Source organism: Cottoperca gobio, chromosome 17, assembly GCF_900634415.1.
Source record: "Cottoperca gobio chromosome 17, fCotGob3.1, whole genome shotgun sequence".
In the NCBI taxonomy this organism is placed as follows: domain Eukaryota; kingdom Metazoa; phylum Chordata; class Actinopteri; order Perciformes; family Bovichtidae; genus Cottoperca; species Cottoperca gobio.
In genome coordinates, this window is record NC_041371.1 from 17,297,424 (window position 1) to 17,411,185 (window position 113,762).

A 113,762-nucleotide genomic window follows, 5' to 3' on the forward strand; every position below is an offset into this window, starting at 1 on the left:
GTCATCCTACCCCATGTTTGGTATCAGTTGTTGATTTTGAGAGAAATAGATGAATGTTTTATTCATACAATTGAACACTAAAGCAAGGATGCCTTAGTTCTTAGTGGCTGTGTGTGTTTGTACCTTCCAGACAAAGCGGATGGCCTGTGTCGTAAACTTGACCGTGCGTGTGTGAAACCCAAAGCTCAGAAGCCGTGGGATAAAGATGCCTGGGAGATTTCCAAAGATTCTATTAAGATGGTGAAGAAACTCGGAGCGGGTCAGTTTGGAGAAGTCTGGATGGGTGAGAAAAAACTTGTTTTATTTCCCCTTTGTTCTCAAAGAATAATCTATCTATCTATGTTTTTTTAAATCTCTGTCCAAATAAAAATGGAAAAACACAATTGAAGGGCTGTAAAGGCAAAATATAAATAATAATACTACTACTACTACTACTACTACTACTACTACTACTACTACTACTACTACTACTACTACTACTACTACTACTACTACTAATAATAATAATAATAATAATAATAATAATAATAATAATAATAATAATACAAGGCCTATATGGGAAACTATGGGGTTTGATTTTAGGAAACACAAACATGAAGAAAGAGAGGCTTTCACACAATTACACCAATACCACCCCAGTCCATTAACTGTATAATATCACTTTTAAATATCCTGCCAATGGCACCTTGACTTTGGATGTTGAGTAAACGGACGGGGGGTGGCTTGTTTAGTTTTGAGCGTCGGATGATTTTGAATTCCTTTGTTTCATTTCTGTAAATTCAGTGCTGCAGAAGTGAACAGTAGCCTACAGGGAAGTTCCATTTCCCCGTAATTAAAACAAAAATGACTTCCTTCTTTTGTTAACCATTAGGTGCATTACATAGTTTTGGTTCGAACTACAGACTGTAAATATAGATAGACGATGCGTCTCCACTTCCTCCCACTGTCCAAAAATGAAGCCAAAATATCCTAGACACAGGCGCTGCCATCTTGCACTGGTGACGTCTTTTGGAGCCAGAGTCTGCGCAGTAGTAATAGCCAGCCGAGCACAGCCACAGTTTGTTAGCATGAAAGCCACCTAGCTGCTAGCTGTTCTGCTATAAGGACACAACAACTAACATAATATCTCTATATTATTATGGTTAGTCTATGTTTTATTACACAGACTTGTGATTCATGTTTCATAAATGTCATCTGTGTGTGGATATAACACAAAAGACGGTCCGACAAAGCTGGCTAACCGTTAGTAGAAATGGTGCTAGGCTATGAAGCGACTGTATGAACCATACACTGTATTTAAAGATCTTTAAAGAACTAATTCACTCAGAGAAGCTATCAATCATGACATCTCACCCCTTTTTATAGCATCAAATAACTTATTAAAACCAAACTTATTAGAAAAAATGAACACTTGAAAATACATTGGGGGATAAAAACAACCTAAAATGACAGAAAACCATCTTTGGGAAAAATGTTTTCCAACTTTTAGTTTGGCCCATGTCCCATCACCTAACATGGAGAGGGCAGGATTTATGAACTATACTAAAGCCAGCCACCAAGTGGCCGATCAAGATGCTTTTGGCTTCACTTTTGGGGAGCTGTCGTGTCGTCCATCTTTGCAAAATATGCTCAAATGCCTCTGCAGTAAAGAGGGGCCACATTCATATGTGCAAGTGTTTTATCATATAGGTAGGAAATGTTTGAGGTTGAAGGGAGATTTGTATCGGACGTTTGGAAGTGGTGAAGGCACACACACACACAAACACGCGCACACATACAGTACATATACCAGAGTGAGTTTCATCTCTCAGTTCTATGTACTGTATTGGTGTGGCCCGATTCTTACTAATGTTACAAAGACTTTGTCAGGTTTATTATTTCTAAAACATAAAACATGTTCCGAGTATTGGCTGATAAGCATTTTCTTTACACAGCCCATGACACACAACTGCGGTTGCAATTATTTGAAACAAGAGGGAAGTTTATTCATCATGGTAAAAACATGTTTTGATGATGTTGTTATCTCTGGGAGTGATAGGGAAGTAGGGTCCAGGTTCTTTTACTGAAATTCTTTAGCCCTGAAATACTACTGAATGAATACAAACATTTGTGGCAATCATCTGATCTTTTCTATCTTACAAAGCTACAGTTGGCTACATGTAAGAATGTCATAGATGAGTATTCATTGTGGTGAAGCGATGTGTTTGGATGCTTTGCATTCATGGCCAGGATGGAAGAAAAAAAAGTCAAACCAGGTGCAGCCAGTTTCTCTGACAGAATGATAAGAATGGCTCAAACACTGAGTGACAATAAAACCCTGTGAAACGAACATCTACAGTATATCCTTACAGTGTGTAGAGGGGATGAGAGGTTTCTTCCATCGTGGTTGACCGAATTAAGAGGGGATTTCGAACCAACCACAACTTCCCCGAAACTGTCTGGGAATGCACTGATAGTTCAGTGTCACTTTCATGAACATCCTACTACTGCCACCAACCAGCCACTTTTAATGTTATCATGTTATCAGCTGGTTAAAAGGCCTTTATCAGTTGTAATCTTGAGCATAGATTTGCGGTGGTATGGTCCTACTCTACCTAATATTTTAAATGGGTGCCCTAACAGCTCACACTCACACTGCCCTCTACTGCACTACTTTCTGTACACACAATTGTTTATAGGTTTTTTTTTCACATGATGTTCAGTTGCAACGTGAAGCTTCATTAAAGTGAAGCAATGTGTAGCTATTGTACTTGTGACAGATATTCTCAGATGGTTTTTTATTTGGCTACCATCGATTTCAAATTCCAAACTGAAAAGTGAAACATCTAGTGTACGTATACATCTTAGTTTCCTGAACTGTGGAAAACATCATTTCACCATGCATCATTGTTTTCACCCTTTTCCCAGCTGCTTCGTGGGAAGTGAAAGTAAAAAAAAACATCTGTGTGGGTCTGCAGGGCGTTTACATTGAGCTAATGGAACAAATGACACAAATACACAAATACACAAATACCCTTTCAAAGGGCCACTTCACTGATGTACACATTGAGATCAGTTTCCTAGTCGTGAAGAGTACTAGTGTGTAAAAACAGTTAAGGAAGCTTTGATGTCGTCAGGGCTATTAAAGATGTACTTTTGGCTCACGATATGATGATATCGAGTTGCATTATGGGAAATATAGTGCTTTTGGAGCTTGAACTCAAAGTCAGGATATCTTGACCTCTACCTCTTCGATTTTTAGTAACAAACACAGCACTTAATAAAGCCATAAGATCTTAGTCATTTTTAATGCAATCAGAGCAGTGGGATCTACATAGAGTTACTTCCAGTGATTCTTTCTCTTTTATATATATACACACAACAATGTCCATGGCAAATTGAGTAATAACGGAAATATATGACAGGGGGGAGATTGATAGGTTATCTTCCCCCTGAAAACAGGTTATTGATTTTATACGTCATTTGTAAATGGTTTTTAAAAGTTTAAAATTGTCCAATATTCATTGTAACACATAAGACACTGGAGCCAATCAATATGTCAAACAAATGATTTAATACTTTCTCAGAAATGTATTTATATTCTCCATTTCCCCACTCTCTTTATCACCCTCCTCCTACACTTTCTGCTGAAATTAGCTTACTACAACAATGCAACCACAGTGGCGGTGAAGACTCTGAAGCCAGGCACCATGACGGTCGAAGCCTTCATGGAAGAAGCCAACATCATGAAGACACTGCAGCACGACAGGCTGGTGCGGCTCTACGCTGTGGTCACCAGGTTACAACCCATCTATATCATCACAGAATTTATGGCAAATGGTAAATGAGCTTTATTTTTAACATGTCGCTGATATTCTTATGTGGAGCAACTTAAACTAAGAGTATTAGATATTCAGAATAAGTAGGGGTGGATTATGAGACAATGAAAAAGGTCTCACCACCTCTGCATAGGAGCAAGACACGTTTTGCCTCTTTTTGTTGTTGTTTTGTGTCATTTTGTCGTCGTCACACATTCCTCTGTGGTTTTGTGTCTCTTTGTAGTTGATTTAGTCTCTTTGTACTTTTTTTTTGATATATATATATATATATATATATATATATATATATATATATATATATATATATATATATGAGTCTCTTTGTGGTCTCTTTGCAGCTTTTTTGCATCTCTTTGTAGTCGTTTTGTTTATTTGTGGCCCTTTTGAGTCTCCTCCTGGTTTGAACGTGCCCCCTGGGCCTTTGCCCGGTAAGAAGTGCAAATGTCAGCATCTTAGTATTGTGACATACAATATTTATATGATCACACATTGACCCATGGCCATATTTCACAGAGGATGAGCAGGTTAACAAAAATATCTTTTGAAAAACTTAACCTTCAAAAAAGTGACATGATATTACTGCACAGCATGTAACTTGTTCAGTTGCAACATGAAACGTCATTATAGTGAAGCAATGTGTAGCTACTTGTGACAGATATTCTCGGATGGCTTGAATTTAATTTTAATGAGGTTTTTTATTTGGCGCACTACCATCGATTTCAAATTCCAAAGTGAAAAGTGAAACATCTAGTGCATGTATCCATCTTAGTTTCCTGAACTGTTGCCAAAACCATCACTTCACCATGCAGCTTTGTTTCAGATTTATTCAACCTTTTCCCAGCTATTTTTGTGGGAAGTGAAAGAAAAAAAACATCTTTGCGTGCGTTTACATTGAGCTAATGCCACAAATACCTTTTTTAAAGTGTCACTTCACTAGTCGTGAAGAGGACTGGTGTGTAAAAACAGTTGCATTATTGGTGGTTCTAAAAGGAGCTTTGATGTCGTCAGGGCTATTAAAGATGTGCTTTTGGCTCATGATATCGAATTACATTATGCACAGCTGACATGGATACACAAGTATGCAGAATGCAATGTGACACTGACATTGTGTAATATTCTGTCTTGTTTTTAGGGAGCCTACTAGACTTCTTAAAGAGCGACGAAGGATGCAAACTGCAACTACCCAAGCTCATCGATTTCTCAGCGCAGGTGATTTGCACACTGACCACAATATGTTGCTTTTTCTCACAGCTCACTCTCCACCACAGAGAAACAGACGCACCATCACTGTTTCCAATGCTGAACTGAAAGAAGGAACCATAAACAAAAGCTAAAAACGGACACTTCACTGATAATGTTTCCAATAATAAATAAATATTCAATTAACATTTACTTAGATGTTAATGGAGCAGTTCCTTCAAGGAAATAAAAATATTAAAGTAAATTATTATTAATTCGCACAGACCTCCTCAAGCCTCTTGTGTACAATACAGTAGGGGGTCCCTGCACCACGCTACACCAGTTTGGGGGTCCTTGGCCCGAAAAATGTTGAAGACCCCTGGTCCACAGCATCAGTCACTTGTCAGTCTTTGTTTCATTCTTTGTTTTTTCATTCATGCTCGTCTGTTTGACTGAATTTGGGTTAATGATCATACAATGTCATTCTTGCATACCATATTTTCCTTGTGCTGTTGCAGATAGCAGAGGGCATGGCCTACATAGAGAAGAGGAATTATATTCACAGAGACCTGAGAGCAGCGAATGTCCTCGTGTCAGAGAGTCTGCTCTGTAAAATAGCTGATTTTGGACTGGCAAGAGTCATAGAGGACGACGAATACTCTGCCAGAGAGGGTAAACTTTGTGTTTGTCTGTTTGTATTGATGTCTTGTGTTTTTTTTCAGGTCACAAATTTGCTGGATAGTACTTGTGACACATTAAGATAAATATCCCCTTTTGAGCGATAGAAGCAGAATTGACCACTTATTTGTAAAAGACTACAGTGTTTCGTGACATGCCACCCTTTTGGTTTTATTTACCAGCTGCTCCACTTTTTCAAATCATGAGCTCGGCTACCACAATGACAAACACCTCTGATGGCCTCAAACCACAAACTACTTCTATTTCCTTTTACACTGACACTTGTGTTCTCTTGTCTGAATGTATCTTTGTCTCATAAATTGAAACCTGATTGATCACTGATTTGGAAATAGGAGACACTGAAACTACAGTTTCATTAAATATTTAAAATAAATGCAAGTACATGAATAGAATCTGAACCTTCCTTTACATATTACATGGGCAGTACGGGTGATATGTGTTGGGCATGTGGAGGAGTGAGGGTTATTTACATACAGCAGATGGATTCTGTCATTCACATATTTGTTAACGGTGACATGAAGCGTGTGCGTGTGTGTGTTTGTGTGTGCGTGTGTGTAACTGTGTGCATGTCCTCCTCAGGAGCCAAATTCCCCATTAAGTGGACAGCTCCAGAGGCTATCAACTACGGCACCTTCACCATCAAGTCAGACATGTGGTCCTTCGGAGTTCTGCTCTTCGAGATTATAACCTACGGGAAAATCCCTTACCCTGGTAAATGAAATGGACTGTGTGTTGTGGTTAAATGTCAGTATTATTAACAGCAAAACATATTCTCATGACACATTCATCCTGTTGTGTTTGATTTGTCACTGGAGTCATTAAAAGGGTTAAAAAGACAGTATTAGCAGTAGTGGGAGCAACAATGTAAACACATTATCAGCAGGAACATTAAACGTTTGATCATTAGATTTTGATGCAGGCTCCCCTTTCAATGCACAGACTCAGGATATTGTCATTTTTCCAAACAAAGAACAACAAATTATCAATAATCAGTTGCCCCTGAGTTTTGGGGTTATGGGGCCCCATAAGTAGTTGGCAGCTTTGCTTCATTGGTAAGTATTGGTCAATTAAATACAGTTGAAACCGCTTATAGTGATCACGGTTATAGTGAACATTATATGGATCTAAAAGCTTGGGACATAATCATTCCTATACAAACGCTGATAAATTAATTTACTCATAGTGATCCAGTAGTCCACTTACAGTGTTCATTTTGGGTGTTTTCATATATGACTGTGGACTACACTTGTCCACAGTAGAGGGAATGATGATCGGAGACGAAATAGTGTACCAAACAGACTTTTAATTGATACGTTTAAGCGGTGGTCACAGACAGGTGCTTCGGCTGCTCCGCTGCTCTCCTGCACTGCGGTGCTGTGCTGTGCTGTGTCACCTCTGGGCTGTGACTTCAAACAATCTCGCTGCTGGGACCCAGCCTACTGCAAGAGACCAGAACCAGGTCATCACCATGCATTTATTATGTGGCCTGATTACCTGATTCCGTTCAGCTGTCTGGCCTCCAGCTGGGACACTCCTGTCTCTCCCCAGCAGCCTGCGCCCTAACCACACCCCACTGCCACAATGACATATGGGGGGTAAAAATTATATCCTTCATTTTTATATTAAGCATTGATGGCCTTCAGTTTATTTTTAGGCCTGTTAACATTTGAGAAATGCACTGAAACCACCAAACCTGTGGTTTAGAAGCCTATGTGCACTACTGATGTTATTTATAAAAAGCAACTAAAGCCTAGTTATCATTTAAACTACAGTAAACTATATTTTATATTTTATACAGCACTGTACTTTATAGTCAGTGGCGGGCCGTCAGGGCCAGCAAGGCCTTCTCTGCTGGCCTGAACATCATCAGAATATAAATTTATAAATTTTTTCCACAAATATATATTCAATTATTCCCCATAGTCTATTCTCTTCCTTTCATAGCTTTCCTCTTGGTTGCGCTGCTTCCAGCCTCAGATCGAGATTTGGAGGTCTGGCCTTTATGTTAGAGCTTTTATCCAATCATATTTCAGCCATGATGTGTTGCCAGGGTCCACGAAATCTGCCCTTAGGCCTTCAGAATCAACAGTGCGGGCGCCTGTCGCTTAAAGTGAACGGAGACAAAACTGTGGCGTTAACCAATCAGATTTCGAGTTGGGGACACTGGGGCCAGCTAGCAGGCGTACGATAACGTCAGCACGTCCACGTCTTTTTGGATTGGATACGCACTATTGAGAGGCAGAGCTATGCAGAGCTCACTAACTACGAGCGGTACCCCCGGCTCACAGCCTCCAAGAGGCACTGCACATTGTACTGCTGGGAATGCCTGCTATTTACAACTAAATGTTTTGGAAATATTAATATAACTCTGTTGTACTTGACTATGTTAAGGTGATGCAACGCCCGGTTATACTGCATTTCTGTCTAAATGTATAGTTTCTAGAACCATGGCGTCATAATGATGGTATTAAGAGGTGGAATAATTCAGGTAGGACTGTGTAGGACATCACTGAAGGCCTAGGTGTGAAATGCACGGCCCGCCACTGGTATACTTAAGCAATCGCTCACGACAGGCCGTGGTATATGGTCATTATATCACAGTTAAGGGGCGTGGTTCGGCCCGACGTGAAGTGGAAGTTCGACAACCCCCTTAAATGGGTGGTGATGGCCTAGTGGTCTAGTGGTACGCCTTCCAAACAAAACACTAGAGTTTAATACCAGGTCTGCCACCATTGTACCCCTGAGCAAGGTACTTAACCCTGAGTTGCTCCCTGTACTTAGTTCTCCCTGTACTTAGTTCAATGTAAGTTGCTCTGGATAAGAGCATCTGCTAAATGACCTGTAATATAAGAGGTTTCACTGAATAATATGCAGGGCTCTTTGTGTTATGAAGATTTGCTGCCCTCTACTGGTGATTTTAAGATGATGATATATAAAGTATGCATATTGCCTCTCTCTAAACACTCCTATGTTGACATCTCCACGTTTGCCTGTATTCTCCTCAGGTATGACTAAAGGAGAGGTGATATCCTCGGTGCAGCGTGGCTACCGGATGCCTCAGCCTGACAACTGTCCCGATGAGCTCTATGCGATCGTGATGTCGTGCTGGAAGAACAAACCTGAAGACAGACCCACCTTCGAGTACATGCAGAGTGTCCTGGATGACTTCTACACCGCCACAGAGGGACAATACCAGCAACAACCTTAGAGACGGACACTTTCAGACGAACAGAGACATTACACAATAATTTCAGATTATGTTTATTTTTGTAATATTTTGTATATAGGACACATACATGCATACAATGCATTTCCTTAGTATTTGCTTGTGAGAACACATGCAGGTCCCAGAATATCCTATATTGTGGCTACTCAAAGTGCCATGTGTGTATTAAAGTACTATATTTTGCATATGCATATGCATATTTGCATATATTTTAATCTCTAATCCAAGCATATAAAGGAGATTAATTTTGCACAAAATTGAACAACAGATTAGCCTTGTATACAACAGAGAGAAAGAGTTTTAATCATGTTGTTTTCTTTTTACTTTTTCATAATAGTCTTGTGCCTAATTGGACCAATTACATTTCAATGTATGTTTCAGAGGGACTGAACAAACAGCTGACATTATACATAAGAGTTTGCAAAGGTAGGACACAAATGATAATGTGTCATTTGATATGATCTTATTTAAATGACTGGATTGTTCTTTGTCCTGCTCTAGAAAAATACATACATGTCTGGGTTATGTCTATCTGTTTCACATTTCATGACCTTTTATTGCATACACTGCTTTAACAATGGGACCACCATCTCTGGAAAACAAATCCTGTTAAATAATAGTTGAGTTGTGTTTTGTTATATTGATATCCTTGTATTGATAATCTTTAAACCCACTTCACATTGAAGTGCTGTAGCTCCTGCTTTTTTGTTTGTTTCAGGGGGTAATGTGGAATCTGTGATCTTTATCATTTAATTGTTTCAAATATGGTATGCTATTTTATAATCAAATGTGACTTTGAATATGCACCGGCTTTGACATTGGATGGTATACTCGAGTAAAATAATGCACATTTAAATTTAACCTAAGATGTACTGAAGAAGGATACCATATAGCCCCTGTATGAGCTATTTTGAACATTAGAACCACAATTTATTTGTTTTTTATGTCATTTAATGAGTATTTCAGTTGTATACTTGTTGATATTTGAAATGAGAATGTGTACATTTTGTATGGACTAAAGGTGCATGTAGTAAAATCTATTATGTGTTGAATATCTTTGTACATGTAGGTCATATTCAAGAGATTCTGTCTCTCTTACTTCGAGAGACCCAACCTGTATGATTAGGTTGATTATCAGAAAAACAAACTGATCACACGATTTTAATTTTAATTTCTCACTACATCGTTGTATTCAGGTTAATCACAGGGATCAAAGAGCTTCATGTACTTGATATCAACAAGTACACTCAATAGAAAGGATAATGACATTTACATTTGAATTATTTAACATTTTAACCTTGTATACAGAATTCATTGTTTAAAATGTAAACATGTATTAAGCAACCATAAAAAAGTCAACCATCAGTGGTTATTCCATGTTCATATTTTACAATAATTTGGAGACTACTAAAAGATTGGTGAGGAGAAGGGGAATGTTTGCATAATTTAGTATTTGTGTGTTCAGTAATGATTTTATTCACAAGTATGTTGAGACATTGGAAGCTAGGCTACATATAATAAATATATTGTTGGTTCAATTTTTTTTTAAAGCATTTTATTTTGAATGCGCGGTTCATTTCCTGGTATGGTCACATGGTCTTTCAAGATGGCCGCGCCCTGCAGCAAAGGGGTGTAGAAGCAGATAGTGTTGTGCAAACACGTTTTAATGACAGTTGAGGAGACGCAGGTCGCAATTGACATCTCTAGAGAGAGACAGAGGAGTAAAACGGTCACCCCCTCAACCTCGCCAACATGAGCAACGACGGTTTAATCCTGTAAGTACTTCTGTTGTTAGCCTAAACACAGAATATTACATTAGGCATTTTAGCTGCTTGCTGAGTGACGTTGTGTGTCATACTTATGAAAACATTTCTTCACACAATACAAATTGAATGTAATATCATGTTCAACGTGTCTAATCTTGTCTTCACAACTAAATATAATATTTGCCAGTCATTATATTTACCCTGGTAAGTACAGCTCCGTCCTTTTATGAAGAACTGCCATTCAGAAAACCAGCATTTAAATGTTATGTCGCTTACATTTAAAGGTGAATTCTCTTTGCAACAACATATATTAACTTTAAGCAATCATTTGGATCTTCTGACTAATTCGGCATACAGTTACTTCATTAAATAGTTTTCCGTTTTGTTTTTTGCTTTATTTGAATCAGTTAAACCCCCACACGGCCGTTTAGTGAGAAAGCATCTAATTTTATGGTGGAAATAATTCTTACTTTAAGTAACTGATTGCTACCGAAGCAAAAATAAATAGTGAATCATAACCTTTCCAGATAAACGCCAAATCTGTTATTTCTATCTAATTTGTTACAGTAAAGTTTTCATAATTAGTTTTTTATTTTTGGAGGCTTCATTGGTCTAAAGTCACTGGAAAGCAATTCTCAGTGATCCGTATAACAGTTAGATTCACGTCAAAGTTTGTATTTCAGTCCGCTTGTGATGCTTCACAAATGTATCCGAAGCAGCCTTTCATTCAACCGTTTTCTTACTGCTGGAAGATGATAAGAGAGCAGAGGAGTGTTATCTCTCATATTTCTCATCTCTTTCATTGACAGCTCTTCAGCTGGATGCCTATATGATATCTGGGGAAAGGGAGGAGTATGCCTGTATGTTAGATAACAGATGTTGCTACCGTATTGTAACCCTCAGGCTATAGTGATTAGGTCACTTTCAGCCAAACCCCATTCTCATAAAGGACAATTACGTTTTTCGTAATTGTAAAATTGGCAGCAGTAGCTCAGTCTTGGCTTGGGAAACTGGAGGGTCACCGGTTCCAGTCCCTACATGACCCAAGTACAGCGTTTGATACTGGAGAGGTGCCAGTATCAAAGACTGCTTCCTGGACACTGCATATGTAATAACGGCCCACTGCTCCTTATACTAGGAGATGGGTTAAATGCAGAGTCTAAATTTCACTGTGTATGCTGTGTTTTTAAATGTGAGTAGCATTGAATTAACATTCTGCAACAATCGTGCATTTGTTCTGGTATCTTGTAATGATAGGTTTTAATTAAATTACTTTAACCCACAATTGCACTGCAACTGTGCTGTATTGGGCAGCAAATATCTGCAGCATTGTGAGGGTAGTAGAAGGATGGAAAAAAGAAAAGAAAGCACATAATAGCCCTTTTCAACCCTGACAGCAAAGGAAGCAGAAGTTGAGGAGATAAATGAGAATCTTGTAAAATTGAGTTTTTGGCCTAATTTAAATATGTTTGTTTGAATTGGTGCTGACAACTAAATGTCTGGTATAGCGACATCCCTATTGGGACTTTTTTAAGTGATGGTTTGTGATTATTTTATCTTGTGCATTTTGTAGCGAGGGGTAGCAAGCTATCCAGGCTTTCCTTCTTACTGGTTAACATTAACATTTTTTACTACGGGGTAAGATTTAGATTATTCTCCTGTCTTACGCCCCATTTTTACTTTCGATATTTGGGATATACACCCTACACTACATGTATTGTTCTCTTGCACTGTTACAGAGGGGTAGTTTTCTCTCTGTATGACCCAGCATTGCTTAATGAGCACAGAGAAAAGACTCATGCTAAACCTCGGGGATGTTTTTCTATCCAGCCCCAAGGACTTTCCCCAGATCCAGAACGATACATTTCTGCGAGCAGCACGAGGAGAAGAAACTGAACATGTCCCTGTCTGGTGTATGAGACAGGCTGGACGATACTTACCAGGTACTTAGATCAGAGATCACATTTCCTCCCCTACCAAGAGTCAAAGACTTTCTTTGCATTATTGTTTTGTTTTTCTTTCAACGTCAACAACATTTCTTTAACATCATGAAGACATTCGACTAATGTTTTATTGAATCTAATTTGCAGAGTTTCGTGAGTCCAGAGCAGGGAAGGATTTCTTTGAGACATGTCGGTCACCAGAGGCCTGCTGCGAGCTCACTCTGCAGGTATAACTGTGCTTTTCAAACTTATTGTGAAAAGTTTAATTTAATAATTTGAATTATATAATAAAATAATATTATTTTTAAATATGTCCTCAGACAACAGTGTTATCTAGGGCTGCGTGATTATAACCAAAATGTTAATCACCATTATCTTTTACCAAAATTGAGATTGCGATTATTCGTCAACATTATTCATTGATTTTAGCGACAAAAGACTTTTATTGCTCTTTCACATTTCGATAAACAGAGCACTGCTTTCATTTAGTTTCATTTGCATTTCAGTTTTCACCATGTTTCAAGCATTTGGTTTTGACCCTCGAAAAATGTAATTATTTTGGGATAATAATAATAATAATAATAATAATAATAATAATAATAATAATCCCTACAGTTTCAATAAATTGAGGGTGGCTGTGACTCAGGGGGTAGAGTGGTCGTCCAGCATGTCGATGTTTCGATCCCCAGCCCCTGCACTCAGCATGTTGAAGTGTCCTTGGGCAAGATACTGAACCCCAAATTGCTCCTGATGGCCAACAGTGTGTGAGTGTGTGTGAATGGTTATCACTACTGACGAGCTGATGTGCACCTTGCATGGTAGCCTCTGACTCTGTATGAATGTGTGTGAATGCATGAATGCTGACATGTGTTGTAAAGCGCTTTGGGTGATCGCAAAGATTAGAAAAGCGCCGTGTAAACGCAGTCCATTTACTACAGTTCCAATAGGGTCCTTCGACCCACGTTGTTGTCAGTGCTCGGACCCTAATTATTATTAAAACATTATCGCGTTTTCCCTTCGAGGTCCATAGATCAGGGGTCCGGAACCTATGGCTCTTTCGATAACGCGATATGGCTCGCAGACAATTTTGAGCTGACATTTTTTAACTTAACAAGTAATAAATAATTATACTGTGTCATTAAGTAAAACATTTAGCAGCGGATTTGTTTTTAGTTCTCCCCTCTCCTTTCCTCCGCTGTGTGTGTGTGTGTGTGTGTGTGCGTGTGTGTGCGTGTGTGTGTGTGTGTGCGTGTGTAGGGGGCGGAGCCCCGCCCGTCGCCGAAACTGCGCAAAGCAAGCAGTAGACCGGGGGGGGGGGGGGTCAAACTCATTCACAGAGGGCCAACATTAAAAACTGGGACTACGTCGAGGGCCAAACACGGTCCACATTTATTGAACAGGGTACACATAAAGTGCAAAAAGATATGGAACATATTTAAGTCAACTGCAGACGGGTTGCTGAGCAGTTCAATTAAAATATCTGAGCAGCAAAGTCTCTCAGTCGATCAGCAGAATGCTGTCGGGAACAAAGCGGTGTGACCAAAGTTTCCTTCTGCATCCGAGTCTCCCACAGGCAGCTTAGCTTGGAAAGCTCTCACTGCATCACACATGTCCGTGATCACACGGCCCTGAAGCTGCAGGTTTAACAGTGAGATGCTTCGTTATGTCGCACAAACAGTCCAGCTCACATCGTCCCAGAGATCTGTGGTGTGTTTCCCTTTGCTTTCCAAAAACTTTCATTCCATTCACATATTTAGATTCTTCCTCAAATGTCTTTTCCCGTGGTTGTGCCATGCATTGATGTAATTACCAAAACCGGCGGGCCAGTTATGACAGACATATGATATTTTCTCGCGAGGCCGGATATAATTGCCTTGAGTTTGACACCCGTGCAGTAAACACTGAAACGTGCACATAAATGAGATAAATAACGTAAGCGTTTAGTTTATTTAATAAAAGAGCACATGTTCAATGCAACACTGATGCCTCTATTAGTACTCGGAGACGTGTTATTCTTAAAAAATGCACGCATAAAGTTGCATTCAAATTTATATATTTGGCTCTCAAGGAAATGCATAAAAAAATATTTGGCTTTTATGGCTCTCCCAGCCAAAAAGGTTCCCGACCCCTGCCATAGATGATCGATTTATAGCAAGGTTTTAGATTTTAGGTCCTGTAATGTAATATTGTGTTGAGATGATGACATGATAATAAAATATCTTGAGCCCATCACTACAAAACAATAAACAACAACATTATTTAACTTTTTTTTTTATTTTAATGTCTTGCTTTTTCCCACTTTCAGCCTCTGAGACGTTTTCCCTTCGATGCTGCCATCATCTTCTCTGACATCCTGGTTATCCCACAGGTAAGACTATCAGGACTCTTTCATGTCGACTGTTCATCTTATTCTGTTGTCAGTATATGTGACATAATAACTTTGAATACAATGACTGTTTAAATTAAAAGGGGTTTGCCTTTTGAGAGTTTTAGCCTTTATTAGCTCATTGTTTTAGTTTTACAGCTCACAGATGCACCGGAGTTTAGAGGAGAATGAATAGTGGACTTGTATAGTGCTAAAACAGTCTCTTAAGTGTTCACAAACAAATGTCAAGTTACATTACTGCTAAAACCCAAATGCACAAATAAATGCAGAGTGATTTGTATCTGTATTGAGTCCACTTTGTGATATGTGCTGCCTGAGCACGTATATCGGTCCTGAGGCGCTGCCTACTTTTTTATCACCGTTACTGGTGGAATGGCACCTTTACAGCGGTGCAGGCTGGAGGTACGCATTCCCTAACAGGCAGTACTCTTAAACGTCACAAGAGAAAGGGGTAAGGTCTTTCTCTTGTTGACGTCAATGTCGTAACAATTTATATAAACTGTCGGCTAATTCTGTCTGCATTTTCAATTCATAAAAAGGATAAGGCCAAACCTGCCTTGACATTGTTATGGAGCAGGTGCCAAATGGTCTTAGGCCCTCAGCAATCCCCACCTCTGACACAAGCAGTGACAACTGTGAGCCTCTCTGACAGACTCTGAGCATCTCTCTGGGTAATGAGCTCTGGGATAAGCTTCACTTTGTAAAGTTCTTCATGCCAAATCTGTTATCCTGATCACTTGGGACGAGTTCACCTTTTGCCGTCGTCCATCTCTAATAGCCAGAAGTGGGGGCCAAGCAGGTGGCACAGTGTGTCAGAGCTCAACTTGTGTCATTACATTGGGTTTCAACAAACAACCGTCTTGGCTACATTCTTGACAATGTCATGTTTAGTAGGTCCAACTCCTTAGTTTTCACACAGGAAGCTTCGATTCACCTGCCTCTTCCCTCACGGTGCTATCAGAGACTCTTTAGCGCTGAGAAGACCACCAGGAGTTTCTCCCACTTACGCTGCACACACATCCTCCTCAGTTGCTCGAGAACAGCGTTACCTCCTCGCCCCTGTGTCCTTGGTTTGTATAAAGTCCTAGTTTGGAATTGGGCTCAGTCAACAACTGCCTTGGCTAGATTCTTGACAGTAGAGCACAGTGACAAGAGAAATACACTTTCCAAGTTCTACAGCCATCAAATGACCTGCATGTCACACAAAACCTATTACTAATATATAGCTGTTACTCCATCTCTGTTAAATTCCAGCCATCTCTCAAATTTTCTGTGCATATATATTAATTATTTCATTGCTCTTTCTCCCTCCAGGCCTTGGGTATGGATGTGCAGATGGTGGCAGGTAAAGGTCCTACATTCCCGGACCCTCTGAAGGAGCCAGAAGACCTGCAGCGTCTGCGGTCTAAAGTGGATGTGGACAAAGAACTGGGCTACGTCTTCAAAGCCATCACACTGACCAGACACAGGATTGAGGGCAAAGTGCCGCTCATAGGATTCACTGGAGCTCCGGTTAGAGATGATACAGACAAATGAAAACATTACTTTGTAAAAATGAAAGTAAGTAACGTGATTGTTATATTCCCGTCTTTCCCTCTACAGTGGACGCTGATGTCCTACATGATAGAAGGCGGAGGCTCCAACACCCACTCTAAGGCAAAGCGTTGGCTGTACCGACACCCAGAGGCCAGCCACATGCTGCTGAGGATGCTGACAGACGTGATAGTGGAGTATCTGCTTGGACAGGTCGCAGCTGGAGCTCAGGTTAGACCCCCTGCCTTGCACCACTGCCAATGACACTGCAAAAACTGCTTTTTTATTTGAATCTAATCAAGTTGAAAGAATAGCCTGTTTTCTTTTTTATGTGAGCAGCTGATTGTTGACAACAACAAAACCTCAGAGATTCAGTTAAAGGCAAGTTGTGTGGAGTATTTCAGAGTTTGGAAATACATACGGTAACTGCCCTTGTCTTGGATAACCAAGACACAGAGTTTCAAACTGATGAGTTAGTTTATTTTCCATCTCGTCATCCATCAACACCTCAAGCTCTGTAGAAAGCACTGTGAAAACAATTCAACTATATAAATACAAATACATTTATACAATAATAACACCAATACTTTATCTGTAACTTCCACCATTATTATAATAATAATAATAATAATAATAATAATAATAAGCTTTATTTGTATAGCACCTTTCATACAAGAATTGCAGCCCAAAGTGCTTCACAGCACACACACATAACAATTAGTACAAGATTAGACAGAATAAGAACATTTACAGTACAATAATCAAAGTGTTGATGTAAATGAGTCTGAAGTACCATTATAAAAATAGCAGAATTAAAATAGTAGAAAATAACATTGGAGATCATGCATAGTTTCCGTATCTGTGCCGTACTTAACGACCCACCTGCCGGAAAACCACATTCATCACACCATTCTTGTAAATGGTTTAAACTATCAGAGCCATATTTTGAAAGCATGACAGCATGAATTTAGAATAATCTTTCTGGCCGACCCTTGTTAACCTCTCAATGACAATTAACAGACAAGATTAGGGCCGAACAAACATCCCAGCTGCAACGATAACACGATGCACAAACGGGTAAATCTATCATGTATTGCCAGCTGTAGTGTATGAGCAAAACAGGCAAATTTAGACGCCAGTTGACGCGTAGAGTTAGCAGCCACCATGTTCCGTGCGTTGTTGTTGTCACATGCGGCAACCTTCCCAATAAAGTCTCCACCGTATCAATTAGTTTAGCAGCAAGGTTGTCATCTGAACTTGAGTGACTTTAAGTGACACCCTTAATTATTAACATCCTTACTGTATGTATAGGGGTGTCCCTTTTAAATTATAGGGCTCATTTCATCTGTCCGACAGCTGCACATGAAACCCTGATTAACGCTCAGTTCCACAGACTATTTGTTGATTGTGGCAGCTGCTACAAACACTCACTGTTTACGCGTGTAAACAAACCTGCTTATCAGTATCAGCACATATATATCTCATCCTGAGAGCACAAACCTGCATTATATAACATATAGGCCAGACACTTTCACACCAGCAGAGTGCACCGGCCATTTTTACTGCAGTTGTCAGGATTTGGGCAGCAGAGTGGCTTCAGAGAGTCGGTTCTTCTACCTGAGCAACCTCCTCGAGAGGTGTCGAGCACCCACTCTGCTGGTGTGTCCGTGACCTCTAAGAGAGAATGTGATTCAGCACTCTAAGGACTTGTATACAAATATACCTCTAAACAAATGCTAATGTTGCTGTCAGAACGGTTTGCTAACTTGCTCAACATATCAACTCAATAATGCAAATATATGTTTGTGTTGTGTTTGCAGCTTGTTGCGGCTTCCTCCAAGAGGCTTGAGAATCGCAGATTGAAAAAATAAAAACATACTTCTATTCTCTGCTGTGTGTTGTTCAGGCTCTGCAGGTGTTCGAGTCTCACGCCGGCATTCTCGGGCCAGTCGAGTTTAGAGAGTTCTCTCTGCCTTACCTTCGAGACATCGCTCGGCGAGTCAAAGATAAACTCAAGGAGGGCGCAAAGGACATTCCCATGGTGAGCTGCACACGTCAGTGTAAATGTGATTTTGTCTAAATATGTAAATAGACCCAAATCCACAGACACACACACAGACACAGACACAGACACACACACACACACAGACTCCTGCAGTATCACTATAGTACTTTCTCATATTTCTGCCTTCCTGTCTGGCTAATGATGTACATCTGCACATCATCTAAACTGCAAACCAGTCAACTCTGACAACTCTATTTATTTATTTATTCACCAGCTGTATTTTTCAGTTTGCTCTCTTTTTATAATCACTTCCTATATTAATTTTAATGCTCTGTTCTATTCCTATCATCACTCTGTTGCTTCAACAACACTGTGTCCCAGGAGGGATCATTAAGGATCCATCTGGTCTGTTGTATGTAACCGTTCTGCTTCATTACCAGAAGATGGCAGCATTCCACCAGAAATGGTTCATTAACGCTTCCTGCTAAAGTTGCTTTGAAAATCTCTTTTTACTTTTCTGTGCCTGTGTTTTCCAGATTGTGTTTGCAAAGGATGCTCACTATGGTCTAGAGGATCTGTCTCAGTCTCATTATGAGGTGGTTGGGCTGGACTGGACCATTGACCCACAAACAGCACGGTAACACACACACACATACACACATACGTACACATACACACAGAGTTATTTTTACTTAACTACTGATATCTTCCCCATAATTGTGTAAAAGGCTGTTTTGGTTCTACAATCACAACATTAAACCAAAAACACAAAATAAATCTTAATTCAATCTCCATCTTCTAACTCCAGTGTCCGGTTGTGTTTGTAAGATTTAAAGTGTCGAGTTATCTCTGGAATGCGAGCAGGAATAGAAAAGGATCAACACGCAAATCTCCTCAGGCGAAAGCAAATACAGCTACAGCCTAAAAATCCACTGTCATGGTCGGACTGCAAAGTATGAGCTTGAAGCTGAATATATCTCAGGGATGTAATCAGTTGCTGCTGTAGTCATAAACCAAGCGTGTTTCCTGAGGAGCAGGTTAACCATTAGTGACCTCTTGCTCGTCCCTGGTTCGTCACCGGGTGCAGGATTTAAGTCAACAAACGTCTGTTTCCTGCTCCGCTCATCAAATACTTAACCTGTTGGTTAAAGGATTACCCTGTGTGTGTGTGTGTGTGTGTGTGTGTGTGTGTGTGTGTGTGTGTGTGTGTGTGTGTGTGTGTGTGTGTGTGTGTGTGTGTGTGTGTGTGTGTGTGTGTGTGTGTGTGTGTGTGTGTGTGTGTGTGTGTGTGTGTGTGTTTGTGTGTGTTTGTTCATTCATTCATTCAGGGAGCGCACAGGAGGGAAGGTCAGCCTGCAGGGAAACATGGACCCTTGTGCTCTCTACGCTCCAAAGGTAACCTCCACTCCCACTTTGGTTTATGCTCTCGCATGGACAGAGAAGAAGATCCTGTTTGTGTCTTCTTCCTTTTTCCAAACTATCTTTTTAAAAAACGAGGAGTTAAACACATACATAAAAGATATACATTTCTAAAGATTACAATAAATAATTAAGTACAAGTATAAACAATGTACGTCTCAGAAGCACAACCCCGACAGAAAAGTGTCATGTCATCATCCTGCTTCTTTTTCACAACTGTGCTGTAATACAAGTTTGTTACAACGCTGGCACCAATCCTTGGTCCTCACGCAAAAACATTTTCGTATTCTTATTCTACATTTTTCTTACTTTTTTCTGTGAGGTTTGTACTTAAGAGTTCCAAATCAGATTCACCAAACTTTCAACTGTACACACTTATCGTAAAATGCTCCTGTTAGCCGGTTGAATGCCAGCCGTTAGCCGTTAGCCGTTAGCATCATCTACGCTCCCAACACGGCTGCCTGCTCCACACATTCCGTGTTTAAGTTTAATTCACTATTTGTTTTACCAAAGAGAAACAAATAAAATGTAAGGCTGCAGAGCTTCAAGTCTTGCTTTGGGAGTCAGTCAAACTACAATATAAAAATATTAATAGTGCAGCTGTCATCAGGGCAGAGAGGGGAAGGTTTGACATAAGTGCTATATTCTATTTCAGTTCATTTCCATAATATGTTTAAAAGATTTAAATTGAGTCAGATAAAGGCATCAGGATTTCAGGTCAAGCTAGTGTTTTCTCCTGTGGAGAGAGGCAGACTGTCTGTACACGACTCGTAGGACGCGTCACGGCTGAATGTCATGCAAACCTTAGATACAAGAAAAGTTCTGTTAAATTGCTTGTACATACAACTTAAAGAACATATGTGTTCGTAGTTCTGGTTCTTTCCTGAAGCCCCTTGTCTGATCACAGACATGGACACAGTCAAAGGTGACATGTAAGCGGTAAGTCTGTTTTTCTAATGCCAAACTGCGAGAGATCTCCTTAATCCACTGACTAGAATTAGGTAACGTCTTAATTAGAATGAATTAGATTAGAGTATTACAGTCAATTGTCCCGTAACAGTCGGAAAGAAATTAGTTTGTTTGCTTACGTTTACTAGAAAATCTTCAGTGTATACACTGCATGTAATAAACTTAAAATGTTAATTTAGAAATCAGAGTATCAATTTCTTTATTGAATTTAGTTGTCAGGAATAATGAGATTAAGATGGTGTAATGTTAAATCCTGAGCAGCCATGTGTACTGTGGGTTCGGGCTAGAAGACATGTTTCTCTACGTGATCATTCCTTCATGCAAAGAGATGAGTTTCCTTTATAACCTTATAAAAATATGGTATTTTATAAAACGTGCATAACTGACGTCCGTACCTGTAAATGGTTTAGCGTGAGTTGCTCAATGAGATTTCCAGAGTAGGATTTGTTATTGTTTTTCATGAAACACAAAAGGAAGTAAAATAACAAACCCTTACTGCTACTCTACACTTCTCAAGTTTCATCTGCTGCTATTTCCAGCACCCACGTACATGCTGTGAATCCTATTTTTATTCCACAGCATTTCATTTCATACATTTCTACATAATACAGTGAAGTGCTGTAATTCATTCTGACAAACGGTTGTTTACACAAAGTTTGGCAATTTATTATTACTCTTCACCAGAAATTCCTAAAATTGCTCCTCCTCTGACCTAGTTTGATCAAAGCATATCTCAGACTTATGATAAATATTCTAGAGCCATAGTTGAACCACGACCGATCCAAAAAGGTCTGCCAGGTTGATCTTTACCTTTTTTTTAATCCTCTCTCCTCCTCCTCCTCCTCTTCACCAGGAGCACATTTCAGACATCGTGAAGAAGATGCTGGAGGGTTTCGGCACAAGGGGCTACATCGCCAACCTGGGTCACGGCCTTTATCCCGACATGGACCCGGATAATGTGGGCGCCTTCGTCGAAGCCGTGCACCAACACTCTAAACGGATGATCAAACAAATGTAAAGGATGGACGTGCGTGTGAGGGAGAGTGTAAGCCCAACATGCTGATGTTAGTGATGGAAAAAAAAAAAAGCCATTTTTTGATTGAAAAACCATGGAGATTTTCTTTCTTTTAAAAAAACAACAACAACACTGACCTAATATTAATGAACGATACAAAAACACATACATTCACTACATTCTCGTCCAGTTTAGATTTTCAGGATAAAAAAGATGTTTTCTGCTCATCACATAATATGTTCATCTGACCAGGAGTGGATTATGTTTTTTATGTTTTTCCATTGGATGGATCATTTTTGCAAGTACATGTACATTACAAATGCATTTAAGTTGTGTGGAATTTATATTAATATTGGATCTATTCAAAACAGCTTTTACTTCGAGATGAAAGCTTTTCCTTTTCATGCAATCAAACTCCCCATAATGTCACTCCAGCACAGACACACATTTATAACCTTCTGGTATCTGTAAACCTCTTCAATGATAGCTGAGATCTTCATCAGTATCGGTGTCCTTAAAGAAAAACAAGAAGGATCCAAACTGCTGTGACAAAAAGAGCTGGTGATTTGGCAAAAGACACATTTTACTGCACATTACACATTACTGCAGTTATAAAATATGTTTTTGGGGGGGAAATGTCAGCACACAGCAGTTGATCATTCCACCATCTAACATCTTAACCGTAAACAAAGTCCCCCGCTCGATCTCAGCACAAAGAGATTTATTTTTAGTCCCGCAGAAAGAAAATCCTCTAAGAAATGCAGGTTGTACAAGAAGAGGCCTTATGCTGTCTTTATTTTTCACCTAAATCAGTTTTTCTTTATTTCATCAACTCAGCCTTGTAGACAAATTGGTTTATGAAGTGAATCACATTGTGAGATTCCTGAGAGGATGCTTGTGATTGCCATTTTCCAGATTATTAAAACCCATAAATGTGTATATCTGGCTGTTTTTTTCTGTCCACGTCAATAAAGACTGAATTCATTTTTGTGAAATGTACAATGTTTTTATGTTTTACTTTAAGTTATTAGATTTTCTTTCCCCCTGCCAATAGACTATGAGCAAGATGTCAACTCTTCTTTATGCAATCAAACTAGGACAGAGTCTTTATGATGTTTAAATGGACCGGGCCTTGAGTTACCACTGCTGACTCTTTCTTCTAGACTGGTACTTTTCATTTTAGCTATGCTATTGATAACGGCAGTGTCGGTCAGTCGGTCCATGACTTCAATCCTGAATCAATATATCAAAGATGTCTTTTAGATAGATATCTGTGATATTTTGTACTAATATCCATGGTTCCGTTCCTAGAGGTTGAAACTGGCACTCAGGATGAATTGTAATAACTTTGGTGATCCCTTAAAAGAGTAGGCTACTCCCTTTATTTAGTGTTGGACTCGTGAAAAAAAAAAAAAGTTAAAATCAAATTCGATGCAGCAGAAGCAAATATATTGTCTTTTTTTATTCATTGCACTTTTGTCCTCGTCTAAACCCGGTCCCTACATTGCCCACGATGCAAACCAACCAGCAGTTCAGTCGGAGATGCGGGCATGTTATGCTATAGCCGCTAATGTAGCCTTTAGCAACAGCCTGCGGCAGAGATGAGGATCAAGGCTACAGAGGTTTGTTAAACTCACTACAACACAAATATGTTTACTTAAAATATATTTCTCACATAGGCAGTAATACTTCACATGACCTGTAAACAGATGTTGATGTGTAAATGGGTGAAGTTCCTCTTTAACTTTTTATCTATTGCCATCATAAAAAAACAAAAGACATTCTTGTCAGTTTGTGTTTAGTGATAATTAGCATTAGCATTAGCTCATAGCAGCGCTGTGCCTAAGTAGCCTTACAGAACTGCTAGCTAGGCTGTAGACTTGTAACTGTTAGCCTATCGGTCAATAAACTACTACAAGTAATTTAAAAACTAATTATAACTACTTACTCTCCCTTTTTAGCCACCGTCTCACATTTAAGTATTGTAATTTAACAGAAGAAGCAAAAAGCACTTACTTTAACGCCTATTTAAAAAAACTACCACTTAAATGCTTTCTGTTTGTTGTGATAGTTTATGCATCAGAGTAGTTACTCCACAGTGTGGGACTGATTCATGGCAGGAGCCTGGCCCAGAAAATGGGACAGAGACGGACGGGACAGTGACTGGGGCTTTAACTGGGACAGAAGTGGGACAGTGTCCTGCCTGAAAGTCTGAAGTCCTTTGAGACTGCTTTGTAATGGTCTGTATAAATAAACGGCACAAGGTGGCCTCTATAACAACATTAACTAATAGACTAACTTGGATTTTTCTAAAATAATTAGGTTTTAAAAGATAAAAAAGAGGAGGTAAATGCACATCTTAGAAATGTAGATGTAATACTACTAATTGACTGATGAAAAAATACTGATAACGTTAATAACATTGATTTGTCGCTGCCTGATCTTTGAGCCTTTTCCAGTAAGTAGTCACCACCTTCCTCTTCCCTGCATGACCTTGAAAGCTTTGAGGAGTTTGAATTGTTCTGACAACATGTCACATATTTTGTAGGTACTTCAGAAAACCAAGTGAGAACCACCCCAGCTAAATGTTGAAGCGTTGTTTCTATCAAGGCTGTATGAGGCAGGCTCCAAGACAAGTTAGGCTGTTGTTATTGAAGTCAATAGAAAAGGCCTTCCAAAAAAAATAATTAAAAAAGCCTTGAAAACCACAAGTACAAAGTCAGTCAACCTAAATTCACTTAACCGACTTCAACAGACCAAATCACCAATGAGTCTGAAACCTCTCAGTGAATTTTCAATATCGACTGGCGCAGACAAAAACACATCTGTACACAACTGGATAGACCAACAACCAATTAGAGCAGCTAAACATCTGACGTAGCTCTGAGCGAACTAAAGATGTAAACAGACCACAGCTTGCAGAGACGAGCTGTGATGGATTAGCATCAATATGTCTGTGAACGAGTGCTGTTTTTGTCATAAGAATTTGAAGATAAAGGTGTTTTTACTTTTTCTGGGAACTAGGCAAATCGGCAAGCTCATGTTTTATTTGCTGTGCCAGATGGATTTGTGATTTGGTCTGGCAATGTCAGGCTACGCGATAGCGGCTAACATACAACAGAAAGTTCCACATCCGCTGCAGCCATCTTGGTTGTTTTAGAAAAAAAAATGAAACGGCCATTTTCTTTACATTCATCGTCTCAAACACGTCACATAATAGATAAAAGGTTGTGATTGGCCCTTCAGATCTCAAGTTGTTGGAAATCTGTCCAAACGGAGGAGGACCAGACGCATCTGCCACAGCAAATAAAACATAAACACAATATTCTTTGCTTGTGACTCCTTTTAGCCAAGCAAATGTCTGCTCAGCCTGCAAATGTGGGTCCAGAAGAAACTGAAACTCCAGTACTTTACAAACGTTCTATTTTTTTAAGTTTGTCAAGCAGCGATGTTTACTCCTCTTTTTTTATCCTGTCGAAATGTCTTTAGTAGTGTTCTTTCAATTGAACAGCTTTTTCTATTAAATTCAAATGTATTTTACTAGCACAATGATTCCCATTCAGTCCATCAACACTCAGTCACTGTGGGATAGTGTGGATACATTTGTAAACATATTTTTGCCATTTACAGTAAGCCACCATTTCCACTTCCAAAAACCAACTTTCGGAAAAGTCTTTTGCAGCATGATCAGGAAAAACTGAGCATCTGATTATCCCCCTCAACAGAAGTGCTGGGGCACAACTGTGTAGCCATTACCTTAAACCCCTTGGAAGAACTTGTAAATCCTTAAAGGTAATTTCAGGACAGGCAGGGGTGTTAAAGTCACCAATCAAAACTCATTACACCATTCCACTGCCATCACAACCACCAATGAGATGCTGGATAAAAGCTGAGCAGGCAGAAGCATCCAATCGCAAACCTCGAGTCGAGCTCTTTTGTCTCACTGTGAATTTAACAAATGAGTAAATTCGGGTAGATACAAAGCTACTTTTTACTACACAGAATTTGGCTGGCATTATTACTGTAATCATAGCGGAAGCTCTTTACACGAGGAACTGAGAAAAAGGGATCAGTTAATCCCAAATTGTGTTTTTCTCTGTGAGGCTGCTAAGAACGTCAGATAAGCAGATTCTAGTAAATCCGGTTGTTGTTGTTGTTGTGGTTGCTGATGTTGTTTTGAAGGATTCCACCAAGAATCATAACATCATGTGACCAGAGAGGGGGTTCAGGGATCCTCACCAGTCACTGGGTTATAGTGTGGAGATCATGTTGTTGTCACTGCAGCCTTGAACAATGTTGACGGTCAGTGCCAGTACTTCTGACTGAATTCATCCCTTTCTGCTGCTATTTTTGATCTCTCGGTTTTACCTTTTTATGACAAGACTGAAGTTTAGATTTGAACATTTTCATTACTTGAACTATTATCCAAATACTGTTTAAGTATCCCTTAATATTATAGAATTTGCACCTGAAATTATGAAATAGCAACCAACCTTATTAACACCTTGACATTTGTAATTAAATGAATTTGTGAAATATTTCAAATGACATTTTAAATGTAAATTAAAGGGGAAGTCATGTAGCCCTTAAAATGTACAAACATTGTTAGTTAAGAGCCTTTGAGATGAAGGTCTTTCCAAGAGGTTTAGTTCTCTGGCTACCATACCAAACAACTTGATTTAGATTAACATGTTAGACAGTGTTGACTTAAATAACTGACCAAAATAATATCATCCTTGTAAAATTAGAGGCCCTTTATAAAGCCAAAGTGCCATTTTTGGAAGCTCTTATTTGACAAAGATGTGTTTTGTGTTAAAGTGATCTTTCTATGCCAGATGTTTTGCCCTATCGTCCCTCCGAACTTTTACTTTTGTCAGCAAATCCCATGAAAAGACCAAAACCAACAACATCTCTCAATACTGTCCGACTTCCATACCCGGTCTGTGTCACTCAGCCCATTTGTTCCTCTTGAAGAACATCTTTAGAAATTTAGAAAAAATGCTCAGTAATTTCCTGACACAGCTGGGCACTGTAGTTTTTAGCAAATGCTCCTCTAATGGGAGTAAATAGCACATTTCTTTGGGACTATTTTCAGCTGTGGATTATTAGACATTTGGTGTTCTCATGAGTATTTACAGCTGCAGGATGTTGGATGTGCGATAGAGTCGAAATGAACTACAGTGTGTGTGTTCATGGTAATGAAGGAACATTTCACCCAGTACAACAGTGCATTTCAGAACAAGTACAAATACTTAAATGTGGGTACTTGACGATACCAAGTACCGATATGAGCACATAATACCATTACAGTTCTAACAATGACTTTGGAAACATGTTTTATTTTAATCAGATGTTCAACAAATGAAATATACAACATGTTGCTGACATTTTAACATCCAACTCTGTGTTTGTGCCACGTGCGTCTACATTGGCAACAAGAGATTTGAGGGGGCAAAAAAAGCGGCATGTGTGAGGCGCCGAACACAACAAACAACAACTGAAATGATGTGTTATCATATGTTAGTGCTGTCTGTGAGAACTAAGCCTTTTTCAGAATAGTGAGAGGCAGGTTTATTTTGAGAAAAAGAAGCTTCTCTGCATTATCAGCTGTGAGCCTGTTTATGTTTTCATCTACAATAAGTGGCTTTCACTTTCCACACTACTGCGTCTGCATGGTGCTGAGAGGTAACCGCGTGACATTTGGGCCGGAGTGGGAAACTGCATTTTGTTAACCCCCCCAGTACTGCTTCTGTGTGTCTTAAAAAAAAAGGCGGTTCCCAACAAGTGGCTCAATGAGACTACTAAACGGCATCACGACGAGTCCGTCTTTAGCTGAGTGGTCAAGTAATGCAGTGGTGCAGTTTGTTTATAGCCTAAAGTTAGCTTTTCTCTTCTGACGATAGCATTTACTGCAATAATCCAAAATCCAATATACATCCAAATACGTCATCCCTGCACCAGTCTGTGGCACAGAGGAAAAAGGCTTTTATTTTAGTTAATAATAAGCAACAATTTGAATAATGCCTGCCTGACAGCCATAACCCTACAAAGTACAAGGTTAAGGTTAGCTGAGCAATTCAACAACAGCTGAATGTTGTAGATCCTTTATTGCCTGCTGAACACTTCAGTGGAAGGAAGAAAATACATGTTGAATTCAAGCCTCCAAATAATTACGACTGAGCAGATGCAGGTGGGCCTCAGTGTTATTAATAAATACAAAAATATACAATGCTCAAAGCAGCTGATTTAATGTTGATGATGGGAGAAGCAATACTTCTTCAATTGAAAGCAGGCTTTCATTCATCTCTGTCCTTTGTGTTGTTGTAGTACCATAAACACAGCCACACACACACACACACACACACACACACACACACACACACGCACGCACACACACACAAAAGCTTTTGTTGTGGCCCCCCTATTGCGTAAATCAAAACAAACAAACAAACAAAAATCACAGCTGATTGTCGACAGGTAAGACTGGAGAGGCTGTGGCTGTGTGTCAGTGGGCCATCTGTGTGTGTGCGTGTGTGCGTGTGCGTGTGCGTGTGTGTGTGTGCGTGTGTGTGTGTGCGTGTGTGCGTGTGCGTGTGTGTGCGTGTGCGTGTGTGCGTGCATGTGAAAGAGAGAGGTTGTAACAATGAATCTATGCTCTTTAGAAATGGAGATCAATTTCCACATGGACGCCTTTAAAGGCTTTGGCAGGAGAATAATATATAAATGTGTGTGTGTGTGTTTGTCTGTGTACATGTGTGTGTACCTGCTTGAGTCAATTCATTGTGTGTACTCGTGTGTATTTGTGCTTGCGTGTGCATCTGGGCTTATATGTGCTTATTTTGTGCACAGAGATTGAACAGGTGGATGTGTGGTCTGTGTGTGTGTGTGTGTGTGTGTGTGTGTGTGTGTGTGTGTGTGTGTGTGTATGTGTATGTTTGAGGGAGGTCCAACCTCCATCTCTCAGCAAATCAGCAGGCCTGAAAATCCAATCTGCCTGGAGAGACAGCAGGCTGTACATCATCTGCCATGGATGGACACTATCAGCGCTTTATCAGTGACCGCCCCCCAAACACACACACGCACACACACACACACACACACACACACACATACTCTTTATCTTTCGATGACCACATGCATGAATGAACACACACAGCCCGCTGTGACAGAGACTGATAGGCATTATTACCATAGTGGTTATTGAGGGAGGCGGAGGGAGGAACTGAAACACTGGCTTCAGTCTGAAGACCTTGAGATGCTTCAAACTAATGCAGATGCTGACAGCTGTGACTGTCCCTGCTGATGATAGCTACCTATCCCACCATGTTCAGCCTGTTGCGATGGAACCCAATTTTGACCCAGATGCCTGCAAAGAGTGCCGTCCTTTACTAGACTTCTCGCTCATTGCATCACCTCAAAATAATGCCAAAATGTGGCTTTGTGTAAAAAATATACATACACTCGTTGGAAGGTTGCTTTTCAGAGATCTGTAAGTGTTTGAGGTGATCCAAAGCTACTACACCATCCAACAAGGAGTTCTGACAGAGTATACTTTACAGCCTTACAGGATACACTCGTTCAAACACAGTACACCCACGTTTTAGTAGGAGCCCAACAAGTGTAACAATACTCTTTGGGTCACGTTAAAATGCATATAGCTCAAGTAAAATATGAGCCGTTATGTGGCCCATGTAGAGAGAGAGAGAGAGAGAGAGAGAGAGAGAGAGAGAGAGAGATTGGGGGACGCAGTGCAGACTGAGGAGAAAAGGATTGAGTATATAGCAATCATTTCTCCATCTATCGGTCCGTCTTGATAATTAATATAAATCTGCTCATTTACCATGAGCCAATCAATCTAGATTTACACACACACACACACACACAGTGTCACAGGCACACTTAACACTTCTTGATGGTCTGATTGTCTGCTTATATAGCTCTGCAGACATCTCTAATGAATGAGAACGAAGCGAACGAAAGGAGGGATTGAAGAAAAAAGTATTCTGATTGGAGACAAATGAGAAAAAGATTGATGGAACTATCGCAGCCTTTGTGTGCTTCATTTAACATTAACGCTGGTTGGACGGGGAAAATGCAGGATTGTGCTTCACCAGCTGTGACTTTTTTTATGGTAAACTATACTGTGACTTTTGTGTTTTTTATGACATGTTATAGTACCACTTTTATGGCATTTTAAATGGCATACTATAATATAAATGTTTTGTGACTTATGATTATTTTATGACGTTTGTAATAAAATACTATACTATTACTTTTTTTATGCCATTTCCTTATGGCATACTATACTATAAGTTATTTATGATTTTAGTATAGCATATTATATTATGACTTTTTTATGCCATTTTTATGACATACTACATAATTTATTTTTATGACATACTATACTTTAAGACTTTTATGTCATACTTGACTTTTTATGACACATGATGACACATGAAAACTCACACATTATGAGTTTTTATAGCATATAACACAACTATAAAAGTCACTATGACTTGTTAATGTCTCTTGTTTATGGAATACTATACTATGATTTATTTAAATGACAAACTATATTATGACTTTTTTTATGTCATACTAAACTATGACGTTATGTTTTTTATGACATACTATAGTATAACTTTTCTATGATATTTTTAGGACTTTGTTTTTTCTGACATCATTTTTAATATCTTTTTTAAGACACACAATACTGTGACTTTTATGATATACTATGAAATTGACTTTTTAACAGCAAAATATACTTTGACATTCTGAATAAAGTTTTTTACTATGACTTTGTTAGTGACCTTTTTTATGATATACATAACATGACATTTGTATGACATAGTTTACTCAGCCTTTTTAACAAAAATGTTATGGTATAGTATTTGGTATTTATTATGATGGCCAAAACTATAATAGCAATAAAAAAGATACTCAAAGTTGTAATAAACCAGAACTACCTTTTATTATGTAACACGCTACAGCTTTGAGCTAACGGAATGTAATTCATATAGCGTTGGCTAGTTTCATCAATAACAATACATCGCATCTTATAAGATGATCAGGTGTCTTGTATGTAGTCATTTAAACAAGGTACCATAACTGAGATGAACGTAGTTGAGCTGTCACTAATTATTCACACCTTAAATGATGCTTTGAAAGTTGTGAAAATTCATTTCCATTTCACACGTCAGATGGAAAACTCGTAGATGAAGGTCAGTGTGTAAAATGTTACCTTATCAATCAAATGAGGCATCACAGTCAAGTTTTGTTTCTGAAGTTAAACTGTGAGCGATAAATAATAAAACTATTAATACAGCACAGTGAACGTCCTGCATTCATTGGTAACTTCCAACTTGGTTCAGCACAAATATAAAAAGGAAGTCTTTGTAACGTGTTTCACACTTTATTCATAGAAAAGCACTGAGATTCCAACACAAATCAATATAAAATGGTAGTAGCGTTACATAAATAGTAATAAATTCTCGCTTTATAGACAGTAGCTCAAGAAGTTGCGCAAAAAAATTACAAAACAAAACAAAAACAAGTGTTGATGATAAGCTATCATACTTCTGTGGCAACAAATACTGGAAATACCTTTTCATAATCAGTAGCACAAAGAGGCAACAAACACTTTTTCCATTTTCCCTTAAGTTAGAAAAAATCCAAAATAAAAAACTGGGAAACAGTAGGTGAACTAGATCTCTACCAGCAAATAGCACGCTCCTAAGAAAGAAAGAAAGAAAGAAAGAAAGTAAGAAAGGAGGAGAAACAATAAGAACTGGCTGTTAAGGTTAACACCAACTGAAAACAGAGGTCAAGAACGAGGGAGGAACTTCTTTGTTGTAATGTTATCAGTTAATGTCACATAAAGGCAGCTGGCTGGAGCTTCCAAGTTAAGAAAGTAGTGACATACAATCTGTCTTTCATTGCTGATTAAAGAAAACAGCCTTTTCATGCTAACGTAGAAGCCAAAAATTAATTTAACCTTTTTTTTTTCTCATCATGTAGAAACTTTGCAGCAGCAGAAGATGAAAACCCACTAGTTTGTCAAACTCATGTTTTACAAATGTATGTATGTTGCAGTGCACTGATGTCTCAAGAGTTTTAAGGTGAGACAACAGAGGAAGTGGCTGCACTGAAAGCTGCTCATTGACACATCGAAGCATCGCTCCTTCCTGTGTGAGAGGGGGAGGCTATAAACAACCGAAGATTATATAACAAAAAGAAAGTATGGTGATGAGAAAGAAGTGGTGAACTGTGATGGGAGTTGAGAAAGAAATCCAAATAAAAGCACACACACAAGGTCATCCACGGGCCGCCTTCTTTGTTCAAACAGTTGCTGTTTCCGACTCTCTGACATTTGTGTGTTGTTCTGTCTCACTGCGGTGCCGCCACACGACACCTCTGAGAAGACACTAAAGGCTTGAGTCCTGATTAAATAAAACCAACAAAGAAGTAAAGCAAAAATAAACTTTGTACATTGATCGGTCACAAAAGGCATTTTCCACCATTTTCATTTTTTTCCCCTCTAAATGTTGCAGCGTATGCAGGCTGGCTACTGCGCATTGTCCAAATACAAGCATGCTGGGTCTCGTCTTTGTCCGTCCCCCCCTCTCTTTAATAGTGGCTCAGTCCACTGAGTCTCTTCTTCCACACTTAAGTTTTTAGGGGGGCATCTTTAAGAGGTGACAAGACCATCGAAGTGGTTCTGCATAGTCAGGTTTAGTACGTATCTGTTTACAAGTGAATGCCTTCCTCATTATCCTTAACTCCGAAAAACATGCATCCTTTTGGAAAACAGACTTTTTTTTGTCTTTGCAAATCAAAAAAAAAAAATACAAATAATAATAGTTATTATAGCAAAAACAAACCGAAAGAAATGTACACAGGAGCACCTGAGAAATGCCTTGAAGTCTTTGCTCTTACAAAAAACGCTGTCAAATTCCCCGTCCAAAACAATTCAAGTACACCCCCGCTAAAATAAAAACATAAAAACAAAGTGAAACAAACACATAACGTACTTATCATAAATAATTATAACTTTACAATTTTCTGAATTGACACTTTAATATTTACAATATCTTAAATGCTTAATGCTACTACTTTTTGTTTTGTTTCTTTAAGTGATGTCCCTGAGAACTGAGTTTAGCCTCTCTTATTCTTTCTTTTGCTCAGTTTTCCATTTATTTATTTTTTCATTCTCCTATCTGCATTTCTTCAGATCAAAAAGGCCCAGAGTTGTGACTGACTACCCGGGTAGTGGGATGAAGGTAGCTCTCATGGAATGTAAAAGCAGACAAGAAAATGTTCCTCCATTCAAAAACAACTTTTTCTTTTATTCGCTGTGTTCCGTTTGTGTGTCTGCGATTCCTACGCAGTCATACAAAGTGACTAAACAATCAATAAATAAATGCTGAAGCAGGCAGGAACGTACTGAAGAGGTATTTGTGTGAAGTGCTTGTACTATGACGTTTAGTCCGACCGGTAAAGATTCAAACTCTTGTACTGTATTCTGCCGTTAACAACACTTTGCCACTGGGTAAGAAATGGGAAGATAAACATCCCTCATACAGAAAAGAATACTTCCTGTGCCAAGGCATGTGGTCTCCAATATGCACGATTCAGTCATAAAACAGACATTGTTTGTTGCGTTTGCATTGTGTATCTCTAACCCTTTAAGAAAGACAATCTTTACTGTCCAGAATGATTACAACCAGTAGCATTCACAGGTAAGTGGCTTTAGTAACTGTAGACCCTTTCCCATCACAAGACCAAGGAACTGGAGGAATTTTAAAAATCATGTTAAGCATGTTCATTAGCCATGATGGGACTAGTGCGATAATTGCAATTACCGTGGTAACGTTTTAAAATATTAGCCTCATTTTTTGTTTCCGTTTATCCAAACAATACTTAACCAAACGGTAACAGATTTTCTGGCCACTTGGGGGCAGTGGAACAAGCTAGGACAACAGTGACATATCATCACCTTAGAAGGTTGCTATTGCTAATGTGTTAGCAAACAGTGGCTCATTTACATATTTAGCAGAGATGTAGCAACATTGGTATTGGTTTGGAGTCGTGTTTAGATTATTTGCAGCAAATGACAGCAAACGAGGATTATGTGCATAGTGACACTAAACCAAAAGGTAACTTTGTAGGCCCGGAGAAATCAAAACAATTAGCTTAATGGGGCTAAAAGCCTCCTTTAGCTGAGAGAAAGTAGAGTTGGGTGATAATTCTCTGTGAGGTTGTTACTATAAGCGACCTTTTCACATTACAAATGATCAATAAATCTATTGTTCTCATAACAATATTAATTAGTGCAGATTCATAAGTGGTATAAGCCTAGTTCTAGTATAAATTCATAAAAAAATATTTTGGTAGGCTTTTCAATTCTAGATTTACAATGCAGAGCTTCTTCCTCGTTATCAGTCCGATATTGTATAATCGTTTAGCAATTATTTCCTCTTACCGCTGCAGTAGTAGTTTAAGATAATTACCTCCGCCAAGGAGGTTATGTTTTCGGATTAGTTTGTTTGTCTTTCTGTCTGTTTGTCAGCAGAATGACAGATAAACTACCGGCCCTTTGATTGACCTTGATAGAAGGGTATAGAAGGGTATAGCATGGGCCAAGGAAGAACCCTTTACATTTTGGAGCGTTTCCGAATCATGGAGCACTACACACATTATTGTTCACTTATGGAAACAACGTTTGTGGAGGTCTGCACTCTCCGAGTTCCCTTATAGTTTGACATTACTATGGTTGTTCTATTTAAATAGTGCTTGTTTGATCAACCAACAATGGTAAGTACTGCACAGGTCAGGCCAACAACTCAAAGCAATTGGTAAAAAGTACTATGTGGGCTGTCGGGGCTTTAGGGGTTGGAACTATGACCAAAACAACAAACATTGGAACCAGATTTCTGCTCTCAAAGGGGGATTCTGCTCTGGCTTCATGGAAAGGTTCAAGGAAACAAATTCTTACAAAAACGTTGTGAGTTCTGGCAAACGTTCTTGAGATGGAAAAGGGATTTTTGCTACAGTTAACAATTAAGTCACTGAAATCAACAAGGTCCCAATATGTTCCGAAGCTTCCTAACAGAATACAAGAAGGTGAAATTAAACCGCAAGCTGAAACAACTGAAGCGCAGACTTGACTTATATTGCTTTTTGACGAAATCTTGATGTAGCAAGTGAAAGGTGACCACTGGGGTCTTATAGATTTTGGCCACAAATAGCTGTACAGCAGTGCAGTGGGAGCTCTAAAGATGTGAATACTGTGACCCCACCGTTCATCACAGTTGTGTATCATCACTGTTTATAAGCTTATAGGAGGACATACGAGATATACTGTATATATATGTGCACGTGGAGCCTCGACTACTCTACCTTAGCTAGAACAGCCTGAATAATGTCACTTTCTGTTTCTGGATTTGAAAACATGCACTCTGTGAAGCAACATGGTTCTTCCTTTGAAGATATTCTGAAGGAAAAGCACTGAACAGCAGGGGAAGAAGGTAGGAGCTGGTTTACAGAGAGCCCACACATGTGTAGTTCTGTATTCTGCCTTCTCTACTCTAGGATGCCCTGAATGAACCAAGAGGCCATTTCTGATAGAGAAGTTTAAGCTGACAAATAATACAGTCGAGATATGACAGCAACACTATGCATTTGTTTCTCTCTTTTGGAATGACATGTTCCTGCCACTTTGAAAACCACTTCCTCCTTCTTCTTAATCCCAGCTGAAAGCGTCTTCTGGCTCATAGTAAGTAACCCTTTCAACTAAATCTTTTGGTTTTTAATGTGCCACGAAAAAACAAAGTTTCTTTTGTTGTTTTTTTCCCCATCACAATCTTTTGACTTATTCATATTAAATTTAACATTAGTTGGAGGGGGAAAATGCTTTGTTTTTTGTTTGTTGTTTCTTTGACAATTCAAGCCATTTCCCCCTTTTGCAGTCTCAATGAAGTAGAGCAATGTACTGCGAACACTTCCTGGTTCACATTCAAGAAACAAAACAACGAAACAGGACAAAAACTTAAGACTTAGTCAACAAATGGCTCAACATAAGAAGTAAAAATACAAGGAATTCAAAAAACCTTAAATAGAAACAAATAAGTTCAACTACTTCCCAAGAACAGGGTCCCTGTGAGGGAGGGGTGTGGTCAGCCGAAGCGCTCCCTGACCAACATCATCAGTTTCTTCTTGCCCTTGTAGATCTGTTTCAGGTTGTCTATGAACTGGGCGAGCTGAATGTGGCCGTCCTGTGCCAGCAGGAAAGTCACCTGTGCTTTGCTCAGGAACTCTATGAACTCTCCGTAGTGCCGTGGACTGATGTGCGTCAGTCGAGAGTGCGTGGTGTTGATGTATGCCGAGATCGTGGCGTCTAGGAGCTGCCGCAACGGCGCCTTGTCCGTTGACATTAGCTTCCCAGAGTTCCTTCTCCCGGGAATGCCGGCTAAACCCGGTGCCGTCATGGTGCACCGCCGCAGGATGTCAGACAGCACCGTGGCACAGTGCACGCTCTTCACCACTAGGGGGATAATGGCTGCGAGCTCGTTTTTACCCAGGGAGTGGCTGAGCGCGCAGGCCCAGAGCACGTCATTAATAGCTGGGTGTGTGTCCTGGTTGTAAGCCAGGTTAAGGTGGGTCATGGCGAGGGAGGCCAACTTGAAGGACCGCAGAGGATATCCTCGGTGTTCCATGTACCTCGCGATGGTAAACAGCTGGGAGTAAGTCATACCCGTGGACGCTGCGTCGATGACGATCTGGTAGGCTGTCTCGAAGGCGATGTGGTCCTTCTCGCAGAGCGTCAGAGCTGACAGAGCGCAGTTCTGGGGGTCCTTCATGGCGCACTGTAGGGCCAGGGTCCTGGCGCAGCTGGCCAGCTCCTCGCGCTGTGGGTAGTCGAGGCTGAGACGCAGGATGGTGTTGTGGGACATGACGGTGGCCGCCACGATGCTTGTGGCCTCGGTCGGCGTGAAGAGAGTGTACCAGCTCTGTAAGATGCTAACCAACGCACGGAGACCTGAGGAGGAGGAGAGGGAAAGGACAAATTAAACATTTATTGTGGCCAAAATGTAAATCATACGAGAGTGGTATTCTATATGTGTTTATTATCGTTCATTAACTTTATCCCAAGGTTAAAAGAAAGTCATTTTGGTTTTGATTTAATCTTTTTATTACATATGAGTGTGTGTGTGTGTGTGTGTGTGTGTGTGTGTGTGTGTGTGTGTGTGTGTGTGTGTGTGTGAAAAGGCATCACATACCAACTTCAGTGGCACAGGTTACCAGCCAGCGAACCATCTCTCTCCTTCTCCAGTTCAGTGTGGACAGAGTCATCCTCATCACCTGCAAAGCACAAATGCAGAGCGTGATGTGTCTGATGCTACTTTGCACAATGGGAATAAAAACATTTATTACATCCAGTATTTCCAGTCTGTCAGTTTTTTATAGAATATTGTCAAAAAACTCATTCCAACGTATCCGTGTATTTAGCAAACAAACAAATCTAAAATGTGTGATTTATGTAATTGAACAGTTAGAACAACACCACATGTCTCCAGTGATGACAGATGTATCCAAGAATGCGTTTGGATTAGACGGATGACTAATTGGGACCCTTACATTTTGAGCACTTTATTAGCGGTTTTGCTGTCAGGAATTCAGCCGATACTGTAAATGCCAGGAGGAGGAAGAGGCGGGTGAAGCCACAGCGACATTGCAGCCTTGATGATCTGAAGCGTTTTTTTTCCTGTGTTTACTGTGGAACCCAGAAGGTTTAATTATGTGGTTTCTTCTCATCAACAACGGCAAGACGCTGTGTGATGTTTTCTCTGCTAATTTGTAGTGAGGCTGAGCAGGCCCGCACAAATTACAAGTTCAAGGAAACTGTTGCATGTTTTGACTGGTGACTAAATGATTTATGAAAATTGCTGACTCGCCCTCATACTTCGCCTGCTCTCTTTCTCTCTCACGCACACACACACGCACACGCACAGACTCAGTACCTGCAGTCCGAGCTCCAGTGCCACGTTGAGCAGAGTTATATCCGGCGGGTTGTCTGCGGGTGTGGCTATCTTAAAGGCGTCCTGGGCCAGCTTGAAGATTAACGAAGAGGAGTGGATGTTTTTCTGGATGGCTTCCAGCACCGTCCGCAACCTCAACATGTCACCTGCGGGAAAGAAATGAATAATTGAACTTTATTAACAAGCACACACTGTTGGAGAAACATCTTCTCCACTGTGACAGCAGCTATGGGTACACGGATGAGAGAACTGTACCTTTAGCAGCAGTGAGCATGGTGGAGGCCAGCTCACACTGCTGGGACTCCAGGTGTCCCAGTGTGAACCAGCGCGGGTATCTACTTGGAACTATGGAGATGCCATGATGAGGGTGGCCCACGTCCCCGGAGCCTGCTGAAGACTCCAGCACCGGCAGCCTGACGGAAACATACAACGATATGTTTTCATTAAAGTCTAAGGCCAGTTCAAATTAAATCTAGGATGAATTTATTCATTCAAATCAGCAAAAGAAAAGAAAAACTCAACTGGTTTATAGACGACATTAGATTAAATGAACTTTATTGTCCACCTCAGCTGACATTTATCACAGATAACACAATACACCATTAAAACATATAAATATATAATAGTGTAAATGGGCAGGTAGCTGCAAATAAGTCTTATAAATAATAAAAGAGCACATGTTCTCCGATACAGTCATTTTGTGTTGAACAGACTGTTTTGAAGTACATCTGTTAGGTTGGACAACTTTAGAAACACCTCAGTATCATGCACTAATACCACCAGATTCAAAATTACCATGAAGCTGAATTAACTCCTCTCTAAAACTATTTCAACAAAACTGAATATTATAACATGAAGGATTTATTGCAGGGTCGTTGTATCAGACCGTGTTTCAACTATGTGGACAAAATTCAAAGGTTCACATTTCGCACTGAATTGGGAAACTGACCTCATGGCGCGGAGAGCCACTTTATATGCCAGGTCTGCGTCATGTGGCAGCAGGGCAGAGAAGAGGTACTTGGCGAAGGTGTGCATGGGAACGCTCTCCCTGTGGATGACCTCACCTAGGCCGCTGAACGGACCAGCTGGATCAAGAGAAAGACAAAATGATGTTTCTTTTGCTCCTCCACAATGTGAAAAGCCAAGACGGTCCGCGTCATGCACGAGGCACGGCACACGAAGATGATGTTGTCGTACCTTCTAGCAGCTGTATGGCCTGTTTCCGAAGAGTCTGAACCAGGAGGTCATCCAACTCCAGCTCTTGAAGTTTTACAACAATCTGCTCCTCGTTACGACACACCTAGAACATATTCGCAATGCACATTGTATTCACTGTGATCATGCAGTAAATGTTCAGTTTTAGAAGACGTGTCCATTAGAATTTGTGGTAGAATTGTTGGATAATTTCAGAATTTTGTATCAAAAGTGTCAATGAGATCATGTTAGAGTCCGTTCAAGGATATACAGTCCAGATTTGTGATTTATGACTGTATAGAGAGAGAAAATAATGCCGCACTTTGAAGTTTAAATACCTTTTTAAGAGGGGATTTTGAGTTTAAGGTATTAAAAGGACCAGCAGGCTGCTTTAATACCGCACACTCCCGCATCTGTGTGTATCTACCGTTACAGTACACATGACAGAGACTGATTTTATTTCACCATTAAGAGGTCCTTTTGGAAATCTGATTGGTTTTAAATGCAATTCTTGCTTAAAACGTTAATTATATGCCGTTGTCTCTTATGTAAAGCACTTTGAATTGCCTTGTAAATGAAAAGTGTTGTACAAATAAATTTGCCTCGACTAAAACATTCATATTTACATGTCAGATACATGTCATGTGCCTAAAACATTAAGAAAGAGCTATGGCAACCATGTTAAGCACTCTAAGGCAGATTCACATTCACAGGAAGAAACGTTTTATTCTAATACAAAGTGAACTAAAGTGTGGCAACTGCTCATTTTTCAGAAGATAAAATGCCGCAACCTTTTTTCTCTTTTCTTTGCATGGCAATTACTTCACACAGACGTTTAATTATGGTGATTTTTTATCATGGCGACATTGTCGAAAATTCACACCGCTTGTTTTTATATGCAACAAACCACAAATGCAGTTAAGTTACCCGCAGCAAGCAGCCTAGCATTTCAGTTTTCTCAGTGAGTAAAATCAGTTTATTGGATTATGTTAGAATGTATTATTACTACAAATGCGTCACGTGACAGTATGTTTTTCAGGACGAACATACCTTATCCTGAGCGTACAGGCCTTCGGGCATTATCCTCTGCTGGCCCATACCCATCAGAGCCACTTCTAAGGCCAAAGTCAGGTAGGACTCGCCTCCATCAGGACTGCCCCACACTGGTACGTGGTGGTAGACCGGAGGCCTGGGGTCACCTTCTGAGAGGTAGGAAGGAAGGAAAGAAAACTATTAAATCAAGCAACGATGTGTTCAAATGTGAATAGACCAGTTTTAATAATAACTGAAATGACATATGTTTCTGTGTGTGTCGAGTTCAGCCTCCTGCCCTGTCAATCTCAATCTCACTACTTGGATGAGAGGAGGGGCAATTCATTGCAGGAAACCACACAAATCGTACAAAAAGTACATCTTTAAGTTTGAGGATGTTTTTCAGTTCTTTAATTAGCAGAACCTGCAATTTTTATTTATTGTTTTTTTCACAACACAACACAGAAAATAGTCCCTACATGAAACTGCTCACAACAAGGTATGTGGGTTATTTTGAGTAACCGGGTCAGGATTGCTGTAGAGTTTTTCTATTTTATTTTTTAACTGTCCCTTTAAATTATCTGAGAAAATGAAACTGGGTATGACCGGTGTATATATAGATATAAAGCATGTGTAACATTATATAAATAAGGCATCCATGGTGCCATCACTCACTAAAATGGCGGCTAACCCTACCCTAATGCTCGACAGCTATAAGTGAGAGCAGATGCCATGACAGTCTCAGCTGTTGATTGGTGCCCATTTGTTTCCTCTTGCTCCCCCACCATCCCTCTGCTTAAATCCCCTCTGAGCAACAGATCCGCTCAATCCTGCTTATTCCACGGATATGTGCGTAAGTGTGTGTGTGTGAAGAGATCTAGGGAAAAGTGGAAACTGATTCTACAGGCTTAACCCAAGTCCTAACTCACTTTTGTTTGTTTTGTCCATGGGCTGTTGTTTTATTGGTTGATTTGAAAAGACCAGAGGGAAACCTACATTTTCATTGGTCGACACAGTCTGGGTCCCGCCCCCCTTTTAACAGATGTTCCCAGCTGTCTACCAGAGGGAAATTAAGCATGGTGACCAGGCCACACACACACATAATAGCCATATACATTCTCAAATTCCCAAGACAATCTCACACACACACACACACACACACACACACACACACACACACACACACACACACACACACACACACACACACACACACACACACACACACACACACACACACACACAAAGAGAGAGAGAGAGAGAGAGAGTGTGCCAGCATTGTTTGGATTGACAATAGTTCCCTGTAGCCTGGTAACAATGGGTAAACCCAACCCCTATTCTGCTCTGTTGCAATGGCCACTGGTGAAAAAAAGAGTGAAAAATGCAAATGGTGATAGATTCTTTACATACCACACACACACAACACACACAACACACAACACACACACACACACACACACACACACACACACACAGAGAACAGGAGTGTGGTCTAAATGAGCGGGGTGCTCCAGCACGATGCATTCATGCTCTGCTGGTTTATGGTCTGTAGCACAATAGCGCCCGGTCCTGATACAAGAACATGGACTCTGGTCGTCTGAGTCACTGCTGGTGTTCCGATCACCTCTGTCCAAGATTAGGCCACATCAGCTGGTGAACTGTGTGAGGAATTATACCCTGTGTTGGGCAAAATAAGCGCTTTCACCCATGTATTGAGTGGGAAGAGGTCCGTGGTTGAGTATGTATTTTGTAGAGGACATTCTAAAGCTTTCACTTACTGGACAGCAGGTTCACTTTGAAGCACCCTAATGGCAGAACTGGACATTCAGAGGGAGAATGATTCTGATACTAATGCATGCATAAGTGTGGCTATAACTAGCAATACTGATTTGACACGTCGTTATAATATTTTAACGTGAACATTAAGAAAATGTGAAGTACACTATATACTTTAGGGACTCGGTTGTTGAGCTCGTACAGAACAAAGGGAACCTACGACACTGAATACTTTCCATGCCTGAACCTCAACTCATGACCAGTCGTCTCATAATCTTCTATTAACCAGAAGCACATTATAAAACTAAACAGCTTGTTGGGGCATAGCAACAGGATTCAGAACGTCTGCAAGCAAAAGATACTTCAGTAGTCAGAGGAACTCTTGTGAAGTTTGTGATGGCAAATACTCAAGCATGTATGTAATAAAAATCTGAATCGATTCACAACCTAGATATTGTTACTGACGGGCAGTTATCCTGCACACCAAGTCAAAGTTGTGTCAAGCATTATTGTTGGATTTGTTGTTTCCAAATCAGAGTTATTTTGTGTACAATTTAAGCATGTCGTCCTTATTGCCCTGTAATTAAGTGAACAGAGCCTCGAAACAAGTCTTAGTGTTTTTGTCAGAGTTGTGATGAGTTGTGATTCGTCATGAACATTTCCATCTAGACAACTCTATTAAAAAGGAGAAACCGAACCATTTTGTGTTTTCGTACCTCCGGTGTCCATGGTGTTGTCGTCGTCCACACGGCAGGTTTCGGTGAGTGTGGTGAACAGACAGCCAATCGGGTCTAAGGGATGACCCACCCAGCCTTCCAGGTTGGTGGTGGAAGTCACGCCCCTCTGGAGAAGCTCTGAGAGAGAAAGACAAATGTTAAAATGATACGCTTTCACCAGAAAACAAACAACGCCATACTGTGTATATGAGTGTGTGTGTGTCTTACCTTTCTTTTGGTGTTTGTAGATGTCCATCTGTCTGTGCTGTTGGAGGCGTAGCGTGTTGATGATGGCGACGGCCAATCGCAATGCTTCCCTGGAGTAACCATGGGAACGCAGAGCATCGACGCGAGCGCATGCCGTCGGGACGTGGTCTGTGTGTGAGATGAAGGGTAGTCAGGACGGCTTTAAACACACATGAACTGAGCGAGATGAACACGCATACACACCCAAAGAAACACTTTGCTGTACACGGTCAATGAAGTGCATTTTTGACATACGATAAAGTCGCTAATGGCACACACAAAGCTGAACCAACAAACACACAAACACAACCACACACACACACACACACACACACACACACACTGCAGTCTCAGCAGAATGCCAGTGTGTGTCTGATAGCTGGCTTAAATTGCAGAATCTGACAGATCTTAGCTGGAAGCTGCTTACTGCAGATACTGGCCTCAATATCAGCAGAATTACTGTGTGTGTGTGTGTGTGTGTGTGTGTGTGTGTGTGTGTGTGGGTTCAGCTTTCAGTGGAATTAGAGATTGTGTGTAAAATGTGGAAGTGCTACAGAAAGACGGTCGTTCCTCCTGAAAATTAAGTTTCTCTATAGTGTTATATATCAGAAAGTATGTGCGTGTGCATGTTGCACAGTGCATGTTTTGTAGCTCAAGTAAACATATTTATTTGACTAAATATGATGCTATAGGTAAATACAATCAATTGTCCTGGCAATGTGGAAATAATTACTGCTTCAATTTCAGTGAAGTTGAACTGTCCCCAAAATAAGAAAGCTGACTTTCAGAGTAATATAATCCCATTATGACTTCACACAGATAGTGTGTGTGTGTGTGTGTGTGTGTGTGTGTGTGTGTGTGTGTGTGTGTGTGTGTGTGTGTGCTCACCGAGCCAGAGCGGCAGGCCCTGTGGGTTGAACAGCAGACTTTCCCCCTCTCTCTGGTAGGATGGAGACATGTAGTGGTCGCTGCTGATGATCCTCTGGAGGTGGCTGTCCTGCCAGTGGAGGTCGCAGGCCTCGACGGCCCGGCTGAACACCGACCTCCTCGGCCTGGACAGAGAGTCTGAGAAAAGCGACACACACACGGTCAGTAAAAGCGTAATTTTGTCCCATATTATCTGGGGAGTCAGTTCAGATTAATTCCTGTGTGTATTCATATTTTGATTACACAGTATGTATAAATGTGTATATTTGTTCGTGCTGACCTTGCGCCATGTTGCTCTGCGGCAGAGCGTTGGTGATGTTTGGAAGCTCGCTGCCGTAGTTGCCGTCCTCCAGCGGGCAGATGTCCATGTCACCCCATTTCTTCAGCTGCTTCAGCCAGCCGCTCTTCTCCTCGCTCTTACAGTGGGGGTTTAGGACCACGCACACCCACAATGCACCTGGGGGAAAGGATGGCGGTCAGAGGTCAGGACAGAAAGGAAGGTTCTGAAGTACTAATTAAAAGCAAGACCTGGAAGGTATCTGAGATAGTTTAATTCTGTTGTATACGACAGTAAGTTTGATATCTTTTCAGTTTTGTGCTGTTGATTAAACAAAATAAGCAAATTGAGAATGCCCCTTGGGAACGTTTGATTGGGATTTGCACTATTTTCTGATATTTGATTGACAAAACTATTTATCTATAACTCAAGAAAGCTCACCAAGGCTGAATCAAAAACCCAACTAATACAAAAACATATATAGCAAAAAAACAAGATTAAATAAGTTTAACATTTGCATTTAGTCATGAATATCAAAAATGTGCTGCTTGTTGTTGCTTACAATAATTTTTAACTGCAACATTAAAATGCCCCAAAGTCCCAAAGCCAGAGTTGAAAGTTTGGTGGCCTTCTCCATTAATCTTACTGCACTAATCTCACCTGTTCTATATACACAGACCTTGAGGTCAACTGTCAGGTGTCTGCATCTCTGAGGGAAAATTATTAGTCGGCAAACCCTGACCGTCTGGCTGTTATTTCTGTCTGTGTCATGATCTCCCTCGCTCACCCAGGAAGTGTTCTCATTGACCTCCTAAACGCCGGGATTGATTGCAGAGAAGCTGAGCAGCCGTATTGATCGGCAGCCTTTATTATTCACTTTGTGTGGGTAGCGAGAGGAGAGGCCCGAGCAGGAGGAGAAGCTGCTGACTGGATAACCTAATAGCTTACTGACTGGATGAACGTTTAACCGACAAGGTGACTGTCGATTTGTCTGAGTAATGGACAGGCTGGACACTTCTGTCGGCCTGGCTGTCTGACCTACAGTGACTAATGTACCGACTAGCAAGTTGATTGGCCAACTCATAAACAAACTACAAAAGCACACTCAGTGGAGCGCATATTGCAGGTGTGTCTCCCTCTCCCCTCTCAAACAAAGAAGAGCTAAATCTCACTCAACTGTACCTCTCGGCTCCCTTACAGTGAGAAGATGGTGGCAAAGATAACAAAAACGGGGATTTATTCCTCTCGTATCGTGCATCATAACATAATGGGTATGGAATTAATCTGCCAAACGTTTCTATGGATGTCAGTTTTTGAGCCACAACAAAAGGCCAACAGGTCTTTTGCTACTGAACCAGGTTTTGGATCACTTGCGGCTCCAACCGGCTAGTTAAGGGGAGTGAGTAGCCAGCAGTCAATGACAGTCAAAAAAAGATATTTTGCAAGAATCACAAGAGGATACAGTCGTAAATGTGCACAAAAGAAATCTTGATAGGTCCCGTAATATGCGAGAATAGCTGTGGACAGAAAGACAGACACACAACTTTAAGCCTGGCGGAGATAATAAATCATGTAATAATTTCTCTGTTCTTACCTAGCTCATCCCAGAGTTGCCGACACTTGTCCGTCATGCCCGTACCCTGCTGTCTCCATAGCGACAGCCGAGGGTCTGCCATAAACTGTTCCGTTATAAGCGTAAGCATTCGGGCACCATTGGAGTCTCGCATTCGTAGCATTTCCCTCACCTGGAAAGAGTGCAGGCTTTAGTCACTGTATGTAATCCATCTGGTACTGATGTGCATCCTTGGCTCATCAGAATGTATTTTAACTTCAGGTTAAACATAAACACACGGATGGAACCAGGAAGTGCATGTGCATCAAAAAGAAGGCCTGCAGCCTGGGTGGACATACTTGCCAAACACAGACAGAGAATACTGTTGTTCAAGCAATAATGTGACAATTTTGGGAAATATGCTTATTTGATGAATGATACCGCTCTCATGTCTGTCTGTTTGGTATGGAGCTGGAGTCAGTTAGCTTAGCATAAAGACTGTAAACATGGGGAAACAGCTAGCTTACAATTATTTTATCTGCCTTCCAATACCTCTTTTTAATGCAGTTGGTCTCTTTTGTTTAATATGTTAAAAAACAAAGTTCTGCACTTAAGCTACCACATGTGATTTTACATTTTGGTATAAATTAAACACATGAGATATAATGTGTTAACTAGTCATCTTTAGAAGGGTTGGTAGGCTGATTTATTTGACTGTTGGACAGAGCCAGGCTAGCAGTTTCCAGTCTCTATGCTATGGCATGCTAAGCTAAGCGCCTCCCGGCTCTAGGTTCATGTTGAACTGAAAGATATGAGAGTTGTATCGACCTTCTCAGCTGTCAGCGAAAAAGTGAAAGAGTGCAAGTCCTGAAATGTCAAACTGTTGCTTTAAAACCACCAGACAAAGAAGCATGCGTTCATAATCCAGATATGACATGGAAAATCTTATTTGAAATCAAAGTGAATGGAAAAGATAAAGCATGATTTTTGGCAACACACCTTTCATTGAAGATTCTTGAGGTTTAACATGGGGTTACATTCCAGATGGTATAAAACATTGTGAATGCCACCATGTAATAGAAAGCGCTGAGAGCTCAGACTTATAAACACAGGTCTGAGTTAAGTGGACTTGTTTCATTAAGAGAAGTGCATTTATGAATCCTCTATTGACTTTGAGGACTTGCAAAACTTTATTCATCCATATTCAAGTCCTGTTAATGCCTTGAGTTTGAATTATACAGTTACAGAGATCTTAAGATGTTCTCAGGACCTACAGGTGCCCTGTCTCTTTGTGCCATTTTCCCAGTGGGAAACTATACTTTTAAACAGAGACAAGAAGTTGAATGGATGCCAAGGGCAGAGTGTTTCAATTCAAAAGTCTGTGAATCACTGCATTCTTTAACATAGAATAACATAGAATAAGTGGTGAGTTCAAGATGAAGTAGAAGAAAAGTTGAATTCTGACTAGTTAACTTGCTGACAAAATTATCAAAAATCTTATTATGTTTATGAATTGTTTTCAAAAGAGGCATTACACACTTTTTGTGGGATTTTAATTAATCAACCTGGGTAAGAGTCTAATGAAAGACACTAAAGAGTTGCATTATGTGAAATGTAGGATTGAGCTTGAGCCATACACAAGACTCTAGAACAGGGTCTTCAACGGTTTTCGGGCCAAGGACCCCGAAACTGGTGTAGCGTGGTGCAGGGACCCCCTACTGTATATATTGTATAGAAGAGGCTTGAAGAGGTCTGTGCGACGGAAATTCATTTTAGTTCACCCCTCTCCTTTCCTCCACTCTGTCTCTGACTGTAGGTGTGTGTCGCCGCCCTTTGCGAAGTACAGCGGAAGGAGGGAATGTGAATGGCAAAGCAAAAAAAAGGAATTTTAATTTAAAAAAAAACTTTAATTATTATTTATTTTTTAAATTGCTTTATCTACAAAGAATTTCGCAACCCCCCTGCAGTACAGTACAGGACCCCCTGTTGAAGACCTATGCTCTAGAGCAGGGGTTCTCAACGGGGGCGGTCAGATGACGTTGAGGGGCGCTGGAAGCAATATTTTAGAAAGGGGGGGGGCGTTCACGTGTCTTTGGGGGGCGTTTGTGTGTAAGGCCCGCGAGGTAATTCATAAACGCACTCCAAAAAAATAAATCAAAATCTAGTCTGACTGTTGTTATAATATACTATATATATAGTATACTATATAATATATACTAATATAATCAATATGTAATATAAATTATAAGTAATAATAATAATTAGAATAATACAAACAGCATAATAATCAACATTAGAATTCAGGGGAGACAAAAAGGAAGCGCACATTGTATTTGATGGGGGGGACGGTAAGGGACCTGGATAATGGATAGGGGGGCGCTGGCCCAAAAAAGGTTGAGAACTACTGCTCTAGAGACTATAAATCAGGATATCATACCAATTTCTCTTTCTTAATGTCTCTTGTGAGTTCCCCAACTTTATAAAAGTCCAATACTAAATCACTTAAGTACCCCCTGAATATCCTCAAAACAATATCCTTTTGAGTTAAATGATTCTTTAACTTATTTGTTTCATAATAGAAGCAAAGTAACATATGTGAGTGTAGTTTCTAATGAATGATGATATATGACATTTATCAGCAAATAAATCAGAAACAGGAAGTGGTGATGTATACCTTGGAGAACATGGAGTTGAGTTGCTTCCCAGAGCCGTAGTATCCTCCCTGCGACAGAAACTGTTTGACTTGCTCTCTGACTTGATCCTCGTCCAGATGCCAGCAGTTGTCATCGTCAATGCTGGCGCCTGCAGTCGGGTCCGGAGCACCTGGAAATACACGGACAAATTGAATTCCAGGCACACACAAAGACAGAGCTTATGGAAAGTTAGCAATCCAAAAACCGACATCCTGAATTCATATAAATCTCTGCTGAATTGTGACTCTGATACTGCTCTCACACCCATTTGTTTTACATTTAACTTACAGTGTACCTACGTGGCACTTGAGAAAAAGCTGCTAGTTTAATGCTAATCGTGCACTAAGGGAATATAAGGCCAACTTTAATTTTCTTCTGTTCGGCACTGGGTGTGTGTGTGTGTGTGTGTTGTGTCTGAGTAATACTACGGGGAAATGTAGATATGCTCAGAAGGGGGAAGCTGCTTTGATCTAACAGGAAGCGAGCAGAGGAAAGCCCAGAGATGTGTTTCCAACTGGCTAGGAGGACGCAACAGCAAACAGCAACATTCCCCCATCAAAGAAAGCCTCGCTCCTGGATCGACTGAACTTCAACCCCCATGATCCCCCTTGTCAAACACAGACAGGAAACACAGCGCGAAGCTTCCTGGACAGGAGAGCTGGAGAATGTCAACATTTAGCGAGGAGGATGAGATAGAGAAACAGAAATAAAGTTTTGTTTGGTGAAAGGATGTGTCTAGTTTGTCGTTTTCCCCGATGCAGGTCTGTTGAGGTTCTCCTCTTCTTTTTCATCTCAGTACATTCTCCGGTCCTTTCATCTTTCCTCTCCTTTCCGTCTCCCCGAGTGCCATTTCTCCCGTCTCTTCCTCTTAGTGTCCCTTTCCTTTTCACACATCTCTCTCTGCCTTCTCCTGCATCCATTTCATCATTCACCTCTTTTTTTTTCTTCTTCAACGTACTCCTGCCACTGGAAGGAGGTAGTCACCGGAGAGGGGAAACTAAGAAATCAAACGAGCCATTTGAAGCCGGCCTTGCTGCTTCGCCGGAGTAATCAGGCCTCTGACGTATGACAGCCTGTAGGCTGACATGCTGCATGTTTTAAATCTTGAAGCTTTTAAGTCTGGCCTGTTGCTGTGAAGATATGACTGCAGTGGGATGGACCTCAACTGAGCTAACTTTTCAAACGATTAAGAAAATCGTCGTGCTCTGCTATTGACTTCCATGCATTTATGAAAAATCACTTCTAGACGGAGTTGGTGGATAGTGAGAAATTATTTTTTTTTTTTTTATCACAGTCATGTGCATTTCACTTCAATCAAACATGAAGTAAAAGTTTGCCACAAAGTTTCCGCTCACCATGGACCTGGTTGATCTCAGAGTTGGAGGAGAGGATCTCGTCGGCCAGTTTCTGTGCGGTGGGCAGCACCTCGGTGTGGTGGGCTGTGATCAGATACTGGACCAGCTTCTGCAGCTGATCTCTGTTCATCTGGAATAACGTTTCTGAGATGGGCAACCGCAGCTTCACCTGTATCAGACACAAACACACAGGAATGTTGTGTCAACTACATACTTTTTATTATTGTGAGTTGGTCTAGGACTATACATTGAATGCTTTTACTTGGACATGAACAACCTGTTTACGACTTCAAATAAGTTGTCGAGTAGTAGTAAATGAACAGTGTATGTTTTAATATTTCCTGTCGCTCTCATCTCCGGTTTGTTTTTGTAAACATCACAGTGCCTGCGCAAATAGAATGCAGTACTAACCAGGTTATTAGTATTTATCATGCATACTGGGAATATGAATAACCCAATTTCTCTGTGCTTATGTAAACACCATATCCCGAATGATTATAACCAGGAAAACCATCATAAACGGGTTATTCATGTCCATGTAAACGCACTCATAGACATAGATATATTTTGTACATTACCTGTTCAGGCTTGCGAATCCTGTAAAGAGAGAGCGCCACCACATGGGCGCAATAGAAAATGTCTCTGTTCCCACAACCACAGGTGACGGAGGTGATCTTGCATCGGTCGAAGCTGATGGCCACCTTGTGGGTGACCTCTGGATCTGATGATGTGGCTGGTTCAGTTACTGTGCCACTGAGGTGAAACCCTGCAAAGACACAAGGAAGAAGGGAGGTTGAGTGAGCTTCATCATTCACTGTGATGAAAAAGAAACACATAAAGACAAGTGTTCTGTCAAATGCATATTCAATTATCTTAATGCCTGCCTGTGCTGAGACAGGTAACTGCCAAATTAATGGAAACATCAGGGGTTTCCATACCTACATTTACTTGCAAAGCAAATATTAGAGACACAGCTACCCTAATCTAAACGCGAATCGCATACCGTTTTCCCAGGTTCCCTAAAGATAAGTTGTTTCACATCATAACAACATTTCCTTTATGTTAGCTTCTACATTATGTGTGAGGACTGGCAAGAAGAAAAGAAGCACCAGAGAATGAGCATCTGTGGTAATCTGAGCCTCTACAAACATACAGAATGAACCTTCAGTACAAAACACACACATCTTAATGAGATGTCTCCACCAGGACACGGTGCCATCTGATACCCTCCCTACCTCTCCCTCCTTATGTCTCTATGCATTTGTGTGTGTGCAGTGAAAAGGGGTTGCTAGGGTGTGATCATTTCTCACACACACACACACACACACACACACACACACACACACACACACACACACACACACACACACAGTAAGGGTAGTAGCCTGTAGAGATGAACTCTGCTTTGCATAGTTAATCTTTAGGGCCCCTGCACACTAAGCTAACCACTGGCCGTTGGCAGCTGTTGGGCTGTTGTTGAGTGTCTGTGGGAAACCATTGCTGGTACTTTTAGAGGTACATCAGGCATCACTGACTCTAGTTGGCCCTTTTAAGCAGCCGTTTGGATGATATCGCATGTTGAATTGGCTGAATGGATTTTGAACATAGACTACTGGCTCTTTATTTCCACTAACGATTAATTATGTTGGGCATCAGCAATCCAACAGCTGTAATTTTTGCAGTCAGAAAACACATTGTTGCCTCTTTAAAAGGGTTGTCAACAATTACACCCAACACCAGGCACAATCAACGTACCAACGTAATGTATCTGTAATGTATCTGTAAAGTCAGGAACCAGCAGCAGTCTGATGTCCTTAAATGACTGTCTGACTGAAATCAAATGTTGATGTCCAATAACTTCTTAAAGCTCAATGAAAAAAAGCAGCAGTAATCCTATTTGTGTTAAACTCATCACAATCTGTTAAAACCCAGTCCCAGAAATGTTGGAGTTATCTTTTATTATTCTCATTTTATTTGTTTATCATATTAATTAAACAGTACAGTCCTTTTTTATATATTTTGTTTATGCTTACCTAAAATGAATTAACTTACATTTTTTACTAAATAAATAAAAGTAAAAGAACAAATGAAGCCCTTTCATTGAAATCCCATCAGCTGCAGAGATCCTGTATAGCCCAGACACTGAATAATGTGACAAGAAAAGAAGAAATGAAAAGACGGAAAGGTAAATGTGGAACAAAGAAAATTGTCAGAGTAAAAGGATGGCAAGTGAGAAAACGGAGGATAAAGGGGACAAGATAGGGTGAGTGTATCTGGTCTGCCCTGTCGTCTCACTGTGACAGGTCAATTATTTATGCGGTGAGGTGTGTGTGTGTGTGTGTGTGTGTGTGTACACATTGGATTACTGTATCTCACTAAACCATAGCAACCCCACTGCTGCTGTCAAGCTAGAAAGACAGGAGAGAGAGACAGAGAGACAGAGAGATAAAGGGAGAGAGAGAGACAGAGAGACAGAGAGAGAGAATGAGCAAGCTAACTGGAAAGCAATGATATGGCTATTCTGGGAATGGGCTAAAGAAAAGTGCATGTCTAAGGCTTAAACTAACAAACACCAATGCACGCAAACAGGCACACAATTAAATTGTAGGGTATGGGCCAGCATGGTAGCGCAGCCTAATAAGCACATGTTAAGCCATCTCCCTGGCAAAATCCCACACTAGGCTTTCTAAACCAAATGTTGCAAGCACACACAACAGGAAGCAGATACACACGTAAAGGCACACACATGCTGAGATACTATCAACTGCAAACTGCTTTCACTATGCCAGAGGAAGATGAAGAGCAACAGGAGAATAGGGGAGGAAACTGACGACCACATGAAGGGTTGACAAGGACTGACGCACGGTGTTGTCACACCAACTGATTGCTGACCGAAAATACGTTCTAAACCAAGACCAAACTTGTCAGCTCAACACTTCCCACCAGCATAAGCCGACTGCCGTCTCAACCTGTCTGCCAGACTGCCAACATACAAGTACCAAAGCAGACACATCAAATAGGACTTAAGGGTCTATGTAGGTGTGGGTGTGCTGCTACAGGTATAGAAGAAAATATAGTTCAGGAGTAATTCGTAGTACCCAAAGTGGAACTCCTGGATCATATTTATGAATGTAGAGTAGGGATGCACCAATCCCACTTATTCTTATGTAAGATACTAATTCATATAGCTCAACTCAGGGTATCTGCCGATACTGAGTGCAGAGCTCATATCAGAGTTTTCTCTTACCAAATGTTTTACTTTGTACACCTCATGAAGGTCATTGGGATTATCTTTGTGTTAAGTAACATGAATGTTACTAGTAGTGAACACTCTGAATATTGTTGATGCATTTGACAAAGATACTGTATTTACAATCCTGCCAGTATAACCTGCAATGCAATGTCTTGGTGTCATGACTGGATAGTATTTCATGTTCTTACTTGTACCTGTAGCAACACTTTTTTTGGCTTCGACATATTGAAACCATCTAAACTCCCCACATACAGACTAACAGAGTAGACATGAGCGCAAGTTACCCAGCAACCATCACAGTCACATGTATACCACCAAGTGAGCTACTGACCGACACACTTACACACTAGCCTAGCTGCTTCATGCCAAGACATAGTGAGCAACCCAAAGACCTGCTCATGCATCTACACATCAACATACTGACACACCTCACAGATAACCAACTCTCCAATCGATTTCCAAAAGAACATGACAGACCAACACAAACTGTACACTCGGCCAAACAGGGCATCTGACTTATGACAGGAAGGATGAGAGAGATACCGGAAAACTGCAAAGGGAAAGAGAATGATGCATCTGCCAGTGGTAGACATAAAGAGTCCTCCGAAATCTCTCCCTCCCACTGAGTCCGCCTGTCAAACTGATCTTTGTGTCTCACAGCGCATGGTAATAACAGAAATGTAAAAAATAAAAAGGGCTTTCCATTCCTTCCCTCTGTCTTTATAATGGATATACCTGTAGAGCCAATTTGCACTAACCACAGCTTTAGTGTAAGGGAGCCAAAATTTGATCTACCATTGCTGAAATCATCACAGCGGAGAGCAAAGGATCAGGCAAAAATCGGGGAATGCAATTCTTAAAAGCATCGGGGAAACATTTGAGAGCTATCTTCCCTCCAAGCTGTCTAAATAATGTGACGTCAGTCATCACTACACTTGTCTCCAGATATCCAGTCTAGCATCTCAGATGAGCGTATAAGTTTTGATGGCAGATGATATTGGGTATAAAGACTTTCCCACAGCTGGGAGTGTTACTCTCTCTTTCTGTCTTGGTTTTGGGCCTAGACCCCCCACCCTTCCCTCTCCTTCTGTTTGGTTAAAGCCTATTGTTACTCAGACCACAGGGATGAATGTGATGGTGACACCACTGATCTTTTCACTTTCAATCAAGACTAAACTGACTCACAGTCCGTCTGTCTGGCACCCCTCCCCTCTATCAGTTTCACACATAAAACCTGCAACATTACTAGGTTTAATTATCCGTAAGTTACTGTTTTGTTTGGCATTTATACCTCGGTCAAGTCGTTTCCCACACAAAATGGCCATTCTTAACAAATTAATTAAAAGTCATGTGAGACTTGATGTCTCACTCTTAAGACAAGGCATTTCAGGATGTTATGTTCAACACCTTTTTGAGTCTCTTGTGGCTCATTTGTTCAATATCAAAAGGAATACACATGTTTTGCTTTCTGGCCCAGAAGACGAGAAGATTGATACCACATACATATCTGTCTGGTAAAAATATAAAGCTTCAGCAAGCTGCTGATATGCTTATCTAAGCATATAAACTGGAAAAGGGAAAACAATCATAATTTTATCTATAAATCAATATGAATAGAAGGAGACCTAGGACAGAACTTTGAGGTACTCCACAGTTGAGTATACGTCTTTCTCCATTTCATCAAACTTGTATGTAGTCCCAGTTTGGCGATTCAATACTCGGCTTGGTGTGAAACTGTACCCCTTCTTTTTCTTCTACCTCTCTCACATACGGAGTGGTTCTGTCTGAGTGTGTGTGTGTAAGCTGAGGGAGACAGTGTGTCTTCAGCAGATGGGGATGCAATGACACTTGATAAAAAATTCACTGCATCACACACACACACACAAAGTGAAGACAACCTTTTCAGAACCCATCTGCTTTTGTGCTTAATGCCACAGTGACAAAACGACACAAACTAGTCAGTGATACTCAAAGTAGATATCACTAATCTCTCTCTTCTCCACACACACACACACGGCAAAATTGATGAATTTCTAACAAAGGTGAATTAGGAGTATGATGTGTGTAAACTGGGAGTGCTGCCAAGTACAATGATCTGGTCTAATCCTTGGGGAAAATCACATGGCCATGTGATCCGAGGCAGGTATGCATGCTTGCTCTGAAAACCTACCCACACACCCACCCACCCTGCCACTGACATCTTTCATGCTGAAGAGAGTGTGTATTTGTGTGTCATCAGTGGTTATTGACAACAACACTTTCATTGTGCGTGCTACACATTGAGAGCTACATATAGAGCAGTGTGCATAGAATACCCCAGCTACAATCGTCCTTCTGATTCTGCATAGTGAAATAACCATGAACCATCCCTCTTGTGAAATAAAGAGAATTCAGGATTTGTTTTTTTTAATCTGGATTATTTTTATTTCAATAAAAATATATGAGCATGCATGTGGGTAGGACTTGGCAATGTAAAATGTCCATTTATGGATCCATCAGCTGATTAAATAAGTTGTATCAATGTGTGTGAGAAAACCACAGAAAGTGGGAAGAGACAATAAAAATAGGAGAGAAGACGGCCATTGTACATCTCTCTATTGTAATTAGAGGACCTCCCCTTGCTTCGATGTAAATACACACACACACACACACACACACACACACACACACACCGCCCTGCCTCCCTCCCTCCCTGTTGTACGCCATCTGTCACTCGATGGCAACTCCACCCACACAATCCAGTCAGCCAATCGTGAAGCAGAGAGCTCCCCACGCTCATAGGCCATTAACCCCTAATCAGCTGGGGAGATTGAACCAGGCAGTGAGCCAAACTGTGCATGTACACACACACACACACACACACACACACACACACACACACACACACACACACACACACACACCCATTAACCACAGGCACATTCAACCTAAGCCTCACCACTGGCCTCACAGACAAACCCCACCCACCCCTTAAAGTGGATTTTAAAGTTAAGGAAGAGATCTTTGAATCCATTCATCTACTTGTCCCACAGCACTGCGCCCACACCACACACACTTTGCCAAAGGCCACTCCTTCATAGTGCCGCCCACAAAGGACCACCACATCCCCAGTTTGGTAAAGCAATATAGATGGGTGGAAAATTAAAGGAAAAATCAACATTGAGTGTCTTAGTAAGTTTTTGGTGATTTACATCATTTTTACACACCGAACTCAGTGACCCCTTGTGCCCTTTTTGGAATCATCTGCATTCATTTTGTTTCTCCACTCATTTATTCAAGTTGTGCATTTAATTGCTCTCTATCTCCATCCAGGATCATTTGCTAGCTATGATCACCTCCTTGACCTGTACAATCCAAACACTACAGTGGGGGTGTGTTGACACAACTTTGAACCGACAATGGCGGACTGACTTCATAATCTAAATCTAAGCATTCATTCTAAATCATGAAGTGGGGCTGCAACAGAGTAGAGAGCTGCATTTAAAAACAGTGGAGTGCACAGACCTCCACCAAGGCCGTTTCCATAAGTGAAAAATAATGTGTGTATTCACCACGTTATTCGGATCGGCTCCAAAATTTAAAAGTGTTCTTCCTTGGCCCATGCTCAACTCTTACACCAAATTTCATTAAACTGGGCCTGTAGTTTCCCGTAATCCTTCCTACAAACAGACAAACAAACCAACACACCAAAACAGAAACATAACCTCCTTGGCAGAGGTAATAAGCCTATTAACCAAGACAGCCAGTGATGTGGGATGAAGTCAGTGGTGGTAATGTGGTAATAAGTCTGTATCGATTAGAACTGATAAAAATAGAAAAAGGGAGACAGTGATTGTTTTTATCCTTTTTGCCAAGCAGAACGCAACGAGAGCTTTAAACAGATATTGTGCGCATATGTCGGGTAATGAGTAAGATGAAATTGCAGTGCAGAAATGACAAAGATACGTTTTAAGTTATTCATGTTTGATTTTGGCTTATGTTTGAAGTCACCATTACATAGCAACAACTAAACAAAACCACTACACACACACTTTCCTTGTTAAATACACTGGCTCATTCTCCTCAGCCACCGACAAACGGACCCTGTCTCTAAACATTTCCCCCACTCTGTATGTTCTCTCAGTCTACGTCGATGATACATTACTATTTACTTTGATCAAGACACTGCGTCTTCAGCAGAAATACATTCAGTAGAGAGAGAAAAAAACCAGTACCACCTTTATTTCTCCTCTAATCTCACTGCCCCTTTCCTAAAGTAGCCTACTGCAGGATTCATCCTCCTCCAGCAGCCAACACATCCCTCGCAGCCTGCGGCCCTTCTCATCTCCCATCTGCTCTGACAGCTCCAAGGTTTGCAGTACCCCCCTGCTCACTCTCATTCACACAAACAGACACCCACATGGCCCTGTATTCAATCAGCCATCTATCTCTGCACAACACACACACACACACACACACACACACACACACACACACACACACACACACACACACACACACACACACACACACACACACACACACACACACACACACACACACACACACACACACACACACACACACACAAATATTCTCCTCCCCTCTGCCTATCCATCCATCATTCATCCATCCATCTATCCCTCCCTCCCACAGTTTGCTGATGCGATAACAGCTGATTGATTCATTTGTGATTTCCCAGCAGCCGTGTCCCAAACACACACACACACACACACGCACACGAAAAGTCCTTTCTAACCGCCAGGACTCATTTGTCATGATTACATCGAATTGATTCCCTGATTTTGCTCCATTCTGTTGCAACAGGGGAGGAGAGTCCGAGAAGACAACGAAGAGGGGGGCGGGGGGGGGGGGGGAGAAGAGAGAGAAAAAGATGGGAGGGACAGGTTTAATCATGTCCCTTTCAGCTGACGTGTCCCTGTAAAAATGGCGAGAAAGGGGGAAACTGCAGATCTGACACTGGGTAGAAATCAGCAAAAGGCTGACGTGTTGACCCGAGTTCCCAAACTGATTGAGCAATGGCCGACATAATAAAAAAGAAATGGAGGAAGTGGAGAGAAGAAATTCAGAGGAAGGGAAGGTGACACTTGACATAAACCAGATTACACTGAAAGGAAGATCGTGTTCAGCTAAATGCTCCAGTACAATAAAGAGATAAGAGACGGACAAAGATCGATCAAAATCATCAGAATGGGGAAGAACATAAGGGATCGTAAATCCTGTTTTGCTTCACTCTCACAGGTAACTTGCTTGAGATAAAAACTGTAACCTCTGAACATTAGCGAGGGATGGCTGTATGGTGGGGGTGCATCCTTTTGCTTGATGACGTCTGAAATTAAAATAAAGAACTTCCAAATAAATAACTTTATCCACGTAATATAAAAGCAATCTATTCAACCTGAAAGCCAAAGAGGTCCAATTCGAGACTTGCATACATTCAGCTGTTAATCGAGAGTCACTTGGTCGATTGATGACATTGGGAGTGTGTGCAACACGAGAAGGTTACTTGGTGAGGAGAAAAGCCATAAATGCTGCTTTCAGCTTGGCAGGAGAATATAGGACCAAAAATCCCAGAGAAAAACACGAAAAATACATTATGTGGAATACAAAGCTGAAGCTGGGTTGAGGTGAAGCAGAGTTAAAGAGAGCCTTGGTATGCGTGTGCGTGTGCGTGTGTCATACACAGGAGGTGTACATGTACACCCTGTTCAGCCAAGGCTAAATTACAGATAAGAAGGCCGTGTTTTCTGTTCCGGCCCGTTGTTTGCGGTGTAGAAGCATTATGTGCTGCGGCCTTGTCTGGCCACATTTACAAAGAGACGAGCAGAAGCAATTTATCAAGCCGCAAACACTTGGAGACAGACTCATGTCAATCCCCTGCGGGTGCTAAAGCCTGCATTGATTGTCTGCTAGAAAACTTGGACTTCCAGTTGTGTCTTCAAATCTGAATCTTCAAATATGTATTTTGGAGTCTGTTTAACACTGAATGCTGCGGGGAGGAAACTCACAAATTTCAATTTTTGCATTCTTCTCTGCCTCTTCTATTTGGCTGACAGACACATCATGAGAATTAGTTGCCAAAGCAGTGATCATAAACTTGATGTTACCATAGCAAAGGCATAATGTTTGGTTAAAACCTTACAATTAAGCTAAACTCTGCGATACTTTATATGATCATCGTCTTAAACAGCCTTCTACTGTTTTTCAAAATGTATATTTTTGTAAAACTTTAATTGATATTTATTTTCCTGTTACTGTCAGAGCTAGAGGCTCGGACTAAAAGTGGGACGAGTGCTGAAGACAAAGTGTAAATGAGCTCGAAATGTCAGTGTATCACTACGTTATACACAGCTGAAGAAGAAAAACACGGAATGTGATTTGGACACACTAACAAGGCACACACCTACATGTAAGCATATGAAAGGAGACGACAGCTGTAAAAAGGTTACTGCACTAGATTTACCCTCCAATTACCAATACACCAGTTTACCACAGACATGCACACACATTTACACAGGCGACACCATTTTTTTTTCACTTAGTGTAACCACCCATACACATGAAAACACACACTCGCATGATATCCGTCCTGTATAGATCCTTCCCTGCAGCAAAGCATTCATCTGGAATGTTTGTGCCTATTCTGGTTATCTTTGTGTGTCAATTTAGGAGGATGTGTGTGTGCGTGAGTGTCCGTACGCATCTGTGTAAGCAATGCATGCAATGTTAATGTGATTATGCACACACATATGCACTTTTACACACATGGATTTCCTGCTTGTGTTTACGTACGCAGAGTCTGTTGTCCCCGTCCCTCCCTCTGCTGCTCTTTTGTCTCTTCTTTCTCCGTCTCTCTCGCACTTTGCCCTTTTCCCTAAACCAGCCGTGGCCTTAGCCATGGTTTTTGTTTAATATGGCGGCATGCAAAGCAAAAGGAACAACCATCTGCCACATGCATGCAGCCACCGTCTTAGGAACAACAAGGGCTGGCATCACAATGCCTCTTTAGTTAATGTGTGTGTGTGTGTGTGTGTGTGTGTGTGTGTGTGTGTGTGCGTGCAGGCATGTGTTTGTTCTTCAAGCGCAGTCTGCAGGGCAAGATAAGTATGCATTTAAGAGGCTTATATTTCATTTCAGGAACTGAAGGAGACAAAATGGCTCCGTTCTGAGTTGGCGGACACAAAACAAGGAATGGCGAGCTAGCAAGAAAAACATAAAGGAAAGAAAAAGGGCTCACTGTGACGCCGTTTGTGTACACACACAGAGGAAGGAGGCACAAAGCAGAGCATTTGTAGTTTGTGTACAAACACAATTGAGCACAAAGCTGAACATTTGAAATACAAATCCAGCTTTATTAATCAGAGGTTTGTTTACTGTACAGCTAAAAACAGATATCTGATGAAAGCAGCCGAATCCATGTCTGAAAACTGAACAAAAGTAACTTCAGAGACCTTTTGGAATAAGTGACTATTGACCTAGGCTTGTGAAGCAGATGACACACTCATGAAGCCTCTGAAGGCAGACATGCTGCACAAGCCTACAAAATTAGCACACATTTACAGTGTGAATAATTAAGCAACTTTCTGATGTTTTGCAGTGACTTAAAGTGGCCTAAGTACAATATGTAATATTTCATGCCGTACGCTTGGTGTGCTTCAGCTTTATTTCTGACAAACAACGCTGCAAAATTTAAAGGCAATAACCTCAGTTAATTTTAGATCTCTGTTTGGATTCTTAGCAAACCCAGGGACATGAAAATTGTTCATATCAAAAACACAAGAAGTAGAAATTTCAGGCATGGACTCAAGTCAATCCCTGCTGACGATGTACTTCTTTGCGATTCAGGAAAATAAATACTGACTGTAGGCATCGTGTGATGTTTTGCTTTCGCTTCCACAAGATATTTTCTTCCTTCTGGGAAATATTTAGTCTAATGCAAAGGTCGTGACATTTGTGGTTTTGTTGGACCGTCTGCATGTCTGAGTTTAGAAACCTTTTCCACCCCCTGATTAGCCTCAACCCCTACAGAGCTGATCACTGCTCGCATTGCACAATCATGCATGAAACATGAATAATGAAATATAATGAAAACAGCTTGCAAGCCAATATACAAGCTGACGATCCACACATGCCCCTTCTCTCTCTCATACACATACGCACAATAGCTCTGCGAGGGTGAAACTCTCATTTATCCATTAGCTGAAAAGCAATCACAATCACAATCACACACACACACACACACACACACACACACACACACACACACACACACACACACACACACACACACACACACACACACACACACACACACACACACACACACACACACACACACACACACACACACACACACAGGGGTGGGGGACTTCTGGTTGACTTCATCAAGCTCTCATCAAGCCAAGCCACCATATGGGGATGGGGCCCAAAACAGAGGGGATTGGATTGTGTGTGTGCATGTGTGTGTATTAAAGAGACCCCCACCGCAAATGCAACACCAACACAAAGGAAGCATGCATCACCAAATCAGCTTTGTCTTGCATGCATTATGATGCTACTGCTGCCCCATTAAGAAGACCCCCCCTCCCAACTCACACACACCCTGAAGGTGTGCTGAGCTCAAAGCAGCTGAAGTAAAGCAGTGAAGAGGGCCAGGCACTCTGATTACAACGTCCTGCTTCTCCCTATCCACACACACATTTCTCCTCACTCCCCCATTGGGTCCTTATTCCTGTCTCTATAATTTCTAGCGTTACTTCCTCTCTCTCACCATGGAGAGAGAGCCAGCAAAGCACCCTGAAAATCCTTAGAACCCCCACTGTCGGCACCGCCCTCCACACATACACCATGTACCAAGGCCAGCTTGCTGACGTAGGCAGACAGTCGTACGTGGGGCATACATTGAATTTTAATCTGGGCGTGACCTGCTTTTTTCTTGGCTTCCACCTCAGATTCCCTCCCCTACTGGCTGCCCCCATAGAGTTAGCCTTTCACAGGCAAGCACACCCCTCCTCAGCGAGCACCGCCCTCCCTGACACCCCCTGTAAGACCCAGGCTGCAGGCCTTGAGGCTGGGGCCTCGCCTGCCATTGTTAGCCCACAATGGGTGAGAGGCGGCTGGCAGACAGGCAGCATCCAGGAGGCCGTGTGGAGGAAGCCGGGGGAGAGGGAGGCCAGCAGCTACTGGAGGGGGAGGACGGATAGAGGGAGTCTGACTTCTCTGCAAACACACATGATAAACCTATTAGTTGAAATGAACATGAGATGAAAAGACAAAAGACTAGAGAGGAGATGGTACATATATCATAAACTGAACTCCCCATATCAGGAAAAAGCAATATAACTGAGTAGAAGTATTAGCAATCGCAAAGACACGATAGATAATACTGGAATGCCGTTTATTCCATCAAATCTGCCATTGCCATCTGCGATCAAGCTTTATTCTCCAATTGAGGTTCATTTATTTATGGTATAAAAAAATAAACAAAGCAGCCAGACTGGACTGCAAACTTGATTTTCTGTAAAGCCGTGTTCAAACCTGCATTTTAGGGTTACACAGGGATTTGTTTTTAAACTTTTGCTACAAACTCGCATTTCTGACAGATTATTTTGTTACGTGAACGCCGTCCATGACGGGCCATAAAACGATTGCTTTCGTGATAACTTGTCAAAAGTTGTCGTATAACCATTCCATCAAATGGAAATATAATACATGACTGCTGAATCATTTTGAACACATTCCCCCAAAATTCAGCTTTCAGGATTTGGTATGTATGGAAACTTGGGGATGTCTAATTTTAAATAATGTTGGAGTTGAGTTTGGCTGCACAGCATGAGTTTGTAAAGTCTTTCCCGTCAGTGGAACATGGGATCAAAGAGGTTGAAATAAGTGGTTGTTGAATGAGGCACCATAATGCAACTGCATGGCCCGTATCTCACTTCTAATTTATTCAGATCGACTCTGGTGAATAGTTAAGTAGAAATATGATGTTTCCATGAAAGCCACCTTTTTTTCAGTTTGAAAATGGGGCAAAACCAGAAATGAAAAATCATGCAGCAAAAACCACATCAACAAAAACTTCCACTGAAGTTTTCAAATATCACTATAAAACTAAAACGCATTGACCTGCAGTATGTGAATACACCGACAAGAGTTTGTTTAGCTCAGTAAACAACAACAAGGCAAGTTTCTGGGAAACTCTCGCACTAGAATTTTTTATTTAAACACAGTAGAGAGTTTTGTTGTCAAACTACATACTACGTTTGAATGGAAGATAATGTATAATTGCACACACACATACAAGCAATCATGCAAAAATGTCAACTGTCACATACACACAAATCGTACACATACACACACATACATAATGTCAGCTGTCATGTACATAACCACACAGGCATGCATGTGCACACACACAGTGACGAGTCGTGGGAGCAATCATCTGATAATGTCACACACACACACACACACACACACACACACACACACACACACAGAACAAAGGAGGAGAGGCTGGTAAACAATGCTCCACAATGCTCTCTGGCAGAGACTTGAGTTTACAAAAGAAAAAGGTTTCCAATCGCTACACATTCATTCAGTCTCGTACACACACACGACTGGGGTGAGAAAGAGGGAGAGAAACCTTTACGACAGGCACTAGGGGACACACAATGCCAGGCAGACCATTCTCTTATTTAATCTATTCAGTCATTCAATTGCTCTTTTTTTCCACTTTTCCCTCTCTACGCTCATCTTAAATGCACTTGAAAATAAATAATATTTTTCGGATGTATTTGACTTTCTGTCCTCTGATTTTGTTCATTATGAGGATCTCATTCATTTATCACTGAGTTGGTAATATAGGAAAAATAGGAGGGATCGAGCCACACACACACACACACACACACACACACACACACACACACACACACACACACACACACACACACACACACACACACACACACACACACACACACACACACACACACACACACACACGCCTGGATTCACACAGTGCAGGGATGGCTTTAGATTGAACCAACAGTGATGCAAGCCTCCCAATCCCCTCTGTGTGGACAATGAAGGGCTAGTAACAACAACCCTAGGGCTACAGTTGTGTGTGTGTGTGTGTGTGTGTGTGTGCGTGTGTACTGTATTTATGTGTGCTGCTGGTGTGCTGGGTTTTTCATCCTCTACCAAACAATTATATGACTCGTGGTTCCTGCAAAAAGCTTTTGTACTGATAATTAAAGTGCACAAATCAAAACTACCACTGACATTATAGAACCAGCTAAACTCAAGACAATACAATGAAAACAAGTTTATCTTTGCTTCAAACTACTATGAAGATCTTTGCGTTTGTTGACAGTGAAATGAACAGTAATGACATAATACAATTCAAATCCTTAACCTGCTCATTTGACCCCAAACCAGCAAACCTTTGGTTAACCGAGTGCTCAGTCAAAAGAATGAAGAGCCGGTATTTGTCAGTCGTTCCCTGTTTCCTGGTATTTTCCCCCTGGCACTGAAAACTGCTATTGTGAAACCGCCCTTAAAGAAAAGCAACATAGACCTGCATTCTTTTACGCTTCAGCGATTTCTTTCAGCCAAAATCGCTTTAAAACAACTAAGCCATAGCTTAATTTTACCTGTGCTTTGCAAAAATGTAATATACCATCAAATGTTGACCACAGCAACAGGACAGCCCTAGTTAAAGCTGTACAGTAAATGACCTGAGTCTGAACATGAATAATAAGAAAAGAAAAAGAAAAAAGTAATGCCTTTGATGTAGTTGCTGCTCCTCTTAAAATACTTTAAAGACACATACATAAAAGACTATGTGCCTCTTTGCTATCCATTAAAATTGTCTCCCTTGGTGACTATTCCTCAGATAATGTGTAATGTGGCGTCCCACAGGGCTCTATTCTGAGTCTTGCATTGTTTAAGGGTTCAGTGCTTGTTGGATTGTCTAACAGCATGTGAAACCGAAACCACTCACACTTTTTTGACATTGGAACTGGGGTTTCTCGGCATATGCAATTTTATGGAACTTTCAACAACAACAACAATCGGGCCAACTTTAGGAAGTGATATGTGTGAATGTGAGAAAGTATACAAGATTTGAACTTCTCTCTAAAGCTCTCATTTTTCATTCTTTATAAAAAAGTACTTCAGTCACTTTTTGCATGTACAAACTAGTGTGACTCTATACATTTGAGGCCTTTGAGGAAAGACTGAAAGTGTGGACTGCTAAATGATGTTTAGCTCTGGCAAGGTTGATTGGCAAAAGGGTAATGGGAAAGAAGATTAATTATACGGCACAATGTACCATGTTCTCCTCGTCGCCTATTCCAGTTCAGGTAAAGAACTCAAACTCTTTTTGGCAACAATTAGACATGATCGAGAATGCTTTCAATTCAATGGCTGTAAATGAAATAGTTGAATAAAATGCTGTTGCATTTTGCCAACAATATGTCACTATGCCAACTGATTTAACTTTTTTAAGCCCCAATGGGATTGCAGTATGACTCCACTTTGTTTAATTCTCACACACACACTCCCTCTATATGACTTTCCTTCTCTTACTCACCAAGTCTAGTTTATTCCATCCTTTTTTCTAAGGTGATTTTTCCTCTGCAGCCACCTACACACACTAAGAGCCTGATTAATAAGTGTGTCTCTCCCTTGTTTCCGGAAAGTGTCAGAACAGGGAAGGCCATTTGAAAGGCACTTCAACCCAAATTATGTAGATTTAAAAACAGCTTTGGACACATAAGGCAGCAGGAGGCAAGAGGGTGAAGGGGGGCTAAGGGGTTGGTCTTTGTTCATGAATATTCACGAATAGACACTTTAAACATCACTTCTCATGGGTCACCACAGCAGGAGAACCAGCCAATCAACTTCTTTTGAGACATTCTCTGTCTGCCACTGCAAGTCAGTCAGTCAATGTTGAAACAACGCTGCCAATGCATTTTAAAACAGTTGAATGAACAGGATTTCAAAACATAACATTTAAGATATGACTGTCAATCACGCACACACGCATAACAAAAGGACAAGTTTCTTTTCATTAACTACCCATGTCCTGTGCAAAACTGATGCACAACTTATCTGCACAATACTCACACAAGACACAACAGAAGGAAGTTAAGACAGCTATTGTGACTGACAATTCTAGCAAGTTCCTGGCTGCCTAGTGAGATAGCTGTTCTATTGCCAGCAACGGCAGTTTACCAACTAGCTTTGCGAGTAGTCCGTACATCACCAAGCTTTTAGAACCACATTCTTCGAGAAGTCAGACATTCGCTGTGTCACACTCTTGTGTGAACTGGGCTTAAGGGCTTGGTGTGCTTCAAACTAGGGATCCACCGATCCCACTTGTAAAGTCCTGATACCGATACCTGGGCTTTGGGTATCGGTCGATACAGAGTTCCGATCAGATACCAGTGCTTTAATTAATGAGCTGTATGTCTCACCATGTGGAAGTCATTATTGTATGTGTAAGTCAACATCAAGATCGACAAACATTTCTTTCTTGACTTTGTAAAACAAAATGTAACAAATGTATACATAGACATAAATGTACCAACATTTTTTCAATTAAAATAATGGTATCCTTTAACAGATGGGCCCATTGTCACCGATACCTGATCCAGCTATTCTAGTCAGTGTCGGACCGATATCAGTATTGGTGCATCTCTACTTAAACTACTATAAGAAGGGAAACAATAAATTGTACAAACTTGGACAATGGCAACATCCTTTGGACAGTCTCTCCTTGAAGGTATTTATTGTGTTTCACTCAGTTGTACAAAAAGAAAGTTCAGGAAGTAGTTGTGTGAAGGATCAAAGAAGAGCGCTTCAGGAAGTTCTAATCTTGCATACACACCTATCAAAAAATTGTTTGTTGAATGGTCAGTTTCAGAAAATTGTTGGATGCAGCCCCCTCAGTTCTGATTGGAGTAGCGTTCCAGACACTATTTGACAATCCGACAAGCAATTAATTTGAAGCATACTGACGACCTTAAGTTCAGTAGCATTGACTTATTTAGAGAAGAAAAATTGTGCCAACTGATCATAGTGGGAATATTAGCAGATCCTTTCTGTATTCCTACACAGTGGAGAGTCACATATGGGATGCCAGGCAACAGTAGTCATGAACAGGATCCGACCACAAAGCCAAGAAGCACACTTTCACCTCTTGGTGTAATTACAGACAAAACCCACAGTTACGGTACATCCAAAGTCAACCACCGTGAATATTAAGGAGGTAATTACATGCAGCAGCATTTAATTTCTAATTTTCTCTATTGGCCCACTCATGTTTCTAGTTTTCTCCCCACATCAAGTTTACTGCCGTAAAACACACACACACACACACACACACACACACACACACACACACACACACACACACACACACACACACACACACACACACACACACACAAGGCCGAGGGAGGGGCTGGGTGAAAGGCTATTCACAACAATGTGTGTTGTGGGCTGAATACAGAGCATAGCACAAAAAACAAAAGCATGAGCGACAGCCAGCTGGCTTGGCACCACTTGGCACGGGACAAGCCCGCTTGTCCTTGGCATGACAATGAAACACACACATGCACGTGCAGACTTAAAGACACAGATATCCAGACACAATTTCTCCCTTTCTTCTCAGGTATAAAGAAAAGCGTAGAAACAGAAATGCTGGACACTTAAAACATGTTATGTTATAGGATCTAAGTGAAAAGAGGCTGTGGCGGGCTACACCAAAGAAACACAACAGAATCCTCTTTTTTATCTTGGAAACAAGAGTGGGAAAAGAAACACAGAGGAACTTGAATGTGACTCAGCTGGCAGCTTTGCAAGGAGCTGGACGAAAATGTGGGACAGTTTGTTTTTAGGAATAAGAAAAAGTGATTTGGACTTGTGATTCAAGTGCTGACAAGTTCTTGCTTCATGAAGGATAAACACACTCAATAATGCAAAAACCCTTTCTACAATCGCAATCCATTATCCAACAACTCTCACATGGTACCCTAGGAAATGGGTTTAATGAGTATCCCAGGTTGTGTTACTATACAGACACATGTCAATTTCACTTGCTGTCATTATTTCTTGCATCTTCCTGACTCCAGGCTGTTCATCAGTGTTAAGGGTCTAGCATGGTCTCTGCATCTCCACTGAGGACAAATCTATCACAAGTACATCGGAGAGCCAATTTGGAAGGTAAACGTGGAACTAGGTATTCCTGCGGATTATTTCTTACAATGCTCATTAGTTAACACTGTTTAAATATACAAACTTGTGTCCACGGCATTTTCTTTATTTTGAAATGTAGGTTCTATCTTGACAGCATGGCATTCCAAGACACAGATCAATGAGAGATGGCTGCCACAACCAGCATACTGTACATCTCGGCGTACGTATCTCCTACAGTGAAACTCCAAACTGCCACCCATTGAGAAGCAGATAAAGCATGATCAAGGACATTGTTCCTGAACAAAATAACATTGTTCTGTGTGATCAGTGGCTGATTAAAACTTTCAGCCTCACAGATCAGAAGCCACAGATCCGAAGATAATCAGAGCGACTGCAAAGCGCAAGGTCTCAGCGATGGCTGCAGATGCAGATGTTTGTGGACTTGAGCGCAAGAGCACGTAGATCAGTACAAAAAGCAAGCAGGGTCCATTGATCTCTAGTTTAAATCCCCTTTGGTCTTGTATTTCCATGTTCTGCACTAGTAAGGAAAAAGTAAGTGATGTAAGGAATAAGACCAAAACCACAATCAGGTGTTAAGCTTTGTATAACCAGGTGTGGCTGTATGTCCAGATTCCATCCAGGGTTGATAAGGGAAGGAAGAGAATTGGTTCCAGCTAATGTCTACTTCAAAAGCACATCTATAATCTAATAATGCTGTACCAGCAGGAGTACTAAGCACACAAATGCAAAACATACAGGTTTCTTGAAGTACAGCAAGGTAATCAAAGTGTTAGTTAGCCCCCAAAATATGAAATACTTCCTCCTTCTGCATTCCAACATAAGTGTTACAGAATGAGCCGGGAGGAGTTCGACCATATTTCTCATACCAGGTGCAATCATCTCACACAGGACAGGGTGGTAGTAAAGAAAACACTGGCCCTTTCTTCACCTAAATACTGTTATTATCTATATGGCTTACAGAACAGTAGTCATTGTACAGTTTCACTAGGCAAACAGCTTAACACTTGTACCAATGACTCAGACGTCATTCAATGTACGTATCCCTTAATCAACAGCATGCTTAGTGTGAATGAGTCTGAGCAACGGTCAAAGTATTGAAGCTTACACAGTGACAAAGGTATTGTTAAATCTATGCTTAAGCAGTCTCTGTATATGCAGGTTTTACCCTGGTTTATCTACAGCTATACTCTTTTTTCTTTTTAGGCAGCCGTCTACATTAGTAATTAATGAGTCACTGTGAGGGGGTTTGGGCAAGCCTGGCCATACACTACCCGCCATTGTGGAACATCGTCTATATCTTAAGGCTAAATGTAGCTGCCTAATCCCCGATGCCCCACCTCTAATTCTTAGCTGTTGAGACATTACTGCCAGCAGGAAAATAAAGACATGACTAATGGCCAAAGTTAAATCGTAACATCCAGTTGCAACGTGTCAATTCAAAAGCATGTGGTGCGGCTTAGCGATGCTGCAATACGGCCGACGGTAAAACCTTTTGAAGGATCTGATAGAACAGGGGCTGGCGTCAGGGAAATGGGAGTGCCTTGGGTTTACTTATTCTCTGCAGGTTCGGGACGTGTTAAATGTGTGGGAAGAGATGAAATGAGACTACTGTGTGGACATAAAGGGAACACAGACGGAGAGAAGGCTGGTCTGAAAAGAAACTGGAGGTACAAAAAGAGAGAGCAAGTTAGAAAGAAAGAAAGAGAGCGAGGGCCTCCTTACTCAGCAGGAGCTGTCTGCCAAGGCAGGAGTCAGGCAAGGGGCGAGTGTGTGTTTTTTGTGCGTGTGTGCATGTGCAGCGTAGGGGAGATAGTGGCCACGTGCCAAATACAATGACCCGCAAAGCTGGCAGGGCACCGGGTGGTTGCGAGTGTGTGTATGTGTGTGTGCGTAGGAATGTGTGTATGCTTGCATTCCTGGGACGCATGCTGCCGGTTTCTCCACAGTAACAGTGAGAGGAGGCAATAGACTGTCTCAACAGAGGGAGGGTGGGAGGGAACACAACACTAGTAAGAAGTGGAGGAGGCACTGCTGTAAAAGAGATGGAGAGCAAAGCGAAGATCAAAAAGGGACACAGTGTAGTGCTTTAATGCGATGAACTATCCACCATCCTTTACACTCTTTATTGTGTACCACTGTGCCAGTTCTTTGCATCAAATTAGATTTAGCTTTAAAGCAAATAGCAGGAAGAGGACCGGGTAGAGCGGGTTGTTCACTAATCGCAGGGCTGTCAATCAAAGTGTCCTTGGACAAGACACCTAACCCCAAATTTCTTGCGATGTTACACTAGTGCATGTTTGGTAGCTCACTGCCATTATACTTATTGATATTTGGCTTTCTCAACACAGCCCTGCTGGAAGCCAGTAAGACAATAGAGAGAAGTGGATGATTGGACACAAACCAGAAGAAGGTGGATGAGAGCTAGAGAGAGTGTGTGTGTGTGTGTGTGTATGTGTATGTGTATGTGTATATGTGTATGTGTATGTGTGTGTGTGTGTGTGTGTTTCTATGCATGTGAGTGTTGCTGATTCTCTTAGTTGGAAGAAGCACTGGTCCCATCTGGCAAGGACACAAACGCACACCCACACAATATAACATACGCACACACACACACACACACACACACACACACACAGCCATTGTCTGCAGGAGGGAAGAGGGTTAAAGGGTCCCCCTCCCTCCCTGCTGACTCCTGGATGCTTGGAGCACTAATCCTGTTATCTCCGTCCCAATAAGAAATGAATTAATGAATAGTGCTTGGAAAGACAGTGCAGAGTGCTCGGCGACAGCCCTGCATGGAGGCCAGTGAGCTCACAGGCTCGTCCTGCTCGTGCTTAAAAAATGCAGAAAACACTTCTCCATACGTAGATAAGAAGTTTTCTCTCCTCATTTCAAAAGATTATTTCCATGTTAACGCTGTGCTTTTTAAAAACTGAAAGAATGTAACACTTGACGGAAACAAACTAGGAACCCTGTTTTAGATCTCCCTGGATAAGAGCCTCAAGTAAATGCTAAATGTAATGTGATGTACGGTGATGCGTAGGGCAAATCTGTGATCAGACGCACTTTCCCCACAGGGGCCATTAAAGTTTCATCCTTTTAGACTCCCAGTGGAAATTATGGAGAGAATGTAGAAAAGGCAAAAGTCTACAGAGAACTAGACTTTTAGAGCAACATTTTTTTAGTTTCATACTGTTATCATCTTATTGAAAATAAGCTTACTGGTTCTAGGGAGTGGCCACTTCACTCAGTTTGCATGAATTTAACCAGATCAAGCTAATGGGGGTAACGATTCTCCAAATCGCGACGCGGAAGAAGGATAAAATAAAAGCACATGGAAGCACATATACAGAGTACAATACCTGGTAGAACTGTACTAACTGTAAAGCTATTTCCGCTATGCCTTCTATTCAGATAAGCCTTCAAACTGGTATTCCTGGTGCATATTTCATTTTCTCACCAGTACTTTGTGACAACACACAGAAACACTGTGGGCCTTTAGTTGTCACCTCAAGGCCTTATTTGAGTGCTTTGACTCTTTAAATTGGGAGAGGAAGAAATGGGTACGGTTACAATTCAAACTTGATACACTAAAAAAGGGCTTGTGTAGTTTTGCATCACCAATATTGTAATGTAAAATACACGCCGACACTTATACACCATCATAAGTGGATACAAAAGTGCACATATTTCTACACACAAGCTAGAAGAAGACTGGTAAATCCACACATACAGAGAGAGATATGCTAGTGGTGGACCAACCCAAGCAAACAGCCTTCAGGACTTTCAGGCCCATCAACTGTTCACTAATAAGAAGAGAGTAAAGATGAAATAAGGCTAGTGAGAGGAAGCCCTTGACTAGCATTGCACATATTAAAAGAAGGATTTGATGATGCGGTGGAATTTTTTTCCTTTCTTTGAATCATCAAAGAGAATGCACACACGCGCACACGCGCACCAAAGCGCGCACACACACAGACTGACCAGACTTTAATGTGTGTTCATACAAACTTACCCCTGCATGAATGGAAGAAACAGCTTTTATTTGACACAAAAATAGTCTGGTCTCGCTTTAAACCCACAGGGGACAAACGTCTGATCAGTGCTGAGAATACATACTCTGTGTGTGTGTGTGTGTGTGTGTGTGTGTGTGTGTGTGTGTGTGTGTGTGTGTGTGTGTGTGTGTGTGGATAATATGCAGCTCAAATATCTTCTGTTGTATTTTTTAGAGGAAAAGAAAAAGAAGCTCATCGACTGTGTTTCCATGATAGGATGTCGATGCAGTGATCATTAGCTTAGAAATGAAATACCATACAACGATGGGCCAGCGAGATGAACCACAAAGGGAAGCTCTAAGTTTTCAAGCTCGGGGGTGAGGCAGGTTCACGGAGTGTGTGTGAAAGAGTGACTGATTCAGACACTAAGATCTTACAGTTGCTTTCTAGTGTCATAAACACTCCCTCTCTCTGCTTTGAGCTCAATAGAAATGTCACAGCAGCCTGTCCTTGCGCGCGCACGCACACGCACACACACGCACACGCACACACACACACACACACACTATTTATGACAAAAGAAGAGGTCCTTTCAGTATGAGGACCTGAGGGAGAAGAGGCAGGCGAATGGGGGGAAATCCCCCTGTAGTTAGCAGAAGAAGAAGTTCTCTACAAAGACAGAAAGAGGCCACAAGGAGGACAGGAAAAAAACAATGTCTATAACATGGCATTTATCATTCTGGATGACTTTTACATAGACCCACTTCTGCTATGTTTGCAAGCAGTATATAACATATAACTATAAGAATTACAGACTTCACAGTAACCAGATTTGCACGCATCTAAAAACAGCTTTGCTTGATCCAGCGGTTTCATCGCTTATCATAATTGTTGACGTTTCATTTTCACTTGTAAGACCGATTGATCGACTTAACTGTTTTAGCACATTTGATCATGCACCGAGAAATAAAACAAGTGATTGGTAATAAGTGAGCAGAAATCTAGGTGTGCTGATCAGGTTAACGCACATGAGATTAAGAAACTAATCAGACAAAGGCCTTTTTTCATAACAATTCCCACCGGCACAGTGTTGATCTGATTACAGTCAAATTATTAAAGTGATAATGTTCTGAATCTTATGCTTTCTTTTCTTTTACACAAGTCTACAAAAAGTTTGAACAATCATGTATATATGAACAAAGTATATGAGTATATGAATCAGACTGAAAATAAAATCAGTTTTTTAAATTGGTATTCTTCACAAGATGATGTCAGCATTTGCCCTTTAGCCTGGATGGCTGCACCTTCCTGATTTCCAAAGCTTTTACATCATTTACGGGATTCATCTCAGTATCTTGTTGCCATGGGAAATGTAGCTTCCCATAATAATAAAGTAACAGGTTTTCACTGAGTGCCAGCAGCATTTAGAGCTGGCCCTGGCAAGCCCTTTTTTGGCTTTTGGAAAAAATGACTCTTTCCTTGCTTTGTGGTATTTGATATCAAAAGCATTCTTCAGCGTTCTCCTCACCAGTCGGCTACCGTTGTGCTGCAGTCTATTGAGCCGGCTGAATCGGTCACCTGGCAACACACTAAAACTAGTGCCCGGTTTCACCTCAGAGATATAATACGAGTCAGACGACCAAAGGTTCTCCTAACTAGCATGCATAGCAACCCCATTTCAAAAACGCCACAGTGGGTTACTTTTTATTTCTATTTGTTGATTCACATAAATTCAGGCAATAGTAAAGCTTTGAGGTGTGGGGGGGGGGGGGCAAGCTGGACACTGCAAAAAGCAAAGCTAAAGGGTGCTTTGACTGGAATTAGTTTAGAAGGTGGAGAGAGGGAGGAGAAAAAGAAAGAAAAGAGCAGGGACTGGACAATTGAGGAGGGTCTGATCATAGTCTTTTGGTTTCCCACCATGAGACCCCCCCCCCCCCCACACACACACACACACACACACACACACACACTGACCCCAGGCCTCAGTAACCACTGGCTTCCAACTGAAATGGGCTTTGTAAGTTAAAAGGTGTGCCAGGCCGGGCTATAGACCCTGCAACAAAAGCAGTGGTTAAAAAGCATGGGAACTCCCTTAGGGATGTAGTCCATGGTCAGTTTGTGTGTGAATGTGTATGTGTGTGTGTGTGTGTGTGTGTGTGTGTGTGTGTGTGTGTGTGTGTGTGTGTGTGTGTGTGTGTGTGTGTGTGTGTGTGTAGTTAAATACTGTTAGTTTATTGTGTATGGGAACAGTATTCAGACTGTATCAAATCCAGCGAGTAGTGCGTGACTGCATGTAGTGTGCTCGGTGTATAAGCTGATATCTGGCAGCCACAGGGGAAGCAGCCAATAGTCCTGAATGTGAACAGGCATCTGTTTCTGTCGGCCGTCTCTGCAGTTTGTCTGTCTCATGACCCCAAAACCAATGGAACACCTGCTGCACCCAAACAGCCGCTGCACATTATAATGAAAAAATAACCAAACTGTATCCATTTATTCAAAATGATTGAAAGTATCAGTTTCTAATTTCACATTAAAGTTATATTTAGACCTTGTTTTCAATTCAATATTTTGATATTAACAATTTGTCGTTTTCCGCTTTTGAACTATATGCATCATCATCAATGGCAGCTGTTCTGTTTGGCATTCGAAAAACACATGACTATGAATAAATGATGACGAAGACACCTAGTAAGTGATGAATGAATAAATAATCACATAAAGCTTGGCACATTTGTAAGCCCAAGAAAAGAAAACTGTATACTGCCGTAGTCAAACAAGATTCAAAAGGTTTAACAGTTGGACTCAAATTTGATTTAATAACTTATTTCAACAAAAGCCCCATCAGCTGAAGAGCAGCCAGGTCCGGTCAGTGAAACACAATCTGCACGGCCCTGCGAGATGCTCAAACTGCAAAATATGCTAGTGCTGAGAACAGACTGCAATCAGCTGCTGGATGCAGGCAGCCTCTGTGCCTCCACTTGGCTCAGTCATCCCATTCAGTCTGGTGGAAAATGCTCTCCAAAACACCTTTAAATATATCTATAAGGAGGTTTACTGATTTAAAAAAAGTATCTAATCTTAACCTTTAACTCAAGAATAGGAAGCAAAAAGTCACAGGCACCATCATCCTGGGAAGGCTCGCTACATTCCTCGATCGACAGAAGCAGAAAGAAGGAGGGAAGGCGAGAGGGATAACACGGAGGACAAAGAGGCCAAGTCAAGGGTAAGTAGCAGCTCTGGCGCTCACCACGACAGAGAGGAGACTCCAATCTATCTATCTATCTTGACCCTCTTCAATCAGCCCCCCCCCCCCCCCCTTCCCCCCAACCGCTACATCTCTGTCCTGGTCTCTCTCGACCACTCTCACTGAAGAGATGAAAGATGATTAAAGGTAATGGCCGTGAATTTCATTGCAAAAGGAGAAAAGACAAGAGGGGAGGAGAGGGAGGAGAGGGGAGAAGGAACAGGGCCATGAGAATTGTCCGCTTATTGCTGAATAATGTGGCTTTAAAACAGCCCTAAAATTAGTTCATTTGTTGCCTCGCCATCGGAAATGTCCCGTAAAGAATATGAATACTGTAACTCCAGCAGGTGCACCAAACAGCTGAGCAGAACTGTTTTTAAATCAAGTAACATTAAGACAAAAACAAATCATAATCAAGTTTTTTACTTTTAGGCTTTTGGTCTTTATATCTGGTGTTACGCACTCATCACAGTGGTGTTTGCACTACATTTACCAGTATCCACCTGCCAATCAAACAGTGTGGCCGGGACCAAAATCAATTTTTTGGTTGTAGTCCCTTTTTTGGAATTTTTGTTCACATACAATGCATAAAGTTTGATGTTGTTCCTATTGGGCAACTGGCAAACACCATGGACAGCATGACCATTGTTATATTACAGCAAGTGCTGCAAAATCAACTTTACTTAAAATGTCCCCAACAATGACAGAAAAGGGGGATAAACGTTGTGTCGCACGTCCACTTTTACCAAATCCAACAAACCAATCAGATGAAAGGACAGTTTGTCCGTCCACCAATCAGCAGTGTCTGCTGGGAACCTGCAGATGCCTCCAGAGAAGGGGAGGAGGAAAAACTTGAAAATATGAAAGTGCTTTTTGGTGTTAGAAGCAGATGAGATAAGATACCATTTAATTGCTTCTTTCATAGGCGCAGCTTTAATCCCATTGTTACAGCAGTGGTGTTTCATCCCACTGATAACTCACAACACTTTGAACACTGATTTTCACACACACACACACACACACACACACACACACACACACACACACACACACACACACACACACACACACACACACACACACACACACACACACACACACACACACACACACACACACACACTTCCTTTCTGCTGCCATGGCAGAAAAAGTGCTTAGCATGCCGCATGCTCCCTTTTTTGAGGTAAAATTTAACTAGGTGAAAATTAGACTTTAAAATCTAAATATATAGATCACGTGTGTGTGGTGTGCGCGTGTTGTCTGTGTTGGAGAGAAGAACAGAGAGTTAGAGGGGGAAAGTAAGGGGAAGACAATTATTAGATAGGATGTTTTTCTACATTCAACGCCATCTTCGTCATGGTCAAGACGGAAACAAACAAGCAAATGAAAAGTATAAAGAAAAATCACAACTTTAACTTGATGCCAAAATACATTCACTGCCCGTAAACACAATTTGAAGAAACATTAAACATTTGGTTGGAAACCTGGCTGTAGACACGGGCATAACATACACACACACATACACACGCTGGGCCCCCGTTGGCTTACAGGACAGACACACACACACACTACAATGGTCCTGTGATGTAAGGCAGCAGAGAAGGCACCTAATCCTGTTAAAGCATGACAACTACGAAACCCTGTATTCACTGATATATGCCCACCCTGGACACACACACACACACACACACACACACACACACACACACACACACACACACACACACACACACACACACACACACACACACACACACACACACACACACACACACAGGAAATAATTCACAGCCTTAAAGTGGACATTTAGTAACCTATTACAGGCTTGCATTGATGGACAGTTTACTGGCCTCATCTGAACTGACAGTTTAAGTGGTTTGGGTTCAAACGTCTTGAGGCCATCTTACAAAGGTAATGTTTCAAACCGCTACATTAGCAGGAGGGTTTTTACCGGAGATCCATTTGTTCATTATGTTATCTGTAGACATTTATTTACAGCTGTACACGGCTGCGATTCTGTCTGTCAACTAATGTGTGCTCAGTATATATTAGAGTCCAGGAACTGATGTGTGGCGAGGGCATTGTCAATTACAGGAAGTTCTATGAAGACAATTCCCACAACAATGATACATGAAAGCATTTGTAGGTCGGTCGCTCCACTTTCTCTATTCTTTGGAGGTTCTACCAATTTTACATTTTAATATTGCAGTACTTTTTTTTTTTTTTTAATTAAAGGCCACATGTTTCATGAGTTAAATGTTTGGGGATTTGAAATAAACTCTGATCAGCTGCTGGATAAAATGTCACGGTTGATAATATATTTTAGAACAGACCTTTTTCAAGGCAGACATTGTGTTGTGTCATAGCAGCAAAAGCTCAGGTGAAACTGATGACGTAAGCAGTGGCTCAGGCTACATCCACACTAACACTCTTTTGTTTTAAAAAGCATAACTTTAGCTACATTTACGCCTAAGTGCCTAATTACTCCTGCGTTGTATAACTCCTACAAAACAGAGACTTTTGAAAACACTGCTGACCCTGTCTCGGGTTGTCCGGGATTGTGTTTCAGTCTTGAGGAGCGGAAATGGAGACTTTTCAAAATGATGACGCAGGCGATGTTGACCTTGTTGTCTATGCTAGCAGTTGTTGTGCAGTTAAATTCTGCATTTTATAATCCTACTACTGCCTACATGCGCAGGAAGAAAGCTATTATTCGATCGATTTGCGGAAATTCTTGGGAAGTCTACACTACCGGACACGTTTACACTGGCACGCATGCCCAGTGTACGTGAATAGTCATGTGTTATGCGTTTTCAGGCGTGTTGGTATTAATAGAGATTATTTCTGAAACTGTGATAAAAAAGATAATTTACACATATTAGTGTGGAATCCAACCATCATTAATGCTATTAAATACACATTTGCTTTTCCTACTATGAAGAAAAGGCCTGCTGTGAGAAAGGTCTATGCAATGGAATGGATGCCAGGCTTGTACCAGTCTAATATGATTTTGGACAAAAAAAAGAAAAACACCCGCTGTGTCTGTCTCCTGTCTCCATCTTTGTTTGGGTGCGACGAGGGAAGAGGAGGCTGTTTGGGGTGAGGAGGGGTGTGTGAATAGACGAGCCAGAAAAGGGCATAAGGACATTTAAAGAGGACGAGGTCAACATTTGTGTGTGTGTGTGTGTGTGTGTGTGTGTGTGTGTGTGTGTGTGTGTGTGTGTGTGTGTGTGTGTGTGTTAAGGGTGAGAGGTCTCGACCAGACTGATGCTCACGGCTGTTGACCACATTAATCATGTTGCATTCAGAGGAGCGGTGTGTGTGTGTGTGTGTGTGGTGGGAGCTTGTCCTCATCTGTCCCCTGTGTGTGTGTGTGTGTGTGTGTGTGTGTGTGTGTGTGTGTGTGTGTGTGTGTGTGTGTGTTGCTGCACTTGACTGCTTCTATCAATTCAATTTCATTCCTCCCTCTGCTCCCTTCTTTTCTCAGGGCATCCCCATCCCCCACCATAGAGCTCAGTAGTCTCTCTCCCTCCCTGTGTGTGATGGACTGCTGAGAGCCTAATGAGGTCCCTCCCTTCCCTTTTTTTTGTGACTGCGGAGTGTGCGTTGTGTGTGTGTGTGTGTGTGTGTGTGTGTGTGTGTGTGTGTGTGAGAGAGAAGGGGGAAGGGAGAGCCAGAGGTGACAGGTTGGTTATGTACTTCAACATTTGCCTTTTAGCTCGCCTCTTCCTCCCTCCTCTACCTCCTCGCTTGCTTCACACCTCCCCTCACTCTCCCCCTCTTACCCTCCATTCCTCCTTACCTTCACACCCCACTTCTGATTCCCTTCCCTCTCCCCCGCCTGCATCTCTTTTTTCTCACCCATCCCGTCCCTGCCCCGGCCCTTTTTTTCATCATCGCCTCCTGTCCTCCTTCTCCTCCACCTCCTCTCTCTGCAGTCAGTCTTACCATTCATTTGTCGGTGAGACTGCAGCCTAATGGGCCATGGCAGGCCTTCCACTAAAGAAACCCACACAGAGTGCTGTTATTAGCAGGCAAGGAGATAAAGAGGAGAGGGAGGCAGACGGACAGGCAGAGAAAGGATGAGGGGAAATTGTGGAAAATACATAATAATGTAGGAAGGTAAAAAATAAAAATGGGGTGATTCATTTAACTCAGCGTTCAATTAACAAGTGCTGAGGAGGCATCTTCCTCACTCCAGCCTGATACGATTATGTATCTGCCCGAGCAGGTAGCAGCCTGGCTTGTTCATCATTGAGGACGAGGCCAACAAAAGAGCAGCATGACCCAACAGACTCCTCCAGAACAGATATGCGAGTTGCAGTGAGGACAAGGCTGCAGAGATGCAACATGTATCAAAGCATTTTCTCAGAATTGTAACAAGAGGGTTGATATTTGTGGAAAATATTTCTTATATATGTATAATTTTTTCAATAAAGCCCCAATCTGCATTATTTCTAACCAATAAATGTCAAGTGTCACATAAATGTGATTGAATTTCACTTACAGAGTGCAAACAAAGTCAGACAGGGCAAGCAATTTGAGCATTAAATGTCCAAAATGTTCGTAATAAAAACCTAATTTTACACAAAACGTATTTCACCTTGACTAGCTAGGGCATGTAGCAGCTTTATGAATTTGTGATGACCAAAACAAAGTGAGAAGAAAAACAAATATTGTACGTTGATTTTGATTAATTTGTCAGGTGGTCAGACGCGATGAAATTAATGCTAACGTGTCTGCTGTAGCTATAAGTAAGTGTTTCCTAACATCTTAGACTTAACAACTATTAAGGCTTATGTTGCCTATGTATTTACAGCTTCTGTCTGCTTAGCATTTTAATGTTATTGCATTTAAGGTTTGTGCTTTTCACTATCTGACTCTCCAGACAGCACAGAGATGCTGCTGATCCAATTTGAAAGTCTTTAGTACGGTTTAATGGATACGAGTTGTCGCATTTTGATCCCTTTTTCTTTCATTTTCATGAATAGGATCAGATGAAAGCATTACTAATCAATTGTTTGAGGTTGTGTTTATTGTATTATCATTATAATTTAATCTCAGAAGGATTGCTGAACCCTTGCAGCTGTATGTAAACATAGCTATAGAGTCAGACTGATAAAGAGGCACTGACTACTTGCACAAAGAAAAATGGGAGTGGCTGAGAGTTTTTTAGGACCTTTGGGGGGTTACAGAGTGGTGTACTGGTCACATTTCAGATTCACACAGCGCACGACTCAGAATAATACAGCCACACAGGAGACCCTGGCCCATTTGCTAATGCACACTGACAGTCTGAATCACCATAATAGGGGACTTGGTCTCTAAGTGATATAATTATTCGTAGTTTTAGCACTAAGTGCTTCCTTTAAAACCTTATCCACACATTTGGGCAGAGGAGGAGAGCGATGAAAAGCACAAGATGACCAGGGAGAGGCAAACCTTGGCAATTAGAAAAGATCAAATCACTTGACGAGGTCGGTTCTGATGAATCGCACATTAACTGTTAAATACAGCAGATGGAAAATGTTGGAGGAACATGAGAGAGCTGCGACGAGAAAAAGCACATCTGTAAGCACATGCAAGTAAAACATTTAAGTGCAATATGGCTGTTGACTCCCATTTCCTCAGATCAAAGTCAACCAAATGTATGGAAATAGTTTTCTAATCCAACTATAATGGATGTCTCGTACACAATGTACTCCTGTGGTCCCTCGTCTCTCTCGTTGGCAGTAATAGCACTGTTGTGAGGGGCTTTGAGTGCTGCGATTGGAAAAGCACATAGGATACAGGCACTCGCTGCAATACACAACTGTGTGTGTATTCAAAAGAAGAGCGGGAAAAAAAATGCATATGTGTCTGATATCTATGATCTACATCTGCCCATTGCAAGTGGAGATGAGCAGCACAATAAAGCACCAAATTCAAAAGGAAATATGGAACGCATCAGACTGGCTAACACAAAGCAGTGCATTATGGGAAGAGCGCTGGAGACCTGTGCTCAAAATGCTACACACGTGGAACTCAGAAAAAGATAATCGCATTACTTTAAAGATTATTTCCATTTGCTGCTATACTGTGTTTTGTGTACATCTGTAGCACAAGGCCGCAGTCTCCACAGTGCAATAAACCCCAAACAGCTTCCACTGGTATCTGCCACACAGATGGAACCCAGAGAGCCAGGGCAGATGATCATGTGCGGCGTAAAAGGTCAAATCTAATCTAATTAGCTCGGAGAATCCCTGATCTTTTCATTGTTATGGTTTAGTCCCTGTATCTGCTCTTTGACTGCTCGTTCAGCATACAAAGAACGAAGGACAGAAAGCTTGCAAGGCAGAAAGAAAGAAAGAATGACCATACATTACTGTTGAGGAAATTATGTTGGATTTAAAGCTATTACTCTACAGAAAACATTGACATGTTTTTGCTATCTGGCCCCATGTGTTGCTCATTTCCTTTATGAAATGGTTGCACACTTGCTCCACAGGTCATACAAAACTTTAAATATATCTTTAAGCTTTCAGGGCTCTTCCAAAATGGCCTGCAGCAAATTAAAAAAAAATAGAGAATAGAAGACACACACACACACACACACACACACACACACACACCTTGAACGAGAGTTCTGCCTGAATGAGTTCTATCCAACCATCAAGTAATCAATAACACCACAGAGATGAAGAGAGTAATGCTGCTTTTATCCTCCCTCACCAAGTTAAACCAGGAGGAAGGAAAAGAGGTCTGGGGTCAATAAAATGAAGACAGGTTTAAAGTTTTAATTTGGGGTAAAAAGAAAAGAAATATTGGCAAGAAAGTTGAAGCCTGAACTTCTTGAAGTTCAAGACAAACTTTGTCTTTCATGTGACTAGTGAAGGGTCCAAATAAAGAAAAATCCACACAAAGTATCACATCGTCCAAAAATAGGTCTACCCCCCGAGAGATTCACCTTTTTGTTTTTTCTCAACAATGCTACCTGTCACTGCTTCCCTCGCCTACTTAAATCATCCTGGATTTCCCCTCCTGTTGTGCCACAGGCATCGCTTTTATTTCTATGGAAATGTGTCACTTAATCTCATGTGGGACGTGTTATAAGATTATATTACACGACAAAGTAGTAGAGAGAATATAGTATTTCAATCCAGTTATAGAATTCCAGTGCAGAGGCTAACAACCTGTTCACAAGACAGAGTTTGATTTGGGTCTGTTTTGCAATTCAAATACCCTCTTCCCCTCCGTGTCTGTCCATTTTCTCTCCTTTCTCCCCAACATTTGTTAGGCAATTACAACCAAACGAGGACATAATAGTCCAGCCTGCGAGCCTCAGCCTTCTCTTTCAAGTCCAGTCTCTCTCCGAGACATGGACAGGAGCCAAATGTGTACAACAACCATAGTAAACACATACTTACGCACACACACACACACACACACAGAAAGCCAATAAAAGACAGGTGTGGAACAGTGCAATAACTGAATACAGCAGGCTGTCAGCTTCAAAAGCTAAAAGGACAAGGCCGCTATTGATCGCGGCTGATAATTGCACACCTACCACCTAAAAGCACTAAAGGTGGAGAAAACACACAAACCGACGAACAGGACAGGGGGTTATGAAAACAGGACAGGGGTAGTAAAAAAGGTTTGCTCTGTGTTTTTATCTCATCACATGTGCAGATACACACAACCTATACACACACACACATGTTGTGCTGACAACTGTAAGGAAGGAGGGAAGGGGCTGAGCAAACAGTACCAACGGCAAAGAATGCCATTTTTTTTGCTCGCTACAGCAAACAAGTCCAGAGTGGAAATGGCATAGCTGGAAATTGCTGCAAAAATGTGGCTGAAACACCTGGGGCCAGGTTTGAACAGAAAGCACATAGGGGAAATACACACAAGAAAATGGGAACAGTGCTGGAAATACTAATGGTTACAGCAAGAAAAGAGCTATTATTCATTTTACAGGAGGGAGTGCCGTCAGGGTAATAGTTCCACTATGGAGCTTCTTTGGTTTTAAAGTTCAAATCTAGGTAGTTTTGCACTAATTCAATGGTGGTAATTTGTATTGGTTTCAATAACTGATACAATATTTACCCAGTTAATGAAATCTTTCCCATTTGCTACTCTGCAAAAGGTTCACATGTCACAGTAGACATTTTCTTTTGCAAGAAAGTACTCCTCTTTACCTCAAAGGTTTACATAAGAGCACATCATAAGCTTCCAAAAACGATGAATTAAGGTCATGTGAACACTAGGATTTGTTTCCATCTTAAGTCGAAAAGACGGAAACAAACTTCCAGTCATTTTCTACTTGGTGGTTTAGATGTGATGGCTCGAAGACAGATCATGTGTGAACATCATGAGCGTCTGGACTCTCAAAACATATCAGAACTCTGAACTCTGTTAATCAGCAAAAGCTTTAAGGAAGATCACAGTGCCGGTTTAATGAACGCGTGCTGAGACTAAATAAAAGTCTGTGGATTTCCTATTCCTCCATTATGCTTTTTGTGTGTCTCATATACAACGTACAAATGGAGGCCTGACCGTCTGCTGGAGGAAACCCTCAAACAACAACCTCTGATTAATGATTTTAGATAATCAGCCCTCATGCGCTCTCACACACGCGTGCGGACAGGTGCCTCTTCCTTTGATATACAACAACAGAGCATCTTCCTAATGGCCTCGTCTTTCACGAGCCTCTCCGAGAGCGAATAAGAGTGCGGGGACGATTTGTTTTAGCGATCTTCTCTTTTCGAGTGTGGCGGGCATGGAATTAATTACACTGATTAAATATTGTCAGTCTGCTTTGTGCGCTGGGAAAGGGTTGAAGACGGACTGTGTGAGTGTTTGTGTGTGTGTGTGTGTGTGTGTGTGTGTGTGTGTTAAGTGGCTTAAGTTGTGGCTCAGAATGGGCTCTGCTGTGAATATACATGGATAAATAGATATACAAGAAGACATGCACTTAGGGAGAAAAGAAAATGTGGTTTTGCAAATTAATGTTCAAGCATCCAGCTACAATTACCAGCGCGCTGAAGGTTAAAGCACTTACAAGTTGAAAATGTAGCATTTCTTTAAACGAAAGTAATGATGAACATTTAAATAATATAGAGCACTTTTCCAAGCTAAGTTACAATCGGGCTTTTCGACAAATACAGCAAGACACAAGAATTAAACTACACCGATGTAAGCCTACATGAACAAGATCGTAGATAATGTTAAACATACAGAAAGCATACAAAAGTAAATAATATTCTATTTTCTGTAATTAAATCTGAACAAGAGCAACAGTTGCAATAAAAATGTCTGATATGGGGAAGTAAACTATGAGTGCACATGAAAATAAGACATTAAGTTTCCACCCTACAGAGTGCAGCAGGGGGGGGAAGTATTTGTGTAGGCCAACACAGAAGTTAGCGTCACACTGGTTCCCTCGACAAAAAGCCAACGGGATTTCCAGTGGATTTTGGATTATTGCAGAAAATAAAATATGTGGCAAACAAATGTAGGTTACATGCATGTTTGTACAGCAAGATAATCTTCACTAACAGCACTTTTAGGATTTTTGAAGCCCAAGTGGAATCGCCAGAAACAAAAAGCTAACGTTAAGCTATGAATAAACTACACCCTGGATTTCACTTCCCCACCACTAAGCTAAAGGTGGAGTAGTTTAGGAGTCTCATTTAGCTACTTGTTAACAACCGCCTTTTTAAGAGGAAGTAAAAACTTCAAAATTAATAAATGGGGTTTTTACTGACATATTTTATGTTGTAGAAAACCAAGTTGAAATCTCTTAATCCCAGTCCTCATTTCAGGCACTTTACCACAAACCCATTCAAGAAACCCATTGACTTTGAGACGGGGGAACCGGGAGTGTAAAAATGCTAACTCATTTCCAGGTGTTAGGACTCGTTCCTGCAGCACTCTATAGACTGGACCAAAGAACAAACAGTGAACAGGAACAATCACACCCTCCAACACATACATGTGTGTTTTCCTCTCGTACACACATACACCGTCAGCTAAGTCACACAGGAGTCTGACCTCTGTGAAGTTACTCATGGTTACCCAGAAGAACATGAGCCAACGTTCCCGACAGTGTGGAAACACTTCAGAGGCGCATGCCCAGAGTGTTGTTGTCAACGGTCTGACCTCTTTCTCACTCAACAGTCATGACTGACTCTTTCCAGCTTCCCCCAGTCCTCCTGTCAAACCCACCAACACTTCCTCAACCAGCAGCCGCCTCCCGCATGAACAGTGGAGGAGACGGTGGGCGTAAAGTAAAGATTAAAAACCTTTAAGATCTCCCCTTGGCCGACTAACAGCCCTTTACTATGCGGGAGTCTACAGACAGAATATGATTAAAGTGCGAGTCATCTTTCACTGATGTAAGTTACAGAAAAGGAGAGGGAGGGAGTGTGACGAACATAAAAGAGCATGATAGACAAGAGTTGCATATAGTTTATTCTGAGTGAATAGCAGATAAAGAAATTAGAAAAGAAAACCGAGAGATGAAAACTGAGCAGTGTCAGTGGATTCCTTAGAGTTGAGTCAGGAAGAAAGATTGGAGATGAGGCAAGCGATGGTGAGCTCACCGCCTCCTTCTGTCTTTAATCGCACCACTCTTGAGCAACCAAAGAGCGGATTTACACCAGAGGCTCACAAGCTTTTCCACAACAAGGAACCCCGCGGCCATTCTGCCAGGAAATTACATCTGAGGAAATACTGGCAAGACCAACCACCAACACCTCCCTCCAAACACTGAAAAGCATACATAAACTGACACTGACTACATACTGTGATAACAAGTAGGAACCCCATAGGAACTCCACACTAAAAAACTAAACAAAAAACAATCTTCACTGCTATTTTACATAATTCAATGTGGAGTTTATCAGATTAGTTCTCGATTGCTTACGTTGACACTCACGTAAGCCTTCCTCCAAATGTTCAAGAGGTGACATTTACTGTTTTCAGCCTCTTGAATTTGCCGCTTTTCCGATAAATCAAAAGTATTACTGAAAGGTTGAATAAGAATGAAATGATCATTAGTTGCAGTCCTAGAAGATATTATATCAAATGATATGGTTGGGCTCTTACGATTGCCTGCTTGTTTCCCTGTCAATCACAGGGGGAATAATTTACACATGTTAATCTATTTTGGAATTACCTACTGAACATGAACAGTGCTGGGTGTTGCTTGAAAGAGCTGGATGATTGTGCAAAATACCTTTTTGATACCTTACTTTGAGAAATATAGACATGTTGTTCGGCAAAACCCTTCTTTGCATTTAAGAAAAGAAGCCAAAATTATTATTAAATATTATTAAACAAAATCTAAAGTTTGGCACGTTTTTTAAATGAAATTGAAAATAATGTTAAGAAAAGGTATATAACTGACCAGCGGTTTCCGATACTCGGTTGGTACCAAAAAAGTGCCGTGGTTTTTAGGAGCATTGAGACATTTCAGGACCTGAAATATTTGGAGTCAAGAAGCCCCCCAGTGTTTCCAGCCCACTGACTGACTGTCCCATACAGTTTAATCCGGTTCAATTTTGCTGCCTCGCTTTGTCAGAGTCACTGGTGCTTCAAAAGGCGTCAGGGACCCATTACAGCTTTATGTAACGTTGCGGAGACAGGGACGTGCACACACACATACACAGGCAGACCCCCCCCCCCCTTTCTGTGAACAAGGGGTTTTTCTACAGCTGGGTAACAAAGCATGACCCAATAATCCCAAAGCTTGACTCAAAGCTTAAGAAGACCCCCCCCCCCTCCTTCCCTCCCTCCTCTAATATCCCTTCCTCCCGCTCTCTGAGGACTTTATAAGGCTCTGGCAAGGAAGCTCCTGGGCACACATGTGTGTGTATGTGCCGTGAATTAGTTTTTTTTTTACAAATACAAGCAAGCTTAGCTTTGATTATTCTAATTATGACTTGGAGCGAGGAGTAGATTATTATGAACACATGGGCCGATGAGTTGTTGATGAGCTCACGTCTCTTCAATCCGTCAGTATTACGGTTAAAAGAGGCCGACAGACGAAAGGTCTTTAATGTACGGGGGTGGAGGGCATCCAAGGGACGTACCGGGCAACTCAATTTTTAATTGTTGATGCATACACAGATGTCTTCCATAGTAAACATCATTAATACATACCGAAATGACTCTTTTCCAAAACAATTGAAATTATTACTCAGCTGCTTGTTGGAGGCGCTTTTAGATACACACACACACTTTTAGGGCAGTAAAGATCAGCAGCCAGAGGCAAACAAGCAGCGAGACACCATGTCCAGTAGAAATGTTTAAAAGATTGTAGAAATAAAATATAATATCCCCCATGCAGCCTCTAAAATGAGATTTTGTGTTGCTTACACTTTTATTGTGGCAACAGTTGTCCTGTTCTCACACACTCCTAGTCTGGTATTAAACTTTCTGTGACCCGGGCTGAATTTGTCAAGTCCTGCACAGTAGAAAAGCCCCCCCCCCCCTGTCTCTAGCACCAGATCCCATTAGTAATTACCTGAAAAAACAAGATCAATTCCAAACTAGTCTCTAGGCACACCGACTTTGAGCACCCAGGACAAAAGCAAGTCCAAAGACAAGGATGAATTCATAGAAACAGGAGCTCCTGCTTTGCTTGTGATAGCTGTGAGGAATAATAGAAAAAAAAAGATATCTCATGATAGCCTAACTTGTGAGCTCATTGCTTGAGTGTTTTTAGTGTTCCTGGTTGTATGCTTGGTGGATGTCTTTAAACTCTTAAGACACCAGTGGTAAACAGCGGATTCAGCTCCCCTAAAGTCTCAAACACAGACGAGAGAGCATCTCAGCTGTGGGCTGACGAAAGCCTACTCATTTTAATTATTTAACTGGCAGCATTTTTGTTTCTTGATCTTGTTACTCTTGAAGTGCCTGGAAATGGAGAAATACTTTTAGCAAACTTTTTAGTAAAAAGTGTTTACTTGTGCAACTTTCGCATGAATAAATGTTAGATTTTGCCTTCGCGTTGCTTCTGTGTGTTTGCATTAATGCAATCAGCTGATACAACTTTTTCAAATGGGTTATAAAAGCTCCATAATCTTATACACACTTTACTCTGCTTTCATGACATAATTTGCCACCCCACCTTTATTAGTGCACAGCGGACTGGAGAACATCCTGAAATTATCAACACAATCGTTTTGAATCGAATCGTGACCCCCAAGGATCGAAATTGAATTGTGAGATTCCCGAAAGATACACAACCCTTAGAAATGTAGCTCGCAGGCTAATCAAAACAATTAAGATGCATAGCATGTGGTTCAAAAGCTTAATACCACTTTTCCAGACTGCAGTTCCCTGAGATGCCATATTTTAAACCAGGCACCAAACACACACATGTGTAAGCACGCAGCCTTGTCTCATTCTTAAATCACTCCCCAGCAGGTTCCCATTACAAACTACATGAGGCACGTCCATCTCACTTTCTAAAAAACATGTATTGCCACTATTTTAAAGTGCAGCTTATATGTTGCCATGTCGGGTGAAAGTAATCTTAAAGTACTGTCACTTACAGGTGTGTAACACGATCCTTAATGAGTGCATTGTGTGCGAGTTTGCTCGGTTGCCCAACCTTTCTAAATCCAGCTGTGAACAAAACAATTGTTCTCCTGTTAAGTCAGTCAGTAAACCTTCCAGCAGTAACTGGTTCCCATGGTGTGTAAAGTGAAGAACAAGCCTAATCTTATCTTGATATCACACAGCTATTTAGCCCATCTTGTGTTTTGTTGACAGAAAGAAAAAACCATGCGCCTGCCTGTTATGACTGACCTTGGGGGAGATTGACGTGATTTGCCTGGCAGGCAGGTAAGACTGAAAGTATTTGCTTTCGGGTGTATGCCTTGTTTTGACCTTTTAAATTTTGACTGAAGTTTATAACTAATGGGTTTTTTTATTATTACATTTTGGCATATTTTGCTACAAATCTAATTATTATTTAGAATGAAATTCTGTACATGCACACACCAGAATGAACAGATTAATCCTTTAGTTCTGCTGCACACGTGGCTTCACCTCTGCTAGTACCAGGTCTGTGTGTTTGTAATGACAGGAAGTGTTAAAAGTAGGTCATCACTTCAAACTGCTAAACTAGAGTTATGGTTTACAAACAATCCCTGCATACAGGCCGTCAGGCGATCAACAGAACTGAAGCTGGAACAAATCTGGCTTCAATAACTAATATGTCAACTCACTCAGACTTTCAAAACTTATCAACTAATCTCACTGAGAGCAAATCTCACTTTCATATTCACAGGTCTCAAATTTCATTTAATTATGGGGTGCAATCGATGAGCATTTATAAAATGCAATTAGATACAGCAGTCACGGAGAAAAGCAGCAGCCACAGTTTGCAGCTTCCCCCCAGATACTTCGGAGCAACATGAAACCCCAGACAAGCTCCAGTGGCTCTCACGCCATATGGCCAAAGAAAAATAAAATCCTCCTGGTATTCATAAAAGGTTTTTTTTTTTACACAATCTATCGGTTTCATCTCATCAATTTCCCTGATGTCTGAGCTCATTTTGAGGCTGTGTAGAGCCGGGGGTATGAAGCTAATGAGAATTTGAGTGAAGATGGAGCTTTGCGGAATGGCCCTTTGTTTGGAAACAGCCTCTCTGCAGCGCTGGAAATGCGAGACGCTTATCGATCATTTCAACTAGAAGCCTTTTGTGTTGCAAGCGACTGAGAGGACGCAGACAAACACACCAATAAAGGCAGTTTTACGTTATACACTGATACTAAGGGGTTAACTTTAATAATAAAAACAACACAAACACTCCCAGCATGTATTCTCCACGTTGGTGGTGACTGCGCTCTTTGTCCGGTCCGACCAGTAGCGGCAAATAAACAAAAAAACTGTGGGGGGATTTTTACGGATTAACGTTGGATTAATCATAATAAGAGACCCAATAACCGCCTTTGTTCCTTGCCTAAGACGCCCTCAACCGATGGCGAGTTGAGAAAAAACGACTTTTGCAAGGAGGATTTCGCACGAACAAAAATAAAGCCCCGACGCTATAACGCTTTTGTATCCGCGTCTGTCAGCCCTCCTCCTCCGCGACTCCCCCTGCCTCTCTGCCGGGGTTACGGCTCCAGCCAGCTCCGACCGTCGACCAGGAGCTCCAAAGAGGAAAAAAAGTGCTGATAGTTGCCGAAACACGGCTTTTCTTGTTTGAAACCCCTTAAACACAGCGAGGCAAGGTTTTAACGTGAAGGTAAAACTGGGCAAAGACGCAGTAGTCCGCGGCAGAGCTACAGAGTAATGAAAAGCCACAATAGGAAGCCCTTTAATTTTTAACAGCAGCTGGTCGGCTAAGCTAGCAAGCGACCTTATCTCCGCTTCCCCTTTTCAAAGAGAGGCCGATAAAAGCTCGACATTTGACGACAAATGTTTCCTCGTAAGCCTACTAAACTTAAAACCTACACATAGACCCCTGTGTGGTTATATGTGCGCGGAAAAGAGAAGCTTTGAGTACTTTCCACGATAGCAGGGAAAACTTCCATCAATCATCCCCAGCAGAGATCCAGCAGCAGATACTTGGAAACGGTCCACAATGTGTGCCACAAAGCTTCGCCTCGGTTAAATTGCAGTATTCCACTTACCGACTTGTAAAACGTTTTCCACACAGCCGGTCTCAAGCAGTCTGATACCCCGGCGGAAAGGAAGTCCGTCTCCCGTTCCCACTGCTCCGGCTGCCCCCACGGTAGCCGTCGTACCGGTAGATCCTCCGCCACCGCCGGCGATTGTAGCTCCGGACCCAGTACCCCCAGCCCCGCCGGTAGCCGCCGACGGACCCTCCTCGCCGGCGACTCGGCACTGAAACGAAGAGTACATGCATATCTCCTTTTCGTTGCGGGGAAAAGACCAGTAGACGATGCGGCGCTGGACGGGCTCCGGGATCCGCTCGAAGCGCTCCTCTACTCTCTCGAAGGCCCACTTTTCCGCTACTGCCTTCGCGGCGCAGTCCAGAAGAGATTCCGGGGAACGAAACCGGGAGCTGGGCAACCCGCTGCCGTGCCCGGGCCCCGGGCCGGGACCTCGGGGAGCGGGACGCAGGCAGGGTCGCTTGCTGGCCGGTGGTAAGGAGAGGAGATGATGGGGCGGCTGTTCTCTGCGTCCTTCCGCCATGGCGAGCCGATCAACACTGACGAGACGGACAGTGTGCGGACACCGAGCAGCAGCAGGAAGCCGAGTACACACACACTCACAACACACACACCGAGCAGCTAGTGTCAAACCACGCAGGATCTCAGACAAGACTTCCGAGTATAACTTTCAAAATAAAATTTGCTATTTACAAATGGGCATTTTAAAGAAAAATATTTGCAATACTTCCAGGTATATTCTCAATATATTATTTTAATATCACTGAGTAATCAATAAACCTGTAACTTTTATTCAACTTCTAAATATCTGAGATTGTGATCAAATCTTTTATTGGCCCTGTTCGCATCATGTTTTTTCTCATACATGTTTTAATTCAAAATGTAATTCATCCATAGATCAAATGACTACTTTTACTATTTTATACCTAAATGTACTGCCGCTTTAGGTCACACTTCAATTTCGATTAGATTATTTCAGATTAATAATTGCATTCATTTTAATCTTAATCTTTAATACATCGCTCCATATCAGAAAATCAATCATAGTTTATTGATTCATATAAATTCTCACCATCATGTAACACATAATTAAGAAAACAAACCTAATATGTAACCCACCAATAATCAGGATTTCACACCAATATAGTAATCATAATATTTTTACTTTAAGTCAATTGGTTGCCTTTTCCCCTAGTGTTTTCTCTTTTCTACTATTCCAGAAATGTTGACAAGTGTTCTGGATGCTAAAGATTTAGAAGACCAGGTTTTGGAGATGACATGCAGTATGAAAAGTAAACAACAAGGTGGGACTCGGGTTCGTCTTGATCCTTTTCAGCTGTTGTGGCTACTTTGGTCCTTGAGGCAACAACAATTGTTCATCATCCTTAGTGTTGAAGTGCTCTGACTCATCTCCCATCTTCTTGTGTCCCCACAGATGCAGAAACTACAGTATAGCTGCCATTATGTCATGTTATTAGTTTGTTGAAGTCATCTGGGATTAGTGAGTCTTTTATTTTATAAACCAAATCTCTTAATTTCCTGTCTCTACGTTATTTGTCTGTGTGACTTGATGCCGCGCAAAGAGAGCAACAGAGTGAAAGAGAGAGAGAGAGATAGAGAGAGAAAGAGGGGGTGAGTAGATTGATGGGAGGTGGAGTATGTCACACGTCACTAACCAACACAATAACAAAACACTCTAGTCTCCTATCAGCATGGCATGCCAGCTACAGCTCCCAAATCTGCTCTCTAATATGTAAATATGCTTTATTATTTATGTGAATGGGTGTAAACAATTGATGCATAAGCAAGCATCTGACACAATGTAGACAACAAGGTCACAATAAAGTCACATCATTAAACCAAACACCAGTCAACCTAATAACAACTAATAACCAATAACAGTAATAAGTCAAATTAAATTAATAACATACATGATATTCCTATTGGAGTTTTAGTTTTAGTTTTTATTACTGTAAAATGATCATTAACTGAACTGAAAGTAAAGTCGCTCACGTTCGCATTTCACTTTGAAGCAGATAACGATCCCTCCTCATGAATAACAAAGTTACTGTTTTGCAAATTAAATTCCCACCATTATGTGTCCTATACATATCAATGACCTCAGGTCAGCGAATACACATTCATGTGAATGGGTGCAGCAGTTCATATAAGGTTTGGAGCCAACTGCCAAATTAAAACTAATTATATTGCAAGAAAATGGAGTCTATTGCTGATTTATCTGTTGAGCAAAATACACAAAGAAAAACTACTTATAGAAAAGCATACAATGTCACTGTCATGTGCACACAGTCAATAGTAATGTTATTGACTTTTATGTTATCTTGTAACAACCGTGATATAGATCGTGTGCATGTGACGTCACGCTTACGTAAATCAGCCATGTTGGATGATATACACAACCAAGACGGCGCCCGTTAGCGCGGGAGTTGCTGCAACGCTTCGTAATTTTCTTTGTATTTAAACGTCTAAGATTGAAAGAAAATGCCAACCTTGTGCGCAGTGTATAATTGTGGTAATAACGCTACTCGTGACCCAGAGAAACGGTTCTTTAGATTTCCTAAAATCATCAAAAACAACGATCCACAAAAGAGGGATGAATTTCTGTCTACCGAACGCCGTAGACTGTGGGTTTAGCAACATAACTCGTGAGGATTTAACAGAAGAAAAAGCACAATTCACCCGTGTGTGTGGCGTCCACTTTATATTTGGTAAGAGCTCATGCTAAAGCTATGTTTTCAATGTTTACGTTAAACATTTGTGCTTATGATATACCCGAACACTGTAAGACCTTACTTCTCCATATCGCTGACTGGTAAATAAGGCACTTTCTTTACATGTGATGGCAGCCATTTGCTCTTTTCTTCTGTGCATGTTTTTGTTTGGCTTATTCTTGAGACTACTTCACTTGCGAAAAGCAAAGCACCAATGTGAGAACATGCTTCGCTTAATCCGCCATACAATCACAGTGTGCGAGGATAACATCGCCGCTCTTCTCACTCACAAACCACGGCTTGAGCGGTGTATCTTCGAGCTCTTTTAGAGTGATTTACACGGGCATGGACGAGCACCCTGTCATCTTTCAGTGGTTTGGTAAGAAGACTACCAACCCATCCAGAAACAAAGACATTATAAGCATCTAAGCTCTTGTACGCCTTCATTTGTGCGTTGGTTGCCCACGATGTTTGTAGCACAAGGTAGTTCACAATATCCGGATATTCAATCGGCGATAATGAATCTAAATCCTCAATATAATCCGACGGCTTTAGCGTGTACGGGTCACGGCCGCAAATTTGGACTTTTTCCTCTGAATCTTGCCTTTGCAGAGGACTCCAGAGAGTCAACATACTTTAAAGAAGTCAGAGTTGTTTTGCTTGTTGTTGTTCGCTTTAGACGCCATTGTTGATTTGTATATCATCCAACATGGCATCGCACGTATACGTCACACAGTTTTGTCACGTGTTTGCACACTATCTATTGTAAAAAAAAAAGCATAGGGCACTTGGAGGCTCAAAGTTGTGTTTGTTGCTTCTTTGTCTCAAACTTTAAAAAACGACATTGTTTTTTTGTAAGACTATTCAACTTTCCAACTGCACTACTCTGCCAACTCATTGGCTGCAGAGAATTGTAAACAATAGACTGCAGAGTCTGCTGCTCAAAAACGATATGATCATTGCACAATTCATGAGGCTATAAAAATGCAGAGCCACATATAATATCATATTTTCCTCACTGTTTTGACTTTCCATTCATATTCTTTCATTCACTCATCAATGGGACAAACACAATTATATGTAATCTTTAATAGCTAAAGTAATCAAGTTTGTATTCTGTTAATGACTTTTTGTGACAAAGACAGACAACAATAGCTGTTATTTTCATATGAACTCCGGATAATGTCCAGAGACCCAGGTCCAGACTTTCACACATGTAGCACACAACAGGAGATTGTCCGTATTAGACTCAATCTGGATGGAGCCTGGGTAGAGCGTGCAGGAGGCAGGACATGATGTTGACTAATCTGGTTTGTAATTTGGTAATAAACAACCAAGTCTCGGGCTGCTCCTTGAAATTATCTGACAATTTTTGTGTCGGCCCTTACAGACACAAGTTACGAATCCCGTCATGTCTCCAGTTAGTCGTCTTTACCTTTTGATTTTGTACAATCACACTCTCTCCATGCAAGCCCTCTCTTTTAAAAAAAATTCTTTACACAATTACTCGCATTTCTTTTGGTGCATATAACTATAATGACACATCACCAACCAACACTGAACTTGGGGTGACTGATTTTTAAAAAAAATTATCATACAATATGTAAAACTATGAAATCTGAAAAGCACAATATAAGTCTGATGTGTTGCCATAATGCCTTTAAGGAGAGACTATCCCCATCTGTATGATTAATTGTGTCGAGTCTGCATATATACCTATATATATATATCTCCCTGCCTTTAAGTGTGGACGTTCACATGTATAAACACCTAAAGATGTGACGAGATAACCGACTTCCTTTAAAACATACTAAATCCTTAAAGCCATTGGGTGGAGTGGATCTATAAGCTACTCATGGATGACGTGCGGTGCATGCAAGTTATAACACAACAAAATACACTGTAGATAAAAACACAGAAATAGGGAATGCAATAATACAATGGCCAGGTGAAAATAAGGCAAATATAAAGGATAAATTCTCAAATTTTTCAAGTTAGTCTTAAAAGAATGGTCACATGGATATCATCCCTCCTCTTTATACCGACCATTAAGAGATCCCTTCTTCTCATGTAATGTACATGATGGGGGACCAAATACACAGTCCTCCTTCTTTTAGTTTATCTGAAGTTAATATTAGGCTTTAACAGACTGTAACTTGCCAGTATGAGCAGGAGGAATCTAGCAATACAGCAGGCATAAACACTATTTTTATCCTTTCATTTTGATACCAAAAGATCAGTATCTAATTTTGGCATATGATCAAGTGTTCGCATTGAGCAAGAGAAGCGAACAATCTCCCGTGGACACAAGGATCAGTTTGGTGCTTATGTCAGTAGACTAATCATATGGCTGGGTGGGGTTTGAGTGAAAAGGAGTTCTTGGGCAATTATGTGGAAAAACGGAGAGACCCGAGGCACTCTTAAAATGTTTGTTCATTAACTTACAATTATGACTAACCAAATAAAATAAAAAGAGCGGTGGCTCCTGTTAGTTCCTAACAAATACATATAATTTTTGTTCTTCACTGATCTTGCACTGGCAGTTCTACTTTCTCGTTTTCACAATAATTGACAGTTACGTGGGCGGAGGAGATGTTACATCAGCCTGGGACGAAGCCAATCTGCGCATAATGGCTAATAAAATGTCTGATGAATGGACGTCATGGTTGAAATTAAGCAGACTATCTCCTCTGAAGTGAACTCTTTGGAGACGTGGGAGAGATATTAGTTGCTGAACACAGAGACAATATCCAGATCGGTGTCTCTCTGTGTATCCCCTTCCCTCTTCTAAAGACTGCTTTTTGGCATGCAATTATATTGAACAATAGGCCAAAGCCAATGGAGGATGCAACCCGTTACCATGGAAATGATTATGATGGATTTGTGGATAGACAGAGCAGGTAATTGGAAAAAGATTGATGGGTGACAGGGTGAGAGAGGGAGATAGAAAAGGATGGAAAGAGGGAGGGATAAATTACCAAGCATCAGTGGGAGGAGATAAAGCCCTATTACACCCTATCTTTCAGGGATTTACAATTATATAATGATGCATCCTCTCTCTCATCAAGTCAATATGCAATCACTCTTTCTGGCTCTCCCAGTCACACCCTCTTCTATCTTTCTTCCTCCAGTTAGACCTTCTTTTTTTTCCCATATCCTGTTTTCTCCCTGTCTCCCCTTCTCTCGCCTGCCTCAAATGAGGAAAGTGGTTCCATTGTGTACATTTCCTCTCATTATCACTCGGCGTAGGGAGAGTAAACGGTAAATATATCCCTGTGTGAAACACACAAACTTCCACACAGGCGGTGTCCAGGTAATGTAAACATGTTGTGTGTCTGTGTTGTCGTGTTCTGTGGTTGTGGAGGAGCCTTAAGGGTAGAGAGTCTGGTTTATGATTGGTGAGGATCCACAGACCAGATTATAAATTCTAGGTGAGGAGGATGAAAATGGGCTTCTCTTCTTCAAACACTGCTATCAACATGCCCTTGAGCATGGCAATGAACTCCCAGGTGCAGCAGTGAGTCAGCTCAGTGGGCAAAGATTGTACACTGTGTTGTGTCGGGTAGGTCACAGAGGAAACAATTGAATGTGGAAAACATGGCAGTGGCGCCGTAAATTTGAGATGAACTCACATGTACACTAAACCAATATTCCTGTTAATAAGAAGCATCTTGCATTCAGTAACATTCTGTCTCTGTCGTTGTTATCTGCAATCTTGTTATCTGACATTACCAGTTCTTGGAAGAGACAGATTTATAGACAAGATTCATCTACAATCCACTGAGAATTTGAAAACAAGCTACAACAAAACAGCGGAGATAAACTATGAAAACACGCAAGCTGCATGCCAACATTTATAAAAAAAAAAAGCTAATCTAACGTGACAATGTCAATAATGTAAAGTTCATTTTACTTTCATTCCGCTATCTTTCTTGTTTCTATCGGAAGGACGTCTGGATTAATGTTGACGGTTAACCAGCTCAACCTTCCTCTTGAAGTTTGCTCAAGAAATATCAATATGTTATCTGACAATTGAGTGTCTCCTCTCAAACTAAGCTCCCACAGCGAACAGTATTTCATTAAAATGATGAGTGAATCCGCTGTGCTAATGCTAATGCTAATGCTAGGTGAGCAGTTCTGTTCAAACATCCAGAATTTGGAAATGACAACTAAATTGAATGAAGAGGGGCAGTCTGTTGTATTACTGCAGAGTCACATTGACACTGTATGGGTGAACAAGTAAACTTTTCAACTGGCCTGCCACACCTCACCTATAACCATGGTAACTGTAGAAAACAAATGCCGCATTTCCACTGCATGGTTCGGCTCAACTCGACTCACTATTGGTACCAGATACTTTCACTTTTTCAACTTTGTTTTCCACTGCAGATAGCACCACCTCAGTGTAGGTGTCAGCTGATCGCTGTAGCACCGCCGCATGTAACTGCCCTAACATCCTTTTCAACGCGACCCTCGCTGAATCCTTTGAAAGGCAACGAAACACAGGAACTTCTGCACTTTGTCAATTGTATGGCGTAGTGCAGGGGTCGGGAACCTATGGCTCTTTTGATAACGCAGACAATTTTGAGCTGACATTTTTTAACATGATTAACAAGTAATAAATAATTATACTGTGTCATGACTAAAAGTAAAACATTTAGCAGCGGATTTGTTTTTAGTTCTCCCCTCTCCTTTCCTCCACTCTGTCTCTGACTGCATAGCGTGTGTGTGTAGGGGGTGGAGCCCCGCCCGTCGCGAAACTGCGCAAAGCAAGCAGTAGACCGGGGGCCAACATTAAAAACTGGGACTACATCGAGGGCCAAACACGGTCCACATTTATTGAACAGGATATACATATTGGATAAAGTGTAAAAAGATAGGGAACATATTTAAGTCAACTGCAAACGGATTGCTGAGCAGTTCAATTTAAATATCTGAGCAGCAAAGTCGGCAAATGCTCTCAGTTGATCAGCAGAATGCTGTCGGGAACACAGAGGTGGAGATGTTTGTCAGTGTTTGGAAACACGTAGTGACCAAAGTTTCCTTCTGCATCAGAGTCTCCCACAGGCAGCTCGGCATCACACATGTCCGTGATCACACGGCCCTGAAGCTGCAGGTTTAACAGTGAGATGCTTCGTTATGTCGCACAAACAGGCCAGCTCACATTGTCCCAGAGATCTGTGGTGTCTTTCCCTTTGCTTTCCAAAAACGTTCATTTCATTCACATATTTAGATTCTTCCTCAAATGTATTTTCCCGTGGTTGTGCCATGCATTGATTTAATTACCAAAACCGGCGGGCCAGTTATGACAGACATATGATATTTTCTCGTGGGCCGGATATAATTGCCTTGAGTTTGACACCAGTGCAGTAAACACTGAAACGTGCACATAAATTAGATAAATAACGTAAGCGTTTAGTTTATTTAATAAAAGAGCATCTGTTCAATGCAACACTGATACTGCTATTAGTACTCGGAGACGTGTTATATTAAAAAATGCGCGCATAAAGTTGCATTCAAATTTATATGGCTCTCAAGGAAATACATAAAAAAATTATTTGGCTTTTATGGCTTTACATATCTGACATAACATCTGGGTTGAGTGGATATAATAATTGCGGTCGCTATTGACGGTATATTGATTATTTCCTGTGTTAGCTAGTGATGATTCTTTCTGACCGATCAGTTGTCTGCAGTGTTTTAACTCTACCTCATGTCGCAGTTCAGATTACATTACATTACAGGTCATTTAGCAGACGCTCTTATCCAGAGTGACTTACAGTGAACTAACTACAGGGACAGACTCCCTGGATCAACTCAGGGGTAAGTACCTTGCTCAGGGGCACAATGGTGGCAGCCCTGGTATTGCACCATCTGGTGTTGTATTTGGAAGCCGTACCACCAGACCACGAGACCATCACCACCCAAATGACTTGGAACCTTGACAGAGGTACCTGCTACCAGGCACTATCCACAATGTTTGATAAAAGAAAAGCAAAAAAGACTGAGTCAAGTGGAGTAGAGACGTGCCGTACCATGCAGTAGAAATGTTCAAATAATGGGGACAATTTAAGTATCAAAATGCTTAGGAGTCATTAAAATGAATGCATGACAAACATGAGGTGAAAAAGTCTTTAGTTTTCTGTTGAACAAACAAAATCAATTTACTAAACTGTCACTTAAATACTAAAATACAATTTTGTCAAAAGACTAAACTAATTTTCAAATCAGATGCCAAAATGAACGCTGATTGTAAATGGACATAAAAGGGTGAAATGTGACACCAGAGAAAGATTAATCTGCTTTGAATGTAAAAACTAAGCTGCGGGCCCCTATTGATCTTTTTGAAATTTGGTTTGAAATTTATTAGAAACACATTTACTAAAGAATATTCCTCATGTAAGAACTATATCAACTGTAATATTAAAGGTTTTAAAACTAGATTGTGACACAAGGCCCTCCGTAAAACAGGGGCTCAAAATTGGATAAAAAACACGCTGCTTTCCATTTCTGTTAATATTAATCAGTTAATCAAATTAACACAAACTAATTGCCACACAGTGAACCTGGGGCTTTTGGGCCCCCTGAGGGTCTGGGGCCCTTGGGTTAGCACAGTTGATAATTCAGCCTTGTTTCATTGCATGCAGTAGAAATTGAGTTTTTCACTATAATGATGGTGGTGGCCTAGTGGTCTGGTGGTACAGAACACCAGAAGGTTGTGAGTTCAATTCCAGGGCTCTCACCATTGTGCCCCTGAGCAAGTTACTTGACCCTGAGTTTCTCCTGGGAGACTGTCCCTGTAGTTAGTTCACTGTGAGTCGCTCTGGATACGATCGTTAGCTGTATGTAATGTAATTATAAATATTTTCACAAATGTTCCTTAAAGTAACAGCAACAGCCAATCAGCTGGTATTAGTCGTATCTTTAATAAGTATATTGTTAATGTCTAAATCTAATATGGTGGAGAATGTAAAAGCACCAAGACCGGTCAATTTTCCATGACTATACCGTTCCCCATTGATGTGAGGACAGCAGACAGTCTTCTCACCTTCCGTCGCAGACTGAAAACTCATCAAGATTCTTGCTGTTCGGAGTTGTATCCTCATGATTGTTTGCACTTTTTGTACGTCGCTTTGGACAAAAGCGTCAGCTAAATGAACTGTAATGTAATGTTGACCTGAGTTTTGGTAGCCAAATTATACTTTTGTGATTGATTTAACAAATGTTTGTCATGTTAAACAGATGTTTAAATGAGTTTTTGCTAACATATCCAAGTACCACTCACACATATTCAAACCCACCTTGCATACGCTCACACATTCAGCAGTCCAACCACCCACACACATATGCAGACATGTTATCAATTATTTGTAATTCTGAAATAATATGCAGGCATTCTCTTTGTTTTCATACATAATTCCAGCAGGCGTGAGCTGCTCTGCGGCAAACGTAGTTTACTAGTTGTCCAGTGGTACAAACACACACACACACACTCCTCAGGGGACAAGACTTATGTCCTGAAGAGCGAGAGAAAAAGAGAAATAGATCTTTGTGTAGCTGGTGAGAGTAGGGATAAAAACATAGCCTTGCCACAGTGTGAAGACATTTAATAGACAAACAGTGTGTGTGTGTGTGTGTGTGTGTGTGTGTGTGTGTGTGTGTGTGTGTGTGTGTGTTTGTGTGTTGTGTGTATGTGTTTGTTTGTTGGCCTTGACTCACAACCCCGTGCGCACACACCTTGTCTCCCAGCTTCTTGCTAACCAAGGGGCTGACAGCTATGGAACACGCAATCCTCAACACTCCGCTTGAGCACTTCATCACTGGGGGACAATAACGGAGCGAAAATATCCACCTCCCTCTCTCTCCCTCCGTTCATGTTTTCTTTCTCGCTCTGCATTGATGGCTCTTATCATTTCAATTTATTTTCTACTGCAGTTTTGTCCTTCTGTGCTCCACTGCTTCATTGTACACTGATATAAAGGCTGCATTTGAAGAGGCAGGAGGGGAGAATAGATCTGTGTCTGCATCTTACTGTGTTTGGTCACATGCAAGGTCTTGTAAACCCCTCACCTGATTTCAAATTAAGACTAAGTGAATGGGAGACCACATTGCTGAGGGCTGGTTGTAGAACTGCATTGAGAGAATTAGCAGACATTGTGAGCAAATCTCATTATCACTCTCCTCTTGTATGAATCACCTTCTGCATATTAGGGCTCTGATGAGAAGGTTACTCGATGACAGTAATACCCCTCCCGGTGATTGGGTGATCACTGCCCAGTCACAGGCATTCAGCCAAATACCCATCCATTATCCCTATTTTAAACATGTAGGGTTTCAAGTTTTTAAAGAATGCCACCTATTAACCATTAAACGTCATGCTCTCTTCAAAGTTCAGTGAGGCAAATAAAAAGAATCCAAAGTTTTCAAAGTGGAGACTGGAAAAATCTATTGAGGACAAGAAATTTGAATCAAAGTCTTAAAATGGTAAATTCACATAGTCTTGTTTGATTGTGGTCACAATTCTGCCAATGTTTTAGGAATGGTGAAAGCACTAAATAAAGTAAAGCTCTGCAAACAATTTGCAATTGATCGGTGAGGTCAGTGAATACAAATTGCTGAAAGTTGTTAATCATGGGTAAAAGGATCATATAGGAATTCCACTCATGTATGAAATTAGGTTTGTTTCCAATTCATTTTGATTTTGCACAATGTTTTAACTTCCATGTGTTGTTGGAAATTATTTATTAGGAATAACCCTCTCACTAGCCTCTTGTTGTGAGGAGATCTCCCTGTCCTTGTTTAATGACCCTGCCATGTTTACTGAAAACAGTGTCTGGTGGGCGCCCAAATTGATGACGAACAGAACCTGCAGAGGAATTTCCTTCTTTGTGTGAACACAAGGGTTGACCTTTCTTACAGGCGTGCTAGCTAAGAGCCTAGCTCATAAAAGTAGCAGCTTATGCAATCCATTAAAATCATTTTTCTTTTGATTCAAGACATTTTAATTGAAGCCAAACTGACCTCGAGATTGTCAATGTGCTGACAAGACAGTGAATGTGTTTACAGGCACACAAGACACCAGATTACTGGAACAATCTGGGATTTTGTTATTTTGGACACAAGGACAGAGCCATAACAAATTCATTCCTGAGTTCCTGCAGTGCTGCCACATTCGCTGAGGTGAATCTTTGTAAAGGAGCCTGACAGCTATCACAGGCAAACCTTTAGAATTCTTTTGTGCTGATACAAATCATTTGTGGGCAAAAATTATTAATTCTTACTGCAAGATAACTTAAATTGTTCCTTTGCAATAGGACTTTATATGCAAGAACCAGAACAGAAACAATCTGAAATATGTTAAAAGGATAACACAAAGTTGTGCCTAACAGCCAAAATCACCAAATATACTCTTACCTACTTACCAAAAGCAAACACAAAACTGGGGCTTATTCAATTGCCCAGAACAAAGTTCCCAAAGCTCAACATCACCTTCCAGTTTGTTTTGTTTGAACTGAAGGGATTCAATGCTGCAAAATACTCAGCTCAGACTATTTGGGTGAAAATGTTTGCCATTTTTATTTGATAAAAGGGACCATAATCCTTATATTAACAATGGATCAAATGATAGGATGGTGTGTGGAGTGAAAGGGTTTTTTATTAGTGATGAGGCCAGAGAGGATGATCAGCTCGGCTTTTACAACCCACGACTTGTTTTGGTTCAAACTCATTTGCAGGTGTATGTGATTTATTTGAGTAGAGGAATTATCAGAAATATAACCTGCCAAAGCTCTTTACATTGTCACGCAGATGTACAAAACCCCCCCAACAACGTTAGATATACATGGGAAAATACCCAGGTTTCATCTGTTAATCAAGTTTTTCTTAATCCCCTAACGTTGTTAAGGAAACCAGGTTTCTAATTCACACAACATCACAGAAATTAGGTTACTGCCGAAAACTGAGGATAATCTGATTTGCTAAGTGCATTTAAACGCAGCGAGTGTGTGACAGACACAGATCAGAGCAGAACATTTTGTCAACCTGACACAGAGGTGATGATTAAGACTGAGGTGTCAACAGGCTGCGGATTGGCCAGAGAGTGTATGTGTAGACAGTGTGTGTGTGCGTGTGCGTGTGTGTCAAGGGGGAGGGGAAGTGTGCAATCACCTAACCTATGGCAAACTCATGAGTTTGCGCCTGAAGACACTTCCTCTCCAAATTGCACGTTGACACACACACACACACACACACACACACACACACACACACACACACACACACACACACACACACACACACACACTCACACATTAAGCTGATGAGATGTTTTCTGAAGGGCTCCTCCTCAGCAGAGGTGGCACAAGCCTTTTAGCAGCTACTTATGACCCCCCCATCCCCTATACAATACACTCTCACACACAGGCTCCAGGCAACCGACTCTCTCCCTCCCTCTTTATTCAAAGCTTGATTTCTTTTCATCAAGTCTGTCTCTTCCCCTTTTCTCATCCCCACCTTTCTACTCTGCTGGATACTCTTGTTTGTGCCAAATCCAATCCCTCCTTCCCACCCGGCCTCTATCTCTCCCTCTGCTCCTCCTCACATCTTTGTCTTCTTTACATTATCCTCTCTCCTGCCTCTTTTATCCTCCTCCTCTTCTTTTTCCACCTCTTTCACCGCTGACTATCTCTGTCCCTCTCCCCCTTTTATTTGCCTCCTCCTTTTCTCGCTATCCTTCGCCTTCTTAAGTCTTCCCCTCGCTCTTTCTCCGTCCTCTATTCTCTGCTCTCTTTACAGCTCTCTTCTTCTTCTCTTCTCCTCTTCTCCTCTGCGACCTCTCGCCCTCTATTTTCCCCTTGCCTTTCTCTCTCCCCTTTTCTCTTTTCGCTGCCCTTTTCTCCTTCACTCTGGGTGTCAGGGCTTTGTGGAGGCTCTCAGCCCCCAGTGGGACATCCAGCGGGAGAAAGAACTGAAAAGCAAACTGTGAAAAAAAAGAGAGAAGAAAGGTGGGAAGAAAGGACGGATGGGAGAGGTCTATGTAAAGGAGATCGACCAAATGCCTGTGCGGTTATGTTAAGCAATAAAATAGGTTTTTGCTGGACCCTTACTTAAACTCTTTTGAGATTAATCTTGGATTTTTGATTCACTTCACAGTATCATTACATTTCAGTACCCCTTCATTGCATTTTTCTTGATTATTAGCTTGATAATTAGCTACACTTTATGCAGTGGACCCTGTGTGTGTGGGGGGTGAATTTTCCTTTGCCCAAAAGAGGCCCATATAGTCAGCCTTCATCTAGATGCCATGTGGGACCCATTGGACCCATATGGACACCACACTGTGAATCGAGTTTAAGCCCGTTCCTATAGGCCTCATTTACCACATATAGGGCCCAACATGTGAGCTGGAAATGTGCCAAGTGTGGACACAATTAGTTTGGTTTGATTCTAACAATATACACCTAATAAAATGCACACACTATGTAGAAAGAGATATCATACCTAGGGGCGACGACATACCATGAAACATCAGTGTGGTTGGATTCAGAGGAGTTTATTTGATCACAAATGTGGCACTCAGACATTCAGCCCACTTTCCACAGGAAATATTTTCATATTGCATGATTGTGTGTCCTTTATGAAGCACGGTGGAACATAAGGGTGTGGACCTTGGGCTGCATGAAGAAGATCAGAGTTTGGGTCCCCTTTACAAATCACCAATTCATATTTGTATATATCTTTTTAATTAACTGTAGCCACCATTAATCTTAACCTTAGCCAATTGCTTTTGTTGTCTAACCCTAAAACTGCACAATTTAATATAATTATTTTAAAATGGATCAAATGACTGTGTGTTGAGGTGAGTACAGGTAGGTATAGCTATATGCTATAAGCCCCTTCAGTCAACCTCTAGTTTATAACTAGTCAAGAGCATCCATAAGAAACTTGTAATTTATTATAGGTCACATTTATTAAGTTGCATAACTGTTGATATAGCGCATCAGAAAATATATCATGGTGTTACATTACTAGACACTGGTGTACTGGTGTGACAAAAAGAAAAAGTGAAACTGAAGTTTCAAAACGGGACATAAAATAAAACACCAAGCATGTCTTTACCTCTGATTTCAGCCGTCCACTCGGCTTCTTTCACTCCAACTGAATAGACACCCAAAAATGAGAGAGATATATTTGAAATTACTTCAAAGCTGTGTGTCTTCTATCCTGTCTTTCTCCCCCCCCCCCCCCACTCGCTCTCTGTATGGGCTCATTGGGCGCTGATTGGTGTGTGTGTGTGTGTGTGTGTGTGTGTGTGTGTGTGTGTGTGTGTGTGTGTGTGTGTGTGTGTGTGTGTGTTTGTGTGTGTGTGTGTTTGTGTGATGTCCCTAATGGTGATAGGAGGTGATTTGAAGTGTATGTGTGTGTTAAGACGTGATTTCACACCCAGGAGCCTTATGGTCTCATCAGCCACCATATCGGCCAAATGGCTTGTGTGAGTTGGAGAAATTGCTCGCCTGGTGTGTGTGTGTATGCTACGGTGCTCACATGAGCCAGCGCGGTGCTTTCTTGAATGCATCCTTCTGTTTGTGTGTGTTTGTGATTATTTGTGTGTGAGTGTTTGTGTGAGTGTGTGTGTGTGTATGTGTATTGTCCCTCGCTCTCTCATTTGCATGTTCAAACAGGATTAAGTGTATTGTGAGAATCAGCAATAAACAGTTCTTTGACAGGAGACAAATAAGGCAGATTAGCATTGCAGATCAGATAACGCCAAGAGGGGAAGCTAGCTCTCACCCTGTTAATGTCTTTGTTGTGTGTGTGTGTGTGTGTGTGTGTGTGTGTGTGTGTGTGTGTCTAACCAGTAAAGCTGGAGTTTTGCTTGTGTGTCGTAGCAGTATGAAGGTGATCGGAGGTGGCGTGAATCTCCTCTAAAATGTAGCTACAGTTTGCATCCAAAGCAGCTACAGAAGTATTAGAAGTATAAGACAACATCTAGACCTTGTAATATTCTCCTTTCCAATATTGCAAGATGAATCTGTACATAGCAAAGCCATTTCCTCTACAAAATCTGTTAATTCCTGATAATTTGAATGAATTTCCATGGAGTTTGGTGGGCAGATAAAGCTTGGAATATGGATTTTTTATTGCTGAAACGAATGAACCAGGATATCCTGACTTTCTATCCTGAGTATGTCCTGAGTAAGGCCCATAAACACAGGATCCTACAGTTAAATTCCCACAATAGAATTGTATGACGACGTCTCCCTACACTTTCTATTGATTGGTTTGTAGACGGGCTCTCCCACCCTCTCGTATTCACTTACAGCTGATCTCTACTTGGGTCAGAGACAAACTGAAACATACACTGTACATTTACTACCACTTGACAACACCTGACAGCTCTGAGCACAGGGCATCCACCATCACTCTCTCTCTCTCTCACTCTCTCACACACTTGCTACACACTGAGGTGTAAAGGAGATTTATTACAATCACACCATGGCACCATGGCACTGGCCTGCCAGAACTTCCTATAATTGGGCCGAAAGTCCGAACAATCGCAAAAAAACCAAAAACAAACCATGGTTCAGTTTGATCCGGACTGAGACCGCCTGTCAGTGGTCTGGGGCCGGTTTCACACATGTAGTTTTGGTGTGGATCAAACTGAAAAGTCACAAAGTCTGAACCAAACGAGGTCAGTGTCAAAGAGCCCATAGCCTAACAATAACTGTAATAATGCAATAATCCTTAATTTCTTAAGGTATTGCGAACTATCAGGTTCATGCAGAGTCACAAAATAACTATGAGACATTAGTTTAAATGTCTATAAACAGTTTGTTTAACAGAAATAAATGCATACAATCTTTCTTTCTGGTCCATGCCCACATCTTTCAAATTCTGCAAACCCAGTTTGTAATGCAGGCTTGCTGTTATAAACGTCTCAAACCCAATCTGAGTTGACACGGATGACATCATCAGGGTTATTTTGTCTGACTGCCTCCCGAGCCACAGAACACACTGCACACCTCCACAGGCTGAGTAGCACGTAAAATCACTGCCCTTTTAATCATGTTTAGCCATTACTATGAAACTGGCAGAAGACATTGCATTGTGGCATCTCATTGCTGGTCAGTCCACAAACCACTCTGCCACAAGATTATGTGGGCTTTCAAATGACCACATACAAACAAAGAGTAATTAACCAAATCAGAGCTGTGAAATTAATTGTTCTCTGTTTGGTCATCTAGAAAATGAAATGTGACAAGCAGTGAAACTGTGTGTGTGCTTCTGAGTGTTCTGTATATGCATTGAAACATGGGTAGTTGCCTCTGCTTGCATGAGAGGACTTCCACATGTGTGTGAATGCAAGATCATCAGTGTTTGTGTGTTTACATCTGGGAGTTCTCTCAGGTCCACCTAAGGTGGTGTTTCATCATCATGGAGCTCTGCTGTAAATGAATGATCATACTGATCATACAACATTTAGAGGCTCACGCACCGTATCCTCTATTTTCTCTTCTCGCTTTAATACACACACACACACACACACACACACACACACACACACACACACACACACACACACACACACACACACACACACACACACACACACACACACACACACACACATACACACACACACCTTCATGTTCGTTAAAAAATAAATCACAACATTGAATGGTTGACAGAACACCCTTCACAAGTGTTTAAACTCATCAAAATGCTAAACACCTCCTCTCCATGTATTGATTGTAACCATAACCCAATAGTTCATATTGAAACCATTTAGATATCATTCCATAAAGTTTTGTTCGTAACTACTAAAACATGACACACATAGCATTTAAAATCAAGTTGAAATGTTTGTAATCCACACTCAAAATTGAAAAAATAAAAAATCAGAACCAAGGTGCATTAGTTTAGTGCCTTTAAATTCTCTGCAGCTGAGCACAGAGTGGAACAAATTTCAACTTTGCTAAAAATGTCCTCTGACATAATGCGAGCGACAACCAGGCAAGAGACAATCACGCTTGGTTTGATTGCCACAGAAACTTAAAGCTGAAGTTGCATTTACTTCTCTGTTTAACTAGTGGAATAGAGGTGTCTTACAGCGCAGGTGCAACAGGAAATAAACAACTTTTCCTGTGTGTAGTACGGCCGCTAAGTCAGAAAACAACTGCCCAGTCGGATCAGAGTATGTAAGTTAGGTGCTCAATGCGACACATCCGCTGCAGTGTATTCCCTAGGAGCTTTTATTTTTGACCAAAAACAGCTTAACACTGCAGCTGGAAACAAGGTTGATGAGAGTGGAGTTTGCGAACTAGAAAAAAACAAAAGAATGGATGAAAAGCTCTGAAGACCTGAGGAAACCAACAGAGTCCAACAATGATAATTATCTGTGGGTTCATGACCACAAGTGACACCATTCCCATTACACATAGTCATTTCATCTGTTGTTGATATAAAAATATTGATGCATGCAGCTTTTAATACACCATTGGAAATATCCCTGTAGGCTGTCCTGTTCTGCTGGTTTGCTGTTTGCGCCCACAGTCACTAACAGGATTTTCCAGATTGATTTTTATTTTCTCTTTTCACATGCACGGGTCCTCTGGCACGACAGACCCCTGATAGATTATTATAGCTTTGTTAAAGGATTTGAAGCCTAAGATGTCCTCTAAAAATAAAAGCTTTGTTTCTTTAATCTTATCTGCCCCTTATAGCCTGACTTTAGACTGTGTAGTTTAATGAACTAAACCTCCAAGGAAAATAAATATCACATATCTCATGAAAACGCACCCCATATTACATAATGTCGCCAAGAAACAAAAAACTGTAAGACTACATTCCAAAACCTACTTTCTACTTTCAGTGTATCTACTTTTAGGACGTGTTCAATGTCATCACAAGCAACAGGGAGCATAAAATTAAATTATTTTAGCCGGTGGAACGTAGCTCACATTTCAGAGGTTACCAAGCATATCATAAGGGTGCACAGGAGAAATCCAGATTTAAACTCTGTATCATCGCCTCGCTGCACTCTTCACCTCAGCCACTACTTCCATCTTCACTGCCCTGAGCCATCATTTTACCCTCAGTCACCCTCCTCTCCCTGCTCCATCTCACCGCTGCGCTCTATCATCTCCCCCCATCGTCCTCCCATCCACCCCCCCACCATCCTCTTAACGCAGCTAAACATCACACACTCCAAAAAGGATTTTGAGTTCTAGTCCAAGGAGTGTGTGTGTATGTGTGTTTATGACAGTGTGGATGTGTGGGGGTGCGGTGATCCATAGGTTCCAGACCGCTGCCCCCCCCCCACAAACTCATACACACACATGCACAAACACACACTCCATATGAGTCCATGGCATTGTGAATGTAGCACCAGATGGCTAGCACTCGATCTGAGGGGGTATCTTTGTGACCCTAAACAAACCCAAGTGGGAGGTTTAGTGTGTGTGTGCGTGTGTGTGTGTGTGTGTGTGTGTTTATCACCACACAAAAAAAATTAGTTGTGTGCACTTTGTGTGGTACTGTGTTCGTAAAAAATTTAGCTGAGGACTGTTGGAACACTCAAAAGAATTGTGGGACGTTTCTTTGTGTTGAAAGGTATAATCGAAAGACAACAATGCTTTTAGAGAGGGAAACACTGGGTGTGTGTTCAAAAGGTAAATGCAACCTGATATAACCATAATAGTTGTTGTTCTAACCCAGGGGTGGGCAAACCTTTTGGCTCAGGGGCCACAATGAGTTTTACATTTGACAGACAGGCTGGGCTGGTAGTAGATAGATGGAGAGTGTTTGTGTGAACTAATATACATTACAAGTAAAAGCCATTACCTAAAAAGTAAAGAAAACTTACATTTAATTTCAGTTGGAACAGTGTTGTTGGTCACCCTTTTTTGACAGTGCATCAAAGTTTGGTGTCATTATGGTTGTGGCAATTCTCAGGACAAATCTCACAGATTCTCAGTGTTCATCAGTTAACTGGGATCTGTGGCGTAATTTGTTGATGTTCATCACGCTGAACGTCTGCTCACACACGTAGGTAGAACCAAACAACACCAGCATCCTCTGTGCCATCCTCCTAATGAAACCTGGCTTCTCGTAGTGAAGCATAAAACTCATCCAGTTTAAGGGAGTTGAACTTCTCCTTTAAAACAGAGTCACATTGAAGATCGATCAGTTCCAATTGCAACTCTTGCGGCGCTGTTTCAGAGTCTTGTGACAGGGGACATGACAACAGCTCAAGTGGCTTGTCCATTTTTTCAAAATCAGAGAACCGATGGCAGAATTCTCCGTGCAGGTCGTCCAGGGATTTGCTGTATTTCTTCATATGTCGAGGAGCCTCTTTCAACGTCGCTAGTGTGGGGAAATGAACGCACTCGTTGACATACGTTCCACCAAAATCAACCAGCGGACATTATATTGATAAAGCAAGTCCACGTGATCAGCATCAGTTTCCTTAAGGAACTTAATAAATTGACGATGCGGAAGTCCCCTTGATGGTATAAAGTTAGTTTTACGATATTTCACTATATGATCCAGCTGCAATATAGATTTACACAAGGCTTCCTGATGGATTATGCAGTGCAGGAAAATGACATGCAGCTCAGGGTTTTCCTCTTTTACCTTATCCTGGATTCTTTTCAGCAGCCCCCTGTTAAGTTTGGCGATCCATCTGTGGTGACATTGGCAAGTTTACACCAAGGTACTGTACCAGTCAAAAGTTTGGACACACTTTCTCATTCAACTGTATGAGAAAGTGTGTCCAAACTTTTGACTGGCACAGTAGCTTCAGCCTCTCGATAACACCAGACACCTTGACATACAAGTCCTCTCCTCACGTTGTCCCCTTTAGAGATTCCATGGTCAAAAATTCCTCCATTATCTCAAAATTGTCATTAATCCCTCTGATAAAACTTAGGAGATGAGCGTCTGTCTTTTACGTTGTTACTTTCATCCAGTGTTAACGAATATGACTTAAATTATTCAGCTTTTTTGTTTAACTCACTGGCTAAGTCAATTAGTTCTACACGGCGAGTCACTGTCCTGTGTGATAAAGTGTTTTTGCTCTCTGGACACAAGAGACCGGCTGTCTCTATGACGCATTCTTTCAAAAACTCCCCTTGGGAGAAAGGCTTGCTGGCCTTTACTAATATGAACGCCAGGAAATAAGTTACGTGGCGCGTATTCTATTTAGCTCTGTCTCAGACTGTAGGTGTGTGCGCACGTGTGTGTGTGTGTGTGTGTGTTGGGTTTGGGTCCTGCCCCATACCTGTGAAAGTGTGATAACGAAAAGAGAGCTATATTCAACAAAGTTCAAGACAAATTGTATAAAGAGAATAAGTATTAGCATTTTGATGAGCTGAAATCACAATAATAACAACCCAAGATGGAAACGATTGCACACAGCATGAACCACACCAGGTAACATGGAAAAGGGGGAGACAGACAGGTCTCATACACACAGACTAATCACAAGAACGGGACACTGATTGAGGAAGCAGACAAAGACACAAGGGCAGGGTGATTGGACACAGGAGAATCAAATCAGGACGAGAGCGAACAATTACTGAAGGAGGAAAAACACAAAGACTGGACGTAAATCTAGACATGACACAAGGAGAGTGAACTTTACAAAATAAAACAGGAAGCAGGAAGAGCAAGCTATCTAAGGACACAAAGAAACACTTCCCAAAAAGCCTGAGCTCGTAAGGAAATTGGGAAGAATCGTCAGATAGAGATGGGTGTTGGCTGGTTGTTCATCAGGATCCTGAGGTGGGAAAAGATCCAATATTGATACTGTAGCTTATTGAAGTAGATGTTCTTGTTGTTCATGTTCAAAGGCACATGTGAGGGGACGGATCCAGCAGAGACCACAGCAGACAGAGGTTAGGTGGGCTCCATTGTATCTCACTCTATCTGAAGGTCTACGTAAAGGTGACCTGTGATAGGTGGAGGGCTGGGTAGTCTGAGGACAAGGAGCCGTAGTTCCTCCAGCGTGGCACGCTCATCGGGGTTACTTTCCAGACACTTGTGCAGCAAAGTCTTTGCCTCTGAAAAACAAGAAGGACAGCAGGAGATTAATATTTAAGTGGGAAGTTGATCCCATCGAAAAACTAAAGAAATCTGAAGAATAGATTTGCATTTGTGTGTGTGTGAGAGTGAGTGTGTGTGTACCTCTGGACAGTGCACAGTTGACAGTAATGTCTTTTTGCTGCCAAACCGTGGCGGGACCGGCCCGGTAAGTCCGACTTTCAAACCACTCTGGAGGGGCGTATGCTGGGGCACCTAATGCACACAGCAATAGCATTACCAGTCCAGGAGGGACACTGCAGCAGATTGTCCAACTGTTTTTTGTCCTGGTAGACCTGCAGTTCTCAGCATGAAGGCCACCTCAAGAATGATGCGATAAACCTTTCCATTGCAAGTCTAAAAAACAAGATGCATATATTCCAAGTGGTAATTGACCTGCTTTAACCAAGGATTCGAGAAATACAGTGACAAACATTTGAAAATGCAAATTGTTTATGAACGTCATCTTTAGGAGAAAGGGAAATTACTCACCACTTCTCCATACTTCACTTTCAGAGTGGGAATGCGCTTGATGGCCACCTGCAAGACAGAGGTACAAATCATTTGGTTGGTACTTCCTGGAGACAATGAACGCTATAATGAATGTAAGCATTTGATTGTTAGACTTACTGGTAAACCGTCGGGTTTACAGTAGCCGCTAAACACTGAGCCAAAGCCTCCTTCTCCGATGGACTCGAGCTGATGGTACTTATTATTAAAATCAACTAAACATGCACACAAAGAGACAAAACAGTTTATTAAAACTTCTTATAACTTCTAAATGTAACCCTATTTTCTTTTATGCTTTAACTTGTCCTGGTTGTATTCCTAGCCTTG

General features: G+C 41.2%; 3 protein-coding genes and 1 long non-coding RNA gene across 5 annotated transcripts in view; 3 read left to right on the plus strand and 1 right to left on the minus strand.

Annotated features, from left to right (window-relative positions):
* The window catches only part of lyn (LYN proto-oncogene, Src family tyrosine kinase), a 16,506-nt gene extending 6,532 nt beyond the window's left edge, over positions 1-9,974 (plus strand). For both annotated transcript variants that reach the window (XM_029453323.1, XM_029453324.1), the window contains exons 8-13: positions 131-283; positions 3,637-3,819; positions 4,951-5,027; positions 5,516-5,669; positions 6,276-6,407; positions 8,702-9,974. In XM_029453323.1, the coding sequence (XP_029309183.1) occupies positions 131-283; positions 3,637-3,819; positions 4,951-5,027; positions 5,516-5,669; positions 6,276-6,407; positions 8,702-8,904 (902 nt within the window). In that variant the 3' untranslated portion in view covers positions 8,905-9,974. The remainder of the gene's footprint in view (positions 1-130; positions 284-3,636; positions 3,820-4,950; positions 5,028-5,515; positions 5,670-6,275; positions 6,408-8,701) is intronic.
* A 529-nt stretch (positions 9,975-10,503) lies between these two features.
* urod (uroporphyrinogen decarboxylase) lies at positions 10,504-22,957 on the plus strand. The gene is made up of 10 exons (XM_029454075.1): positions 10,504-10,697; positions 12,519-12,631; positions 12,779-12,858; positions 14,937-14,999; positions 16,332-16,529; positions 16,620-16,781; positions 18,457-18,591; positions 19,092-19,192; positions 19,884-19,950; positions 21,797-22,957. Exons 1-10 carry the CDS (start codon positions 10,675-10,677, stop codon positions 21,959-21,961), a joined length of 1,107 nt encoding a protein of 368 aa, XP_029309935.1. The 5' UTR covers positions 10,504-10,674; the 3' UTR covers positions 21,962-22,957.
* Positions 22,958-31,354: 8,397 nt separating this feature from the next.
* On the minus strand, positions 31,355-91,636 carry zswim5 (zinc finger, SWIM-type containing 5). Its single transcript, XM_029453456.1, has 16 exons — positions 91,111-91,636; positions 50,342-50,529; positions 49,764-49,932; positions 48,390-48,538; positions 45,758-45,908; positions 44,167-44,343; positions 43,848-44,024; positions 42,942-43,088; positions 42,714-42,851; positions 40,240-40,391; positions 39,193-39,295; positions 38,945-39,080; positions 38,251-38,408; positions 37,978-38,141; positions 37,237-37,318; positions 31,355-36,995 (listed from the first exon to the last, which is right to left on the minus strand). The coding sequence occupies exons 1-16, from the start codon at positions 91,634-91,636 to the stop codon at positions 36,133-36,135; spliced, it is 3,480 nt and encodes a 1,159-aa protein (XP_029309316.1). The 3' UTR covers positions 31,355-36,132.
* Positions 91,562-92,648, plus strand: LOC115022471 (uncharacterized). The gene is made up of 3 exons (XR_003833895.1): positions 91,562-91,700; positions 92,334-92,417; positions 92,549-92,648. It is a non-coding gene; the product is annotated as an uncharacterized LOC115022471 (long non-coding RNA).
* The last annotated feature ends 21,114 nt before the right edge of the window (positions 92,649-113,762 follow it).

What these genes read in the sequence shown, in the direction of transcription:
- zswim5 (XM_029453456.1), bottom strand. Translation starts at nt 91,636, where the DNA reads ATGGCGGAAGGACGCAGAGAACAGCCGCCCCATCATCTCCTCTCCTTA. An exon ending in GGAAAACGTTTTACAAGTCG is followed by an intron (nt 50,530 to 91,110) that starts GTAAGTGGAATA and finishes GTGTCTTTGCAG; the next exon opens with GGTTTCACCTCAGTGGCACA. An exon ending in GGGCCTGCCGCTCTGGCTCG is followed by an intron (nt 43,089 to 43,847) that starts GTGAGCACACAC and finishes TCTCACACACAG; the next exon opens with ACCACGTCCCGACGGCATGC.
- urod (XM_029454075.1), top strand. Translation starts at nt 10,675, where the DNA reads ATGAGCAACGACGGTTTAATCCT. An exon ending in ATTGACCCACAAACAGCACG is followed by an intron (nt 19,193 to 19,883) that starts GTAACACACACA and finishes TCATTCATTCAG; the next exon opens with GGAGCGCACAGGAGGGAAGG. An exon ending in GTGCTCTCTACGCTCCAAAG is followed by an intron (nt 19,951 to 21,796) that starts GTAACCTCCACT and finishes CCTCTTCACCAG; the next exon opens with GAGCACATTTCAGACATCGT.